The sequence below is a fragment of the Agelaius tricolor genome, unplaced genomic scaffold (assembly GCF_023055355.1).
Source record: "Agelaius tricolor isolate 1412-34295 unplaced genomic scaffold, bAgeTri1.0.p SCAF_7, whole genome shotgun sequence".
In the NCBI taxonomy this organism is placed as follows: Eukaryota; Metazoa; Chordata; class Aves; order Passeriformes; family Icteridae; genus Agelaius; species Agelaius tricolor.
The window spans coordinates 30,602,150-30,711,186 of record NW_027269267.1 but is presented as its reverse complement, the minus strand read 5'-3'; the positions used below and the strand labels follow the sequence as shown (position 1 = coordinate 30,711,186).

General features: G+C 40.9%; 4 protein-coding genes and 1 non-coding gene across 5 annotated transcripts; 1 reads left to right on the top strand and 4 right to left on the bottom strand.

Moving 5' to 3' along the window:
• Positions 1-12,630: 12,630 nt before the first annotated feature.
• On the top strand, positions 12,631-24,702 carry CNOT11 (CCR4-NOT transcription complex subunit 11). The gene is made up of 7 exons (XM_071430789.1): positions 12,631-13,125; positions 14,343-14,507; positions 18,938-19,090; positions 19,628-19,830; positions 20,615-20,817; positions 22,017-22,113; positions 24,348-24,702. Exons 1-7 carry the CDS (start codon positions 12,720-12,722, stop codon positions 24,543-24,545), a joined length of 1,425 nt encoding a protein of 474 aa, XP_071286890.1. The 5' UTR covers positions 12,631-12,719; the 3' UTR covers positions 24,546-24,702.
• A 2,092-nt stretch (positions 24,703-26,794) lies between these two features.
• RNF149 (ring finger protein 149) lies at positions 26,795-49,351 on the bottom strand. The gene is made up of 8 exons (XM_071430790.1): positions 48,691-49,351; positions 41,147-41,397; positions 38,223-38,291; positions 35,320-35,402; positions 34,757-34,853; positions 31,905-32,100; positions 29,510-31,544; positions 26,795-27,393 (listed from the first exon to the last, which is right to left on the bottom strand). Exons 1-7 carry the CDS (start codon positions 49,337-49,339, stop codon positions 31,486-31,488), a joined length of 1,404 nt encoding a protein of 467 aa, XP_071286891.1. The 5' UTR covers positions 49,340-49,351; the 3' UTR covers positions 26,795-27,393; positions 29,510-31,485.
• On the bottom strand, positions 29,087-29,199 carry LOC139591953 (small nucleolar RNA SNORD89). The gene has a single exon (XR_011679813.1). It is a non-coding gene; the product is annotated as a small nucleolar RNA SNORD89 (small nucleolar RNA).
• Positions 49,352-52,387: 3,036 nt separating the features above from the next.
• Positions 52,388-72,519, bottom strand: CREG2 (cellular repressor of E1A stimulated genes 2). The gene is made up of 4 exons (XM_071430788.1): positions 72,115-72,519; positions 69,873-70,042; positions 57,772-57,885; positions 52,388-56,015 (listed from the first exon to the last, which is right to left on the bottom strand). Exons 1-4 carry the CDS (start codon positions 72,517-72,519, stop codon positions 55,868-55,870), a joined length of 837 nt encoding a protein of 278 aa, XP_071286889.1. The 3' UTR covers positions 52,388-55,867.
• A 2,070-nt stretch (positions 72,520-74,589) lies between these two features.
• On the bottom strand, positions 74,590-106,780 carry RFX8 (regulatory factor X8). Its single transcript, XM_071429964.1, has 17 exons — positions 106,355-106,780; positions 105,975-106,174; positions 102,875-102,998; positions 100,149-100,210; positions 98,568-98,654; positions 94,214-94,264; positions 92,698-92,761; positions 91,533-91,667; positions 91,376-91,453; positions 90,734-90,847; positions 89,927-90,077; positions 88,862-88,920; positions 85,582-85,738; positions 83,966-84,060; positions 82,712-82,826; positions 78,733-79,020; positions 74,590-74,933 (listed from the first exon to the last, which is right to left on the bottom strand). Exons 1-17 carry the CDS (start codon positions 106,778-106,780, stop codon positions 74,887-74,889), a joined length of 2,253 nt encoding a protein of 750 aa, XP_071286065.1. The 3' UTR covers positions 74,590-74,886.
• Positions 106,781-109,037: the final 2,257 nt, after the last annotated feature.

Here is a 109,037-nt window from a genome sequence, read left to right as displayed (position 1 = left end):
AGACAAGTTTTAAAATGTGTTTGTGAGTGCCTTTGAGGCACACTTTAACATATTTTTTCTGGCAACCTTTTCCTCTTTTTTATGCACTGGGGATCCCCAAAGGAGCATTTCTGTTGTAATTCTTACATCTTCCCACTATGACACTCAAAGCTATGCTAGCTGAGCTTGGTACGTAGCTGATATTGCTGGGTAGTAATCATGCTGCACATGCCTAGGACTGGGTTTGAACTTGCTGTCTTTGATCAGCATTGCATTTCTGCTTCTACCTGGCTGCCATATTCTGTTTGAAAGCTCCATGATCTCCTTTTGTTTTGCCTGCTGGCTAATTTAAATGTGACACATGCCATTCTAACAAAAATTGGAGGCTTTTTCACCACCTATGTTTTTGCAGATAGGCTAACAAGATGTTAGTCTTTGCATGGCCACAGAACAATTCAAATTGGGAATGCATGATACCAAAGAAAATAACTACAACTCTCTTCCCCTTTTTTATTATACTGCTATTTTTTTTCTTTTCTAGACTACCAAATCACATGGTTGCTGATGAAGTCCTGTTGTTTCTTCACTCAGTGAAGCTGGTGACTACATACACATTCATGTTTTCTATTCCTTTCAGGGATAAAATATTCATCACATACTTACAGAAATGCACCCAAACCATCTGCCTAGTCTTTATGGGAGATGTAGAAAGATTTGAAAACATGCTCTGCTTCCTTTCCCATTTGCTCAGAGGAATGGATCTTCTTGAACTCAGTTTTGTTTTGGTTTTTTTTTAATCTTTGTTTTACTTTGCCCTTTTACTAACTGTTGTAGGCCAGCAAAGTCTTTGTTTCCATTCTTGTCATGGTGCAATTTTTGCATATCTATTTCTCTCATAAACCAGTTTCTCCTTGGGAGAACCCAAAAGACCTACAGAGCCTGAATTTTCAAAAGGTATTGCTGCTTTTGAGTGTGCATGTTTAGACCTAGCTTTGCAGAAGTAAATAGCAATGTTGATTAAATATAATCAACATTGATGACAACTGTAAAATCAATCCCTTCAGAGATTTGATGCTAAGCATCAAGAACTCTTAAAAGTAGTTTCTGCTTTTGAAAACTTTGGACTTGAGCCAGAGCTTTCATCTCCTTATCTGTGAAAATGGCATACAGCTTAAATACCTGTCCAACAGCTCATGAAGGTTCATTAATGTTTATAAACCCCTTGGAATTGAAAAGCACTGATAACTACTGTTTATTTATTAATTCCTGTTGTCTTGCACCTTCACATTCCTTTCACATGTCAAAGAAGAGGATTTAGCAGGCAGCAAAACCAACAAAACCTGTAACATTCTCTGCTCTCCTGCCCCTCCCTTACTGTAATAGTCTCCCTGTACCCTCTCTCCATGTCCCCATGGTTGCCTTTACATCTTCAGTCCTCCCTTCCTGCAATGCTTCCTGTTTCCCCTCCTCCCAGCAAGGTTCAGACTCTCTCCCAAAGCCTCCCTGCTGGGGCCAGCTGGTCTGACACAGCTGCAAAATGGCCAAGAAGTGAGAGCAGGAAAATTGGTTAGAGTTGAGAGAATGGGCAGCAAAACGGAGGGCAAACTCCATGGCAGAGCCCTTCCCCTCCACCAGGTCTCCAGCTGATGGAGATTTTACAGCTCCATCTCTTCCAGGCCTCTATCCCTCTCTCTCCTTTGGATGAATATAGCCACAGGTTTAAGAGTTACTGGGAAAGGGGAGGTTGGTACAAGACTGTGTAAATACAGAGTGGTTTCTTCTTTTGTTGATCAAGTAGATGTTTGAAATGCTCTCGATGTTCAGATCATAAATAAACCATGCTGAGCAAACTCAAATTTTTCCAGTTGAAACCATTTATATAAGCACACTATTGACATTTCTCCATGCTTGTTTTTGCAAGGTTATACTCACCTTGGTAGGTGTATGAGAGTTGCTCCATTCATGGTACAGATTAAGTCTTCTGAAGGACACTGTGGCTTGTCACACAAGTGTCTATGTTGTCCAGGAAGAAGACTCAGGACCTCAATAAAACAGCATTTCCTAAAGTATTGCCCTGCTATCTTAAAGTAGCTCTCAGCCCCTCTGCCTTATGCCAATGGGACATAGAGTTTACTCTGACCTGGCATGGTCTGTGGAAGCTGCAGCAACTGCTCCTGGCCAGATGAAGGATGTTGTAAACTGAGGAGCCAGCTCTAGGGCATGTCATCTTCTAAAGATGAAAACCCTACCTACAAAAGTACAGGAATGTGCACATCCATACAGGTACTTTGTATATCTACAAGGTGAATCCAGTGACCTACTGGAGAAACTGAAATCAAGGTGGTAGTGTTATTGCTTTGCCCTTTTCTCACTGCAAAGCAGTCCTGGGACTTGGGAAACTTGATGCTTTGCTTTCAGTTCTGCCACACAAGTTTTGCCAAGTTATACTTCTGCCCATTTCTTGCTGTAAGATTTACCCTGGCTTACATATGTGGATGTGGATATCCAGACAAACCAAACATGCCCAAAGACACACATTTAATTCACAATTCTAGATGCAAGTCCACATGAGGAGTTCTGGGAGGGTGGCTAGGACTTCAAATTATCACCAGCATGAAGTACCTAAGGAAATGTTTTACCATGTGCTGTGGAAAGACGGGTTTGTTTTTCCTCAACTCCAGCTCACAGACGTTCCTAGTCCATTATTAAACTACTAAAAATAAAGTACTTCTGATTCAGCTTTTTCTCTCCTGTCCTCTCCAGCTGCTGCCCAGGCATGGATCCTGCACCATTGAAAGAGCTGTTCCTGTTTTGGACTGTGATGTTATTTCAGAAGGATGCACACACAAGGCTCTGACCATGAAGGGCATTTCAGCAGTGGTCTTTTTTAACCCTTACTTGACAGTGATGGGTCCTGGCAAAGAAATGATGCTGCTTATGTTGCTGAATATTGACAGCTGTTGTTTACATCAGGCCTTGCCAGTTGAGGTTTCTGGTGCTGCAGGGTTGTGAAACTGCATCAAGATCTAGAGCAGGGGTGATAAGCAGCAGCTACAGAGTTATTGCATAGGAAACTCTGCCCCCTTGGAGTCCTCTGAAGACCTTGCTTTGACCCAAAACTGCTGTAGAAAAACAGAGACAGGACCTGGTGCACAAACATGTCACCACTGCTAACCAGGAGATGGCTGTGACAGGCTTAGGTAACCATTTTTGTGTTGATTAGACAAGTTCTAACGCTGTGATAGGAAGAAGTTTGTGCTGATGCCAAACCACAGGCTCCAGTAGCTAATACATGTGAAATAGTAGTTGGCTGAGGGAGAGTGCACTTCTCCAACTACACTGACTGCATGTGTCTGTCCTTGGTGTGATCTCTGCAAGAAATGCAGGAACAACTGGCATTCAGGGACACAGATCTGCAGATGGTGGCTGAGCACAGGGAAACATTTATGGACACAAGCATGGGATGCATAGAGCATGAAACAAGGATCCCGAAGAAATCTAGGTTTTCCCTTTTGGAGAAGGGACTCAGGTTATTTCTGACAGTATATTTACAAATAGAAGGACTCTACCCATTATTACTTTATTTGACCCACCTCACCATCTTCTTCTATCCTGGCATGTAAAGTTATATGCTGAGGATGGATCACCTGATAGGAAAAGAAGGTTTAATTATATATTAAATATTTGCAAAATGATTTCAGTTGCTGAAGGCAAAATTGCTCAGCCTTCAAACTTGTTTGGATGCCTATGTGTTCTGGGCCATTTGTATTAACAGCACTCTGCACCTTCACACCTTCAGTGAGAGCATCAATTAAGAATGTCAATCTTTGGAGACAGGCAGGGACAGCAAGAGAAATCAAGGATGTCACAAGGATGTCACACCTCTGTCTCCCCACCCCTGAAATATTGCCAGGTACCTGCCAGGCTCTCAGGAGAGCCTCTCCAGAAGTACCTCTGAACTCCCAGCCCAGTGACTCCAGTTCTTCTACCTTCAGGGGACGATGGGCATCATGTGGTGTTACAGCTATGCCTAAGGTGACAGCCCTTTGCTGCCCACCCACTGAATTCAGCCAGAACTGACTTCTCCTGTAAGGGAACTGATAAGATCTCTCCTCTGGCCCACCCACTGATTTTCATAAAACTCATGTGCATTTAACACTTTTGAAAGAATACTGCGTTTCTTTCAGATCTGGCTGGAAGAAATTAATGGTGAGAAGTTGATGGGGGGAGGGAAGGGGGGAAGGGGGCCAATTTGATAGACAGACAAATAGACAATGTGATTGCATCAGTCTCATTTCCTTAGGAAACTGGGCTAAAAATAAAAGGTTTTATTTGCCCCCGGGAATAAAGAAGAATGTCTCTTACATCTTTACAAAACATTTGTTTCTATGTATACTTATAAATAGTCAGGATGAGAGAGGAAGTTTGCACTGGATTTTGAGCAAAGAATTAAAAGGAAGAGCAGGAGGTGCGTGAGTTACACAATCTGGGATTCTTTTAGGCAAATGAGAGCAGAGCAATGAATGCAGGGCCTTGTACACCAATGCCACATTACCCAAGAGTACACATCTCTGCCCTGCAAACCAAGTGCCCGTTGGGCAATTTTTCAGAGCCCCACAGAATGCATGCAGTTTTACTGCATCAGTGATGGATGATGTGCTTTAGATCAAGCCCTTGGTGCACTTTATGGTCAGCAGATTCTCTCAGGTGTAAGTGAGCCACACGGAAATTGCTGTATTTGTTCAGATTTATGGTCTAGAAATTCCTGTCTGATGGTGACCAAGACAAGTTACAACAGAGAAAATAATCCCCAAAAAGGTCTCATCCATCATTAAGAGATTGTGTAAGATGAAGAAGCACTTATGCACCTTCTAAATTTCTCCTTTCCTGAATTTACTCTAGATATTTTGTTATCTTTGAGAATGTCATAGGGCTCCTTACAACCATGGCCTCTGTTACAGTCAGTAGTAGTAAATTCTTTATACACATGCTGTATATAAAATGCTTTTTGTTTATGAGATTTGAATTTACTACCTTTCAGTTTCACTGAACTGGCAGCACTGAGAACTTGGGCTTTTATAGTCATGCTTAATAGACAGGGAACAAAGTAGTTCCACATCCTCTAGAAACTTCTCATTGTTGCAAGACACAAGAGCCAACAAGTAGGAGCCACAAGAGACTTCCCCCAGGGCAGGTGGGCAGAAAGAAGCATTTGTATTGTACAACCCCTTTGGTTTTCCACTGCCCATTAGTTTTTGCTTCAACTGCCTATGCATGGAAGCCCCTTCCTCCTGAGACATGCCAGAATTTCCATTGCAGGGATACTGCAATTAAAGTCCCAGAAATTGCTGTTCTGAGGACTGTCACTAGAGGCAGTCCTCATCCTGGAGAATTTAAGTTTAAAATATGAAAAACCAGCACAGTCTGGGGAAAAGGGATGCAACACAGCATTGGAAGATTAGAAATGGAGCGAGTACCTTGCCTGCAGGTATGGCTGGGGCTCTGACCAGGAGTTAAACCTCAGCTTGGTGTCAAACTTGATCTTGCTTCTCCAGGGGATGGGATTGATCTCCTAACTTAGAGGTCAAAAATGAGATGTCTGAGGTCAGCATTCTACAGTCCCTCCACCATCAGACAAGAGAATTAGTTTCTTCTGGAGACTGTTCATGTGACTTATCTTAAATAAAAAGTAACAGTAATTTCTTCTGTTTTCAACTATATGCATAAGAGATTTCTTCTCTGACTGGTTTAATATCCATGCCCCACTCTACTGCTTTTAGCAGAGTTACTTACTAGTATCACCACCTATGCAAGGTACACTAAGGTGGTTTTCTTGTTCATTTCTTTTTCTAGTTAGAATAGTCTCTGGTATGGGCAGAAATAGAGCTTAACTTACATTTTAACAACAAAACATGAATATGCCTGTCTTAGGTACCTTATTTGATAAAGTTTTAAATTTTTAGGTAACCTCTGAAAATTTTGTATCATAATTTCAGTCTAAGGTGCATTGTGTGAATTACTAATAATTCAAAAAGCATCTCAGACTTCAGAATCACTTACATAGTCTCAGAAAATTTGCTCCTGATTTTACTTGCATCATCTTCTTGAAAGAAAACCACAGGATTGAAAAAACATCTGAACCAAATGATAATGAAAGCAGCTGATTTTTTTCAAGCTTGATAGGAAAAACCCCTGTCTAATTATATGCAACTGCAATGAGGTCTGAGTCATGACTTGTCAGATGATCCTCTTATTTGATGTGGCTAGAAAACCAAAAGACATACATTGGGAAGGCAAGCAAACTGAAGACCTCACAAAAGCACAGGCCTTCCTTGTGTCCCTGGTCCTTTGCTTTTCTCTCTTTCTTTATGTATTATTTTATGTTCAACCAACCCACAGAGCAGAAGCTGTATTTCCTAAAATCTTGACAGTGTCATGCACATTTATGGTGGTATGCAGGTGACTGATGGGCAAAGAATATGAATGATGCTGTGAAAAGACAGAAGGAAAAGGGAAATGAAAAACATGTCACAGTACTGGAAAATGAAGGTATTTACATATAACACTAGGAAAACATACTGCCAGTAGGGCCTGGCAATGCTGCTGTTAGTTTTATGTCCAAGTAGCCACACACACAGGGTGGTCAGGACAGTGTACGGCTGCTTCACATCTCGCTGGCTGACTTCTCAGAAACCTTTCCTGGAAACAAAACTCTTCATAAGATTTAACTACTGAGTTATTCATCAAAAGGCAGCTGCTATCTTATGCTGATGTGTATGCTTGCTGATGGCATTTTTGTGTTTGTGTTTGTTAGTTCACCAAGTGAGAACTGTCTAGAGGGCATCCTTGGGCAGTTCACTCCAGAGCTAACTCATCGCATTCTCTGGCAGCACTCACTGGATGTGGATCATTAATATCTTCATTGTGATCAGAGCAGATAAGCAAAGCTGTTTCTGGATACTGAAATTTTGTGGTTTTCCCTTTTATTTTCTCGCACCAAATATTAGTATGAGAAAATAAAATTATTAGTAGTATTATTACTTTTTTAAAAATACTGAAAATTATATATTTCCAATGTGGATGATTGTCAAAAAGATTGCAGAAGAGGGGGGAAAGAGGGTCAGGAAATAGAGAATGGCACTTCTTTTAGCAGAGACATATTGTGTTGCATTTGCCTTGTCTTTGAATCACATTAAATATACACACTGTTAAAAGCCTATTGAAATGTTCAAATGTCAGTGTTTCAAATGAAAATCAATAGCATGCTATTAGGCTCATTATATTGCTGTTATGCATCATTAAAACACATTTAAAAGCTTTCAGCATAAACCAGGAGATGGGATGAATAACAAGACACTTTGAGAATGAGCAACATACTTAAAAAGAAATAAAGAGGCAAAAGAGAAACTTTGTAGGCACTGGGATAGAAAGCCCTTGAAAGAGCTCACTGGGTGTTAGAAACACACATGAACATGAGAAAATGAATGAACTCAGCATACAGGCAAATGTGTGAAGCTGTGCCACTGAAAGTATATTACCATATGAAAGTATGAATATGAGACTAAGAGAGATTCCTTACTATATTTTTTAATTTTTTTTCTAAAGAGAAAGACTGGGAAGAAATGACTCTCTCAATGGCTGGGAATTTAAGTGGGCAACAGATTTCTAGTCCCTTCACACATGTTTTTTATGCTTTTACTCCTGATTGCTATAGTGCACATTTGCCTTGTTCCTGGAGCAGGACTACAACACAGACCCACCATCCAGAATGTCACACTCCATTAAATCCATCAGATCCTGCTTTTTCTCCCTTCCTCTTGTGGTGAATCTTTAATGCCTGTAAACAAAGCAAAATAACTTCAGCCAAAGGAGATAAACACTCCCCTCTGCTCCTAATAGCCATAGTCTGGGCTGGAGTTTAAATCCCTATAAGGGAGATGAAGAAAACCTGAATCTCCCACTTCCTGGACAAGAGCTTTCTAATCAGTTCAGAATTATTGAATATTCTTTCAGAAGGTGGATTTCAAATTTGTAGCTTAAACATAAAGCACTTCCTCCTGCAATTTTATCTGCAGAAGTAAAGATTCTACAGAAATTGATTTTGGATGAAAACAGAACCATAAGGCATAAATCAAGTCATGGAGTGAGGGAACGGAAATAGTTCCATTTGTATCAGATATGCAATTGCATAGCTCAAATTAAAAATGCTGAGTGCTCATATTAAAGTTCACAGTGAAGACTTCCCGAGCAATGCACAGACTGAATGTTTCTACACAGAACATATGCTTAGATATTTTTAAATTACAAATGCATTTCAAAAAAAACTGTCTGAAAAAAAGAGCAAGAAAAAAAGGACAAATGAAAATATTATTTTGCTTTTGGTTTTTGGAGGAAAAAATGTTTCTGAGCAATCAAGAAAGGGTTTCCTTGTCAGAAGAAGAGCCTATCCAAAGACATATATGCAAATAGCTATACTGTATGTTCCTTTATGTACCAACTCCCTGTTGGAGTTTCACCATAAATTTAATTGGACCAAAGCTCCATCTCTTCTGCGAACATCTAACACTCAAAGAATCAAGAGAGTGGACTAACATTAATTTACAGGTGTGATCATGGGTGGCTTAAAATGCAGAGACATCACTAAAACTCACAGTAGTTAAAGAATTCAGCAATGACCATGTTTATTTCTAACCCTCTCAGTATTCAGTACTTATGAAGCCATTCATGCAATGATATTTTTGGTGTTTCTTAAGTGCTTTTCAAGCTGTATCCAAGATACCTTTGGCAGCTTAGAGAGCTGACTAACAAGTGAAGATGTGTTCTCATACAGTTACTCAGGAAGACTTTTAGGCATTGTTAGCATGCCAATATTGTTGATTACTCCAGAAATAACAAAATCTGTTTCTGTATTGGTGGTCCTGTCTTGTATTTTGAATTGAAAAGATGAACTAGGGAGAAAACATTTAACTGTTGCTAGAAAGATACACATGAAGAGATCTATACAAAAATGCATCTTCTCCTTCCTTTCTCTGATGTGCTGCTATTTAAAATACACTGTAGACAGGATGGGTAACTACTATGGAATTTGTGTACAAGAGAGAATTCTCATGAGAATAAACAGAACAATCTGGAAGCGCTTTAATTCACCCTTTGACTTTTAGGTGTGATTTAATTCCTTCCTACCGTGTCCTTCCTAAATGAACTGTGGGGGTAAAAGATAGGCTGTTGGGAGTTGTTTCCTGAGTATTCAGCCTCTTTACTAGAATAAACTAAAATACTGGCTGGATAGTTCTTTAATACTTTTATTGCTCCTTCCAAATGTTGTCTTTTTCCATCTATCCTTCGTTAGGATTCTTTTTATAGTACCTGCAATGTAGTCTGTTTCTTTTGCGTCATCTAAAATACAACAGTAAACAATACAAAATACAATAGTAAATAATACCATAAATTTTAAGAAGGAAAGAGAACTCCTACAGTTAAATTGCATAGCCTTGCCCTTAGCTCAGGAAATCAAATCTGATTCTGCTCTCCTTTGGTTGTGAATCTAATTTTCCAGTAACAATTACAATTCATCAAAAGCTGATGTTCTTTCAAATACTACACCAATTGCATTCTAACAGCCAAATCATTTTGAAAAGGCTTATTTGTATTTGCAAAGGGTAACCTGCCAAACTAGATTGCCTGTGTCACTTTTAGTCTGGGATCTCTGTGTCTGGGCTGATACGTATTACCATGTTTGAGCCAACAGGACAGGGTTACACAAGGGGACTGAGAATCAGAAATTTAAGTACAGCCCCAATCTCTTTTAGAACTCAAAGGATGATTTTTACTGAGGTTCTTCCTTAAAGTCAAGCATGAAAAATAACAGGTGTATTATCTGCTTGTATTGACCATTTAATAGCTATTCCATAGGTCATCTAAAAGAAATGGAATATGCTCAGCTTGCTCCCAGAGGTGTAGCTCTGTAAAGGGAGAAAACTGAAGTCTTCCTTTCATACCATGAGATTGTGCTGCACTGAGGCGTCTCCTGCAGAATTGACCCCCCTGGCCCACCAAGGGAGCTGGAGCCCCAGCCTTCCTCCCTGAGTGTAATGCAATCCATTTCAGGTCCAGCCAAGAACTCCTTTTTTTGAGTCTGCACTAGCACCACACTCTCTTGCTTCTTCATTACACAAGTTTTGAGCCCAAGAATGTCTAACACACTCATGTGTACACAAAATACAGTGCCCTGTGCAGTCACAGAAACACTTAATTTTGCTTACTACACTTTCTGTCCCAAAAGCATTTTACCCTCATCTTTTTTTTTTTTAGATTAAGATTTTTCTTACCCTGAAATGGTGATCTGTTTTAAAATCTTTGTGACTTCAAAATTCCCTTTGTCAACTGATGCTTGGGCCCATCCCACTTCCTATTAAGTATTCCATCTTCTAAACTGTTAGCTTTCCTGTTCTGATGAAACCTTTTAATTTGCATTGAATGCTTTCATATGGCTGCATTAGCAAGCACATATGAGTAACACATTTTTCTTGCTCTCTCAGTCATCAGGGAAACTTTATTTCTCTAAAGTCCATTTCTGCAGTTCTGCATCCATTATTCCAGTAAGCACAATATCAAAGAGTGAATTATGATTCTGAAATCTATAGGAAAAGAAAAAGCAGCTTTCTCTTTCTAAACATGTTTCTTCTTTTAGCTCTGCTGTCCTCAGCAGAGTTTGTTATTAGGAGCAGGCTGTCCAAAAAAGACCACCTGGACAAAAGCATCAAAAGTTTGTTTGGGTGCTAATCCAGCCAGCAAGCCATCCCTCAATATAAGGCACAACTTTAGATGCAATAATTTCTAACCATAAACTTCATGCTAAAAGTGAACAAGTGTGACTTTTGTCAGCACACCAGAAACAGAAAACCTGTTGGTTGGTCTGAGGCCTGTGCTCTCCCGAGTCTTCCATCTAGCCCTACCACACACAAACATAGTTTACTTCCTCAGCTATTTGCAATGCTTTCATCTTCTTTCTAAATCTTACCATTAAAAGTCCTTGTTGCAGTTGTTAGTAAACTCTAAATTGGCCTAAACTTCCAAATAATGCTTTATTTCCTTGAATACCCTGGCCAGGTCAGGAAGCTCACTGGCATCCTCTTCCACCTGCTTTACTCTTCTTGCAGGGTATGTTGCAAGCAGACTTCTCGCTGGTATCTGCTCTATCAACAAGGCTCTCAGATCTTACCTCACCTGGCTGTAGACCTTGTTTTCCTCACAGACTCATCCTTTTTTAACAGTTCTGTATGTACATGAATCTTTTACACCTCTGGGATCTGGGTTTCTTTGCCATCAGAAATGTGAAATAGGGAACACCTCCATTACTTGGTCTGTATGTGGAACACAGGCCTTCAATTTATGTTACTTTAGAAACTGAATCCCATCTCTTACACATGTATTGCTGTCTAGAAAGCCAAGATCCTTATGGCTGGGTGACTTGGGAGGAGTACTGCTACTAGAAGGATCAGTGCCTGCTCTCAGGACTTTCTAAGCTCTTCTCTTCTCAGCACATTCCGCAGAAAGCCCTTCCTTCAGGCCATGACCTCAGCACTTCTTCAGATTAAGCCAGTGACTTGCTGTCCCATGAGATGCACTTCCAGAGGATAAGCCAATGAAACAGATCATCACACTTCATAGGGATGTGCTTCAATCCCTGACTCCCGGACACATGTTACTGCAGCTCATCACCCTCCAGCTCTGCTGAGAGCCCCACCAGCAAAGTGGACATTCTCAACTGCCCTGGACCATGGAAGATACCGATGAACATCAGCCCTTCAGAATCACAGAATCAATTAGACTGGAAAGGATTTGTGAGATCATCGAGTCCAACCTGTGACTGCACACCACCTTGCCAACTACAGGTGGGCACCAAGGGCCATTTCCAGTCTTTCCTTAAACACTTCCAGGGATAGCGACACTGCCACCTCCCTGGGCAGCCCATTCCAATATCTAATCACCCTTTTTGTGAAGAAATCCCTAATGCCCAACCTAAACTTCCTCTCGTGCATCCTGAGGCTGTGTCCTCTTGTCCTGTCGCTGGTTATCTGGGAGAACAGTCTGACCCCACCCGATACAACCTCCTTTCAGGTGGTTGTAAACAGTGTTAAGATCCCCGCCGAGCCTCCTTTTCTCCAGGTCCAACAGCCCCAGCAGCCCCAGCTGCTCCTCACAGAACTTGTGCTGCAAACCCTTCAAAGGGCCCAATCCATGGCGTAACTGCTCCGCCGTTAAACGGCACGGCCACGAGGTGTTCCTCGGCCCAGAGAAAACCCCCGGCCCCCAGCCGGGCGGGGCGCGGGAGGCAGCGCGGGCCCCGGGCGGCGCAGGTCGGGGGCAGCCCCGGCCGGGGAAGCGCAGGCTCTCGGCGCGCCGCCGCCGCCATGGCGCTGTCCCCGCCCGGCACGGGCACGGGCACGGGCACGGGCACGGGCACGGGCACGGGCACGGGCACGGGCACGGGCACGGGCACGGGCACGGCCCCGCGCGCCGCCGAGCGCCCCCTGCCGGCCCCCGCGGGAGCGCGCGCGGCCGCTGCCCGGATCAATGCCCCGCCCCCGCCGGGCGGCCCCGACCAATCGCGGCCCGCCCGGCCGCGCGCGCACCGCCCCGCAGCCCGGGCCGGAACGCCCCCGGCGCCTTTCGCGGCAGCGCCGTAAAGCGCGGCCGGCGGGGAGCGCCGGGGCCGGAGCGGCGGCGCTCGCGGTCGGATGCCCGGGGGCGGCGGCAGCCCGGCGCCCGGCACGCAGGGGGCGGCGGAGGCGGGCGAGGCGGCGGCGGGCGGCAGGATGAGCCTGTCGCCGAAGGAGCTGTCGAGCCTGCTGAGCATCGTGTCGGAGGAGGCGGGCGGCAGCACCTTCGAGGGGCTCTCTAGCGCCTTCCACCACTACTTCGGGAAGGCCGAGCACTTCCGGCTGGGCTCCGTGCTCGTCCTGCTGCTGCAGCAGCCCGACTTGCTGCCCAGCCCCGCTCAGCGCCTCACCGCGCTCTACCTCCTGTGGGAGATGTACCGCACCGAGCCCCTCGCCGCCAACCCCTTCGCCGCCGTCTTCGCCCACCTCCTCAACCCCGCGCCCGAGCGCGGCGGCGACGAGGCGGAGCGCACCCCGCTCTCAGGTGTGTCCCGGCGCGGCGGGGAGCGGGCCAGGCGGGGCGGCACCGGAGCCCTCCTGGAGAGAGCGGTGGGAATCCCGCACGGCCGGCGCCTCTGGGCTTGGGGTCAGCCGGGCCGCTTGCTGGGACTTCATGGCTCTCTGCAGCTGCCTGAGGGGGCTCTTTAGCCTGGAGAAGAGCAGGCTCGGCTGCTTTTCGCTCTCTACAGGCGCCTGAAAGGAGGAGGCTGTAGCCAGGTGGGGGCAGGCCTCTTCTCCCAGGCAACCAGCGACAGGACAAGAGGACATAATGTAAAGCTGAGCCACGGGAGGTTTAGGTTGGATTTGGGAGTTCTTCACAAAGAGGGTGATTGGAATGGGCTGCCCAGGGAGGTGGCAGAGTCACTATCCCTGCAAGTGTTTATGGAAAGACTGGACGTGGTACTCAGTGCCCTGGTGTAGTTGTGTAGTTGACGTGGTGGTCAGTCATAGGTCAGACTCGATGATCTCAGCGGTCTTTTCCAGCCTAATTGATTCTGTGATAACACAGAATTTTTTGAGAGAAAGCCATCACAAAAAGTTGGAGGTGATAGGAGGCTCCTGACAGCCTTAAAGCTGTGAAACAAAACAGAGAGAAATACATGAAACACTTTTTTCCTCTTCAGTAAATATGGACCTACCAGTGTCGAGTAAATCAGTTTCTAAAAAAAATAACCTGTTGGAGAGACTACAAGAGAGGATCACCAAGTTGGTTAGAGGGCTGGAGCACTGGAACAGGCTACCCAGAGAAGCTGTGGATGCCCCGTCCCTGCAAGTGTTCAAGGCCAGGCTGGATGGAGCTTGAAGCAACCTGGCCTAGGGACAGGTGTCCCTCCCTGTGGCAGGGGATGGGAACTAGATGATCTTTAAGGTCCTTTCCAACCCAAGTCATTCTCTGATTCTGTAAATTCAGGTCATACTAAATAGCTCACTTTTTGTCTGGATGGGAAATTGTGTGAATGAACTAGTATGAGTGACTTAACATCAGCTGTGGCATGTCACGATGTGTAGTACTGATCACAGAGACTGTATTTGGCATTAAAGCAGTTCTGTATGTGTCACACAGACTCTCCACCTGCACCTACCTTACCATAAATAACAGATGCGTTTGTCTTAGTTTTGCTTATTATACAGGAAGAGCATGGAAACTGTTAATGCGCCTACATTAAAAACCATGGATTGTTTTTCATTGTGTCTCCACAGGCTTCTTACCTCCCATAACTCCTCCAGAAAAATTCTTTCTTTCACAACTGATGTTGGCCCCTCCTAGAGAGCTGTTCAAGAAGACTCCTCGGCAGATTGCTGCGATGGATGTGGGGAACATGGCCCAGTCAGTGGACATCAGTGGGCTGCAGCTGGCATTAGCAGGTGAGGAAGGTTTGTGCCTGTGCTGTCCTTAGGGATGGAAGCTCTCATTGGAACGTGGCTATGGGCTACTTGAGAAACACCTGTCTGTCCTCAATATGGAAAAGTTTGAACTATGCTTTAAGGTCTTCAAGCCTCTGTTCAAGCACTTAGAGAAACTTCAGGCAGAGATTACATCCTAACTCTTATCCTCCTTAACAAGTAATTTTTTAAGCATATATGTAATTGCCTTAAATACAAGAATACTTTGCAAATACAGGAAGATTTTAATCTAAAGCTATGAGGGATTTTTTTAGGGATGGGTTTTTTTGGGGGGGTGTTTTTGGTGGGTTTTTTTTTGTTTGTTTGCTTTGTTTTAGTTCTTGGTGGAGTTTTTTTATATTTTCATCCATTTTCACCCTTTACAGTATTTCTTTTATGAAAGAACAAGCATAATTGTAATGCTACTATTACATACCAGTACTTCAGCTGTACCTGGAAAATTGACTATTACAATTATATCTTTGTTTTATTGCAAAGTTAGGCCTTGCAATCTTAGCTCAACAGTTGGAAAGAGATCTAGTTTTACTAGATTGAAAAGAAAAGCAGTGTGATGTTTATCCTTTGACAGGAGAACAGGAGGAGGGACATGACTGTTCATGTCACATCTGGAATAAAGATGAAATATTATATATTGTTGGGAACAAGGAACCAGTTTAAAAACAAAAAAAAATTCCTTTTTTCCTTGGTATGTTGCAGTAGACCTGCTTGCTTGAAAACTGACCATCCCAGTTCTGTATCTGTAAAATGTGATTTATTGCTCTGAGGTTGGGCACCATTTAGATTTTCAGTGTCCTGCAGTTAGTATAGGTTTCTTGGTATTGTATCTTGGTATTGTCATTTTTTTTCTGTGGACTCTGACATTGACTGGTAAAGCTGTGGTATACTGTCCCTTGTCTTGTGGGTCCTCCTTAGCTGCTGTTTCCAGACTGGGATAACTTGAAAATGCAAATTGAACACCCTAACATGCCATTGTGGGTTAGACAAACTTTTATGGTCCTTCTTATGTTCATCCTGTCTGTATTTTGTAGAATACCTTAGCAAATTAAAATTTTGCTCAGGTAACTTGTCGTTTTTAGTGCAAGGCATATGTGATGCCTTAAGAAGCCTCAAGGTGCTTTTATTTGTTTTCCCCTTGGTACTGTGTTTGCCTTCTGAATAGTTTGTTCTCATTAAAGATTAAATAATTGAATCACAGAATCTGTGGGGTTGGAAAAGACCATAAAAATCATCTACTTCCTCCTTCACCCACTGTGGGCATGAACACCTTCCAATAGACCAGGTTGCTCAAAGCCCCATCCAGCCTGGACTTGGACATTTCCATGGACAGGGATCCACAGCTTCTCTGGGCAACCTCAAAACTGGTTGGGTGAATGTGTGCTCTAGGCCACATATTTTATTTTAAAATAGAGTATAATTATGGCTGAAAGTAGAATACAAAGTCATTAATGGTGCTTGTATAAAATTTATATCATTGTTTGTTTACATAATCTAGTAAAAGTGCACAGTCTACAACAAGCAGTTGTAGAAGTTATGTAACAGAACCAGCTGCATCTGAAAAAGCTCTGTGCTGTCTTTCTCAGACTTCTTGCTATAGGTCCCCAGAATAACTGTCTGCTTTCTAATCACTTTCTTAGAAGATAAATCTTTTCCTTGTTTTAAAATCCTGATGTTTCTTCTCTTTGTTGTGTTTTGGAGAGTCTATGATTTTTTTCACTAGTCTTCAGTATATTTCTCCTAATGATTCAATATGCAAGATGAAGCCGGTGCAGGATGATGACACTAAGATGCAATGTTTGAGGTGTTTTGTTTACACCCTTTCCCCAGGATGTACAGAATGGCACAGCTGTAACACTTGGTAGCTCTTCAGAAGTGTGGTCCTTGAGATGAATTCAGGGCTGTTCAGAGCAGGATGATTTTTACTTGCTTTAGCACATACCTGCAAACTCAAATGAAATAATTTAGAAAGCATTCCATTTTTTCTATCAGTTTATCTCTCCCATTCCTTTTTTTGTAAAAAAAATAAAAACACTTATCCTCTGAATCTAAGGTCACTGTGACAGTTTATTTGCAACTCTTAAGGTGGATTTTCTATTTTTGATTTTCTTTTTTCGTTTAAGGTTTTCCACCACCATCTCCCAAAAATCCAAACAAACAACAAAAAAAAAATAGAATGCTGGAATTATGCATCTTGGGCATGAGTATTAACACTTGTTCTGTTCTCTTTTCCCTTTGGTCTGCAGAGAGCTAATTCAAATGTTGGTACTGTCCTACAATATATATTTGTTCATCTGGTGTGCTACCCTATCAAAAAAGTAATTTTCTCCTAGTTGCCAGGATAGGTCTCCTGGCAAAGTGTTCCTCAGTGTTTGTCTGCTACCCTTATTTGATGGGGGAGCAATTGACCTGGAATGAAAGTAAAGCTTTAAATACATTGTCAAGCTTTCTTTAAGAATCAAAGAAACTTTCTTTTTACCTGTAAAAATAAAATAATAAGCTCCCTAAAAAAAACTTTTTGTTTTCAGTTTAGTTTTGTAAAATTTAAATGTATTAGTTGAAGATGCTGTATTAGTTTCTGTTAAATCACCGTGTTGTAATTCTTACTTCTGCTTACCTGAAGCTGTTGATTCAGCCCTTATTCTTGAAGCAGTGAGGTTGAACTTCTGAGCTTCAATGCATATAACTGAGGGCTCAGAGAGGCTTCTCAAATCAGTGAAGTGAAATATCACTAATCATCTTATCTAACATCACTAGCAATTTCAGATTATGAGGTTACAAACAAATCCATGATTTACTGACTGATGGATTTAAGTCCTAGACTACTGATGCAAAGATAGAAAAAGGACACCCAATGCCTCTTCCCCACTCCTGTACTTCTTTTTTTAAATCAACCCTTCTGTTCAGGGGCTAACTAAACGAAAGTACTATGAGATGAAGTTTGAAATAGTTGCTTAAGTAGAAAATATGTTTTATAAACCATCTCATTTGGACTTTGCCTTTAAAATGGGGTTTTTTTTTTAAGATTAAAAGTATTGTAGTTGTTGCCTTTAATAGAAAAATATACCCTGCTGTGGTGCTTTGGTGAGCATATATGCACATGTTTGCATTATCTGAAGTAGTTGGATAAAAAGTAGGACAGAAAGCCAGAAAAATTAACAACTTTGTTCTCATGATGCTCTTGTCACTCACAGTTTTGGGCATCTCTTGCAGATTTGTTTGGAGTCATATGAAATAGTTTGTGTGTGTGTGGGCAGCTGGAAAGAGTCACCATGATTGCACAAAAAGGAGCAAGCACACTTTGCTTAGAAGTGTTAGGGTACACAAAATATAACAGCACTCACTCAATTAGCCAGGAAATTGAGTGGTGTTTAGTTTCATCTGGAACTTTTTCAAGGGATATCTTGTATGGTACCAGCAGTTTTGGACTTCAGATGGCTTAAGGCATAATCTGCTGCTTAGTGTTCTCTGTTAACAGGGTGGGGATAGGAATGTTAAGTGGTATTCTGTAGTGGGGATTTTTCTGCTTTTTGTCCTTTGGAGTTTTCTTTGCCAAAGCAATGGAAAACAGGATCTCTCAAAATAGTACAGAGAACACAGAAGATCAGCCGTTAAGTCTCCAGATACAGAAGAGCAATAGATTATTGACAGAAGGGCGCATAAAAATCTGATAGTGCAAGCAATGAGGCCCATATTTTCCTTTCTGGCCAATTTGTTCAAGTCTTCAGCTGTATATACACTAACCTTAATGTTACTTTTCTGTAACTTGTTTGTGCTCTGTAATTTGGCCTCTAACAGGACGATTTTAGCCCCTTCCAGGTTTGCTTTAATGATGATGTCTGTAGAATCACGTAACCATTAAAACTCCATAGTTTACCACTAAAGCACTGATTCTGGCTTGACAGCAAATGTACAAGGAGCTCAGGCAATGCCACAGAAAGGCTGAGTAAATTTGAATAGCTGACTTCAGGTCTAGTATGACCATTATCTAGTATGACCAGCAGGTCTGTAAATGGATCTGTGTAGATCTTTCACTTTCCTTCTCTGAGAAATGATTACAAACCAGATACAGCACGTGAACTCTTTGAGGAGTAGCATGGGAACCTACTAATGTGCTGCTTTTAGATGTAGATTACATCAGTTACGTGCCTGTTCCAAGGCCAAGACTACATTTCAGATTAACATCTATTCCTCCTTTATCCTTGCTGCATACCCTCTGTGCTTGCCTGTCAGCTGGCACTCAGACTGCTGACTGCCCAACTGTACTAAATTTCATGTTGATATTATCTGTTCAGGTTTTTTTAAGCCAATTCTTTTCTAAAGCTGCTTGTTTCTCACTACTTTTTGTATTCCAGGCATCTCTGTTCCAATTTTATGGTTTAATATTCCTCTTTCAGAACGTCAGTCCGAGTTGCCAACACAGAGCAAGGCCAGCTTCCCCAGCATTCTCAGCGATCCTGACCCAGATTCTTCCAACTCCGGTTTTGACAGCTCTGTTGCTTCCCAGATCACAGAAGCATTAGTGAGTGGACTAAAGCCTCCTATAGAAAGTAGGTGCATTTTCACATCTTTGATTTTGTAACTCACTACATACTGTGTTATTATAATTCGGATAAAATGTAATGGAATACAGAAATATTTTCAAGGCATGAAATGAAAATTAAGGTGAATGGAAGTGCAAAACTGCATCAGGTTGTTTCTAGATCAGATTCTAGTGTTCACATTTACAGACTTGTCTTCAAGCCCTTCCCCATGTCATCTGTTGAACAAGACACTAGTCTCTGCACTGAGATCTACATTGGCTGGTTAGCACCTCCCAAGGAAGCTGTTACTGTGGAAGGAAAAAAGACCACAGGATCAGTAACACAGTGATCTGAATCAAGAGGAAAAACAGGTGGATGCAATGGTATCACTAAAAATCAGAAATAAATGTTTTTCTGGGAGGTAAATAGGATTGTAATGCTGTTCTCAGTGTTATAATAGCTTAAAGAAATAGGAGCTTTTGGGGTGTCTTCTGTTTTTTACTGATACAGAACTGACCCAATACCCAAAGCTTAAGAAAACATCTCCTATTGTTGCCTTTTTAGGTCACTTTCGACCAGAGTTTATCCGACCACCACCTCCACTCCATATATGTGAGGATGAATTGGCATGGCTAAATCCAATTGAACCAGATCACACAATTCAGTGGGATAAGTCAATGTGTGTTAAGAACAGCACTGGAGTTGAGATAAAAAGAATAATGGCAAAAGCTTTTAAAAGTCCTTTGACTTCCCCACAGCAAACACAGGTAAGGATGATGTGCTTTCCTGTCTAAAATAATTCTCTAAGAAGCTATTAACTGCTGTGTTTTATAAAAGTTTGAGCACTTTAATTGATCTGTGTTTGCATTCAGAAAACTTTTAAATAGTAAAAATCCAAAAATTTTGACTTGGGTTTGTCTGAATAAGGAAAATAATGTTCATACCATTGACTTGATGTAGTTACAGGTGAACAGGAGTGGCACTAACATGTTTCTGCATGGAAAAATCTTTGTATAACTAAGTTGCTCATGCTTCTGTAAAAGTTTTTGATAAATAATTACTTCAGAAATATCAACAACATTTTTTTTTCCCCTCAATTTGATAATATTACCTCTGATTTCAATGGGCTTTTTTCATAATCATTATGCTGGCACTATAAAATTAACTTTATTTGCACTATTCTTTCTGCCAAGTGAACTTGAAACTGAGATTTCCTTCTACTGGACAGAAAACTAAAGGAGGCTGAAACTTTTCTTTCTTTTTTTTTTCATCAAAAAAATTCATCATGGATTTTTTTAACTCCTTCTTTGCCATCCACGGATGAAAGACTCCTAAATGCATTAGTTTTATGGACACAGTTGCCGTAAAACTTTTAAAGTTTTAAAGTAAAAATTTTAAAGTAGCCCTCCAGTGCTTTTCAATAGAGAAGCCTAAATCTAAAGGGCTATCATTCTCTTGGATCTTAGATGTGTTATAACAGTTTTTTCAAGCAGTAACATGAATAGTTGAGGAAAAATCAAGTGAGGATTTTTTTTTTTTTCTTCTTTACAGCTCCTTGGAGAACTGGAGAAGGACCCCAAGCTTGTTTACCATATCGGTCTCACTCCTGCTAAATTGCCAGACCTGGTTGAAAACAATCCTTTAGTAGCTATAGAAATGCTGCTGAAACTAATGCAGTCTAGTCAAATAACAGAGTATTTTTCTGTCTTGGTCAACATGGACATGTCCTTACATTCAATGGAAGTTGTAAATCGGTGAGTACGATCTCAAATCCAGTAAGGTTTTGCTGAGTGTGTAAAATGAGCAGTTTTGTTTTATCAGGATATCTGGAAATGTTCATTTTGATCCTTCTTGAGGCGTCTCTGTGTGAGAGATAAAAGACTACAGTGGGACAAAGGGCACTTATTGTGAGAATCCTCCACAAACAGTTAATGCCACATGCCTAATCTGCTTAATTGCAACTTGTGTTCTTGATGCAGCTTAAGTGAACAAAAGGTGCTATTGTTAAACAGCTGCCCTGCTGTACATTCATGTTCTGTTTTCATTGAGAATAATTTCTGCAAATAGGTACCACCCATTTTCTTAACAGAATGCTAGCCCTTTAAATGGGAATACTTTTCAGACAGCTAATTCCCACAAATTTACAGAAATACATCTCTCCCACTTAGTTTCTTCCATTTCTTAGCAATTCCTGAATGTGAGCTACCAAATAAGCCTCAGTCAGCAGTCCCTTTGAAGCAGAGTTGAATTGCACCTTAAATATCTTGTGATTAAAGAAACAGTTCCAAAATAAATGCCTCCCTACTGGTGCAGACTGACAGCAGTTACTGCCCTGAAGTGGAGCTAATGATTGCAACATGGAGAAAGAGTGGTGAGAGTAGAGCTTTTACCTGTGTCCAGGAGAGTACACCACCAGTCAGGCATGCTGGCTCTCCCACAGCATAGCTACCACAGGAACAACTTCCACCAAACTGCAAAGTGACTGTCAGTGCAAACAGGGGGAGACACTGATTGTTAAGGGAAATAAGACAAAAAAATTGAAACTAAAACCTTCACCTTTTTCCCTATTGTCCCCCTTTCACTATTTGAGGTAGGATTGATTTGAGTTACTTTGGTCAGAATGTGTTGTAACCTTGTGGCAGTTCTCCATTTAGTGTATGTTGTTACCTTAAGAAAGCTGTATTGCTCTTTCAGTTAACAAACAGTGGCAACTCAAATGTCAGATGTACTAGAAACCAGTCTAACTTAGCTTCTGTACTGTCAGAGTTTAAAAAAGTTTTAATTTAGAAATTTAAATGAGAAGAAATACATCTGGAAGCTGTAAAAAAATCAGTTCTGTATTACAGAACTGGGAATAAACTCATATAACAGGTCTAACTGATATGATTTGTTTTGCTACAGAAACACTAGATTTATGGCTTCATAAACCACTGAATATATTTTATTTGAACAGGCTTACTACTGCAGTTGATCTCCCACCTGAATTTATTCATCTTTATATCTCCAATTGTATCTCCACCTGTGAACAGATTAAAGACAAATATATGCAGGTGAGTGCTTCAATAAATTGGTTAGGAAAAAGTATCCCATATATTGCTCTGTGAAATATGTGCTATGATTTTAATAAGGCTGATAGCATTAAGTTACTCTGTTTTACTGCTTTTTTATTTCAAAGGCACTTTTTTTTTCTCCTAACACTCTCTGCTTTCCAAGCCTGTCATACTTGCATACTGGTACTGAGGAAGTTGTAGCCACTCCAAGGATACCTGACTAGGGAGGGTCAGGGGAAACCTGAGGAGGTTTACACACTTCTGGCATTCAGGGTTGTCCACATGCTGTGTGAGGTACTTCCTTCTCTCCTAAACTGATCTGTTGGTTTCACCAGGTGCCCAGCAGAACTTTGCTTGGGTATGTCATTAGTGAAAAACATTTCTGTGTTCAGTTTCTCCGAGGCTTTTTGCATCCCAAGTCCTGCCTTAGCTTTTTCCTCTTGAAACTGAAGTACTGCAGTGTCCTGAGTCTCTTGCCGCAAGATAACTGTTCCTTTCCCATTAAGCTTTTTTGGTGTCCTCTAGTACCTTCTCCAGCTGTACTGTATCCTTCAGCTACAGAAATGAAAGCTGTGTACAGTGCACAGGATAGGGTTGCAGGGTGGTTTTAGACAGCAGCAATCCTCCCATCTTGTTCTCAATCCCATTCTGATGATGACTGACCATGTGTTGTCTTTTGGTGGCTGCTGATGCTTCTCTGCTTTGTGGTTCTGCCAGACACACATGGGTAACTTGATCTGTGACCTGCTGAGTAGCTCTGCCTATTACATTTGGTAGTGGAGTAGGAAAATAGCAGCAGACCTGGGCTGCAGCTGAGAATATGCCCAGAATGGGACACTGTGCTCAGAGAGGCTGCTGAGAGCACATAGCAGCTGTGCTTCAGGCACACAGGGGACAAAAAAAGAGCTCTGAGGGTCAAGGAACATACACTGATTACTAAGCAGCATGCAGAGCATGAGATCTAACATTTTTTAATCTGTATGGGGCCTCACAGCAGCTGAGACACTAGATATTTTGTTTAAAAAGCATGGTACAAAATTACTGTTGGAAATGATCCTCAGAGACTGGGAGTCAGCCAGTAATCTTGCATTTGTTCCTTTGCTGAGTTTCATGCTCCTGGATTATTAAAATTACTCATGTAACTAATTTGTGTTGCAGAGAAAGCATGTGATGCCTTTTGATCGCAATGAAGGAAATAAGTTGTTTAGTCTCTGAATTCTCTCATTACAAGTAGTAAATTTTGCAGTAGTAAGATCAGCTCCTGGAAAAATAGCTGATACCCGATTTTCCGTGTCAAATAATCTGAAATGCTTTGGACACTTAATCTGTCACATCCCTCAGTTTTGTCTGATAAACATTGTTCACATACATAATTGCTTTTAGAGAAAGGTTTGGGTTCAAGTCTTTCTCACAATGTGAAGTATGAGAGCACTTTAGTGATAAAGACTTGGTTTTGTCCTTGGGGAAGAATGTGCTCGTGTGTTAAACAGTTGGAGACTGGATCTATGTATGACACATTTAAAGTGCCAGTTCCTAAGCTTTCACTTCCAATTCCCATCGTGCTTTTCAAGGTGTTGCCTAAGTAGCTCTTAAGAAAGAGGAACATTTTTAAGATCCTGTCTTTTCTCTGGATCAGGCAGGAAATGAGCCATGAGTTCTTCGATTAGGTGTCCCTGGAATTTTTTTCCTTCTAACATAGAGCAAAAGGGTTACCTGCTGATTTGGCAACAGAGCACATTCCATGAAGGAAGTTTGGAATCAATTTGGTTGATGTCACTTCCTATCTGGAGTTCCTTGATGATGTGGTCATAAGAAATTTTAAGATGTGAAACTTGTTCAATTTTCTTTATGGTGCTATTGTAGAAAATAAGACTAAGCAAGACTCAAATGTTGACATCATCTTCAGCTATCATGTCTTCTTTGCCTTTATTCAGAGATTATTATATAATAAGTTAAGTATGGTGGACAGGTAGATCTGGTGCTTCATTTGTGCATGGGATTAATCCTGAGAAGGCTCCTGCATCAGGAAGTACAAGAATATAAAGCTGTCAATATTTTAAATATAGTAGTAGTGTGGGAAATGGAAGAGAAGGGGCAGCATGTACAAAGCTTGGGAACACAATAACTGCTGAAGCTAAAACACCTCACTAGTACTGCTGAGGACCAACAGTCCTTTAACTGACTTGGTTGCAAACATTTATTTAGATTATTAAACCATCTCTCTTATGTTTCAGAACCGCCTGGTCCGTCTTGTTTGTGTCTTTCTTCAGTCTTTAATCAGAAACAAAATTATTAATGTACAGGACTTGTTTATAGAAGTGCAAGCATTCTGCATTGAGTTCAGTCGGATACGAGAAGCAGCTGGCCTTTTCAGATTGCTGAAGACACTGGACACTGGGGAAAATCCATCAGAAACAAAAACATCAAAATAAAGTGACTGTCAGTGGCAAAAAAACCCCTCTTGCTAGTGTTCTATACCAATTAATTGTACATTTGAAACTTAAATCCCTGGATTAATTATGTATTATGTTAATTACATTATAAATAGCATTTTATGCATTTGAACAATAAATAAGGCTTTTTCTGATACATGTTTGATTTTGTGAAATGTGTTAGGCCTTACACTATTTTTCACTATGGCTAAAATTTGTATGTGATATACATATCCTGAAATTCAGGCTCTAGTTCCAGAGATAATATAAAGGAGACTTAGCATTGACAGCAAATTTAAGTATTAATCTGGCACTCACTGTCTTTGGGTCCAAAATCACTTGTATATAACTAAAGTCAACTTGTATCAAGGTAAGTAAGTTCCTTGCTTTACCTTTTGTTCACTGTGTAAGACCTTCTAGGAGCTGGATAGAACTACTAACAATGTCTTCTAGTGAGTAAGGGAAAGTCTGTCTTGATATCTAGAAACAGCTACAGGCTTATCTTCACAAGGCAGAAATGAAGTTGGGTGCTGTAGGCTCACAGAAATATTCTCTCCTATCAAGACCACTGAGTATTTTCAGAATCATGCTAGCAGCAGTTGAAATACCATACCTTACTTGCTGGTAAAAATCTTTCACTTAGGAAAGAGGGTCACATTTCTTCCATAAAAATCAAAAGAATTCCAGTCTCTTCTCACTTCTGAATTTGCACAGTCAGTTGCTGTGTATGTTCCAAAGTTAAATAGTCTCTTCCTTCTAGAGCACAGAGGCAGAGTGGCTTTCATGTTAGGTCCCAGCTATTAGGGAAACTGGGGAGCAAGTTTATCAGCTATACTTTTAAGCTGATAGTAGAGTAGCTGCTGTTATATTTAAGCCCTGAGACTGAAAAGGAAAGGAACTTGGGAAGTAACAAGTTCTAATTTAATACTGCTTGCTAAATGACAGTTGTTTTAAATCTGCATCTGCTTCTCAAAGTTTTAGGAACTACAAGATCAATAATGCAAAGTAAATACAGTCTTTTGGCTTTTTCTTTCCAAGGAATTTAGGATGTGAAAGTGCTTGGATTGATAGGATTTTCAGTCTCTTGTCTCATTTAATACAATCTTTCAGTAAAAAGTCTGTAGTCACCAGGGCTTAGACTCGTGCAGCTTTCCAGTTAAAGTGTTAAAAAAAGTAAAAGTAAAGTATAAAGTAACAGTTATTTAAGATCTGTTCCAATTCTGGACATTACTTCCAAACCCAATATGTTTGCTATCAGGCATTTTTAGTGGCACCACTTAGACTACAAGCAGGTTTAAATGTTTAATGTTTTCTATCTACTAAAGCTGAAGCCAAATTTGACTATAATCTGGTTTTAAGAGGGTACTGCTACACATACATACATTTTAGACTAGTGTCATAGACTAATATCATAGTGCTACTATGATATTACAGCCAAAGTCTAGCTGTTCTGCATTGTTACTGTATTTGCTTGAGTTGTACTGATACATGTAATTTTTCTAGTTCTGTGACAAATCCATGGATTAGGGACTTACCAAGAAGTTTTATGATTTTATCATAGATATGTCTGAGCCATATTAATTTCAGAGTCCTGTGGTACTGGGGAAGTGCAGGGTGGCCTTTGTGAGAAGAAGGCTGCCCTGTTCCAGGCCAAGCTGGCACAGCAGAGCCCCTCAGCCAGGCTGGTGGCAGCTCAGTGATAACCCTGGAGTGGTCTATACCTGATGGAGAAGATCCAGACTGAAGGGGTTCCTAAAGAACTGCAGAACTCCTTGGAATGAGCTCAGGATGGAGCAGGGCAAAAGAGTGAGGAGGGAACAGCAGAGCTCGCCTGTAACAGGCTCATCCCCCCCACCACCCCAATCCTGCCACCATGCAAGACAGAAGTGTCAGCTTACACAGGGGTAGTTTTAGTCCTCTACTACCCTACTCTCAAACTAATTTATTGCCATTTCAAAGTAATCATGAAGTCACATTTCTTGTGCCTGTGATGGCAATTGGTAGCTGTTTCTTACCTGGACCCACAAGTTCTTCCATCAATTTTTCCCCTCCTCACAAAGGAGCCAGCCAAGGTTAGCCCAGCCCTGCCAGGTATTGGTGACATGGGGAAAGCACCACATTCTGAAAGGGGCTCCCCCATAGCTACCCAGCACCAAGTTAATCTTGTTTTGTGCTGTGCTAGTGGGGTGTGTTTCAGATCCATTTCCTAAGTGTACCAAAGAACACAAAACCCTCCACCTTATCAGACATTGCTTTTTAAAAGGTCTGTATAATTTATTATGGAATTTGAGCTTTTAGCCATTAAGTTACAACAACAATGCATAACTTGACATTCTTACAACTGTACATACACAATGGAAAAGACAAGTGCTTAATCCAAACAATGCAACCAAATTAGTTCAAGGTTACAATAAAAGACTGCTGTGAATAGTTTTTTACAGACTAGCAAATTCAAATAGTTCTCTGTAGGTATATGTTTATAGTAGAAGTAGGTGGCTTCAAAGTTTTGGAGTTAAGCTTCAGACTAACAAAATGATGGAAACTTACTCTGTTCTTCTGAATTAAGGATATGCTCATTTAAAAATGCAGTAACATTACCATGTTTCAGATGGTGAAAAGGAGCTTCTGGTCCAATGGAACTATAATGGACAGTCTCAGGCAATGCACTCTTCACACAAATACATGCAATTATAAAGGCATTCTATTTTAAAAACTTTCTTAAATCAAGTTTTGCAATACAGTAGGATATCTGAGGAGAGATCAGGACCCATACTGAACAAAACCAAAAGCCTTCAGCTTGATTTGTGCACTTTTAATCAATTCCAATTCTCAAATCTTCACATATCACCTGTGAGAGAAAAGAACACATCCAGTAAAGATCAGTCTTAAAGACATGTTACAATTTTTTACAGGCATTCAGTTAAAAAAAAATTAAGCTGACATTTCAGGAAGTGTAATTCAACATGGCCCTATTATAAAGCTGCATCCTTTCATCTCATCCAAGGGGATAGTCTTGTTGGACTCTGCCCAACTACAACAGGCTGGTTGTAGAGGAACCTGGCAGGATGGCCAAAAAACCTGAATGACCATTCCCAAATCAATAGGTAATTAAAAAACAGCTTTGCACACTTGACAAAGGTGCAATGGTGTTTCTCTGTGCCAGTTACAACCTAAACAGGACCAGAATTCCCAACAGGTCAGCTTTGGCAGGAGTATACTGGTATGCACTTTATTAAGTCAGCATGGATTACAGGCATTTCCACTGTAGGCAAATTATCCTACAACTCCTCCAGTAGACCTCCAAAATCTAGCCCTAATTACTGGCAACAGGCTACTGGACTACATTCACATGCAATGTGGGGGGTAAGAGGCAGGGAAAAGGAGTTACTGCTATCCTATCAAACTTGTCTAGTACATGCCAAGAATCTCCTCCAAGCATTGCTTAGAGCCAAAGAAGAATCCAGTCTAGCAGTTATTAGTAAAAGAAAATCCAGACTTTCCAGTTAAATTGGTACTGCAAGTAATTAAACCATGAACATGCTTTTAGATCTGAAATGTCTATGGTTCATTTTTGCTTGCTATCAAGTCTGAAAGACAGATTAGACAATTATTTACTACCAAGTTTTTTCCAGTTTGTCATATGTAGACTATTATTAATAAACTAAAATTTCTAAACAAAGAGGGGCCTCCAGTTTTTTCTTTAAGACAGCACTCATTTTGACATGTTCATAGCTCCTTTTGTAAAAAAAATTAAAAAAATTAAATCACTTAACCTCACTAAATTTCTCCCTAACAGAAAGAGCAGCAGTAGCAAACCATACAATTAACACAACACTAATAAAACTTATTCTACAAAAATCAGCATCCCCTAGTCCTGCTAGGGATTTTTCCCAAGTGATTTATTCAGCATCACCATTGAGGGGCTTTAGATTTCCTGTGGGCTCTGCAATTTAGCTTTTTGTATAGTGATACCACAGGAATGTCTCCAATAAGCAGCACTCTGCCTGATTACAGCAAAATCTAACAAAGGGACAGAGGTGTCCAAGACAAGTTCTTGCATGTTTTATGTAAACTGTGCAGCTAGGAAGAGAGAAGTGATGAGGGCAGGGGGAGGCAGCAGGAGCCCACAACACACACAGCTGCAGCTCCCACACTAGGTAGGACATGGCTGAAGCAGCAGAGTCAGATTATAGCTTCCCCAAATGGAAAAGAAGGGAGTCAGGAGGCACCTACCCACAAAAAGGAGTGAGAGGTGAAAAAAATCACTCATTAGTTCTGATCTTCATACAAGCTTTTGGTAGGTAAAGTGTTAGAAACTAGCAATACCAGTTTGATCCAATTTAATGGGGATCCAGATTAGCAAAGTCTGTGCACCTGTATTTACCCACAGCAGGCTACATCCGTTTACTCAACATAACAGACAGGCTGGAACAGCAGGTCTAAACTTCTCTTGCTACGGTTTTAAGCTCCCTAGATTGTCTTTTTCCTGCCCTGTACTTTTCATCCTACCTCTCTTTTTACTAATGCACACCAGCTTTTTGACTGAGGTCAGACTAGTGATTCGCTTCGGATGATTTTTGTCATTGTGCTTCCAAGGAGAGCAAACTGCTGGCTGGAGGCACTGCAATTCGGCCTTTTGTCATCACTCCTCAGCAGCACAGCTGGCCTCACAAGACTTAACTATATCAAAGATCAACTATGTGCAAACCTATTTGACTGAAACAACTGTAACTATTTTTGTGAATGACTGAAATGAAACAGGTGCAGTGCCAGCATGTGAAACAGACCTCAGGAGTCTTCACACTCAGGTATTTTTTTAAGTCAGCACGCACCAGATTTTATAAGCAAACTTTCTAGTTTGCAGGTTCCTTAGGTTTTCTTCCATCTTTCTGCCAGATCTCAGATTTAATTCTTAAGAAAAGCCTTTGGTTTTATAGGTATTACATAAAAGCTCAAGTACTTACCACAATTCTCCTCTCCAGAATGAATACTGTGCTGTAGGTATCAGCAAGACACAATCCACAGACTGACAACACTTCTCTTGATAACTTCTCTTTTGGTTCCTCTTTGAGCTAGAATTTAAACCCTCTCAACATTTACTACATCAATGTTCAGTTTTGTGTTAAAGAAGAGGGAGAAGACTTAGTTTTTAATACTGAAGAGATAGCTAAAAAGGCAGTTCTGGAAATGTTGATAAGCTTCTTTTGGAGACATAAGTGTCCCTACACATTGTCTGCTTTAGTTGTGGGTTGTTTATTTATTTGTTCAGTTTTGGAGATGGCTGGTCAGTCATATTCCATTCTCATGTGCTTCTTGTAAGATAAAGGCATCACAAAAACTTGCACCTGCTGGTGACATTAGAACTACAACCTGACAGTTTTCCAGTAAACCTAAAAGTTATACTCCTACAGGGAAGAGGCAGATTTTTTTAAGTAGGCATTAACAGGAATTTTTTTTAAGGAAATTTAGGGTGAAACATCTGCTCTGCAAAGTAGAAGTTCAGATTATATTTTCCCCTCTGTCGTTTCCGGAACATTCATTTTAAAATTAAAAAAAAAAGTTATTGCTTCTGTTGAAGCTCAATGTAAGTTAGAAAAAGAATTGCATATTTTCTTAAAAACATTCCAAATATACATTTTAAAAACAAAATGCACTCTAAAACAAATGTCTAGTGAAAGACACCGTTTTAAGCAATCTGTAGCAACAGCTTTACAAAAGAAAATTGAGGAATGTAGCATATTATTTATAATATGACAATGCTAAAATCCTAAACAATTCACTTAACATCCTTAAGTAATGTTTTAAATATACATATTTCTTTACAAAACAGTTTAGCAATTCCTTATACCACTTACAGTATATAAATATTTGAATAAGAGGTCATAATGGGAGATGCCAAGGTTTATATTTACTCTCAGATGCTTCAGATTTCTTAAGTGTTTTACTATAAGGCACAATACTGCTAATCTAAAAGAAAGGAATAAAAGCTAATGGCAAACCCAGTCAGAACTCCTAATGTGGAATATCCAAGAGAATTCGAGCATCTCTATGCAAAGGAAAATAAAAGCAAAACAAACCCAACCTTTGTATTTCTTAAACCGTTTCAATTTGTACATAAAGTGGGTCAGGATGGGAACAGGAGCAAGAAGAAATTATGTAAATTCTTATAAATAGACTAATAAATATATTTTAGCCATAATTAGCCCTTTACCTCTGTTTTAAGATTGAAAGAGGTAACCAGTGTGCATATACTAAATGTCTACATGCTCAGCACGTGAAGACCACCTAGCACAACCTATTACTGCCAAATTCAGTATAGAAAGCTAGCAAGATGGAGAAGGTTTCCTTTTCTCAGCGTCCACTCTGAGTAGAACACATTACAAGACAGAATAAGTATTTGTTACATGTTGCAACCAGCAATTTTTCCATCACAAGAAAAGTATATGCAACATATCCATTAAGTTATTTGATTCCTTCAAGGTTAATGTCTTTTCTGAGAATATTCATCTCCAATTACAACAGTTCAGAACTTTCAGAACATTTTAATAGTCATAGCTTGTAAGTGTTCTTCATGTGTACATACTGAATGTAAATAGTGCATCCAAAATATTTAACCATTACACAGTCTACATTATTTTCACTGCCTAGTCTTCATCTTTGTTACAGCCCTCTGGAACACAATGACATTGCAACAATGCTTACAGAAAAAGGGTTATTGCATTTTTTTTTTAGGATGAAACATCCAGAGGAGATTTTATAAAATCCTCCTGTGTACAAAATTCTTAGTTATTAGCCCTTTTGGAACACCAGCTAGAAAAGTTTGAAAGGTAAAATAATTTACATTGTTATTTTTTCTGTTCACTAGACAAAAGTCCATACTAATTAAATAAAAAAAAATAGTTCTTCAACAGTCTATTCAAGATATCTTCCATGAAGCAGTTCAGTGGGAATTTCCATTAGATAGATGTTCTCCATGCCGGTTATTACTGGCATCCACATCTAGAAATCAGGAATTAAAAGAAAAATTTTTTGTTGTTTTACCATTTTAATATGCTTTATCTTGTTACATTAATCCATACTCTGGCTAAAAACTTCATACTCATATATACCTCAGATTCTTGAGATTCTCTGGGTAATTCTCTTAAGACACTGCTTACACCTTTCTTTCACCCAAGTTCAGTTATTTGATGCTTGACAGAGTTCCTTGAAAATCTGCTTGTATTTTTTGAAGACCAGTAGTAAGTGACACCACTCAATCTGCTCTGCACTGCAGTATTAACTGCTCACACCAGCTAGAGAAGGGCTTCTAATGCAATGTCTAGTGCTAAGATTTGTGCAGTGAAACACTGAATTACTTACCAAGCAATGCTGTGGTTTCCCCTGCATCCTCTTTTAAGCTGGTACACTGCAATACAGACTCATTAGTGGAGGAAGCTGACAATTCGCTTACTTCGTTTCTGTCATCATCTTGCAAAGCAATACTCAGACTTCCGACTGAAACGCTGCCACTTATGGATTCAGGTATTGGAACTTCAAGTACATCTTCAGGGTCCCCCTTCAAAAGTAAACATATTTAGCTGTCATTTTTGTCTACCATCAGACTTCAATAGTCCTCCATGTCACCTTTTGTAACCTCACCTTATTGGAAAAACAACCATTTTTTAGCTATTACATGTGCACTCCTGGGAGTAGTGTTGATATTGTCCACTTTCAAGGTTATTGTCTGACTGCAAGAAGGAAAGCCAGCCAAAAGAGAAGGCATTTCTCCAAAGCCACCACAAAGCCAAGAGCAGAAACAGGAAAAGTCCACCCAGTCAGCCTTTTGGATGGATTACTGCAACACTGTAGCAACAGTATTGCTGAAGGCTAGGAGCAGGCTCAGCACATACAAAGTCTCCACTGAGGAAACTTACTGATTCTTTGAGTTTGCAGAAGTCTCCAAGACCTGTTTTTTCACTATAGTAGTTGGCCAGGTTTTTTTTACTAGGTTGAACAAACATTTACATCAGAACCAAATTCTGTTCTCCTCTATCTCCAGCCTAACTTTAAGTCTGTTCCAAAAACACTGACTTGTCACTTTGCAGGAATGCAACAAAGGCATCTATTTCACCTATAGTATAGCACAAGCTATACAACTCTGAATTAATTTTCAGAATGGATCAAAGTTCTACACATACAGTTCTGTTTCTACAATTAAACAGACTACCTTCATTGCCATGGATATACTGATGTTAATTATACATAAGCAATTATATTGCAGTTTCAGTAGGTATTCTTTTTGCTTACTAGCAAGTATTTTTTCCTTCTTCAAAGAACTAGCAAAGGCCCATCTTAAATTTTAAGAAATTCTGGGCTGATTCTTTCTTTAGCATCAAATCAGCATAATTTAAAACATACTGAATTTTAATGAGCTACAGACATGATACAATTGAACACAATCTTTACATTTGCAGACGGGAGGGGGCATTAATGATTTAGTTTCCAAAACTTAAACAGTTAAATAAGAACTGAAACTACAAAATTCAGTAATGCTCTACAAAATCAGTCAGACGTGCTGAAATGCAGAAATTTTATGTTCTTTCTCTCATAAAAAATAGCATAATGAAGAATTAGATCACTGAAGTCTGCTCTTTACAAAAGCCACGTCATAGGACTTAGTGACTTTTTTCTACTTCAAGCCTTTAAAAATGTAAAAGCATCTGAAGTATTTGTTGTCCATAACTGAACTGAGCCTTGAGCCTCTCTGCAGATGGTTTAGTATATTTCTATAAGGCTGCACATTCTTTTCTGTAGGTTCAGAGCCCAGTGCTGAGAGAAGCTGCCTTGCTCTTTGCACTTCTTTTCTTCACATCAGTAAAACAATTCAGGCAATGGCTCCACAGACTAGACTGGGCAACCTGGATCAAACTGAAAACTAAGCTCGAAGAAAATTCCTGAATGGTTTCCCACATTATTAGCTTCAGTGAGACTTGAAAACGGATGCAAACACAGGATCCATTTGCCTCATTTCATTAGAAAAATGAACTGGATTTCTCCATTTAATATAATCCCACTCAATCTGCTTTCCAAAAATCATTTTAGCCAAAAAGCAGAGGAGTTATTACTGCTCCTGGTTGGGCTTAGTACCAGTATCCTCTGCCACAGCACAAATTCAGGGAATATAATTATTCCAAATATGTCAGTATTTCAGTTTCCAGCCTGTATTCAAAAGGAATACATATATATATCCTTCTGCATATAACACAAGATACATCAACCCCAAGAATTCAATGGGGGCAGAAACCAAGCTGCTAATATAACAATCTTAAAGTAGCAATAGCTATTCCACATGACAACGAGATTGCAACTCCCAGGTAAAGTCTGACTTAACTCACAGAAGCATCAAAATCTGGTATATACATATTACATAGCAAGAGTATTGTCCCCTTTACCAAAACAAAACAGTAATTCCTAACACTCTTCCACAGATCTGGTAAGTCTCTGCAATGAAGTAAGAGAAAAGGTAGTCAAAACACAGACCTAGTGTATGAAAGGAAAGGCCCTGAAACCAGAAAACCAGCTCTATTTTCTAGAGATCTCTGTAGATCAGTAGGAGATAAGAGAGGTATATTCTTGCCTATAGCATTTTAGTGGAACTCAAGACTATTTATCAACAGTGGCTGAGTAACCTACCGCATGTGTCTTCATCTCTCTTTTCTGGTGCTGTCAGAAAGAAATGAGAGCACATCATTTTCTCTACTTAACCAATTACTGGTGAATGTCTTTAGGAAGGTTTTAAGTACCAGCTCATTTACAGGGATAAATCATGGGGCATATGTGGAAGTACACAAACATTCTATGTAGAAAAACTATAATTTCTTCCTCTGAATCACATTCTCAACAACATCAAATATATGTTCTAGATTTATTTAATTCAGTTATATTTTTGCAGCCTGAGCAAACAGTCTCACCTCTGCTTCAAATTCCTTAACATCATCAGCTGGAGATAGAAAATACTGGTTATCAAAGAAGATTCATAAGCTGCTCAATATATTTAAGCTCTTTCCTATAAAATTCCCCTATTTTCTGGTTCTCATTCAATTACTCTTTGCATCTTTTCCCAGCTTCTCAAGTCTTGTCAAATAACAGCTGCTCTCATTCTGAACAGTTACATGAAGTTTGCTTCCTAGACTGTACTTCTACTTTGAAGATTAAAGTAGTGTGCAACATACCCAGTATCCCAGAGCTTTGATAACATCAAGTTTACACATTGGACAAGTTCGGTGGTCCAAAAGCCAAGGATCAATGCATGTTCTATGGAAGATGTGCCTAAAGAAAAGAAATGCTCTTTAGAACTTACCATGAAAGCCACACACCCCTCCTTCAAACAGTGAGCAAGTTAACACATTAAAAATAAACCTTTCCTTTATAATCTTGACAATTAGCTGCTGCTCAATTTACTAGTACAGACATGGTTCTGGAAACCTTTTGGTTCATGCCAGCTTTCTGAAGGGGAGATGCTAATAACCACAAAGACCATGCAGTTATCAGTTCAACAGTGTACAGTTCTAATTTAAGCAAGCTCTACTTCACCCCTACAGTTCTCCCAATTGCTCCCTTGCCCCCACATACATATGAAGTGCTGCATGGTCTCACAGTGCCCTTCAGCATTTAACAGGCTGTACAAATTGCAGCTTCAGCTCTGGCACCAGAGGTTCAGAAGAATTTATAGAAAATTCATCCCATTTCTTCAGAAAAACATGCTAAAGAGTAAAGAATAACTATGACAACTTACTTGCATGGCAGAATTCGGACAGTGTCCTTCAGTTTGTAGTTCTCAATACACACAGCACAGTTTTCCACATCAACATCTAAACCCTAAATATGGCAACACATTTAAGTATGTAACATTCACACATTACAGAACAAGCTTTGTGTAATAGCTAGCTTCAAAGACTGCAAAATATATCCAATGGTATAGCAAATAAAAAAATCTACCTCATTTAATTTGAGATTCTATCAAGAGGTGATTTGATCAAGTTATCAAATACTATAAGCAGCCAAACCCAGATTTTCTAATTTAAATAACAATACATAGCATCCTAAGTAATTCAATAAGTCTCATACATTGGCTTTGTTCATGGGAGCACAGGAATGTTTCGGTTGAAGGTAGCTATAAGATGAAAACACTTTAAGAGATCAGCACAAATCAAAGTGTGCAACCTAATTCTGAATTACCAGTCCCAAAGATTTCCAAGAGCAGGAAGAGATTTTGGGGGTTGAATCCCACAAACCTCTTCTTCACCTTTCTTCTACCACATCCTAGCAGATATTCCTTCATAGCCAGAAGAGAAGACAAGTATGCAATTTGGGTTTAAAACCTTCCTCCAAGTTCACACTAGACAGAACATAATTTCCCCACTTCCACTTTTATCTAAGGGTTAAATATCTTTTCTAACAGGTCTTACTGTCTTCTTGAAGTCATACTTAGAGTTGCAGTGTAAATATGATGGATAGCTCCAAATACAAGAAAAATAATCCAATTTTAATTGGGCTGCATAAATTCTAAGTATTAGAAGAACAGACAGTGGGAAAACTCCTCTGCTTTCATCCCCAAAAAAGTTAGTAGTTTTGATTTACAACTTATCAAAGCACTTCAGTTTCAACACAAACATGTAAACTAATTAGTTCTGCAAGGAAACTTTCAAGTTCAAGGCCAATATTTCCCTCCTTTGCATGCTATCAATTTACACAATTAATGCCTTAAATTCCCAAGTAAATCACATTAAGACTTTTTTTTATGTAAGCAAAGTTAAGAGAAGTGCTTATTCTCTAACAAGTTATTTTTTATTCTGTACAAGAGGCAAAATCCAAGCACACCATATGTAGCACATACTCAAATGAGTGTCCATTTTACAATAATCCTATAAGCTTCTCAGGAAAAATCTACATGATAGTAAATACACTTTCAATATATGACCTATTTTTAGTTAAATATCTCAACCTCAAGTGGGGATAACTGTACTGCATCACAACAAAAGAAACAGGCTCTTTTTAAAAGTCTGAAAGGAAATATTTAAAGAAAAAATGTACATTTACAGAGTAAGACAGGACAAATGTCCAGACAAATTTATACTAGTTCATGAAAATACCTCTGCATCAGTAAGTTACATAAATTTGCTGATAGCAGGTTGATTCAAATCACATTAATGAGATCTACCACACACAAAAGCTCTATTTTAACAGAGAGATTCTAACCTTATCTCATTCTACTCTTCTTAATGAACATGGCACCCATAGGAATAATCAGCATAAGGTGTAACAACAAATTCCCCCATTTTATTTACTTTAGTCAAGGGTCTATTTATTTGAAGGAACTCCCTGTATAATGCAAAAATCACACAATACAAATCTTATTTTGAGGATCTTACTGAACATCAATTTTAAAAGCTCTTAACATCTTCTGTGAGGTTTTTAACGTACATCACGACCCTTCTATGTCCCTTTCTTCCTACGCTGACATTATGCTTTGATAGTGCTTTACACAAGTTTGGGTTCTATTCTGTCTTTCTTGATCTCTTATGTCACTATTGTATGAATTGAAGTATGAATATCCCTCTGTTCACAGCTTGAAATATATGCTAAACTCCATCAAAAATAATCTAATAAAAAGTAAGAAATATTTGTAAAACACTATTTAAGCATGTTGAAAGCATAGAAGGAAAAGGCAAGGAAGTTCAAAGACATTTATAAAATTTTTTAATTTTCAAAACTGATTTACTAAATTAAGGACATATCCTCTGTAGCACATGACCTGAACGGAACAGCTTCTGCTAGGCTACTTCTTTTAAAGTTTTTACATATCAATGTCCTTTCTCATTTTGATTTTATTCATAGACTTAAAAATAACCTAATCCTTGTTCTTCATCTCCAAATAAATCAGTCCTTAAATAAAAACTCATCAAGTAAGACAAGGGCTGAGGGGGAAAAAATTAGTATGTAGCGGCAGAAATCTAGTCAGAAGCTAATTTTGCATCCAGGATCAGCACTCCTGAAACTCCAACTAAAATATTTTCTTTCAAAATGTTGGCTTTTCTACTTCAGTTATTCTAATACAGCTGAGTTAAGGCCATATGCTGTCAAAGCCAACTTCCTGAAAGCTGCTTTAATTTTTAGATTAGCTATATTTCATAACATAGAAATACATTTTAAAAAAATTATGCTTCAGGTTAAGCCTACACAGCTCCTTAACATATTATATGTCAAAAGATGAAACAAGTGTTTTATTTTTAGAAGCTTTTTATATTTTTAAGGCCTTTTGATCAATAAGGTGATGAATGTTCTTTTAAGAACACAGAACATTACATCAGCTCTAAGAACTGTGCGGAAGTATTTTGCAATCCACTTGTTGATGTTTTCAAGTGCTGAAAAGATAACAAATGTTTCCTCATCTCTACAGTACCAGTCCCCTATCATTCTATATAACCAGGTATTATTTGCAACAAAGTAGCCTTAATTTCATGAGTATTTCAAATTTGACTCCTTCATTTTAAATTCTGCCTTTTAAGCCTAGGCCCTGACATAAGCCTAGAATTGTATGCCACAGTGCAATATGTTGTGGTAATTTTAGTTTAAATTCTTTGAAAACATTACAACCATTTTTGAAACTTACAGCAATAACCAGAGACACTGAATTACCTTTTCTCCACGTTTCACTGTATGCAGCTGAAGCTGGCTGATGGCTCTCTTGGTTTCCTTCCTATGGCCCTTGAAATAAGATTTTAAGTGTTAGTATAGACAGTAGTTTCAGGAATTATATTTCCAAGTTTTTAAATACTTTCCAGGTGGATTACTGAGTCTTCTAAATACGTCTAAAAAATTAAATTGATCTCTGGGCAAAGAATTAGTTTATAAAACATTTCCAGGCAGCAGTCAGTTGCACCCCAGAGGCTCTGCAAGCGCCCTGCTCGCAGGAGCAGCCCCAGCTGTGCGGGGTTAGCCGAGCACACCGGCAGTCCCGCATCCCGACTGCCCTGCTGGCATTAAGGCCCTTCCCACACAGGAAAGCTGAAACCCGTGTAGGCTTTAGAGGCAAGCAGAACTGTAACCACAGCCATATAACCAGACCTTCCAGTTAGGCAGGCCCATGAGCAAGCACACCCTGCATTTTGCAGCAGCCTGGGAGAAGGTGGAATCCTGCCAGGCAGCCTACAGCTGACCACCAGGTCAAAAGGCTGCTTGTAGCTATTAATACTTCCCCTCAGTTAAACACTGTCTGCTGCACTGGACAAAGCTTTGCACTGAAAGGACACATTATGCAAAGGAGATGACAAGAAAGGCTTTACAGACATGATGCACCATACTGGACTTCTATGCAGTATAATTATGCTTAGAGGGGAAGCAAGATAAGAAAGCAGTACTGTAGTTCAAGACAAAGTGCTAGCTACTGCAAGAAACTGAGAAACTAAATACTCCCAGTTGACAGATGCTGACCTGTCTAGCAGCAACCCTCAGTAAAGAAATATCATAAAGGAATAAAAACTCCCAAACCCACAATGGCAGCTTTTCTCTGTAAGAATTATGATGACATATATAATTTTACAAATGTATAGTTCTGAAAATTGTTTTTTTATTTTTAATTTTTTATTGTGTTAAAGATAAGTATTCTGAAAGGTCTCCCAGAAATGGAAAAAACCAGCAGCAGAAGCCTATTCCACCTCTTCAGGGTTTTCTGCACAGTCCTGTTTTCATCTTCAGTTGCAAGGAGATCTTCTATAATTTTACTGCTAAACTGATATTAGAATATCAGATACTAAGATATTAAGATATTAAGATACCCATCTTCAGTTAGCAGTTACACTGCAGCTTGCTTTAAAACAGAACATATTTAACTCACAAGTTTTACTTCTAATTGAGTCCATAAGCCAAGCAAAACAAGATTTGGGTTAGAAAGTGGCTTTTTGTTTCCAAAATTCCTCTAAGACTCTTAATGATACATCTCGACTAATATCGTCAAAACTTTCCAACTTTGCATCATTTTTATTTTCGGTGGCTATTTTAGAAGAGAAAGAATTGAGAAAAGGGCATAACATCCTAATGCTAGACAGTTTCATTTGTTTAAGAGGCATTCAGATGACAAGCACTGGCAAAATCTACTGGCATTTGGATGACAATAGCAAAATTCTATTAAGAGTCTGTGGCACAAGTTTCTTAGAAACACCACATTCACATCCTTAAAACTAAAGTACACAATATGATGCTTCATAAAGCACGTGAAGTTTCTTCTGTGTGAACTATTTAAAAGGCAACAGGAAGAAGCAACTTTCTTCACTAAACAACTATTACAACAGAAACACATCCCTTTTCTATAAATGCTTCTCAAAAATTTTCTTTTCCCAAAAGTATTCTCAGAAAGTAAATGCTAAGATTTAAAGCTTAGTAAAAAAGACTCTAGGAAACCAAAATTTCAGGGAGACTACAAGGTTAGCCAATACAGAAGTCCTGTGTGTTATCCTCAGTTATTGAAAAGAGAAATTAAGTATTTTCCTAGAAGAGTCCTCCAAGTCCTGAACAGAGTTCAGACTTATGAAAGTGAACAAAAATCCCTTCCTTCCTCCCGCTAAGCTAGAATCTACATCATCAAGGAAAAGGCAGAAGTCCACATGCTAAGCACTAGTTGAAGCAATATTTTTTCTTGAACTGTGGCTAAAAAAAAAAAAAAGAACCTGCAAACGATAGAGCTGCTGATGTTCATGGAAGAACCTATCTGCAGTAGCTGAAAAGCAGAGGTAAGTAGCAGTCTAAGGTATTTTCAAAATTCAGATGGACTTGCATCCTCAACAACTCCATATAAGTTGTTCTCTTGATTGTAGAAGTCCAAAGGTCCCTTCCAGCTTAAACGGTTCTATGATAAGTACTTTCCTCAGGGGAAAAAAGTAAAGCTGGCTTTTTTTTTTTTTCTTTTAAGTACAGAAATGTGAGAAGGGCAAATAAGGAGCAAAATTACTCCTTCCAAACCTCCTCAGTACTCTCACTGCTCTCAGTACCTTGAGTAGCCCAAGAGAGCTGAATCTCACCACACATGCACCTTCTAGGCTGCTGTAATTCAATAACTCTACAGTGGAGTTGTAGAATTACAAGTACCAAAAGTAGTTTTCATAAAACTTTAGAACAAAAAATTCTACCCTGAAGAACTTGTGGGGTTTTATAAGAAAATTAAAAAAGAAAAACTTACCATGGTCTCTTTTCATTAAAAAAGTCTGGTTAGTGAAGTTAGCACTTTCAAAATGAAAATTACTGAAGAATGAAAATAATTTTTCATGTCAAAAGGAAGGAAGTTCAGTTAGGTGACAGATCACTTAAGAAGCTGTTGTTGACAAGTGGCTAAATGTATTTCTCATTACTTCATATGAGCATCTAATAATTATAACTAGTCAAACTTGTGATGCCAATTAGCATAGTGCTTATTAGCCTCACTGACTGTTGCTGAGCAGCATTCACAGTTAGCAAAATAGGAAGAAGGCACAGATCTTCAAGAACGCTCCAATAAACAATCAAAGTTAGGCAACTGATTTGACACAAGAAGGAGGTAAATACTCTTAAGTGCCATTAGCTCCATTTACCTGGTTTCCAAACTGTGATCCCGTATAGAGGAAACGCTGTATATAGTAAAATATGAGCCAAGCAAGGGATATAATCATCATGGTGATGAAGGCGATGGCTACAAACACAACTGATTGACCACTAATGTATTCCTGCACATGTCGTGTGCCAACAACAATACTCATTGTTACTGGAATCCCTCTTCGTACTGGCTCCAATATCTCTATTCCTTTTGGATAGCCAACCATTATCACCACTGTATTTCCTGTTCCTGTTGGAGGGAATAAAAAAAGAAAAAAAGTCAGTAGTCACAGTAACAATGTAGGTATTCTTGCTTGAGGGTAATTTGGTCTCTTCAGTTAAGATCAGCAAGAAAATTTATAGGAAAGCCTCCAGTGCTTATTTTCAGGCATAGCAGAATTGATAGAAAGTTTACTGGTAAAGAATCCTTTATTTACTTTCAAAAACTCTCAAACACAAGATAAAGTTCAACAGATGCATCTTTACTGCTCAAGGCCTATAGTCATCATTCCACAGTGAGGTAAGATGTGGAACCATGCAAAAAACCACACAAGTCACACACAGCCCATCTCAAAGCAGTTTAAGTTCTAGCTTGCAGCTCAGGAACAGCTGGTCTTTCATTTGTCAGCGTGGGAATTTTAGTTGCAGATGGAGACAGTATGTGAACATCAGAGAGACACTTCAATTTAGTTTGAATCTGAATCTATAGCCCAATTACACTGGATATATAAACAAAAGAGAAAAATATTCATATATTTAATAATAAATTGAATAAGAAATTATTTTAAACATTGAAATACTTACAGATTCTTTAATACTAAATATTCAAAATGTAATGAGACTTCATGACAAGGACTTGTCAAGAAATACTTTGTGACTCTTTTTGGGAGCACTGAACAAAAGGATTTTTCTAATGTATTAGAAGTCTAGAGCTCTCAATTCATATGAAAGAAACCAAATTTCAAAAAAAAACCCAAAACCTTTAGGCAACATACTACTACCAAAACCAATAAGATAATTACAAGACCAACTAGCAAAATCCAAAGGCCTCTGTGACTGGTGTTTTACTCCATTTTTTTTTTTTGGAAGAATACCCAGTATTCTCAGAAATACTGGGTTACACTGCAAGCAGTGTAACAAAGAGTTGAACTACACGCCAAAATAACTCCAAGTATTACAAAACAAATTACAGATAAATATACCTATTAAAAATGTCACATTTTCACTGTTCTATTCTATTTCTATTTGAATAGTTCTTACTTTGTGTGTACCAACACTGCTGCCACCTTGGTAAGTCACAGCTTCATAGTTTACTTTGCTCTCCTAGCTCTGAGAAAAAGTGAAATTAGTCTTGATTCAGAGAGAAAAGAAGAAAAAGAGAGGGGTTTTCCTACCTGAAAATCTAAAGCTGTAATGTTACTGCTACCTTTTCTAGATTCACAAAAGACTACCTACCTGCAACAAGACCTCCCCTGAAGGGTTAAAGCCTTTTTCTCTTCTGGCTGTGTTAGATTCCTTACAGAGAAGCTATGCCAGAAGAAATGGCTTCCTTATTTATAGCATCACATCAAATGGGGATTTTCAAAATTCAAAGCTGCACTCTGGCCTCTTACTGCTAAGACAAAGAGTTATTTGCCTGAGCTACTTAAACCAAATTCCTTTATTTGAGGAAGGAAAAAAAGCTGTCAGGCTGTGACAGCTTTTCAATCTGGCTGCTCTGCTATCAAGTTAGCAGAAGTTTCCCTTGTGTATGTAGAACTCTTCCCTCCATAAGGCATATATAGTTTGGTCTGGATAAAAACTAAAGGTTCCAGGCATTAGCTGAATAAATCTCCCTTCTCAACTCCACCTTAACACAACCATCCCACCTCTGGTCACTGACTCTAAGAACCATTACACCTGTGTCTGCCAGATCCAGACCCAGCAAAAAAGTGGTTTTTTCCTAATAGGGTTCCAGTTACACCAACTTGTGCTTCCCCTCAGGCACCCCACTCTGCTCACCAGCAACACCCACCCCATCTAGGTTGCCTTGCTTGCTGGGTGTGCTGGGAGACACAAAGCAGTGAAGGTGAAGACAGACAGACAACAAGCACCCAGGCTCCACTAATCAGTCCTGCTCACCAACAACGTATTGATCCACGTGATACCCCAAGTCCAAGCATACTACAACTTAGTTAATTAATATTGTTCTCTCTGAAACAGCACAAAAGCACTACCAGAGAGCTTCATGAAACTCAGAGAAGAGTGTGAAACGCTCTCTGACCCTGCACAACTCCACAAGGAGTTAGCAAGAAAAAAACATATGAAAATGGGAATTTATCTTACATTGCTAAGAACTGCTATCCTCATACCTAAATCAAGAAATTAGGTCCTGCATCTTTTATCAATTTTAAGAGTTACAAATAACAGGAGTGCCTAAGGATGGCCAGGGAACGGTACAAATGTGTTGGAAAGATTTATGTGGTTTCATCCAAGCTTAAGGAAGAAAAGAAAGTTTCAAGATTAGAGGCAGCCTGGATTTTTAATCAGTATATTTCCATATCAATCCTGAAATCTTAAGTCAGTTTAATCCTGCTATCTGATTCTCTGCACTATTTCTAATTATGAAGTATTTAAAAAAACCCACAACAATAAGCATTGTCCTTCTCTGCTTTGTCACCAGAATGCCCAACTATCAGACAGCTATTTCCTTGAAATGAAAGTCAGGCTACTTTTGCACAATGGCTGCTAGACAGTGTGACACCTTCCACTTTTAGAATTAACATTTTAAAATAAATACCCATTTAAAGCATTTTAACAGTTTTAAAGATTTGGTGATGAACCTGCCATAAGAAATACATGCAACTAAACACAGAAGCCTTGAAGGTCATGAGACAGAAGGGGAAGAAGAGAAGAATAATTGCAATCCATGATTACAAAAAGAACAAGAGCAGTCCCAGAGAAGCAGTTGCCCTGAGCAGCCTGTAACACTAAGGGTTTTAACTCATTCCTTGCTAATTTTAGCCTGCTGTTCTGAAACTCATTATTCAAAGACTGAAATGATGGTGAGTCATTCCATCAACTTCTTCAACTGCCACACAACTCAGACACCTCAAATCACATTTATAAAGAAAACTTCAAGTGTCATATAAAGGCATCTACTGAAAGCATGCTGTATTGGCTTTGCCTTTCTATAACCTTCTAGTTTTACAATAAATAATCACATTTTTACTCTGCTAGAGTAAACAATTTTTTTTCTAGGTTTGATTGATGCTTCAGTGAAATTGGGTCCACTTGAAATTTGGTCTGTGCTTTTTACCATTATCAGGGCTGGAAGATCCTTAAGATACTTGGAAAAAAGGGCAAATTTGGAACTCTGAAGATGAAGGTATGTTTCCTGCCATTGCAGACCGTTTTACTGCTACAATTCCCAGTATTTTCTTCCAAAAGGAAACCAGCACTCTACTAATGAAAAAGAAGTAGGACAGGTACAGATCTTGATTGCAGGCACACCAAACTACATTTACTCTCATTCATGCTTACGGATTAAGAAGATATTTTTCTGTCATCCAGAAACTGATCACAGACACACCCTTCTTTTTGTCCTCCTGAGCAATGTCAGAAAGCTCCCAGAGTTCCACCATCTTAGTAAAAATGTTTAAGGTCAGTCCATTGGTTTATTTAAGCACAGGCACCCTACTAATACTGCCACAACTAACACCAAACAAATGCTAACAGTACACTAACAATCTCATAACAAGCTTTGTCTTAACCATCTACCCCAAACTCACCTAATCCCTGGTGCATGTTGTATTTTCACCTGCCTCAAGGATATATAACCACTGGTACACATACTCTTTCCACCTGAGTTCCAATACACACGCCCTTTTATCTATAAGACAGATATAAGCAGTTACTGCTTCTTCAGAACAGCATTACTATCTCAACATCATACAGTCATGTGTTACTAAAGCTAGCCACTGTCCTTTCAGCAGTTACAGTACCAGGAGCTTTCAGTAGAAAACAGCAGTAATACAGAAATTATGCACCATTTGAGAATCCTGAGTGGTCCTGCAAGCAGTGTAACAAAAAGTTGAACTACATACCAAAATAACTCCAACTCTGCTGCTTTGGAGATGCCAAGAACTTATAGAATTGTGAGCGCCAAGTAATTTACATCTGTTTTGTCCAATACATGTGCATTAAAAAAACATGACAATGGAGGAAAGAACTAGTTGGATGTATGTTGGCAAATCAAAGACCATTTTCATTATGTAGCCAGTCATACACTCAAATTAAGTCCCAAGCTTCCCTTAAATCCACAAACCATGAATTAAAGCCCTAATCCAGGCCTACCTCAAACTATTACAGTCACTGCCTCCCATCCCTGCGTGTCAAGCAAAACCGCATTTCATTCCACAGTCCACAATAAGGTAACTTATGTTCTGATCAGGATCACCAAATCCCAGCTTGGGGGGGACACAGAGATGGTTGGGTGCCCAGCATGAAATATAACAGGAAAACTACAGAACCAGAAGACCCTTTTTTCTTTCCATTGCAATATACCTCTGCCTCACCCTAACTTCTGAATCAGAACTGAGCCTCTGACTCTCCTTAGTCTGGTCTCTACCAACACTCCACACTTTGCCTCTCCAGATTCCTCTCCAACCCACTCCCAGCTAATATTTAGGTGCAATATTTATTTTGGCTTTGGAAAGCAATTTGAAGCTTCTGTATTGTATTAAGTTCACCATCATCACCAAAAATGAACAGAGTTAGGACTGCCTGCCAAGTAAAACTGAAGTCTGAATTTATATAGTTCAGATTCAGTAAATGAAGTACAACTGCCCAAGTAATTTGGGTAAAATGAGAGGTTTTCAATGGAAAAATCTTCTCAGCCACACATGAAATTGTGTCACTATTACTTTCCTCGAGGAGAGGAGTCATCCAGCATTTTGAACAATGTAATTTGGACAGAGAGCAAAGGCTTGAAATGAGACACATCAGTAGAGTCAATTTGCAGAACCTTCTTTTGGAAGAAGGGGCAGGATTTCAAGGCTACACATTGAAATTCTCGACTCTCTTATTCCAAAATTTTAGTTATAATCCCTACTCACTGCACTCATGAAGATTACAAGGTGAAAAATACAGATTACTTGGAACATTTGTTCTTTTTTTAAACACTTCGACACTAGCTATAAGAAATCATTTCTTCACCTAATCAAAAACCTTTCTTTTTACTCAGGGTGAAACATGCCTAAAAACACCAAAAGACAACCAAAAAAATAGCACACATGTATCACATATGTCCCAGAAAATTCAAAGTGCAGGTTTTCCAGGAGGAGAATGAAAAGATGGCACTGAGATCACAAAAGCTGCCTATCACCTTCACATAATTTGGGTTGCATCTGTACCAGCCATAACCACTGTTCCATCTCACATCATTTTCAGTGCCACTAATTGCAAACGCATTAAGCGGATTTTACTTATGCATGTAACTCCACTCCTTAGTAACTGCACTGCAGATTTCCCAGAGTATTTATCCTCAGCACTCCTCCCAGAAGGAAAGCTTGCTTCCTTATGTGCCAGTTCACAGAAATGAAAATGCAGATCCTGTTAACCATAGCTTTACCTGGCACATTCTCCCCTGCCAGTCTTCCACAGACCTTTCCTTCATCTCCCTTCAAATAGCCTAACATTTAAAACACCAACAGTACCTCTTCCCTTTATTCCCAAAGTGCACTGAAAGTGTTTAAACATTTGCATGTCTGAAAGTGTCAACCATGAAACAAGCATTTATGACTACATCCCAGCTCATAATTATATTGCAATATATTATAATCCCATTCAAACAATCGTAAGGTCAACCTGCATTTATGAAGTCAGTATAAATACAAATGTATTATTGTACATATGCACTATACCAAATCACACTCTCTACATAGGTGGAACTTTCATCAGCAACATTCTGCCAGTTCAAGGAAAAAAAAACCCAATAAGCAGTCAGAGAGCTCTTTACACCACTGGCAGATGTAACTGTACTAGTGAAGTCCAAAACTAAGTATTAAGCCCAAGAAGGTCTTCTGTACCACAAAGATGACAGCAGAAAAAATTTTTAAAAAATTATAAAATAAGCAAAATGGGAGAAGCAGAAAAAAATTCAACAAAAGAGCAAATAATACTTATGAGAGATTACAATGGGGAACGGAGAAAAATTAGGAAAAAAATTTGTACTGATTGCCCAATACAGGGTGAAAACAAAAAAAGAAACTGTTTCAGATGAAAGCACTATTACACAACAAAGTATCTTAATCACCACCTAGGATCAAAACCAAAGGTTCATTTTATCTAGCACCTCACCCCCACTTTCACAGTGAACTAAGAATACGAAATGGGCCAGGCTGATCTCAAGCAAGCAGCAGGCTAAGAACAATAATCATGATTCCAATCCCCCAGTTGGTGCCACTGGGTATTCCAAGAGGAGAGACGTGTTTTCCAATAAATAAATCACACATGCAATAGAGCAACAGCTCCCTAGCTGAGATTTTCAGCTTACTACACTAACAAAATAAGCTTGTTTCCTTTAGAAACACATTATGGCTTTACTTCATCCAAGTCTCTGGTCCTTCCCTTCCTCACAACTAGCAATGAGAGCCCGGGCACCAATAAACTCATTGTAGCAAAACCATGTGAAGCACATTTTTTTTACTTAGTTTGCCTTGTCTTCACATCCTCCTCTGAAGATCTTCCAGTTTCTCAAAAATCTACAAAAGCAAACAAATTTTACTGCCAAGTTTTGAGGCTTTTTTCACCTCTTTGATTTAAGCATTTAATATTGTTATAACCATAAAAATTCAGCAAGTCTTTTGTGTCATAGCCCAAGCGGGGACTGTGGTGACAGAACATCTGGATTCCTATCTCGGTAAAAATCACAGAACCTTTCTGCAGGCTACACAGTAGCAGCAGTACGCTGAGACAAGCCAACATCCTTCTCCAGGATTCAGTTTTCCTACGGCATTTGCGAGCGTTTAAGGATTACCTGATGCTTACACCTCTCACTCGCAACAGACCTGCGCAGGAGAGGACGATGAAGCCAATACAACAAAGCCTGTTCTAAAGCTATCTTCAAATAGCTACAGCTCTTCCTTCAAAAGCACCTGAAGGCATCTCCGGGATATCTGCTGCGTTTCCACAAGGCCTGCAGAAAGCGGCCTACCTGTGACTGCTGGAGCCATTCTGCCAGCGGGTACCAGGCAAGAAGGTATCGCTAAAGGAAATCCAAGCCTCCCACCCAGTCTGCCACACGACTGCCGGTCCCGATGGCTGTGCCGCATTTCCTCCCTGACGCCCGGCCCGTAACTTGGGAGACAGAAGACGGTCCCGGCTTTTTCCCTAGCGTGGCTTACAGGAAGAGAAAACAAAATCCCGGTTTTCTGTACCATTTTTACAGGGATTTCTGCCTCCCTACATCCCCACTCCTCACCACGCAGAGCCGCATCACCGATGCGGGCCGGCGTTAGACAAAGCGATCCCCTGGACCCCTCGGCGGGCGCGGGGAGCTCACCCAGGTGGGACATGGAGACGGTGCTGTTGCCGAATCGGGCCTCGTTGTAGATGACCACAGCGGCCGCCCGCTTCCGCGCCGCGTTGGTGACCTTGTCCTTGAATGTGCAGCCGCCGCGGGCCACCAGGGCGATCCAGGTCGGCGGGTCGCCCTCGGGGGTCCCGCGGCCACCGGGAGGCAGCGGCACGTCGTAGTCGGTGTCGGGGGCGCAGCCCTCCATGTGGCGGGGCGAGGCGCCGCGGGGAATGCCCACATGGCCCCGAGCGCTCTCCTTGGGCGAGCTGTCCCCGTAGCGGCCGCTCTCCGTGCTGCCGTGCACCGTGCGGTTGCTGAGCGGCTCCACGTAGGCCGTGCTCACCCACGCCGTGTACCACTCCAGCGCCCGGGCGCCCGCGCACGGCGGCGGCGGCACCCCCAGCGCCACCAGCGCCGCCGCCACCAGCGCCAGCCGGGCGCGACGCACCATGGCCCGGCCGCCCCCGCCGCGGACAGGAGAAGCGTGCGCAGGTCGCTCGGCCACCGCCGGCGCGCTCTGCCCCGCGGCCGCTCCGCGCCGCGCAGGTACCCGCGGTGCCGCCCGGGGCGGAGCCCGCCCGCCGCGGCTGAGGGTGAGCAGGGGGACGGGCCAGGCCGCCCCGCCCCGCGGCATGCCGGGAGAGGGGGGGCGGCACACGAGGTAGGCGGGCGGGGCTTGGGTCCGCCCCGGCGTCAGCTACAGGGTCTGAAAATCAATTGGCTTGGAAAAGACCTCTGAGATAATCGAATTCAGCCTATGATCGAGCTAGATGTCAGCTAGACCATGGCACCCAGTCCCACGTCTAGTCTTTCCTTAAACACGCCGAGGCCAGGTGACTCCACCGCTTCCCTGAGCAGCTCACTTCAATGTCTTACACCCTTTCTGTGAAGAAATTCCTCCTGGTATCCAACCTGACCCCACCCTGGCGCAGCTTCAGGCTGTGTCTTCCTGTACTGTCGCTGGTTGCCTGGGAGAAGAGGCCGACCCCCATCTGGCTACAGCCTCCTTTCATGTGTTTGTAGAATGGCAAGGTCTCCCCTCAGCCTCCTTTTCTCCAGGCTAAACAAACCCAGCTCCCACAGCTGCTTCTTACAGGACGTGTGCTCCGGCCCCTTCACCAGCTCCACTGCCCTTCTCTGGACCAATTCCAGCACCTCCATATCCTTGAATTGAGGGGCCCAGAACTGGACACAGCGTCGAGGTGTGCCCTCACCAGTGCTGAGTACAAGAGGAGAATTACTTCCCCAGCCCTGCTGGCCGCTCTATTTCTAATACACGCCAGGGTGGCCATTGCCCCCGGTCTGCTGGGGCTGTTTAAGGAGCACAGCTCGGCCCCGGCCTCCTGCACGCAAGTGGTGCCCACGGCGATCAACCTGAGGCGCCTCCTGCCCGGAGTGGCCACTGCCCCTGCCCGGCACCCGCCTTCCCCCGCCACCGAGCCCTCGGGGGCTGCTCGGCCTCAGACCCTGCCATGGGGCGGTCCCGGGTCCTGTACAGCAGCCCCGGCAGTGACACGCGTCAAGCTACATGAGTCACCACCGCACCCTCCGGGGCACACCTCGCCCTGTTCGAGGGTGCAGCATGGCTTCCTGAGGAGTGGAGGGAGGCTGGAGCGCCAGAAGCAAGGACACAAGGGAACAAGAGGTGGCCGGAAGCCAGCAAAGAACACAGCGGTGCACAGACATGCAGGGGAAAGGGAACGGAGCTACGCGCGGTCAGATACACACGGTGCCCGTGCTGAGGGAAATGAACATTCATTCCAGAGCCATGAAAAATGGTGACAGGGTCTGTACCGTGCCTGGAGGAAAAAGTACAATTAACGTATTAAGGTACCGAATAGACATGATCATTCTATGGACTTGTTTTCCCTTAAATAGAAGTATTTGACATACACCTCTACTTGAATAAACACAGAGTCTCCCCTGTTTTTTTTCATGGAACATATCTGTAGCTTTTCCCTGCTTTTAAAACGAATCACTTGTTCCCACCAGCTACCAGCCTTTTTTGAATGGTTGTTTTCCTTCAGAAGACAACAGTTGTGTGCTCCTGCACTGTTACCTATGTTGTCGAACAACACTGTCAAACTTTGTTGATGTCCTTCCTAATCATGATTATATGTTGTGGGTGCTGACACAGGCAGAGCCTAATAGAGCCTGGAATAGTTTGTGCAGAAGATATCATTGGGAAAAGCCATGAGCTTGATGAACTGCCCTATTCTGTGTCAGCATCAAGGCCAATATGTTCCCATTTCTGTTCCAGATGCAGTGTTTCAACCAACAAACAAACAAATACCTTCAAACCCAAAGTATTCCTTGAAGCTACTCTCCAGCTTCTCCCAAAATAAGACTTGTCAGTGTTAGGATCTTCTCCAAAGGCACTGAGCATAGTGACAAGAAGATTAAAGTAGCAAAATCAAGAAGACACACAAGACTGAGCAGACAAAGTAATGTGGAACGGGTTGTGGAGAACTTGGAAGCTGAGGGAAGAAGATAGAAAAATTAGAGTTAATGTAAAAAGGGAAAAGAGGAGAAGGAAACAGGAGCATCTAGAAAGATGTTAGATGGGAGAGGGCATGTGGAGGTGGTAGCAGTGAAAAGGCAGGTAAAAGGTGAGCTTTTTTGAAGGATGACAAGCAACACAATTTGGAAGAAGCACAAATTCAGTATTTAGCAAAAAGAAGATTAAAATCTCAAAGTGCTTCAGTGATTCCAAAAATGTTCAAATTAGGGTTTGGTTGGGTTTTGTTGATTTTTTGTTTTGTTTTGATTTTTGTTTGGTTTTGTTTGGTTGTTTTTTGTAAGTAAATTAAAGACACATAGTTTAGTCAGAATAGACATCACTCCAGAAATGGGATAAATGTAAAAACAGTAAGTAAAAAGGAAGAAACCAGCTGCAGGAAGTGTTCTTTTAAAAATACAGATTACTGGAAATAAGAAGCTGGTGTTGACTGACCCCTGTTTGTGCACAGTAGGGAACAGTGGTCACAGTTCTTACAGTAAATGCAGTCCAACCAGTGGCAAGAGAAAGAATTGAAGTGTAAATAGGGAACACAGGCTGTTATTTGATCCAAACATAGGCTTCTATTCTATTCTATTCTATTCTATTCTATTCTATTCTATTCTATTCTATTCTATTCTATTCTTTATTGGATATGAATTTTAGTATGAGAGCTTGAATTTTGTTGAAAGGAGATGGTGTGGGAAAACAAGATGAGAAGGAAAATTGTCAGACTTGGCTTAAGAAAACGCATCAGAAGAAAGTGGAGAGAACAAGCTGTAACAAGAACTTGTAAGAGCTAGGCTGGCAAAGGAAGAAATAGCACTGAGGAAACTTCCAAAACACTATTAATGCACACCGAAGAGATGAGTGCTCAGTTCCTACATGCAAAAAAGAAGAGTGAACTTTAAGAGTGACATTTAACTGCTACAGTGAAAGCAAAGAACACAATAAATGAGAAGATGAAGGAATGATAAAAGGTGCTTGACTAGACTTTTCTCCCCAGACAAAAGGCAAATTGGAGTCTCAATTCCCACAAATATTTTGAGAGAAATTAACTTGGTCCAGGAAAACTCAGGGAGAAAAAACCAAAACAGATGTTCAGATCAGACAGAAATTGTAATGATTGTTTGCACAATGTGGGTTACTCTGGCAAATGCTATACTGAAGAATATCCTTATACAGTTTCTGCTTTGAAATTTGTTTTATTTACGTTTCTTCATGGCCATTTTGTTAACAACTTTCAATATTTTTAGAAATCAAAGTACATTGCAAATTGCAATACACATCCAGAAATGAGACAGGTTGCATTTCAACCACTGAAGTGATGAAAATTTCATCAGAAACAGCATTCTTTGATTAAATAAGAACAGCAGTTCAAAATAGCTGTGCCTAAATCCTGTACCAGAATTTCTTTTGCCCAAATTAGCAAGAAGTGAGAACTCAACTTTTCAACTTCATTTTTCTTTTTTCAAGTATACAGAAATTACTAAATACATCTTTTAAATATTCCAATACCACAGGTAAAATTTTAACCATGTTGCACAGCCTTTTTTGGGGGGGGGAGCTACAGAAATAAGGAAAATACAGAACACATGGAAATTACACATCAGCTAGTTGAAATGCTTAATAAATACAGAAGAGCTTATCAAGACTTTAAAAAATACTTGTTTGATCCAATAATTAAAGCTCAATAAATAAATGGCATTTTTGATATTGACTTGAACTGAAGCAAAATCAGACTCTACAGTCTTAAGGTAGTTTTTATTGTGGTATTTGAGATAAAACTCTGAGTTAAAAGCTTCAATAAACATCACTTACTACGTGATGACCAATATTACTTGAGACATTTGTCTGTTTGAAGAAAAGTTAAAACTAGCCTATAAATAATAATATAAAGCTCAAATAAGCAAACTACTGTCACTTCCCTTTTTTTTTTTTGGTCTGGAAAATTCCACTCAAAAGCTGCAGGTCATATTTTTGATGAATTTCTATGAATTTCTACAGACTTTCAAGGACTCACATGGTAGTTATTCCTTGGGTTAAAGAAGCATGAAATGAGAACAGGTGATATAAGACAGTATTTCTTCATGAGGCCCCTTTTGTCACATTACATGTCACAAGCATTTCATTTTTAAGGTTCTGTCAAGAGCCTCACAGCAGGTCCATACAGAAAATCATCGTGATGAATGCATCATTTTACAATACAGAAGCGACTCCAATTAATCTGTGTGTGCAGGGAGGCAGCCTGTAACAAGTACTGTGTGGTAAATTCAAAACCTTTCTTAGTACACACTGACTTCTTAAACTATTAGAGCTCTTCTAACCTTCTTGACACAACCCCTTACTGCTTCAAGGCTTGTTAGTAAGGTAATGGTTAGGACACAGGACCATGTCACTGTTGCCAGGGGATATGAATGTGAAATTGAGAGTATAGTAACAGTAGCACTTCTAAAATTCTTCCTCTCTTCTTCAGCTTGTTTAAACATTAAGATTGTACTCTGGATTTGCTTAATCTCTGTGTATTTAGGAGTGGGGGGCAGAATGGGGTTTTCAGGTTTCTCTGGGAATAGTAGTGAACTGGGATAAGGAAATGTGTAATTATACTTTTACAGGAATGTTACACCTGTGAAATTCTCTTACAAGGACTGGTATTCTTCCTGTTGAACGCAGTTTTAAAATCCCATTAATCCTAATGGACAAAGTCATCAAATCCATAGTGGACAAAGATCTCCATGGCAAAATTATAGGAATCAAGGAGGATTTCACTTGATGGTATTCTATAAATCTGTATAGAACAGGCCATCTTGCTTCAGTATTACACAATACAAGATTAAGGGGCAAACTCAAATGTGAAAATGCAGCTCATCTGCCAAGAAAAAAAAAAAAGGAAATAGATTCAGGCAGGACACTTCCTCCTTTTGTGTAATTACCTCTGCAAAAGATCTGCATGGCTAACAAAGTCTCTGGCAATGAGACAAGAATAAAAAAAGCTTAATGAGTGTCTAAACAAGGTTTCCCCCCTCATTTGCCTTGGCTTCTTACAGAATATCAGAATAGTAGCGATACCTGGGGGGCTGGGACTCGCCCTAGGGCTAAGTTGGGCACTCTGGGGCCTCTTGCAGTTACACCAGCATGGTCCCCAGCTGTTCTGGGAATGACTGTCTCTCTCTCCATGCCCGAGCCAAAATAAGCTCAGCTACACTTAATTGGCTTCCAGCTGATCATTGCTCATGCGGCTGCCTCTGAGCTCTGCCCAGGGATTAACCTGTACAAGCTCAGGGCACTCACCCAGGCTCCTCCCCAGCCTAGATGTGGTGCAGGTTGATGACCAGAGCTCAGGTGCTTTCCCAAGGATGCTGGAAGACCTTTCCCACAGGCATATAAACCCCATCTCAATGTGTCTCCTTCTTAATGTAACAGAGAGAGCAGCCATATAATTTTCAAACTGTGTGGTGACTTGGCTGGTTAGCCATGGGAATTTTCTTTCTGTGATACCCTTAAGAACTGCAGAATAAGTTTACCAGGAGGACATCTAGAGAAAGAGCTGACAGTGATTAAAATACCTTTGAACTCTTTTAGTATTACCACATAAGAAGCCTTCACATAATGTGTTTGCAACAAAGTTTTCACTTTCCACACCAAGAAAAGCAGTTTTCATGACCTGAAATACCTACCAAGTTTAGGCTTCTTTAAAAAATAAATGCATGAACGAGCCCTTTAAATCTTGATGAGGAAAAAGAGTTAAGGGACAGACTCCACCCCTCAGTGAGTTAGTGAGGGCTTACAAAAAATCAGTTGCACATGCCAGTTAAAAATAAAGCAGTGGCTGGAGCAGGGAGGCAAAAAAGAATTGGGACTACAGGCTATTAAAAATACTTTCCCTGTCTCAACAGGAACAGGCTAGCTGAGAACATTTACTTAAGTGCTTCTTAGGAGAATGTTTATACTTGTATTGAGATAATCCTTGGGGGGCTGATTTGATTTTGGCCTTTAATGTGTTTAACCAGCTTTGTGTCAGAGACAAGTTATATGGAGCTGTGTTTTTGAACTGATTGCATTTTTTCTGCTAAAGAGAGACGTTTTACTCAATTTCCAAGTGAAACATCAAATTATCTAATTAGGGAAAAGCACACATAGAAAAGAGAAGTTAGCAAATGAGGACAGCTTTAGCAAATAATTTGTTTTTAAACTTAAATACCTAAATTTGCAGCTATTAAGTTTCTCTTATAGTACTTACAAATCAAGAGAGACCAAGCAGCAGTAATACCTCCACAATACATAGAGGGTTCTGAGTAGGCAATTTGCATTTTCTGCAATTCAGAACATTATATTTAGCACAAAGTGTAATTTCCCTGTGGGTGCACAGCAATAGAAGTCAAAACAAACAGATACAAAGCGTTTTAAAAACAGCATTTCAGATGACGCATTGCCTGCTTGAAATGACAAGTCTGTACATTGCAGGGTAGGGCTAATATCCACCTCTCCTTTATAATTTGAAAGTCTGTGTTGATTTATTTTCACTCCACTCCATGTGAGACAGGGCTATTTTGAAGCCTTTTGGGAGAGGAAGAAAAATATCACTGTAAAGAAACCATCTAGCATGAAATTTTAAAAGTGTTTGGAAAGGAAACTCAGGAGATTTTTATCTCAAAGCCCATTCAATCATCCTTTATTTGGAACCGCTTTTAAATACTCTTCTACTGCAATGGGAGAAACTTCTCCATACCAGCTTTGAAGCCAGATGTGTTCAATGTTCATTTTCATGAAGAACCACTCATAGCTACGAGGCCATTTTCTTACCACTGGGTGCCTGGAGGGACAAAGAAAAGCAAAAAAAAATTAGAAGATGTGCCAAAGCATATGCATAGTCTGCTTTTTTCTTCAGCTTGGTGTGCTCAGCCAGAGTGAAACCTGAGATATGAGAACACCACCATTCATCTTTTTGGCCCTTCCTTGCTGTAAGCTTAATGATCTTCCTCACCCCAGTCAGGGGAGAACTGCCACACAGGCAGCCAGCAATCGCCACCTTCCCCCACTGCAGAACACTATCTCTAAAGATAGATGTTGTTTGGTCTCTGAGTAAGTGAAAAATAGTTAGAGAAGACTCTTTGAATGTATATCAGGGTTGTGCTTGTATCTGTTTAAAGGAAACAGCATCCTGAAAATACTACATCTTTGGTAGCAATTGTGATAGAGGAAGGGCTAATAAAACTGGCCAGAGCATTGTCTCTGCAAGCTGTCATCTCTGACAGCCTTCTCATCCTGTATTTTTCTTTCATTTCTCTGGTCTCCCTTACAGCTAGGTCAGACAGATTCTCACTGACTGGGTGCAGATGTCTGCTCCCCAAACCCCAGCAAGTGTAGCTGTGGGAAGCTCAGCAGTCATGCACAGAGTGGATACCACAGTTCAAGTCAGTGTTCACAGGAACATGGGTGGGAAGTGCTGCAAGTCTGGGCAGGGTTGGCTCACTGCCCTCTGCTCCTACAGAGGACCCTGCAGCAGAGGTGCTTGGTTTGGCAACCTCTTGGTTTCCCTCTCATTGGGAAAATGGTGTTTCCTACCATTTTCTGAGTTGTCCTTTTGAGCACCTATGATTCTGGGGTTGGTAAGTGGCATCAGATGCTGCTGGCACTGGATGTGCCCCAACAGCCCTCACTTTATCATTCTGACTCTTCCACCCTGACAGCAGAGCATCCTCTGCTGAGGCACTGGTAGACTCTGGATCACATGGAAATCTAATTCCTGTGAAGTTTGTAAAGAAGGCTTGTGTGTCAATATGGCTCCATCTGTTCATGGTCCCATTTTTGCTACTGGTGGCACACACTGACAGAGTCCCACCCTGACCCCGTCCTGTAGGTCAGAAGGAATATCATCTCTGGGCTGTTTTGGATCCAGGCTCATCCCAGTTTCCCAGCAGTATTTGATTGACCAGGCAAGGTGCACCTGGAGGACAATCCTTGGCAGCCTGTGTGGGAGGTGTGTGCTCCAGTTAAGGTTTAGGCTTTTCACGCCTGTAATTCTGGAAACCCACTGAAAGGCATGGGGGCACACCCTGTGTGTGTGCTACACATCTGGGTTGTGCTTGCATCTGTTCAAAGGAGACTGTTCAGTCAGTACTATGGCTTTGAAGCAGCTGGAATGTTAGGAGATGTAATTAAACTTGTAAGCTCCACCCTGAAAATGTTTGTAAACCCAAAGGCAGCAGACCTCTGCTCTGTCTCTGAGTCCACTACCTGCCATAAAGTGGGGTAGAATCATTAAAAATAACAAATACACCATGGAATTATGGAATCTCTCCTTGGAACCAGGTGACATATCTTCATAATCCCCAGATTATAAACCGTGTGCTTTACCAGAGTCCAACACTAACTGCATTTCCATATTTCATTTCCTCAAGAGTTAAAAGGTCTGTCATCCCAAGCCACACAGAAGCCAGCATGATTCATGGCCCCAAAGCAAAGGTCAGGCTTGTTATTTCTCAGTTTTTCTGTATCAAACGGCCACATTTGTGTATTTGTCTCAAACCCATGGGTTGCGCTCTTCTACGTGCATGTTAGATACAGACCTGGAAAACATCGCTTGCTTGGCAAATTCTACTTCCTCTGGAGGCACCGTGACCATCTGTCCTGTGAGAGTCAGCCTGGTGCACCTTGGATCCTCTGGATCAATCACGTTTTTTCTGTGCACAGAGAAAATTGCTCATGAGTAATAGCTTGCTTGCTTTCTTAAGGGCTTTTGGAGAAGTGTGGACTCCTGCTCACATATAAAAAGCTTTGTCAAGCCTTGTGGGTCTTCTCTACTCCTAGCTATACTGTTTGGTGGAGGGGGGAAGTCTGGAAGGAACACTCGACTGACACATAGCTCTGCTGTAGATAGCAGATTAAGATTAATCTTAATTTATGCTTACAAAAATTGGATTAGTATATATTGGATTGTAAAAAAATGTGAAAATAGCAGTATTCCCAGGCAGATGTACAGACCTATATTCAGGATTCTGAGAAGTAGTAAAATGGTTAATCTGTGTCTATGCCTACAGAAAAGAGTATGAATATGTGTATCTGTATGTAAAACATAAGGTCTTTTCATTGTGCTTATCCTAGAAAATCAATCCTTGTTCATTTTTTACCCCTTTTTCACGTGCTTTACACCAAATAGAAAAGTTCTCCAATTGTCTTCAGACCAAGCCAGGGAAGGTACTTGTTACATTTTGGCTCTTTGTATATAGTAATAATAAATCACTCCCATTAGTAACTGCAGTGCAATTGCTGACTCTGGCATATACAATACAAGGATATAAATAATAAGTAAATCTACCAATTGCAAAAAAAAAAAAAAAAAAAATAGTATATGAAATGACTGCAAAGGCTTGATCCTGGCAAATACTGAGCAGCCCAAAGTCCTGTTGCCAGCAGTTTGAGACTGCTTAGTGTCTCAAGGAACCATGTTCCCATGTCAGCCCAAGAAACTACATAAGGGAATGAAAGCTGCTTTTCTTCTTCACTGTGTTTTAATCACAGTAAATTACATCTCACCCATGTACAATTTTACTTAAAGATCTTGGCTTGAGCCCTTTAGCCTTAAGTGTGTGCAATCTGCAATGGCTTCATTTTTGGTTATATTTCTTAATGCGTGTCTAGTGTATGCAGGAAACATATGGGCATCCTCCTGCAGCTAATTTAACACCTGCAGATTCTCCACAGATGGTTATGAGAGACTGTGTAGCTCACTAGATAAAATAGCTGCTTTTCTAAAGAGGGTCATGAACAGAGATATGTAAGGAAGTACAGGAGGCTGATTGATACTTGACTATGTCCGGTAAACACTTGCCACTGTCTGCAGCCTGACCCCCAAAGTGCCATTTGCAGTCACATCATCTCAGGGACACTATTTCAGTGACATGTTCAGTCTGGAGCAGCAGTTGTCTGAAGGGGATTTTACAACTTTTGGACAAATTCCACTTGTTTTTCTCTCCCATGCTTACAGATGGGAGGAAGGGTCAAGGCCAAAGATCAGGCTCAAACTTTCTGTCCACATCAACTTATAATGGTCTAATTTTCTCTAGTAAAATCTTTTAAGTTATAAAAGTGGTGTTCTGAGTACTCAAAAATCTGCATTCCCTGCCCAGGCACATGGGTTTATTTCTATCAGTGTGTATGCAGAGTACAAATTTGTCTACATGATCACCTTGGTACACCACAGATCCTCAGCACTGACTCCTAGTGCCTGCTGAAGATGTCACTTCATGTCTGGGTTCCAGCGTCCTGAAAGTGCTCTGTCCCTAAGGAACACAGCTCCATGCCCCAGGGACACCCATAGCTCCTGGGATTCCCTAAGGAACACAGCTCCATGCCCCAGGGACACCCATAGCTCTTGGGATTCCCTAAGGATCACAGCTCCATGCCCCAGGGACACCTGTATCTCCTGGGATTTCTTTTGTATGGGCTTTGGGTGTTGTGTGGCTGCCCAGCATCCATGGCCCTGTGAGATGCTCACCCACCAAAACACAAATAAATTAAGGCAAATACAGTGAATACAGCTGAAAAGAAAGGAGCCAATCCCATATGCAGAGGGTGTCAGCTGAGGGTCTGTGTGTCCAGCAGCCAGGGCAGTGCACATTCACAGTCTTGCCCTGGATGGTGAAGTGTTCAAGTCTATTTGAAGCAATCTCCTGATCTATTGTTATCTTTTATGCTTAATCCTAATACTATTTCCAAAGCCCTCTGCATATGTTTATGTATTCAGAAATTGAGTTCAGAAAATTGCTTTATATATTGAATAATAATCCAAATATTTCCGGGTGGGACGTGCCTGGGCTCGTCTGGCCCTTGCTGCTGGGCCAAAGGCGGCAGCTGTGGTGTTTCACCTCAGAGATACCTTTGGCTGGCTGGATGCTGCAGCTGGGCACTCAGAACAAATCCAGCCACAGTAGAAACTCAGTTTACCTCTGGTGGAAAAGGTTCAGGCGACGGTGAAGAGAAAAAAGAGAGGATTCTATCGTGGAGTTTTAATGCAGAGTTTTATTCCAGGATGACAGACCTCGTAACAGCTCCCAATAGAATCTCGACTGCATGGTCCCATCTCCTTTTGAGCCCGGGGACAGGGGGACAGGGGGAGGGGAAGGGAGAGGTTGGCACACCTGGGGGGTTGGGACAGGTGAAACAGGAAATGGCATCACACTGCAACAGCTTTAAAACAACTGTGCATTTGAATATATGATACAATTTCCTCCACAGCCAAACAGTATCATAAAACAACTGAAGAGCCAGGAAAAGCAGGAATATTTGCAGGTGTCTTTCTTGCACACAGCTCCTAGGTAATATGTGGTTAATTACTTTAAGAGAGGATTTTGAAAGATATTGTTATAAAAAGATGTCTGTGTTTCACAGAGCAGATTGAGGTGATAGATTTTGAATGTGATCAGGAGCAGTGAGAAGTTTTGGTCTGAGCTTCTCACATTACAATTATTTGGTGTTTTTGTGCAAGTCCATGTTTATTCTGAAAGCATAGTATTTGATTTTGAGTAGGCAATAGAGCTGATGTAGCTGTGGTTAAGCAGTGAACCCTGCCTGCCTTTGCTGAGAAAGTTTTGCCTAATAGGAGTAGTGTCTGATGTGACTCTTCCACAATTGACATGAAAACCTGCTCTCCACATATTTGGCTGACAACAAAGCCCACACACTGTGCATCCATAGCTTGAATAGGTTTTATTATGTTTTGATTTTTTTCCCCCCTGGCTTCTTCTGTTTACAGTTTTCTGTACGTTCTCATGAAGCAGGGTGCTACACTGATTGACACACATAATACTATCTTCCCAGTAAAAATTATTCAAACTGAATTTTGCATATTGGAATAATATCCTGGAGGGTCAGTTTGTTTTTTTCTCAATTATTTGTTGTGATCGTTTTAGGTGAAGTTTTGGAAGAGCTGAACAGGGCAATGATACATCTGAGTTCAGCACACTGTTATTACTTTCTTGGTTTTGCCTTCAGTTCTGCCTCTTATCATAGGTTTTTTGTTTCAGGAAATCTTGGAACCTTGTATTCTAATCTGACATTAGCATTAGTATTTTCTTTTTCAAAGAAATCCTTCATATTCTGAAGTGAATCTGCTTCTGCATTTCTTTTTTTGGCATAGTATTCTCTAATGATGTTTGATTACTTTTATACTTCTTAAACCATCAAAACCCACTAAACTTACAGCTACCATTTTTAAATGTGAATGGGTGCTCAGTTTTCAGTGTTGTTGCCAGTGCAACTAATACAAATGCAGGATTTGCTTCCTTGGAGCAAGGTGATATAGTCAGGGATTTATGTCATATTTTTACTAATGATAATAAAGGGATATTTACTTAAACATTCCTTACTTGCATTTGTAGAGGTCAAACCATGCATTCACTAGACATTTCTTGCCTCTGTACAAATACATATTCAGCTCTCAGTCCCTGAGTTCCTCTCATCTTTGCTGGCACCAGAACAAGTAGGTGCAGAGGAGCAGCTTTATGTAATGTTTGTGTGCTGCTGACTGGGTGTGAGGGGGAGGCAGAGTCAGGGGTAGAGATGGTGACACTCTTGCGCTGTTGAGGAAACCCAAGGTGGTTTCTCAGGTGGTTTGTCTTTATCAGAATCAAGACCTCTGTCTCCATAGAGAGGACTTCATGAATGCCGTGGTAAAATTTGAACTGAGGGGAAGGAAAGCAGGTAACTGTGAAACAAAACCAAGCAATAGAGAACACATTTTTTTCATACTTATTTCAAATACATAGGCTTTGTTGCAGAAAATTAGGAAGGCCAGATTAAAATGGAAGAAGATTCAGTTTATGCATTATATAAGAAAACAGTGCATTAAGAGATATCATCTGAATTATTCATCTGATCTGTGAAGACAGAAGAATTGATTGTTCCTGTTCCTCTGCTTACAGTGAGCAAAGTAGGTATGCAGAGTTTGACCCAGTCCAGGGAGTTTTCTTCCAACTGTGTGAGATGATATCACCTACAAAGGTGCCAGCTTTACTGAGCTTAAGGAGAGGCCTGCATCCAAGTAAAAAGTATTTCCCAACAGAAATGCAATGCTGCAAAGCACACTGCTAATGACCGTGTCCCACTTATTTTACTATGTAACACTTCCGCAATTTCTGGGCCCTGGTTCAAGAGTGGTTCAGAGTAAAGAGTGCCACCTACTCATTAAATTGTTTACTACACTAGCCATCTCTTGGAGTTTAATTAGAAGGTTTTTATGCAGCAACTATCCAAGTCTCGGTGTTATGAACCTATACTTCAAGCTGCTGTGGTTATATTGGCACATAAGATAATGATGGGACTTGGTTAGGATTCCCTTTCACAGCTGAGATCTCTGCTTTGACTGATGGTGGTCTGTCTCCTGGTTTCTGACCAAAGTATCCCTGAGTATTATCTTCATTCTCAGCCTCTGCAATCCATTAGTGAGGTGACACTGATCTGCCACAGATCAACAGGAAAAGCAAATTAAGAGTTTGGAAGGCACTTGGGAAGGAAAGCCATGTACTCCCAAGAAGGAACTGGTAGGAGAAAGGCAGGAGGGTTCAGTACTGTTCCAGTCTGGGTGTGGAAGCAGCGGTCTATGCAGAGGAATCCTTCTCTTTTTCTTCTTCCCCAGACTCCTTTTCCCACAAAGGAGCTGACATCCTTCTCCTCCTGAGGAAACAAGACCTTCCATCCTCCCTGGGAGGATACACATATGTCCCCTGAACACATTTCTCACTGCCATGTGAGAAATCACTGCTCTTATGCCTCTACTTCTTCCGAGTTGAAGAGAAGTTGGGAAAGAGCTTTCTCCTATTGCAGAAAATAAGACACAGAGAGCCAAGAAGAAAGCCCCAGAGAACAAATTCCCTACATTTTTTTTCTACTTTAAAGCACACAGCTCCTGAGTGGCATAAGGGCAATGACTGCTTCCACACATTCTAAGCTCTCCTATAATGGTAGCAGTCATGAAAACCCATGTAATTAGGAGATGGGGATTGGCTGCTGACACAGCTCATCCCTGTCACCTCCCATGGATGCAAGGTAGGTGACTCTGTCACACCCTGCACAGAGCTCCTCTTCAAACTGGGCACAAGGTGAAAAGGCAGTTATTTTCTGCTATATAAAATGCATCATGGGATTTTTGTCCCCTAAAATTTACAAAAAGGAAGGGAGGGAATGCTCAGTCCTAAGAGAATTAGTGTAAAGTGCATATAATTTTGATTCAGAAATGTGATTAATTTTGAAAAGTAAGTTACTCTTCTCATTCATTTCATTTGTTCACCACTAACTACCAGTCTCTGAAGCAGAAAGAATGTATTGGTGCTGCTAATCTGCCTGGCATGAACGTCAAACAAAATCTCTACTGAAAGCAATTTCATAATCTGAAAAGCTGTTGCTGGCCTTCAACCAGATATGGCTAGGCAGATCTGCCCTGCTCTGATTTTCACAAGAATGTCTTTATCAGCCCTGTTTGGGAGCCAGCAAAGGTAGTTAGAACATCTTTGCTTTTGGAAGAAGTCTTCTGTTCTGAATCTGAAGCCAAGCCAGGGAGCTAAAGTGTATTGGTGTAGTGGCTATTCTATTCATCTAAGTGAGCCTGTGCTCCTAGTATATGTGTTTTAATATGTTAATGTGTTTAATATGTTAATGTTAATAATAGTTAATGTGTTTTAAATAATTTCATTCTTTCTAGAAGATAATCCTTTGTAAAATGTTTTACTTACAATGTGTTATGTGAAGCCAGTCTGTTTGCCTCTCTCCACTGACAAAAACATCTGCATTTCTTCAGCTGAACTCTGTGTTTCAGACAGGAAGCTTTTATATAGTTTAACCATAGACAATTCATGCAGAAAAAAAAGAATCACAGCATCAACTATTTCTGTAAACAGAATCAGAGAAACACTATTTCACTAGAAAAGGGATTTTAGGAAGTTGGTTATTTAAGAATACAGGGAAAATAGTAATTTAGAGCTGTATTGTGTGTATTGGGTCATGATGATAGTAGGTTTCATGTTTGACTTTCTAATTTGGTACGTGCATTTTTAAATTTTTTTAAATACAAATTTTTTTAAGTACAGATTTTTCAGGAACAACTACTGACATAATTATTTGCATATGACTAAAAAGGGCCAATATAAATACCAGAACTAGAAATATATCTATGCCACAGAATCAGGAGGTGGATCTCAAAAAATAATGGATGTTTGAATTCAGCCTTTGTCTTCTTCATGAGTAATTTCTCATTGTGTGAAGGTACAGTACCAGATTTCTTTGTTATATTAATCCTCGTATTAACAACAGTGACTCTACAAAGTAGTTATATGTTGAGTGGCCATATGACATCTCAAAGGTTGTGCCTTCCACCCATGGCAGCCTTATTGTCCCTCAGGATTGCCCAGGGAATGAAGCTGGATGTTTGTGTGTGCTGCCAATCCATCACACAGCAGGAACCCAGACCCACAAAATTCCTCTTCTCTTCCCATGGCTTGGTGGCTCAGCACTTCCTGCCAACGTTTTCCATGCAGCATTTAGGAAACCTACAGAGTCAGCTTATGTCCACTGAAGACATCTGCCTGATCATGCCAATCTGCTACCTCCAGCACCAGATGAGCATGGTGGGTAAAATGGCTCTGATGGAGATCATAAATCAGGAGGGGAATCCGAATTCATGAAAATCACTCATGGTCTGCAGTGTGGATTTGAAACATCATCTTCAACTAATAGCAGGAAAAAACCAAAGGTAGACTGACTCCAAAGCTTGCTGCTTTTCCCTTGTATGAAAAGCAGCTCATGGCAGCCATGTAACTGCTGCTTCTCTAAGAAAGCTGCAGTGTGTCCCTGTGAATGTGCTGAACCTGATGTCAAGGAGGTGACACACGTTTAAAATTAATTGCCTGTTTTCCAGGCTGCAGCTGTAATGAGGCAGACTGAGGAGCTTACTTGGAAAGAGGAATCCTCTGAGCAGCCTGTGTGTTGTGAAATGTGTTTAGAACAATAGCTGCTCTATGCTTTAATGTCGGGCTTGGTCTTGCTCCCTCTGAAAGCTGCAAGAATGGAACTCAATCTTTTCAGCTTGTCAGTGGCATAGACATACCAGTCTATTTATAGCCCTGAACCATTTAATTTTTCTTGCCTCTATTATCCATTTATCAGCCTTCAGATAAAATTCTGTGTAGTTACTAACAAATGCTGTCTCTATCCTGGCCATCAGAGCCTTCTCAGAGAGGGGCAGCCCATCTCCCTCTGGGAAATGGTAATCTCTAGGTCAGAGATGAGGAATCCAAACTGTTGCTGCAATACTAAAATGTCTTGCAATTAGTGACTAGTCAGATGCATTGCAGCTCTCTTTCTTTCACTATTAAATGTTATTTTTCTTATTAGTTTAGGGTTTTCAAATTTTCTCTCTAGCTGATTAAATATTGAGGCTGGAGCACCATAAAGGCCAGTCTGTATTCCTCACATCCTTGAAAGGGAAAATATTCACTGTCAGGGTTTGGAACTTGAGTCTGTTCTGAAACAAAACAAATGAAATTTGCTACTAAATAAATTTAATATCAAATTGGTGTACAGAAGTCACTTGAAACTCATTAGGTACACAAAGACATCGAAATGTCAGCTATGTTTTCTTTTTAAAGGCCAGATATTTCTTTTGCATGCAATAGGTCAGAAGCATTTTTCAGGAGAGTGCCAAATACTCCCAGGAGCATTGGCTACAGGCACTGATCAGCTTTCACATTTATTTTGATTCTTGCAACTCAGAGTAGATTAATAATGGAATTCTAATGAAGTTCCACATGAAAACAAGCTGCAAATGCATTGCTGGTATGCAAGGACATGAACTTTCTCACACAGAATATTACTAATTTAGCTATTTTACATAATTATTTTGAAACCAAAACAATTAATGATGCACTTGAAGAGAACATCTGACAAGAATGACACTTTCCTTTGCCAAGAAGACCTCACAGATACCATTTTAATACTAGCAGGACCTGAGGTCTCACAGAGGGAAAGGTCTTGCCTCTCATATAGAGCTAGTAAAGAAGACTTTTGCTGCACCAAACTTGAGCCATCACATGCAGCTCTGCACTGAGGATGCTGTGTGCTGTTTGCATGGCACAGCCTGTCTATCTCAGCTGGTCAAGTGCACACTGAAGCTGGGGACAGGCCACCCCAAGCCCTGGCAGTAGGGCCTGGACACCTCACTGTTTTCTTCAGTGTCGCACTGCCCACAGAGGCCCTTGAGTGGGTAACAGTTGGGTGCTGGGCTGGGCTGCCATTTCAGATGGTGCTGCTTTCAAATGCAAATATCACTCGTGGTTTCCTAGTTTAATACATACATTAATTTCTGACCCTGGTTATAGGGAAAGGGAAGAGAAGAAAGGTGAAGTCCATTGCCTATACCCTTCCTTGCTGAGAGACAGCCTTAAAGCTTGCTCACATTTTCATACCATCAAAAACAAAAACTGTAGCTCATGTAAAGACACAGCTTTTCATTGTCTGTATTGCTTGTCTTTGCACTAATGCAAGCCAACATCTATTCCAGATGAGAACTTCAGAAATAATGAAAAAGAAACTGGAGGTAAAATAAATAATGCATGGAACAGTGATCAAACTCTGAACCTGTGTACTCAATTCAGTAGTAAGCTCAATTTTTGGAGTATGATTACCTGCTAAAGTGAGAATATTCTATTTTCCACCACCTTCTCTTTTCCTTTCACCTCTTCTTTGTTCTTCTCTGGCTCTTGAGGAGCTGATTCAAGTCACTAAGACAGTAGAAATCTCATCCAGAAAAAAAAACCCAAGAGGTTTCCACTGGGTTACTGAGCAAAAATAGGCCCACCATATGGTCAGCTGGAGGGTGGGGATGGGATTCCAAGGCCAGGAACAGTACTGGCCACAGGATGAAAAGAAGAAAGATCAGCAAAAAAACTTATTCTTACTGTCAGGATAATTTTCTTCACATTTATGTTTTCAGCTCAGGCTGAGGCAAAGCCCAGAAGTGATGGGGGCAGGGTAGCACATGACTGGTGGTAGGGAGGGAGAGTAGGGATGTGGCAAATGGTAATTAGTTTGGACTAAGCTTTTTTGGAAATCCAGGTTTAGCTTCTTGGCCCAGAGAGCTCTTCTCAACAGAGAGCACAGTCTCAGGCTGCAGAGGGGATGGGAGAGTCAGGTGACAGAATCCAGGTTTCCCTGGCTGCAAAAGAAGCAGCAGCAAATATCTGGCATACTGATCAAAAGAATAGGGATTTGGAAATTAATAGTGATGTAATAAAAAGACATCGAATAAATATCCTCAAAGGTTTGTGGTGTATAGGGATTTCATATTTCTGTAATATCACGCAGCATTTCTCTTTTGTTGTGAATTGGCACTTCCCAAACAGGTAAATAGGGCAGTGATGTTGCTAAGCCATAAGAGGCAAAGACTTTCAAGAGTGGCTGTTTAAAGTTAGGGATCAAAGGCCACACTTAAGTGCCTAAGTGGGTGTGTGGTTTTCAGAAGTGCTCAACATTACCACATCATCAATGGAAGCTGCTCTGAGTCTTGGGCCTCTGGAAATAGGGCATTAGGTAGTAGGACATAGGACTTAAAATACACTTTTAAGCACTTGGTCTGGATAGTAAGTTAACAATTAGACTGAATGAAAAAGCTCAGAAAGCAGGAATAAGTGCCATTAAACCTGCAGTGAAAGAACGGATATGTTTATTTTCTAAATTATTAATCCAAAATATTTAATGAAAATATTTAAGCAATAAGCAGAATCATTCCAGTGTTAACTTCACTACTTCACTGACCTCCTCAAGCATTCAAGACTGAATTACCTTAACAAATGTTGGTGATAGAAGTCTCCTATTAGGTGTTTGACATTGTAAGAGAAAGCCATGATTTCTATTCCTTGTGAACAGGATGTCAGCCTGAAATTACTTGTACTGTTTTGGACTAAGAAACCTTTCATTTTTCCACCATATAACTTTCTAGAAAACAATATATTCTGAACCCAAATACAGATAAGTGTAACAGTAATGTTTTATATTTGCCATTCCCTGCTTTTCCCAGGGTTCTCCTCAGCTAGCAGGCTTGAGAGGTGGGATGATACTCAAGGCAATCCTCAGCTGGGGAAATCTAGTCTTAAGATAAAACCTCTCCTTCCCCAAAGATGACCTTAAGGTGGAATAAAAACTGTTAATGCTATTTCTTTCTGAAGGAGTCTGTTCTTACCAGTTCTCTCTCTCTCTCCTTGGAATGTCAGCTAAGACCTGCTTTGGTAACAGAGTTCTGTCTGACACAATTTCAGTGTCATGTACCTCCTCACGTAAAGAGGCCTTTGTAAATAACACTTCACACAAGGCTGACCCAGCCAAGTTTGCCACATGATTGACTGTAAACAAACATATGGTAGAGATATGTCTTTTTCAAGGAGACAAAAATGGAAGGGGAAATTGAATCATCTTTGAGGTTTCATAGATACATTTTACACATGTAAAGCTTTGGGGATCTGAAGTTATTCATTATATGCAAAGAATGGAATAGAGCTGTTGGAGCAAGTCCAGAGGAGGCCATGAAGATGATCACAGGGTTGGAGCACCTCTCCTACAAAGACAGGCTGAGCAGTTGGGGTTGTTCAGCCTGGAGAAGGCTCCAGGGAGACCTTATAAGCAAACTTCCAGTAGCTTAAGGGAGCCTGCAAGGAAGCTGGGGAGGGACTTCTCACAAGGGCATGTAGGGATAATGGATTTGAACTAAAAGAGAGTAGGTTTTGGTTAGATGCTAGGAAATAATTCTTTGCGGTGAGGGTGATGAGACCCTGGAGCAGGTTGTCCAGAGAAGCTTTGGATGCTCCATCCTGGGAAGTGCTCAAGGCCAGGCTGGATGCCTATAGTGGAAACTGTCCCTGTCTATGGCAGGGGGTTGGATTTAGAATCTTAGATGGCCCTTAAGGTTTCTTCCAACACAAACCATTCTGTGATTCTATGACATGATTAAGAAGTCAATCACCGCTGTCTCTGGAGAGAAGCACTGGGGATTGGATGTAGATTGGTAAACCTCAGACATGGATTTCTCTATATGGGGGGTCATTTACTGACTGTTCGTGATATACAAGGTGTAAGAAAATTGCAAAGATATCACATTCCATCATATTCTCTGAAGAGGTGGAAATCAGACAGAGTGTCATGGGCCTGAGCATATAATTTGTGAGCTGAGAGCCTGAGATCCTCTTACAGAACCCAGAGAGCTGGAGCCCTGTCAAGGCATTTAGCAGGGCCTCCAGAGCAGAGTTCAGCAGAGTGAAGATGTGAATTGGATAGCCTCTAAAACTCTGTGGATTTTATTGGCTAGATAACTATAGACTATTATAGGATCCTGAACACCTAGATTTTATGTAGGCACGTCCAAGAAGAGATTAAATTTAGGTATGTCAATGTTCAAGCTGAAAGCCACTCCAGCTGTTGATGCTACAATATACTTCTGTGACACCTCTGCTTTTCTCTACTATGCTTTACCAGGGGAATTTACTGGGAAAAAAATCCAAAAAACCCCCAACCAATGTAGCTGATTGTGAGAGTCAAAAATAAATGCAGGGCATTGAAGATGGGGACCCAGCATTCTGCTCTGAGGTCTCTGTTCTCACTGAAGGTGGTAGAAGGCAGATAAAACTGTTACCTGCAGAAATTTCCATCTGCCTCTGGAAGGGTCAGAGAAGCCATGGGATTCTTGAGAAGGTCTGTCACAGTGTTATCCTTTGGTGTCACATAAAAGAAAGGGATTCCAGTGCTGTTATTGATGGGACCATCGCTGAGAAGTAAACAGTTCCCATAGGGCATACCTTGGATCTGCAAAATCCAAATAAACAACTGGTTACCTCTTTGCACATAGACAGTTCTCAAGGGGGGGATTCCCTCAAGGGCTCTAGCAGAGAGGACAGCCAGCCCCATTGCTCCCACTTTCTGCTATCATCATGAGAGCATTTCTTCTAAATTAGATCTATCATACTTCTATGAAAACAGATCTCTCTTCTATTTCTTCTCTCTAGTCCTGTCCATGACACTATCAGGAACATTTTCTCTTACACTAAGCTTAAAGGAACTACCAAATTAAAAATGTCTAAGTGCATGAATTTCTTTTTTTGCTGCCATTGATGCCAGAAAATTTTAATTCTAAACCACTGCTGGTATCTTTCCTTAAACCCAAAAGGATATAGAGCATAATTTAGCCTGCTTTTTACTCTAATAGTGCCTCCTCTTTTGGTTTTGACTTGCAATGTGATTGCATCGGTTTGCAAAAACAAGAAAGCATTTGAGTTAGAGTTGTGTTTGAAGTCAAACTGGACATCAGCTCAGCTTCCTGGGCAGAAACATCAAGTCCCTGATGGGGGGGTGTCTCAACTACCAAGCCAGCCAAAGTAACATCTCCTCTCATGACAGAGAGGGGACACTAAGGAGCCAAGTTTTCAAAAATATTTTCTCCCATACACTGCCCTTATGTACACACAGTGGTTATAATGCATGCAAAAATGTCCTTGCCCAGTAGTGACACTCATTAATATGCTTCAGAATGACATATACTCCTCCTATGCTTTTCATCCCATTGTAAATAGCAATGACAGGTATTCAGTTAATTGCTCCTTTTTTTCATGTGTTCAGATATTTTTTCCTCATGGTCTATTAAATGTTAAACAGTAAAATTATCTGTCAATACATTAAATCTTTTATAACAAAATCAAATTAAATATGAATAGTTAATCAGAAAACCCTGGATGATGTTGTTACCTGGTAGCATGCTTTCTGATTTTTAATGTTTATATGCCTTTAAAATTTTAATGCTTATAGTCCTTATAAATGGTCTTTGTTGGCTTCCCTTAGAAATAATGCTTTAATGATATTACATAACTTAGAAAATACAAATCCTTGTTTATTATTAAGAGTTACAATTTTAAAAAAAGGCTCTCAGTAATATTGCAGGATGTGTTCCCATTGCTTAAAATACTCAGTCTGTCATGCAAGGTTAATGTTACTCTGGATTCTCAAAAATAATTGTGATCACAGGCAGCATAGTTCAGCATTCAAAGCAGCAAACACCACCCTCAAAATTTCAAATTTTATTATGAATCAGATTTTTCTGTATTACTTCTGTGCTCTGTCTGGAGTCAGATAACTGCAGACTATCTTATGGCTATAATTCCACTGAGGGTTTCTGGTGAGAGCATAAACCAAGTTACGATCATATGGCTTAATAGGATTTCCAAAAACTGATGTAGAATTACAGGCCTCTTCTGTCTGCCTACAAATTAATTTAGTAGTATCTTTTTGTCAATCTGTTACTTTGTATTTCACAATAACATTAACTGCCACTAACTCCGCCAAGCTTCCAGAAGACTTACGTGCTTCTAAATTTTTTTCAAAATCATGAGCTAATTAATCTGTGAATACTTTCAACAGAAAGTTAAGAATGTATTTTTTTTATTATTATTATTTCTCTTTTTTTCCCCTTTTGTCTGAGTGGTACTGGATGTGGGGTCTCATCCGAACGTTTCACTTTAAAAAAGGAAATATTTTAAAGCTGGAGAAAAGAATGACCCCAATAGCAGCCCAGCTATTTTGTTTATTGTTCCTGACAGAGAAATCCTCCTTTAAGCTGGTATAGCTGGACGGACGGGCAGATTTTGTGGTAGCCCAGCAGGCTCTTCTCCTTCTCCTCCTCATCCTCCTGAAACAGCCCCTTTCCAAACCCTGCGATGCGGCTCTGCTTTCTGGCCTTGAGATTTTACTATTTTAGATGTCTCTCTGGTGCGGTTTTTAGCGTGCATCCTCCCTCCCTGAGCTCCGAGCACGATTTCTCCTCCGCAGTTTGCGCCGCTCCGTGGTCGGGCGGGTACCGCGTGCCGCGGCCGCTGCGGGCTCCGTACCTTTCCTCGGGCGGCCCGCGTCGCCACGAAGCCCCAGGTGTTGTGTCGGGCGAGGAAGCGGGCGGTCCCGGCCCGTCCCGGAGCCGCGCCGCCCTCCCGCCGGTAGGAGAACATCCTGGAGGGGGCGGCCCCCTGCCCCTGCCCCGGCCGCCGCGCCGCCGGCCCCGCGCCCAGCGCCGCATCCTCGCGGTACGCCGAGGCCGGGTAGCTCTGCTTCCACAGGCCGCCCGCCTCCTCCAGCAGCGCGGGCAGCGCCTCCTCCGTGGAGGAGCTGTGCAGCTCGTCCGCCGCCGCCCCCGCCTCGGGCAGCGGCCACGACACGGAGCTGACCACCACGTACCCCCCCGCGCCGCCGCACAGCAGCGCCGGCAGCAGCCAGCACGGCCACGGCCGCCGCGCCGACATCTTCTGCGGCAGCGCCCGCAGCGCCGCTCCCGCCGCGCCCTCCCGCGGCCGCCGCCGCCTCCCGCAGCGCCTCCGCCCCGCGCACGGCAGCTCCCGATCGCCCCGCAGCGCCTCCTCCCCGCGCACGGCAGCTCCCGATGGCCCCGCAGCGCCTCCGCCCCGCGCACGGCAGCTCCCGATGGCCCCGCAGCGCCTCCGCCCCGCGCACGGCAGCTCCCGATGGCCCCGCAGCGCCTCCGCCCCGCGCACGGCAGCTCCCGATGGCCCCGCAGTCGCGTCACGCCTCGGTGTCCTGCCCCCAGCCCGGGCCGTGCCGCTCTGGGGCCCTGGCGGGTCCCAGCCCACGCGGAGCTCCCTGCGGGGTAACCCTGCCTTTGTCCCTTGCGGGGCTCCTGGGAGAGCGCTGGAGCCCCTGGTTCAGGTGCACGGTCCAGCAGGTATCTCACGTATTAGGTTCTTTACACGCACCACAAAGCCGAGAAGAGGGAGTTGTCCGGGCAGAGGCGGCGCGACCTCTCCGTTTATTAAAGAAAAGACTATCCACGAGGGAGAATGTCCGTGTGAACATTCCCGTTGCAAGGAAAGCTTCGTTTGGGCACTGTGGTCAAGTCACAGCAAGACCCCAAGTCCGAGGTGGCAGGCAGCATTGGTTTGGTGCTTGCAAGGATGCGGTTTTGATATGCAAATTCAGGGAGCTGCTATTAAACGTCTTCCAGGCAAGGTTTTAATTAGGCAAAGATTTGCATGTATATGAGTTTATATCAATAGCCCAATTTAATAAAGGCACATGTGCGTACAGTTCCTTTCTTGGCAGTAGACCTCGTCAATATGGCAATGCAAGGCTGTAATTCTTTAAAACATATGCTTGTAAACTTCCATTGCATTCATGAAAATTATTTCAGAAACACAGGAGACAGGGAAGAATGAATCTCTCAGAAGCCTTTGCCTGTCAGAAGGTTCTCAGGTACATCTTGCTTTTTCATATCTGTGAAGAATAGATGATCAGTCTACTGATACAACTTCTGCCTAATTGTGCCCTGAGAACAGGTGTCTAATCTAGAATCTAAACTCTTATAAATAAAAGTGGACTGGAGAATACTGATTATTTTTAGCTTATTTTTTCCTACACTCCCTGTTCCCTTTTTTTCCTCCACTATAAAACCTAAGGAATAGTGGAAATGGGTACAATAGGCCTTAAGACCCTAAAACTTTTTTCTGATTGGGAATTTCTGATTCCCAAGAAAATATAATTTTGGCACCAAACTCTTAATCTTTTCTGCAGAGTTGAATACATGACTACCTTTTCCTTTAGCACATGGCCCTGTCTACATCTGCTGCAATACCACACTTTTGAAAATTGATTCCCACTTCAGAGCTTGAGCTGAGACAGAGGAATGGAGATGCAAGTGGAAAATCAATGTAGATTTCCAAACCCAAAATGAGTGAAAGCTTCCCAAGCTCCTGACAAGTGCTTTTCTCTGATTCAGGATATGTCCCTTTTTAAAATATCGAAGCAGTTGTCCCTTCTTGAAATAGCAAGCAGGCACAGACAACTCACTGCAGGCATGCTCTTCAAAAATAGCTAAACCCCCCATTTCCGTGGTGTTTCAGGGAATTTCCTCACACAATCTGATGCATGCAAGATACAAATCTCATCATTTGTATTTACTATTTTCTATGAATTTATGCCAGGGTTTCTCTTTATTAATGTCTTTGCTTGTTACTTACAGAACAAGCCCAAACAATCTAGTTTTGAACATAATAAAATAGTAACATTATATACAGACTATTTTATTTTGGTTAATAGAATTCTATGTGAGATACTGACTCTTGTATCCTGCAGAAATGGTAAACAAAGCAGGAATTTCTAAAGACAGGAATTAGTGCTAGGTTTTATATTCAATAAATATAAATTTTAAATTAAACACTGTAGACACAAAGCAGCATTAACACAGAGTCATTCATTTAAGCTGTAGTTTCCAGATAATTTACCATGATTATCTCAGGTAGGTCTTCAGCTTTACTGACAACAGAAATATACAAGAAATCCATAAAACCAAGCCACGAGTATTTCACCTTTATCTTCTGAAGATTTATTCAAATAATCCAAATCAAATCACATGACAATTTAAACTAATTGCATTGCTAGCCCGGTTTTACATTTTGTATTTAAAAAAAGAAAGCTCTTTAGTATAAGAGAATGAAAACAGTGTTTCTTAAACTTTATCAAAATTAAGAATGGCATATCATATAGAATGCTACAGCCAGGATGCTTTTCTCTGAAGATTTGCTGTTCATTGGAGGCAGAGAAATATCATTTCATCTTTTTGAGTAAGAAATGTTTCCTTTCCAACTTGAAGATCCAACTTAGTACATGATATAATAATTTTCTCTTCCAAAATTATCTGGATGTGCTGAAAATTAGAAAAGAAACATGGAAATGTTTTCACCATAGGAATTGTAAATGATTTGTTTCTCCCTTCATTGAACAAAAAAGTCTTCTCTATTCTTACTTGCTGAACCTTAGATATTTTATAGATATCCAGCCTTATTTTACATCAAATAAACCCAACAAGAGGAAGCACACATTGGGGTTCATCATAGGATGGCAAAGGTCTGGCAGAAGGGCATATCCCCTTTGAATACATCATTCACACTTCTCACACTTTATTTGTTTTGAAAATGAATAGAAGGGCTCACAGCTGACACACAGTCAGCCTCTCTCCTGATGGGGATTGCTTTTTCATGCTGAAATTCCGGCTTTCTTAAAGTCAGCAGAAGTTTTGACACTGAATTCAAGCAGGGTCATGTTTTTGCTCTCATTTTTTGATCATTTTAGTTAATGATTTCGTTTAATCTCTGTATCCTGGTATATACAGACCTCTCAGATGAACACTTACCATTCCTACAAGTCAAGTTAACTATGTCCTATTTTTTCTCCCTTTTTAACAATCCAAAGTGTTTGATTTGCTCTCTGGCAACAGAGCTCGGAATAGCACACCCTCAGTCTTTTCGTGCCCTGGTTTGCAGTATATTGTATGTTACAAGGTGTGGAATTGGATTAAAAGCTACAGCACAGTGCTCTGCAGATGAACCCACTGCAGGTGTGCTGCTTAATGGGATTTTAATTTGTAACAAGTGAAAAAAAAAAGCAGAACCTAGAATGAGATTTTCTAGATGAAAAAAAAATGCTATTCATGCTGAGAGAAAGCAACTGCAAGCTCTGTGATAAGGAATAAAGAACTGGCCAATTCCCTCTGAACTGCACTTTTATAGATTATGGCTTGTTCAGAGCATCTCTGTTACTGCCACTGGTTTCATCAATTTTGAGTTCATACTATGTGTGTTTGGCTCAATAGCATTTCATCTGCCACACTTCCCTGCTAAGCCACTGTGTACCAATCTTCTACTATCTTGCCCCCCGCCCTCTACATTTTTTTTCATATAAAACCAATGTTTTCCTCAGGAGATGCCACCACTCTGGAATGTATTCTGTTTTCAAGGGTATTAACTCTATTTATTAATTCTATGTATTAATTATTTAAACTATATTTAAAGACAAGATTCATAAATGTACTGCTGTAATGTACTGTTCATAATAAATGGGAAAAGATGGTCTCCCTGCTGAGGAGTCTAATTTATATTCAGCATCAACTAGGAATGGAAGACTAGAAACAGATGGAGAAGGAAGAGGAAGAATAAAGGTGACAACTAAAAGATCAGGAAGGGATCTGCTAAGCCACACATATTGGTGCTGCTGATATCAGGGTAAGGTTGGGAGATTCTTTTCTGATTCGCGTTACCAGTCTTCCCTCATATTTTTCCAGGGTTTTGTAGCAAGACCAAGTGGTTAGCACTGATTTCAATGAGCTGAGTGGGGAGGTGTGATGAACAGATTTTTTTTTTCCACAGCATAACAGGCTGTAGAGAAGGCATAGAAATGCCTTGTGGAGCAAGATTAAAAACCATGGAGGTTGGGTGATGCTGGCAATGGATGGAGTGGAGGATGGGAACTGATGAAAAGCTCTGGGTTACAGAAACCTGCCAAGCCTGCCTAAGGTGAAGGAATTAAAAGCAAAAATTATGAAATAAACCTGAGCAATATGTCAGGCAGCAGAAATGTGGTCCAGGAAACAGCAGTGTGGCTGGTGGATGCTGCTATGGCTGCTGAGATACCCAACAGAATGGGGTATCTGTGCCCAAAGGGGGATTAGTCAAGAGCAGGGACAGATGGTTCCTTGGAAGCATGATGATGATTTTTGGTGGTCAAAAGTCACAGAACAAAAAAAAATTTCCATGCAATGGAAATCTTGTCAGAGGAACTACAGAGATGACAATACAAACAAAGCAGTGGGTGTTAGAGATGCTTTTGGCAACTGTGTTTTTCAGCAACGCGTGGCATCAGTGTGGATATACAAAAGAAAGAATCTGCAATGGTCAAGGTGGGAGCACCATCCATCTGAAGAACATGAGCAGGCAAAGTGCTCACTCACTCTCTCACAGCTCCTGAACCCTTTTGAGCTGCAGGCTCACATTTTTTGACTCCATCACAAACTGACAGCACTTGAACCACAACATAATAAGTGCTTGCTAGAATCTTTTTCATCCCAGTTATTAGCATCTTGCACATGGACTGGTAGAATGCATCATCTGTTGGGTTATTTGATGTCTAAACTCCTACACTTTCTCAGTCATTCACTGTGTCCTTCCCTCATGCACACCTTCTCCCAAGTCCTCATACTCATTTCACATTTTACACTCTTCTCCTCTTATTCTGAAAGATTCCTCATTCTCTCTCTAATCAGCCTTGCTCTGTTCTTGTGATCAGGTACAAAAATTTCAAAACTGGTACATATTTATAAGCACATCACTTCCACAGACCAAACCTGGCTCAAGCCCTTGTCTGATGACCCCTGCCAAAAGCATTGCAGTGGGCATGGGACATACAAAAGGCAGCACAGTGAAGAGCACAGGAAATGGGCAGATACTGAATAAAATTTCTAGTGGTTCATTTCCTCATTTCTGACCATCACTGATTTAGAGCTCTCTTGCAAATTGTCAGCACCCAGCACAGTTTACATTTTGACATAAAGGTGGTATGGCAGGATGGGTCTTTATTTTACATTTGAAAAATAACAAAAGCTGTCAAGCATGCCCATCACACAGATAAATCATTCTTGGTTTGTCCTCTGTGTGCCTGCTTTCTCCCCTCCAATTTTCTTTGCTGAGCTAGTCTTAGCATACTTTAAAAAAATTAGGGTTCCTTACAGGGCCTAATAATTAATAAAGATGTTTTTAAAACAGTCAATTTCCACTCCTGTGCTAGTGTATGGAAACTGAATACCTCTTGGGAATAAAATAACTATAGTAGCGTCACCCCCAAAACCTAATTTTCTCTGTGAGTCTTGGTGTCATTAACATTTTTCTTTCACAGTTTTCTGGAAAACAAGATGTTCTCTGAGACATAAGACAAGTGCTCTTACTGCATGGAAGAGAAATATGAAAACAGCTGAATGTCCAATTCATCACTTGCATTAACCACAGAGGCTTGATCCATATTCCCATGTGTTTTTGTATTTTAGCCTTGTATTCTAGAAGACTTAGAGTCTATCTTCTTTTCTACCTGTATGTCTACACCTTATGCTAGTACTTTTGGAGCAGTGGACTGACTGCAAGAAAATCTGGTACAGCAGAAGGGTCTCAAGGATTTCATATTTCTGAAGATATTTCATATCTTTTGATAAAAGGAACAGATAATTGGAGGGAAGAGAGCCTCTCAGTGCTTCCAAAAGTGAGGAAAGACCACACTGTGCTCTCTTTTTTGATGATAAACACATGCAGTCTGTATGTCAGCTAGCCATGGCCTGCTCCCAGCCCACCAGAACAGCACTGCTCTTCCTTAGACAACATTTGGGGAATCAGAAGGAGCTCCTGATGTCTGCTGGCAACAGAACTTGTGGTGCTGGGGAGGTGGGTGATGTTGAGATTACAATCCATTGATATCATTGTGGGGTGGGGGCAGGATGTGGAGGATGCTTCATGAGTTGAGGTTTCCGTGACATTGGACACAGCTCCATGCAAACCTGGATTTCATTAGTTCTACTTTACATGCAGAAAATACCCCAATCAGCCACACACCTCCCAATCTGTCCTAATTTGCCCAATTTATAACATTTTCCCCATCATTTTCTCTTAAATTAACGTTAATTTCACCTTGCTGACAGTGGCTGTGTTCACCAAACAACTCAGAACTCTGGAAAGCATTGCTTAATCCAAAGTTATTCTGGTTCTGCATCACAAGAGCTGTCTGTGGAGCATTGTCTTGAGGTTCCTCCTCAGCAAAACAGGCTGAGAGATGGCTGGGCTCGTAAACACACAGAACAGGGACCTCATTTTGCTTTGCAACCAAGGCATTTCCTTCTTCCTTCTCGTCTTCTATATAGGACTGGAAAATGTGAGCCGCAAAATCAACAAGTAGCATATTCAACAAAAGCCAGGATCCTAGGTTTAAAGAAAAACAAAGATAATTATGACAACCTCTTCATTTGCATATCTTTATGATGTGTTCTTTTTTGAAGGGCTTCATTATAGTAATAGACTAGACAAAGTAATGGACTAGCACTCATCAAACAGTACTTACAAAATTATGTACTTCCAAATATCCCAGAAAAATAAGCACCACTGCTAATTTTAAACATATGCAATTTTTTTCCACTTATTTAACTAGAGAGGACAGTTGTGTTCATTCACTTTCCTGTTCAAGTTCCTCATCTCCACTCACTTCTACAACAAGGCTTATCAATAGCCACATCTTATCCCCATTCTCCCCTCAGACAGATAAATCATTCCACCTCTTCCCAAGTGAAACCTCCTACAGACATCTGTGTGTGTTATATCTATGACATTAAATGCCCCACCTTGGAGCTTGGACCATAAGTGATAAAAGGCAAGAAAGACTCACTGAGGCCATTGACTTTTGAATCATACCGTGGTTGAAAGCCCTCACAGTAAAAAGTAGATCTTCCATGCCATAAATCTGCATAGGAATTCATCAAGCAATTTATAACCTCTGTATCCCACAAACTAGTTTAAATGGATATCAACAAGGAGATATCACAATTTATATTAATGACCACAGTTTACAGAGCTTTAAAAATGAAAAATACTCTCTTTTGATGTTATATGTGTCTAAGAAGCTGCTGCTTCTGCTGTTCATCCTTTTGAGGATCCTTAAGCTAGGAAAGTAGGAGGAAGTGCTTGTTTACCTATGGAACAAGGAAAGGGATTTTTACAGTTGGAGTTTAAACTATATTGATTTCTTAATAGTAGTTAAGAGTGTTTCTAACAGTCTTACAGGTGTTTTCAATATATTCTTTAAGAGTAAGCATGAAGCCAAAGCTACCACTCCAGTTGTCTTTTGGGATAATCCAGAGGAACACAATTCTCAAGAGGAACCAGGCTGAAGCAATTTGTTGCAGAAGAGGAATGCACAGCTTACTACTCAGTCCCCATGGCTTGGCAGTGCATCCTTGAGTGCCTTGGAAGGCAGCAAGATGTGTGAGCTGACATGAAACTCCATGAGGGAGGTGTGTAGAGACACATTTTGTGGAAAGGAGACGGAGCTGAAGGAGCCGTAGAGCTCCCATTAGCCCTGAATGCTCCAGCACACCTGCTCCCTGCTGCCCTACAGCAGGGGGAACTGCAGGGCTCCTCTGATCTCACCTGGGCATCCCCCAAGTGGGCGCTGGGCTGGAAAAGGGTGAAAGCCAATCCTAGATTGAGAGGTGTGAGTATGCCAGTGTATCATGTCTGCTGGATGTGGCAAGCTAGAAGGCAAGAGGTCAAGTCAGAAGCAAGATTTGTTTTGGTTACTGGATTAACATGACACACATTTCCCCAGGTAATTGTGTTTCCTCAGTGTGGATGCTACATAGTTCATATTTTGAAGAAATTCTGAGATTTAAGACATTTCTGGAAAGCAATGTTCCCAAGTGCAGAACTTTTACACCAGATGGCTTGTTAACAGAACTGCTTCAGCCTGTCTGCTAAAACTCAGGGTCCTAAAGGAATAGAAACATGCAAAAAAAAAAAAGGGACATTGATAGATCAAATACAACATCTTAAGGAGCAAAGAAAGATAATAATGGCCACATTATTGAAGCATCACAGCAAAATATTAAAAAATATTTTTAACTCTCTCATATTTGAAATAAATTCAATTCTAGTGTTATTGTAGTAGGAAAACTGTCATAAAATGGGTGAAAATGTAATTTGTAATTAGTTTAACAAAGTCTCAGCAGACCAAGAGATGTGCTCCATCCATTGTATCCCATCCATCAACACAACTGCAGAACAGGGAGGCAATTCATTAAACTCTTCTTGTGGTGGAAAGAGAGAAGAGGATTTCATCATCATGGGGGATTTCAATAAACATTATACTTCCAGTGCAGTCCTTGGAATGCATTCTCAGTTTATTCAATGCCAAAAATACTGCATATAACATTGGAGAGTTTTGTGCAGAACTCCTCTGGAGAGAGAGAAAGGATTGATTGTTTCACCCTTACTGTAATGCAGCAGCTGATGGACGAGGGACCCTACTGTGATATGTTCCCTGCAGATACAGAACAAAACTCTGATCCTGCTCCAGACAGTTTACAAGTTAACAGAAGGCAAAAGGCAGCAGCTTGATGCAGAAGAGTGTGTTCATACATGCACAAGCACAGGCATTAATGGGGTAAGAATACTGAAGAACACAAAAGGCAACAACCTTGACATACCCCTTTGTTAAGTATTTATAGCAAACAATGAAAGCATGGTTTTGAAGGGGCATTTCAAAGAAAATAATGAGGTTTTCTTTGGCTATTTGTATGAAGCTGCATCCAACAGATGAGTTAAAAATATGAAGTTGCTCCTTTGAAAATCTAAAAGGCATTTAATACAGTTTGGGATTAGATGCAATTCACAGGAGACAGTACATTTCTGCAGAAATGGCACCTTTGCAAGGTGTTACAGAAGAGAAAGGCAGTTAGGGTAGAGATTGGACTGATTTAAGACATGTTTGTATCACTTCAAGCCTCTTTGAGTGAACACAACTGCACAGCTCCTTCCCTTCTCCCACCTTGCACTGGTGTATGATGGATTTGATATTTGACAGCTCAGAGCTCTAAGTGCCTTAGAGCCCTAAGATGGAAAGAAAAATAACCCAGCTAATTTTCAGTCAGTTTTTTAGGCTATCTTCAGGCTACTTTTCAGTCGGTTCAATACCTTCAACAGGTGTGGTGCTGGCTACACAAGAACTTAGGTCAGTGTAAGACATTAAATAGGAGGAGCACATATCTGTTGTCAGTGGAACAAGCTGCTTTTTTGGCAACTAGTTATTGCAGTGGCTCTGCTCTGGCTGTATTATACAGAAAGAACCTGGGGGACTCAGAGCTATCACTTGAGATGTCTGGAATGCTTATGGTTTGGAATATTAGTGGCCCCAGATCTCCATCAAACCATTTTGCTGTGGTGTGCACCTCTTGTATGGAGGGAAAGCAGAGGCTCTCACCTCAGGCTGCTGTTCCCTGTTTCCCCACAAAGTACAACTTCTGCCAAAAGAGGGAGTCCCGGCTTTCCTGCCATCTACACCTTCATGCTCCTGCTCTCCTCTCTTATGCTCATCCTAGAGTTTTGCCCAGAGAACTGGTTTGGTCAAAACCTAATCATTTCATTTCCCTGACTTGTCTAGCCACATCACCAGGAAAATGGTGATAAAAGGAAAGGAGTAGGAGAAGACATGTCTCTGTTAAATGTTGCATGCATTTATGTCAGTTAAAATCATAGAATCACAGAAATGCAGAGCAGTTTGGATTGGCAGGCACCTTAAAGACCATCTAGTGCCAACCCCCGCCATGCACTTTCCAGAGGTTGCTCAAAGCCCTATCCAACCTGACCTTGAACACTTCCAGTGATGGGGCATCCACAGCTTCTCAGGCAGCCTGTTCTGATGCCTCACCCCCCTCACTGTAGAGAATTCCTTCCTAATATCCAGTCTATACCTGCTCTCTTTCAGTTTAAAGCCATTCCCTGTTGTCCTGTCATTACATCACCAGCCCTCATTGCCCCCTTTAGGTACTTTTGGATCTGTTGCCTCTGCCATCTCAGGTCAAAATGGGGCATATCAAATTAGAGTCACAAAGATCCTATTTACCAAAACTGTCTGTCCTGTTGATGGTCAGAATCTTGCCTACATTGCTCAGTAGGAGGTTCCATTTCAACATGAAATCTGATGCCTGCTCTTTAAATGCCTCTTTACTCTTGCTTGGCTGCAGATAAAGAAAAAAAATGGTTTGTGATAAAGTTGGTTAAAAGAATTCCTTTCTGTATGTCAGACCATTTTCCCTGTACAAACTGCATACAAAGATGAAAAAAGCAACAGGTATTTTTTTCTATTAGAATCCTAAAATGTCTTAGGTTGAAAGACATCTTTGGCTATTACCTATTCTGATGTCCAAAGCGTGGCCAGCTTAGTTCAGGCCTTGTCCAGCCAAGTTCTGAATATCTCCTGGATAAAGATTCTACTGACTTTCCAGGTAACCTCTTCATATGCTTAATTTTTCTAAGGGTATTTTTTTTTCTTTGTATCTATTGGAAATTTTCTTTCCTGCAACTTGTGTCTATTGCCTTATGGCCTATAACTATGAACCCCCAGGAAAAGTCCCACTCCATCTTCTCTATACCATCCCATCATGTAGTTGAGGCTTATGTAAGATGGAGGCACTACAGAATTGCAAAGTACTATTCTTCATTTAAAAAGAAAAAAATAAGAGTAAATAATTAAGCCAAGGAAACACAGTTTACTCTGCTTCTTCAGAAGGGAGAAAAAAACCCCAAACACTAAGTACCCCCCAACCCAAGTTAATGTTATGGTAACCAACCAAATGCAGCAGTACCAACACAAATTGTGAGTCAGTGAAGGCAGAGGGGTGGTAGAGTTGGTAATCTATTGAAAGGTGCATATGTCAGGATGGTCATACTTGAATCTTTCACAAGAGCTAGAGACTTTCTACAAGAAGTTCTTAGTACTTGCTAAAAGTCAACAGCTTGGTGAAACAAGGATCTAAGGAACCATGAAATGTTCTTCATTTATACCAACATATTACTTCTGAATTTTGGTTTATTAGGGGCTATGATAATGTGTGTATATGAAATCAGAGCAGATACTGAAACGACTAGAGTGGATATGTGCACAGAAATATGCTTGTAGTTGTTTGCACAGATGGAATTTTTGTATGTCAATTAATTCTCCCCTTTTCCACAGCATGCACAAATTGTATTTATGCAAATCTGCAGTCTGGTCAGGTTGCTAGTGTGCAATGTACCTCCTGCAGACTAGTGACAGTCAGCATGTAGCAGGATAAATGATGTGATCCATCCTTCTATTCTGAAATTATTAATTTTATACCTTAATAACAAAAGTCTGGAGATCTGAAGACAAACAGCTCAGGAGATCACGAATATCTGTGGAAGATGTCAGTGAAGAAATGAAGTTCTTCAAACCTGTGAAACACAGAAGGAAGATCATTACTTGAAGTGACTGGTCTGCTTTTTGGTTTGTTTATGCAGTTTTAAGCTCATTTTTCTTTTATCTTTACCTTAAAATAGATTAAGACATCTGTTTCTAGCATTTTGATTAATATACCATTTCTTTAGCAAGGAATAGTACCCTACTTTGAAATCAGTCAGAATTCATGTGTATTTCCATTTCCAGCATAAGTGCACTGACCTAGTCATCATGGCAAAGGTGGCAAGAAAAAACAGTTCCACTGAGAAAGCTGGAATTTGGAGGAAATACTAACTTATTTATCTAAGATTTCATGTGATTGAGAAAAAAGCTCTTGGTCTCACTGTTGAAGGGAGAAAAAATTTTGAAAACAAAGCAGAAAATGCAGAATATTCTGTAGACCAACAGAAATATGAATAGAAATATGGATAATGCTGCCACATATCAGTGCAATTGTTGCCCCAAAAGTTTGGCACCTACCACCCAATGCCAAAAGGTAAATTGCACCTCCCATACTGTATACCCTTTTAATTGAGACCTCTCCCTTCAAGAAAGCATATGTATTAGTTCAGTGAAACCTTGCCTATTATAGATGACAGTTTGGAAAAGCAATGAAAACAAAGAATTCAATAAAACCACCTTGGGAAGACCAAGAACATCGATAATATAACAGAAAAATGTACTAAGTGTTCTATGCAGTGGTTTTGGGTTTAGTATGTATATGTATATTATTGAAATGGTTCTCCTGATGATTCTGTGAAGCAGACAAGTTATTATTCCTACTGAAAGCAGTCACAGAAAGTCTGTGACAAATCCCTGGTCAGTGCATGAGTTGATGATGGACCAGGAACAAAGAGCTGAGGTTCCCCTGGTTAGTTCTGTGCACAGCCTAGTACAACTTGCCTATCTCTTCCTAATATTTTAAATGGCAGAGCATTAATCTAAAAATTAGGTTGCTGTTCTATTCCTTTTCATTAATCTGTCAAATAATTATGTCACAGCTGCACACAAACTGTGTATTTTATTGTTTACAGCACAACATTGATCCCACAATACAGCAAAAGGAAACCAAAGCTAAAAGGCCTTGTCCAGTTCAGCATACAGTATTTTAAAATCTGGCCACAAGAAATGATTTTGTGCGCTTCAACTAATAACAGAGGAAAATGCAATCATTGAAAACATATTTCCTGTCAAAAGAAAGCATGAAAAAATATCCCTGCTTGTCAACCTTCTAGGAAATACATAATTCAGTAACACAAACTCCACTCCTGCTGTCACAAAAAGCTTTAAAAGAGTCAGAACCAAAAGCCTTTAATTCTTAAACTTTAAAGTTAGGAGGATATTACCTCATGCTCGATTCTCAATTTTATTGGCTCTTTTCTAGCCCTTCAGGTTACAGGAAGAGTGTAATTCCCAGTAAGGCAGATGTCATGAATAAACAAGAAGAAATGCTGGACCTCTAACAATGACAACCTAGTGCTTAAGAGGAAAGACAATAAATAGCAACAATTAATTACATTTTAATGGTATGTTTTTCTGCCGCTTCTTTGGATTCTTAAACTTCTCTTGAAAGAGGTCTTTGGTCACATCCAGAGATTTCTCATTGAAGATGGCATGCAAGCCTGACCGCAGAACAGTGACTGTGCTGTTGTTGTTCAAGAGTGCTCTTACTGTCTGGACAGAATAAAAAAAACAGTTAATGCCTTTCATTTTCTCAAGCCCTTAACTCAGTCAAATAAGGGAATTGAAGAAGGAAAGCTTCCCTTATTCAATGCTAGACTTCATATGACCAGTCTCCAAATTGGGGATGTGGGGGGGTATAGGATCAAAGAAGATAAATCTGAAGTTGTCTTCAAGAGAGTTTTGTTCTGGGAGATGTCCTTTTCAATGATGCTCTGTGTTGTCTGTGATGGAGCAGACAAGGCTAACATACTTGAATTATCTGGGCAATTGCCTGGGCAATTGGCTTTGCCTAGAGTTATTATAATTACACTAAATAATGATATTTTGTCTAAAGCATGGAATGGTGTATTAGGGATGACTTTCCTTCAGTGTTATCTGTCCTTAATTTATGTTGCAATTTAATTGTCACAAGTTTTCTCAAATTGCTGAAGGCTTTGAGAGAGTAAAAATAACATTAGAAATGCAGTATTAGTTAAAACAGTATTAGTTGGTTTTTATCCCATTTATCTGCTTATGAGTAATTTGTGAATGAATCTGTCTTCATATTTCTCTCAAAAAGTATTACAGAGATATTGCAAACAATTTTCAGACTAACATGTATCATAATCTCTTCACTTATTTAAATTTTTGCTAATATCATACAATATTCCTTAAGAATCTTGATGAAATGATGAAAACAGTCAAGGAAACTAAATCTGAATCCATTAAATTTTGTTAATAAATATGTTTAGTCTTTCATACTTTCATACTGAGATCAGTAAGATCCTAAAGCTTTTTTGGACTTAAGGTTTTTTTGTAAATAACTCCTATCCAGTTGGGCTTTTCAGAGGAAAAATATTGTTTGTAAAATTCCAGAAGACTTCAGGATTCATACATGTTTTAACAAATCCCATATACCAGGTGCTTAACATGACCCCACAAGCAGCAACAAATGCAGCTGACCATTTCTTTGCAAAAATTATCAATAAAGCTATTTTTCATCACTCTGCTAATTTTTTTTAAATACCAAACTCAATCTGATTCTCACTTAGCAATCTCCTTCATATAAGTTAAAGACAAAGGCATTCTTCTTATTTGACTTGGAGCTTTCAGGGACAGAAAAAGAGCCTGCAAAAAGAACACATGACCCAAAGGCTGGGAACTACCAGGGCAGCACCTTCAGTAGGCTGCTAGTACCTGACTCTGTGCCCAACACTTTAGACTGATCCCTTCAGCCATTGGATTTCACTATATTAAATATGATTCTCCAAAATGACTGAGAACCAGCCCTCTCAACACTCAAATGCAACTTACCAGAGGCAGGAATCAGCCCCAGAAAATGACAAGCATCACATTCACATTCTTTTCTCACAGGGAATTTGCACCTTTTTATGCTCTAATTATTTCTACATGTCCAGGTAGTAGCAGCTGTCAGCCTGCTTTATCTACACATGGTGGGAAAGTTACCTTTTTTCTTTTGAATGTTGACCCTGCCAAAATTGTTCTTACTTTCTCACCAGATGGCTGAATTATTGTGAAGTGCTCTACAAGGAACGATGTGGTTACAGTGTTCAGAGGTTGCAGCTGCACACTGCCTCTGTAGCACTTCTCATCAGGAGCACTCTTGCCTGCTCTGACCATCAGTCTTTAGTTGAAATTCCAGATGCATTTTAGACAGAAAACTGAGAAGGTTGATTAGAAATATCAAATTACTCCTGTGTGAGAAGATAAGATAAACTTAACCTTCAGAGAGAAATAACTGAGACAGGATGTGATGCAGGTCTGTGGGAAGCATTGCTTGAAGATGGGTAGGAACTTTAAAATAATGAAAGTATTTTTTTATACAGCAAATAATTAAACCTTGGAACTCACTACCCCAAAATCTCAAAATCTCAAACTCTTTTACTTTTACCTTGTTTTGAAGAGGCTCTAGAGAAGGTACAAGCAACTTTTTCTTGTGAGAGCTAGAAGTATAAATTTGACCCTGATTTTTGGTCTGCTGTATTCAATTTGTGTGGGTTAAACAGTGTAAAAGAGCACCCACAGGCTTCTTCTAGAGAATTTCCCCCAGTTGCTGAAATACTCTTGCCCTAAATCTTGAGGGTGTAAATCCAGTTTTGACTGCAGCTTTTCCACACATTAAGAATAGGGAAGGAAGACTGAAAGAGCTACAACCAGCCCTTTGACATCATGGCTTGAAAACAAGAAGGGTGATTTGAAGTATGCAAATCAAATACAAATGTCTGGGAATAGGTGACACTCATGATCTTGCTGGATCATGCTCTTCAATGCATAAGAAGACCTGTTTAGAAGCACATAAAGCTGAGATTTTCAGGTATGAGTATCTCCAAGGGCTGCTGCAGTTAGTGGAAACTATGAGTGCTTGGTACTTCATGGAAGTCAACTTTTTGTGTGGGTAGGTGCCCATATGCATGTCTATGCTTTTTATTTTTTACTCTTTTTTTTTTTTTTTTAAGTAAGAGGAGGGAGTGTTTTGTATGCTGCTAGTGATGAAGTTTTCCCATAAAGAAAAGCTACATTTAGTGGTCCAAGAAGCTGCAGTTCCTCCCGTTCCTCCCTTCCTCCCTGACTTGTTTTCTCCCTGCTTCCCTTCTTCCATCTGAGTAACGATTCAAATCAGATGCCATGTTGGGAAAATGTAAAAAAAAACTTTTACATGTTTGAAGGAGAGAATATATCCCCTGTTCTCTTTTGCTTTCTTCCCTATTTGTGACCTTCCTTTTTCTGCTATAGCCCAGACCACCTCAAAACTCAAGGAGGGCACCAATGGAAGGAGTGCTCCAGCATGTGCTCTTGACTGACTTTGGCATGGATGGCCAAAGAAAGTGGAAAGTGTCATCTGAGCCTTCCAATACTGTGCTATCCTCTCCATGGGCTACCATTAACTACATCTCAGAGGCTTTCAGAAGAATCCAGAGTGAGGAAAATGTCCCCTCAGCATGCTTAACAGTGGGGGAAGAGATGGGAAGGAGTGTGAGCATGACATGGTTGGTGTATATGTTAAGAACATACATGATGCTTCACTTGTTCTCCAATGGAGCATGTCAAAAATAGTGTGAACAGCTCACAGGAATGAGATTCATGGCTCTTTTTTTCATGCATTCTGGAACATACCTTGACCATGTTGCAAAGGTCTGTCTGTCTCCTGAGCCTTTTTACAAACTCTTTAGCTTCTGTTAAAGAAGAAGAGGCAGATGTTTCACATCATTAATATTTTACAGTCTAAAATACACTAATGAAGATATATTTTAAGTTAGAAAGTAGTTCCCTAGAGGAGATTTGGAGGGTAAGGGAGGGCACAGCAGAGGCACTGATCCAGCATTATGGGATGGGCTGGGGACCCTTGCAGTCAAAACTTGCAAGGAGAAGCTGCCCAGCTCACCTCTCTTCCTTCACTGTGAATCTATTAATCCATAATGTGCAGGAAAAAGTCTTTCAATATTTTATTATTTTCATTTAATACTTCCTAATTAATGCTCTGTCAAGCATTCAAATATAAGAAATGCCAAAATTAAGTCTGTCTGCAATACTGAGGATATGAATCCTAACACAAACTTTTGCCTACACAGGAGCCCTGCTTTACCTCTGTGGATTTGGTCTTCACTCAATGATCCACTGAGCAGCATCACGTTTTAGGCAGAATCTGCAGCTTAATAGGTATAAATATGTGTGTGTGTCTCCACAGCTTTGCAGAGAACAGATTTTTTCCAATCATCTTCTAATATCAGTCATATTTTCCCTATGGGATTATGGCTGTTTTCCTTTTATATTGGACTGGTACAGCCATTAATTAATTTATCAGCATAAAAGCACTTGTAAGAGGAAGAGACACAATAATATCTGAGTTTCAGAGGGTATGCTGCATATTATTGGTCATCTACATGGCCAAAGCAATCATGGTAAGAGACATGGCAAGATCTGTAAAAAGATTTAAGTACATTTCAATTTAAGTACATTTCAATTTCAATGAATTGGGTATACTTTTGGCTTAAGTTTGTTCTCACACATTATGCAAGACCATTTATTTTTAAATGTATCCTAACTAACTCTAATTGTTGCTGCTATCACTGTTACATCAGCTAAATTTTTTTAAAAATAATTTAAGAGTTTTGTAATACAATCTTCTCTGCAGTTTAACCAAAGATTTTTTTTGAAAATATCTCTCCTACTCAAACCTACCATTAGACTTGGATGTTTGGAGCAGTAATGGAAATCCTCCCAAAGGATTAAGCATCCAACATTTAACATTTTCACTGAATGATCTGATTGAGTCTATGTGTTGTGCAGGCAACTCCTCCAGGAAATCAGGAAGTAGGATGTTCTCCAATTCCTAGAATACAAATTCATGCTGCTGCACTTGACTGGTGTACCACAGATATTTACAGCAGCATGAAATAAAATTATATTGATAATTTAAATGTAAGTGTAAAGAAACACATTTTTTTCTTCCAATTAAGCAAGAGCTAAGCTAACTTTTTAGCAGAAGGACAAAGATTCTAAGAGTAAATGTTGCTTCCTGAATTAATTTCTAGACAATACTTAATGACCTGCTGGAAATAAGAAGCAAATTATTTTTACCAGAAAACTGCATATTTGTATGTAGAAGGTCCCTGAGAAATGCAGTAGTGTTCTCAAAGGAAAAGTAACTCTCACAGTCTGGAAAATCATCATCAGTTGAAATTTCAGTCACATAATCTCATGCCAGAACCACAGACCACATTTATAACAGCACACTCCATTGATATTAGGAACTTTCAAATTAATATATAGGAGAAAAATGAAAGCCATCCCAAATTCTACTGTCTCCTTTCAAAACCAGAACCCATACCAGGCTGTCTCAGAGGAAGCAGAAAGATAAGAGTTGAGGAATAAACAAAAATCCCATTGTACAGCATAAAAGAAAGAGAGGGCTCTTCTCTTTAGAGCTACCAAAAAGACACAAACACATAATAGCATAGCTACAACAAGGAAATGTGTGTGCAGTACCTTGAACAGATACCTATCATAGCTTTTTAACAGCTGGCATACATCTGGCAGGCACATCAGTTCTATTCTTTCAGGCTGCAGAGATGTCCAGAATGACATGATACAATCTTCCACCTGTCACACAAAGCCCTTTATGAATTTTCACTGATTTTACACTTGTGGGATGTGAAGTATGATTCAGTAAGACAACACACAGGCACAGAAGCAAAGGAATGACCACGGAGATGGCCTCTTTGCCTGGCCCATCCTGGCTGGCCTCCAGTATAAGTGAAAACGTGCTGGGGAAGCAGCAACAAGCTGAACCTCACCAGCCAGTGAGGTTGAAAAAAGAGGAAAGAAACAAAGAATTGTGCCATGGATGTGAGGATGTAGTTAAAGATATGTATCCATGGCTATTGTAATGTGCTCAGCTCAGACTTATTGATGTGCCAGGAGGGCTCAGGATATGTGTACAAACTCAGATTCTTGGAGCATGTTGTGTTAACTCAGGATTTTAAAATAACTTGACTGAATGCTCCTTTTGTCCATAAATCATCATCTACCTTGGCTCAAACCATCAAGTAAATAAGATACACAGACACAATTTTGCCCTTACAGTTGTTTGCTGTTGTCAGAGTAAATGTTATTAAAGAAAAAGCATACCTTGTCAAGCTTGGTCTCTCTCACCATTTGTAAAATAACTTGACAATAGTTGTAGTAGTCATTGGCAAGCAGTGCAATCTGTTACCAAAAAGAGGGTACAAAATGATCTCACAGGAAAAGAGCTAACTTGTTTTATGGCTGTGTACTTTCAACGTACCAGTTCATAGGGGTATGTCTCACTTTGTGCTTGTTCTCCAAAGAAGAACTGGTTGAAATCAGGAGAAAGGTAATGAAATGTCTCTTGTTCAGTCTTCAGATAAATGACAGATGGATAATACTGCAAATTCTTACTCTTGATGCATCAGAATTTATTTTGGACAATTAAAAAAAAAAAGATTGCAATTACTTTGTCAGTTTGGTTAAAAGTGTTAAGTATTTTCTTGAAGTTGTTGGACATGATTTAATAATAAGATGTATTTCTTTAGAGAAATGCTTGTCTTTTTTTAGAAGATAGGGGTGGGTGAAAAAAACAAGAAGGGCTGCCTAAATGTTTAAATCCTAAATTGTACATGAATTTCTTTTCAAAACCACTAAATATTTAATGCTATACATATCTTCCATATATTTTTTCTATAGCACTCGTGTCACACTTGTAACCCTCTGCATAAGGCTGCAGCTAGCTGGCTATGCTGTGGGGCTGACAGGACATTTCCCTTTGGCTGTCCTTGTCACAGCACTCATGACTGCACCTGAGCACTCAATAGAAGTAAGTCACACATCCAGCCTCTCATGCTGTCCTCACTTTGTCCACATGAGTTTGTTGCTCATGCTCTGCTGGCTGACATCCAACAAGCCTGGTGTCAGGTCATCCCATGACAGCTTGCTGAGGGGAGAACTACCACAGGTTAGTTTTGCATCTGCCCTTTTCTGCGGGCAGGGATTGTGCTCTTTTTTCTTAATAATTTCCCAGTATTTGAATACTTCTCATGACAATAAACTCCGAGCACGCTGATGTCGGCATTGAGTAAGAAAGGACATGTTGGAAAGACACTTTGTCAACAGCAGGAGGGTCTGCTACTGTGGGCCTCAGGCAAGGAAGGCTGTGCCCCACTAACTCCCATAATATTCAAAACCTGATCTGTCTGCCACAATTTCTGCTCTTAGTACAGAAAAAAATTATTTGAGCTGACGTTAAGACAACAAAAATATTTAGCTAATGGATGAAATAGGAGTGAGGGAACTAAGCATGTAGTGAGATTACCCAGAACAAGATTATTTTGAGGAAGATGGGCTAGCTGTATTTCATCAGAACATATTAGATAGAAGTAGTAATTAAACACACAGATAGACATTTTGTTATGTCTAATGTTTCTGAAACTCACTGTTCCCGTTTTTTGTCTATTCTTCTTGTAATCAGCTTCATTTTCAGAACTCCAGGAACTTCTACTGTGATGAAATAAATAACAGAAAAAAGCAAACATTCAAAAGCTCACTGATTCATTCTGTATTTAGTAAAAAAGTGAGCTCAAACTGGATAGACTACACTAGGTTGGAGAATTGTATTTGGGAAACAAACCCTGCTCCCTTTCCTGTAATTTGGTAATCCCATGATTTTCTAGCAAATCTGGGACCAACTTCTGAATTTTAAGATTAAACTGAACCATTCATTTTAATGACAATTGACCATATAACAGTGCAATGTCTTTGAACTTCTTGCACCAGAACCATGGGTTTGAATTTCTATTTGCAGTTTGTTTGGAATGGAGATAACTATTACAAATGTGAAAATAACAAAAACATTATAATCCTTTTGCTTAGGTTTCACAGTTACTACATTTTCTGCATCACACAGAAGTTTAGATGGCATTTTGTTTCTTACTGCTTCTCATTTACTTTTCAAGTTGGCCATGGTGTTCCACACAGTCAGAATTTACCTAGACCTGCAAGGTTTGACCACTGACTTGTTGCTGAAAGCAGGCACAACAGGCTGCTTCCATGCTGTACTTTCTCCTAGCTCTCTCCCTGCCTGCTTTGTTGAGGCTGATGGTAGCAGAGGGAGAGGCAATATTGCTAGTAAAAGGGATATGCTGCAAAAAATAGATGTTTCCAGTCAAGCCTCCATCTGCTGCTGACACCTGCTCACTGTCTATGAAAGCATTTCAGACTCAAGGGTCCTGCTGGACTCAGCTGGCTGGAAGGGTGGCAGGCTGTCAATCAGAACCTGGCTACTGGCTTTCACTGCTGTGATGCATTACAGACCAGGGTACCACCCACCCTGAAGGGACAGGGGACAAATGTAACAACTTATCCTCCTGTAAACTCCAGCCACTGAAAATGCTTCCTCTCCACTCTCTGTCATCCACAGGACTGCCCTTGCCACCTTTCCCTCTGCCCTACTCTGTGCCACGAAGGCTGTGCTCCAGAAAAACAACCAATTTGGCTGCCCAAGACAGGGCACAGCATCCATGCCGAGTATGTTTGGTAGAGCTGGTGACTCTTTTGCCCAAACAGTCTAGAAGTGCTGACTGGACAAAGCAAACACATGTAAATAGAGAGATTTCATAACACTTCTTTCAAATAGGTCCTTCCTGAAGATTTCTAAAGCCTCTGAAATAAAATTAATGAATATTTCCCAGCTCCTGCTCTCCCTGAGAAGGCAGCCAGCCGTATCTTCTGCTGCTGCTACTATGGCAACACGGATCAGCATGGCTCGCCTCCAGTGCCTCGGTTCCCCCGGCAGCCTGGCTCCCCACTCCCCTGACACAGGGACATCCAGGACAGACAAGGAGTCCCCCAGCAGCCAGCCAGGAGCTCGGTGCTGTTCGGTGCAAATCCCTATGGAATACTGACAAACAGTTCTGTGCCCTCCCACTGTTACCACAGGGGGCTGGGACTCACCTGGTGCTTGGCTGCACATCAGAGATGCTCACTTCCCCCGGAGAGCAGTGCCTGGGTAGAGACAGAACACACAAAAGAGGAGGTGGGTGGGAGAAGGGGAAAATGGGTGACAAAAAAAATCACAAGGAGTTTCACCATCTCCCTTGCAGGGTTTGGGCAATGCTACGAGGTGCAAACTAAAGCTAAAATGGGAAATACAACAATGGGGATGAAATAAAGAATAACAGAGAAGCAAATGGGAAGAACAAAAGAAAAATGAAAGGAGGGAAGGTGGTTGTGAATGTGCATGTCTGATTACACAGTGATTAGAAAAGTTAATTTGCTAGAAGCAATTTTTTTTTAATGAAAAAATAGTACGTTTGCTTCACTAGCCAGTCAGGAGCCTAAATCTTGCCTATTACTAGAATCAAAAAACCAGCTCTTACAGAACCAGAATTCAATGACATTTTTTAAACCTCTGAGCCAGACCAGGTACCATTTTAGGGGGAGCTTGTCCTCACAGCTCCCATTCCAAGAGGGAACGCATTCTGTTGCAATACAAATCAGTAAATACCATATTCCCTCATGTCTGTAATACATCTGCAGACCTCATTGACTACAGCTGCATATATTTACACTATTTTCATAGCACCATCATCAGAGCAGTGGTACACATATCTTCAAAGCATTGAAGATTTCTAAGTGAACCAATTCACAGGTGCTGTGTAAGACCATCCTCATCACCCCTATGTGGATATGTTCCAACCCTGACACACCCGAGGTCCCACCCACCATCAAAATGCAAACACCTCCTTTGTATTTAAAGGCAAACCATTATAATCTTACTGTCATTTCTGTGACACCCACAAGCACAGATCCCAGGCTATCAGATCCTTCAGTAGCCTAATTTCTCACTACCAGCACCATGTCACTTGCTGGCTATCATGGTCAAGAAATATCCTTTGCAGTAAATACAAAGAGTCCACAATTTTGAAACCATTCTTTTCATTGCCAACAGGCTGATGGATGCTGTGGTCTCTCAGCTGGGCTCAGGGATCCACTTTCCTCTCTGGCAGGTGTGACAGAAAAAGCATCTGCGTGCTGGATTTTATTCAGGCATGGGAGGGCGCAGTAGCTATTTAGGACACCTTCACCAGTGAAACAGATATCCCCAGCCTCTGCCTGAGGGAAGTGGCAACAAGCCAGAGAAGTCATCCCATTAGAGGGGTCTGGACAACAGACTGGCACTGGACTGCACTGAAATGCTACATTAAAAATCCTCTTCACTCTGATTTGGAAATTTCCACACAAATACACTCTCAAAAATTGACATTATAGGTCAAACACCCTGCTGTGTTTACACATGTGATTACTTATATGAGAACACAATTTCTTCTTGCAGGTAAAAGAGTCATGAAGTTTTAATTACTTTTTCAAAATTTCAATTTTTTAAGTAAAAAACAATCTAGACTTTTCCAATGCTGGTTTTATCACTTTTATTGGATCATGAAAAATTAATGGTGATTTCAAAAAGTACTGAACCCTACTGATAGGACAGCAAAGATGAGTTATTTCCTTCATTACTTAATTGCAAAAAATTTGCAAAACTCCACTCAAATGGAAACTAACTCACTTATTTGATTGAAGCGGATGTTTTTTTAGTATGTGACCTAATTATTTCTTTCAGAGTCGTGCTACTCATCCTTCTCTGGCTGCATTTTGTGTTTTTCTATTGCTTTCTCTCTGTTTTCTCTTGCTGTGCTATATGAGATACCAAGAAGTAATTGTGACAACCATCTGTCCAGGTGTTGTGGGCCTGCATGTTGGCTTGGGACAGGGACATGCAGCTGAATTTAGAGTGGAAGCTGTTCTAATTACAGCTGTCTGGCTTGCCTCAACATTTTAGTGTCTTCTTAAAATTGTCTTTGATGAAGGAAGCATCAGACAAGATAATTTTGTGGTTAAGGGACTTTTCTACTGCAGCTAGAAATATGATCTTTGGCTGAATATGATCTTTATATTTTGATTTTTTTTAATCTGAAAAGTTATAGAATCATAGAATAGTATGGTTGGAAAGGGACTGTCAAGGGTTATCCAGTCCAACTGCCAAGGATGGGGACACCTTCCACTACCTGGTCAGGTTGCTCAGAGCCCTATCCAACCTGGCCTTGAACAATTCCAAGGATGGGAATCCACAGCTTCTCTGGGCAACCTGTTCCAGTGCCTCACCAACCTCACAGTAAAGAATTTCTTCCTAATATCCAATCAAAGCCTACCATTTTTCAGTACAAAGTCTTTCCCCAGCTCTCCTGTTGGCTCCCTTTAGGTACTGCAAGGTGCTTTAAGGCCTCCCTGGAGCTTTCTCTTCTCCAGGCTGAGGAACACCAACTCTCAGCCTTTTCTCAACAGGACAGGTGTTCATCTTAAGAACCAAAATCAAGACCAGTAGGTGGCTGGTTGATGTCAGTCCTTTCCCTGCAATGCACATCCTATTCCTTGCCTTGGCCAAATTAAACACGTTTTTAGGAGTAGTGTCAGGGCAGGCACCTCTGCAGCTGCTGGAGGAGGAGGAGGAGGAGGCCTGGAGCAGCCAGGGCAGCAGCTCCCCTGTGGTTAACATGACCTGCAAGGTGTTCCCCAGCCCATAGAGGAGATTTCCATGAGGAGGGCCAAAGACAGAAGCTATGCTGGCAGATGTGCTGTGTCTGTCTCCCAGCAGTGGCTAAAGTCCTTCTTTCTGCACCTGCCCCAAACTCAGCTAACATTGCTTCTTGGGGCCCTCCTACTTTATCATTTTTTTTTCCTCATGTTTCTACACTGGGAAGGAAAAAAGAGCAACAGATCAAATCATTCTGTTCTCTCTCAGCTCTCATATGGCCAGAGCAATCAGCTTTCCTTTTATGCCCATCAAAATTGCTATTTTTAAGAGATGCTGCAGGGAAAGACCTTTCTTTCCCTGAAAAGGAAAGACCAGCAGAAACTCTGCCAGAGACCTGCAATATCCCTTAAACAGTGGACAAGACCTTTCCTCATTGTGGATGTCAAACCTTAGGCCTGTTCTGGGTACACTGGGTACAGAGGAAGTGAAGGATATCCCTTCAGTAAGTGTGCCATGGGAAACCAGCCTCAAATTCCCTATGAATAATTTGTTTAGTCTCACAACAACAGACTGCCAGTCAATCATCTACAGAACCTGATCCTCTGTCCTGTCTCAACATTTATCCTTGTCCCTCTATGGACTTCTGCAACATTACCTGCCATAAAACCTGTGAAGAAAGGCAACAAACCTATGGGTATATTTTTTCTGTGTTCTTCCAAAGCATGCACTCAATTAATTAAATATTATACAAAATATCACTGAAACAGTTTCAGCATCACCAGATGTCTGGGTCCTTATAGACTGACTTGTATGCCCCTAACATTCATGCCACAGAATAATGATGTATCTCCATATTAAAGGATGAAAACCTAATTACAGAATTTACCCATATACACACTAAATTAATGTACAAGATTGTAAGAGAATGAGGATACAAACCTGGTCTTCAAAGTCCAAGGCAGAGACTGCACCTAATTTTTTTCTTCAGTGTAAAGGAGAGTAAAACTGCTGCAGAATGGCAGCATTTCTCTTTTTCTTTTTTTTTTTTCAATTATTTTTTTGGGAAGAAATTAAAGTCTGTGGTTTGTTTATCTGAACCATGAGCTCAACCATGAGAATTCTTCCTCTCCTGCCCACAACATGCTCCTGTCTACCCTTTAACCTACCATAGTATCTTACATTCATTTTAGGACTTTAGGCTTTTAAGTTTTGCAATCCATTTTTAATTGTCTTACACATTTTCCTATTGGTGTTCTCTTCCAAGAGGTGATTTTAAAACCTGATATTTTAAAACCAAGTGAATGAAGTATTTTTGAAGTACTGTTTCAAGCAGTAAAAACCCAGATAACAAGATTGTGTGCAGGACTCTTCAAAACAGCAGAGTCATTTATACTGTGATACATTTCTCCAGCCTGCTGTTTAATGAGGAAGGTGATAGAATGTCAAGAAGGGGTTTTTTTGAGCTCCCATTTAAAGTCTTAACATATTAAGCTCTTCTTTTAGGTTCAGCATGAGTTCCTGCTCTTAAGATCTATGTGGCTAAAACGTCCAATTTTTGGAAGTCTAATTAGGCAGTGTCTGTTTCCAAAATGCAGCTTGTCTATTAGGGCACGGCACTTAATGGCACAGCACTTTCACAGTGTTTATAATGAGAAGAAAAATACAATGCTATTGTCAGTGTTCCACAGGAGATTTACATATTTTCATGGACAGAAAACATATAGAGGAAACATTAAAAAAGTGACATTTTTTGATTAATACATTTTAAAAACAAACCTGAGATAATTTTGTTCATACAGAAGACAGCAAAAACGTGCATAAAAGGAAGACTCCTTCTTGATAGCTATTCCATCATAATGATATCTAGAAAATTAAAAAAATATTAACTGTATGATTTTCAACAAGTCAGCAAATTCATAATCCTCTTTTGAAAGCAGATGATCATACTGTTTATTCAAGAAAAGATGAAGTTGAAAAAGCAATATTTGTATTTTTAAATTCTGTTGAATGTTTATTTTCCCAAACAGAAAATAATTGCACAAACTTTTTCCGAACTCCCTTTAACAGTTTTTGTCCTGCAATGATACCCTCTTCTAAATGAAATAAAACTTAAGCTAGTGAATGGAGTGCCTCAGATTTGTACAGGACAGTGAGTGAAGTCAGGAAACAGCTTAGCAGGCAGAGGTCCCCATATCCCCACGGAATCTGAAGGACTTAGTGCAGCTGTTCCTCGGCCATTTACAGCAGCTCAGTGACTGGATGGCCCATCAGGGTCATGGCAAGCGAAAACTCAAGGAAACTGCCAGACCTTCCGTAAGATTCACCTGAGCTCAGTGGGAAACAGAGGCACCAGCTCTGCTCCCAGGGTGCTGCCAGCTGGGAGCCAGGGGAGCAGTGCCTGCTTTGGGGCACCTGCAGCCCGAGCAGGTAACCCCCTGCTGATGGCAAGAGAGAGCGTGGGGGCCACCAAACACCATCCCAAATCCTGTCTGCTGGGAGCAGGAGCCTACGAGTGTCTGAGGAGAGGCACTCCCAAAAAAAAAAAGATCTCCTGGCTCAAGCTGATAGCAAGTCCAGACTTGTGGAGACAAGTCAGGGCATGTTGTTCTCAAAGCCCATACTTGACAGCTACACAAAATGCTTGTAAAATTATTCAGTCCCAATGAGCTTAAAACATCCTTTTTCCTAGTCTGGATATTCAGTGTGCAAGTATAACTTTGGATACAAAAAAGCACTAAACTTTCTGTGCTCTAGAAGAGAGGGAATGGAAAAAAAAGGGCATTTAGTTGTCAATCAGACAACTGAAATTGTCTGATTTAAATAGTTTGAAACTGTACAGTATTTCCACTGACCATCAGTATATTATATGCTGGATCCACTCCATGGATGTGTGCAAGGACAAAAGCACAATATAGACATTAATCATTAATCATGACCCCTGTGCATCCCAGAGCCAGTCTTTCCAGGCCTAGAGATGCAGTGTCTGAAGAGCTCTCTGCAAAGCTGTGATGTCTGACAGATGTTTCATGCAAACTGTGCTGTTAATAGCCAATACAAATTGGAGTACTAAGGTCTTTTAAAAAGCAGTCCAATCTGGAATTCATGCCTTACCAAAACAGATCTGGTGTGGTGGTTTTCATGGAATTAACCCTATTTTAATGTCCTTGGCTACACCATGAATTACTCTGGATCTTGGGTTGTGTTACAGACTTGCAACCAACAATTCAGCTGCCATACTACAGTGCTGGGGCTGAAAAGTCACCCACGTTAAAGTAGAACATTTTAAATGACATTAGAGCGTTATAACAAATAGAAAGTTATAAATAATATTTTCAAAGAAAGGACAAAACCCAATACCTGATGCTCCCTGCTGTGGTTCGCTTTCTTGTCACCAGGCCTGGGAAAACTAACTGAATAAGCTGTATAAACAAACAGAAAATTAAAAATACTTGGCAAATTCATTCAAAGATCCAAAAATGTATCTGGCACACTTTTTGGTCTTTAATCACTTTGTTTGCTTTTCATAATTTCCAGGCTCATACCTGTTCTTACATACCTCTCAAATGGTAACAGTTGAACTAAACTCAATCAGGCATTTGTGGATCCAAGGCTAAAGGATTACCTCTCTCAGGTAGGATTGTTTTTTATAGTTTGCACTGGAAAACAGTGCTCACACCAAGAGATCCCCTGCAGCCAGGGCAGGACAATCAGGTCCTGGGGGAACCTGAAGGTGCCCTGATGGTCCCATACTCTGCCAGACCTTCAAGCCTTACTCATTTAAGAAGGACTTACACAAGGCTTCACCTACCCACTTACTCTTGGAAGGTGTACTGACAGGATAGGGCCAGACTTATCTGTCCTAAAAGGACAGGAATCATCAAGCTGCAAAGCAACCTTTTGACCACTGTGGTGGTGTGAACTGAGGTCATGCAGCATCTGCCAAGGCTGGGCTCTACAGAGTAATTAGACACTGTCAGGGTTATAATCCACTTCACTACGATTATTCTGCATGAGCTGTCCTGAGACTAACAGAGACTAACTCAGGACACCTGGGTCCAGGACTAACCCAGGACACTCTAATATTCTCAATAGAGCAGGAACAGAGGATTTACTCCATGTTAGTGAGGAGTGAGGAGAGTTTCCACTCAGCAGCACAAAGCTTGCACTCTGCACAGTGTGTTGTTGGTCCAAAGGCCTGATAAAGCACTCATCAACACACACTTGTAGTTTTTATGGTGGACCTGTTCATTTCTGCATGCACCCACCCCAGCTGCTCCCTTTCTCAAATTGATAGCTTAGCATAATCCCATTTTTCTGAAAAGACAGTCTATGAAACTGGGGCTTTTGTGGCACAAGACATATCCTTCCTCCCTCTGCCATTCCTTACAGAGACAGTGATGTATTTGGGCAGAGAGATAGGGCAGATGAGACTAGTAGTGTCTTCAACCACCATAGTTTGATCCACATGGGGCTGGACTGCAAAAGCCCTTGTAGTCCACACACATGGAGCACAGTCAGATTACTACAGCTTGGTAAATTATTAATAGCTCAGCCCATTTTAGGCTGTGGCAAGTGATTACACATGCACTCAGGTTTAACCAGGATGGCTGCAGCTCCTGCTCTCCTCGGCTTCTTGCTACAAGGTCCATTCTCTTGCTGCACTGGGGAGCTGCAGCCCAGCCTGCTGCTTTGGGATGTGTCAGCTTGCACTGCAATGCACTGGGTTGGTTGAGGCTGTGAGCTCAGCCCACAGCAGCTCTGGCTCAGCTCTTCCATGTGATCAGACTCACGCTTCATCTGTGCCTGCCCCAGCTTAAAAGTCAAACACATTAAGGTAAACCCCACCAAGGCTTGGCTTTCAGGTGGTAACTCAGCCGTGCTGGAGCACTGGAAGGGTACAGGCAGGATAGGATTAATCTCATCTACATGGCTACAAGGCAGAGGAGTCTAAGATACTCGCTGCAGTCAATGGGAAAAACAAGTGGCAGGTCTGAGGCTCTTTCATCTGAGCTGTCTGAGGCGACTCATTTAGTTTGAGGAATCATGTGTAGCTACTTATTTCTCTCCAGTGGCTACCTAGAGATTTTTAAGGTGACAAGCTTCATGGCCAATGTCTATGCTGAGCCAGGCAAATTCTACCCATGGTCTTAGCTGATGGGTGATGATCCATTAAGCTGTGGTAATAAATTACACTGGATCATTCACTCAAATATTAATTTTCAGCAAAAGTGATTTAACTTACCCAGTAAAAAAATGAGATTCAACTGAATTGAGATAAATGATTCATAGAATGGGGTTAGCCATACAAATGAAATTGACTTCAGGTACAACTTGCACTTAAATTATTTTGGACTTGTGTTAAAACAATGCTTAGTAGCTCTTACTATGGGAATTAACAGAAAGTTAGCCATATAAAATAGGAAGTTCTGAAGTCTGAATAAGAAGTCTTAAACAATAAATAATCACAATATCTTCCTTAATTTGTTAGAAAAGGTTGAACAGCTATGGGTGTTGATTGCAATTTGGATTTCTAAGTGTCAATTGTTCCATGGGTTGTATCTACCTCTATGTAATAGAAAAGTGGAACTGTTAGAAGGAGATTCAGTTCTACATCTGCATTTGTTTTGCTTGGATGATTCTGTAGCAACTTTTTAGGGTATGTTTGGAGCAAAATCTCCTCAAGTATACTGAAAAGGGAAAGTATAAAATTATGTAACAACCAAAGGTATCTTCTAAAGACAGAAGAATCATCTCCTTGGAATGAGTTGCATAACTTTCTGCTGTTAAAAAAAGAAAACTGTAAAACTTTCTAAAATATATTGGCAAAGAAATCTTTGCTATTGTATCATGCACCAGTTCCCTGAAGAAAATAAACTCTCTCCAAACAACACTCTTTCCTCTGGTACAAATGCATCTACATGAGTGCTTAGCAGAAATACATTAGAAAACACACAAGCATAATTCATTACATATTCATTCTTCTCTGTTATTTAATGTCTTTTGATATGTGTGTAAAGTTGATGATGAGGCTTCCTCTTTAGGCATCCCTACTTCTTATCTTGTATATCCTATCTACTCTGTACCTTTCCAAAGGTGGATGGATGTACTTGAATCTTGAAATCTGGATTGCAGGTTTCAATATACAGCTCATGTAGTAGCCGACAGGGTACAGTGCATCCTCCACACAAATAGAAATTATCAGCTAGCCTTTAAAACAAAAATCATCAATTGGTTTATGTCAGAGTTAGAAAAAAGAATTGTTAGATTTTTATAGTTTATCAGATTTACAGTGAACTCAGTAATAGTCATTCTGATTTTATAGAAGCATAGAATCAAAAAGAGCTACTTCCTTTGAGTTATTCTGTATCCTGGGAAACAATATACTTTTTCATATATATATATATATATATATATATATATATATACACATATATATATACACACGTATACCCTCTGTTTATTTTTAACTTTTAAAGCCCTATTTTCCTTGTTTCTGATATGTAAGAGAGGTCACATGAGATTCTGCTACGAAATTAACTAGTTCTCATAATTTTTAAATTAAAACAATACAACTTAGTAATACCATTATAACATTAACACCAATATAGACAGTATTAGAATTTCTCATATGCAAAATACTCTTATATCAAAGGATCTAACTTCAGTCTTCTAAATAGAAGGGTATCCACTATACCAGAAATAATAATATGAGCATTTTTTCACCTAAAATTTTAAATATGTTGTTTTGGGACAGAGTGCACAAACTATAAAGGACCACATTCTGCTTTCACAATTTTAGGACAAGTTTAATAGGAGAACAGAGTTTTAATTTACAGTTACTATCTAACAGGACTGAAAGAGGCTCAGGTGTTTAAATATCCATCCTTTTGCCAAATCCCTGATTCATCTTACTAATCAGAATGGTCACAGTCACGTAAATGCAACTACTTGTGTGAATAAGGTGAGGGAAATGCAAACTTGGTTACTTATTAGCCTAAGATATTACCTTCACCAGGAAAAAATGATCTTTAACTATAAAATAATGCCAATGGTTTTGATGTCAGAAGATAACAGGCTACAGTACAAATACAGGAGCAAAGCTGAATCAAAGGAGCAGAGGGATTAATTTTCAAGGCATGACACACTGCTCGTATCACAGCGCTTTCTTGCTCTGACTGTTTCTATTCTAGCAAATTATTTATGCATATTTAATTAATTTATCAGCTGAACGCCAGTGTAGCACAGTGCCAGTTACTCACTGTGTCTTTACTGACAATTCATTGGGAAAGCAGACTGAGTTCATTGGGAAAGCAGACTTTTCCATTCACCGGGTGTGATAAGTCAGCTGGACTTCAAATCAGCATCCTCTGCTTTAGTACCCTCACTTCAGGCACCCCAGCTGTTTATCTTAGTTGCTTTGTCAGAAGGCAGTGGAGAAGGTCTACAGCAAACTGGCTTGCTAGAACAGACTGAGCAAGCAGCTGATATTTACCTCACCTGTTATTTGTGCCTCCTCCCCTCTTTCCATTGAAGAATGCTATCTGCTTCCCCCAGCTTTCCTTCTCCCCAGCAAAAGACCCCCAAATGCCTCACCTATACCTCCTTGAAGACCATCTCCTCACCCAACAAGCCAAGAGGCTCTGCTGGGCTCCCTGCCAGCTCCTGATCACCTCCAACCCCACCATCCAACAGCAAAGGCTTCATGGCTACACCTGAGCAGGAACTTGCACCCAAAGATAGGGGATCTGCTGCTCTAATGGGGTATTTCCCATTATCAGGCTAAAAGGTAAATGAAATTCATTCTACATAAGAATCCTGCCTCCCAGCAGGCAGAAGTGCTTTTTCTTCTAGAGCATCTCAAAACTCTTCACAATTGAGCAGTCTCAGAGGAGATTATCTTAAGTTCAAATTCATCCTTAATATAACATCACAAGAGTCACTGGAAGTGCATCAGAGATTAATTCATGCTCCAGTGGCATGGTTTCTGCCAATAGTTTTTCCTCAGCATTTAACTACTTAGCAACAAAATATTTGGGAAATCCATTTCGTGAATTTTTTGTCTATTAAGCTGCCAGTCTTTTTGAAATAGTAAGTCAAACACCTTCTTAGTGCTGACACATAATACAAAAATATTTCTATCAGGAAAGCAAGCTGCACAGAAAAGAGCACAGCACTCCTCTTCTTGTTTATTAGCCCCAAGGTGTTCAAAACCTGAGTTTTTATGGCATGCATCAAAACAAAACTGTGAAAAAAGACAAAAAAATCGAAATGAAAGTGTGGTAAGGCAGAAAGGTAGAGGTTAAAGAAAAAGCACAGGGGGAAAGACCTCCTCCATTCATCTACTCTTTATCCACACACTGTCTAGGGTTTTTTATCCTATTGATTTTAGGGCCTCACATAGACTGCAAGTGTTTAGGATTTGCCACCTATTCTATGTGAACCCTTAGCAGCCAGGCCATCATACAGGTTGGCAAGTCTGCTGTCAAACCATTTCTAGAGCAAAATCTGGTTTGCTACTGGAAATGCACCAACTGTAAAATGAAGCTGAACATTCAAAATTTTTCAAAACAAGAAAAGAAGGTTGTCGTGATGAAAAGAATCATTAGTTCATCCTTTCAAGGATTGCTTATGATTCAGTTTTATGCTGTGTCTCAAACCTGTTGAATGAATGACCTTATATGAATCTCTTCCTTCAGTTGTTTCAAAATGGGAGCAGTGGTATCTATATCACAGGGAAAACACAGACTAACTCCCACTGCTCAAATATGACTGATGGGGGGAGTAAAATTATTTAAGATCACTTGCTGATGAGTTAAAAGTTTGTATGTGTTACTGTTTCACAAAAGCTTCAACATTATTTATGAGCACTCATTTGTGCTTGGGGAGACAAGTAAAGTAATCCTGGTTTCTCTGTGGCTGTCACATGGCAGATGATGCTCTTCTCAAAGCCCAAGAAAACAATTGTGTCAACCTTCCTCCACTACACAAAGTGTCTCATTAAGGAGTTCAACCTTCATCTCAAGAAAAAAATAACCTTGGAGAATGTCAAACATCCAGCATCACCCCCGAGTGCCAGTGTGCCACCGGCTCGCAGCCGCCTGTGTGCTCTAAGAGCCCACCAGGCACCAGCCGAGGGGATGCTCCAGGGAGATCCTCCCTGGCAGCTGCCCTGCAGCATCCCACCACGTGGAGGGCTGCCGGGGCCGGATCCCAGCCAGCGGCAGGCTGAGACAAAGTCCCGTTTCCCCCGTGTCAAACCACCTCCATGTCCCTAAGGCTCGTGGCACGAGGTTCCTTTCTTTTGGAGAAATTTCCCTGCTTGCTTGGTACCGTTTATGCATCACCATGATGATGGGGCCCTTGCAGCGAGCCACACTCTTGCCCTACGAAACCGCGAGAAGAGTTAAAAGGGGCACTCCTACACTCCCCGTGGCAAGACAGCTCCTGCCGGCCCCACGGGCCAGCCGAGCCAGCCGCGCCACCTCCCCGCTCCATCCTCAGCCCGGGCCCGCGCCGGGCAGCGGGCAGGGGCCAGCACCCACCACTGCAGGACGGGGAGGTACGTGAGGGAGGTGGGGCCGAAGTAAGCCATGTCGGCCGGCTCCAGGGCGGGCTGCGGCTCCGCGTCCTCCATTGGGACCGGGGTGGTGGGGCCGGGGCCGTCGGGTAACGGACGGCGGGTAACGCCCGCGCCGCGCGGCCCCGCGCCCCGCCCGCACCGCCCCGCGCCCCGCCCGCACTGCCCCGCGCCCCTCCCGCACTGCCCCGCGCCCCGCCCGCACTGCCCCGCGCCCCGCCCGCACTGCCCCGCGCCCCGCCCGCAGCCGGCACCGCGCCCCTCCCGCACCGCTCCGCACCGCCCGCAGCCGGGATCGCGCCCCGCGGCATTCCCGGCACCCACCCACTGCCCCGCCCCCGATGGGTTTGGGTTTCTGTAGGAACTGCGGGCGAGAAAAGGAATTCTGTCCGAATCGGAAAGCGGCGTACATGGCCGACCGTGCCGCGGTATTTCTGAATGTCACCTAGTGGCAGGAGAAGAGGGAATAGGCTCAGCCTCAGCGTAGGTTTGGATTATGTGGTAGGAAAGAATTCTTTACTGTGAGGGTGCGAGGCACTGGCCCAGGTTGCCCAGAGAAGCTGTGGATTCTCCGTTCCTGGAGGTGTTCAAGGCCAGGTTAGATAGGGCTCTGAGCAGCCTGGTCTGGTGGAAGGTGTCACTGCCCATGGCAGAGGAGGTTGGGACTCAGTGATCTTTATGGTCCCTTCCAACCAGGCCATTTTAGTCTGTGATCACAAGTGCCATCCTAGAAGGTTTTGCACATCTTTAAAGCCTTACTTTCAGAGTTTTCAATAGGGATGCTGCAAACTCCCATAATTGTTTAATTTCTCTTTGATACAGATAGATGAAAGGTCTGTCTGCTCTGCTGAAACCCTGTAAGCACTTTTCCATCACAAGTATCCATTATGCAAAATGAGCTTTGCTGCCATGTGACTGACAAACATAAATTATGTATGGCTGGAGCATCTAAAAGCGTACTAGTCCATGGCTTTGGGTTACATCAGAGCTCAGCTTCTCAGAAACTCCCACAGCTCCCTCCTGTTAATTAGCTTCCTGAAATCCCCATGTGTGACACAGACTGGCTTGCTTCCTTCGTTATGACAGTATGACCAAAGCCTACACGTTGGTAGACAGCAGTATTAAAGTGGGGGTAGGGAGCACAACACCAGGAAAGGGAATTTAAAGTGGCAGGTTACTGGTCTCCTGGTCCCTTGATGTACCTTGTTTTTGAGGAGCAGTGCACGCAGATGTCATGTATGGTACAGGTTGCTTTGAATCTGCGAAGCCCCATGCTGTGTTGAGAAGCCCATGGGAAGATGATGCTCACACAAGGGCCCCTGAACAAAAGCCTTGAAAATGCTGTTTGCCAAAAGCACAGGTTAGTGTTAGTATATGCATTGTAACCTGCCCAGTGTGCCATCGATAACTGTGCTTAATGGCTGATGGTGGGAGCTTCCCTCAGTAGCTGCAGTTTGTGGTCCTGATTTTGTTTGTCTGCAGTCTACTGACCTCCTGTGTGGGACATTTAGACAGCAAATACTCCTGCAAATACTGGAGAGCAAAAGCTTTTCAGGTTGGAGTAGCTATTGCAAGAACTAACAACAGTGATACTGCAGAGCTGTGAGGCTTGTGTGGCATTACCATTTAAGTGTTATCATTATATTGCAAAGGTTTCATATTGTTGTCTCCTTAGTGCAAGAGTTTCATACCTCCTTGATGTTTCCCATAGGCAGCTCCTCTAAGCACTAACTCTTCCTTCTTCTCACACTAGCCAACTAATTCCAGTTCCCCTCAACCAACCCATACACCCTTTTATAACACTCTTCTTATTGGCTACAGCTGTGGCCTGTTAAAGTCAGGCCTGCTCCTAATCTTTAATAATTAACCCAGCTGCAACTCTTTAGCGGGGTAAGATTGCTTTCTATACTACCTTTATTTACTTATATTCTATTCCCCTACATTGAAGTACTCCTGGAGCTTCTGCAGCAGGTCTGGCAGTAGGTGCTGCCTGGGGCACTCACTGCCAGTTCAGGTGTGCTTGTCCCTTCTGCACTCAGAGCAGTGCCCATGCACCTAAGGAAGAGGAAATCTCATCTCCAGTTTCCAACACATGGCTTGCTTATGTGTTTGCATGTGCTTCTGAGTCCTGGTCTTAGTTCTCAAGGTTCATCACCAACACTGACTTTTTGGGACTGACTTTTTGGGACTGTCTGAAACTCTACACAGGGAAGTTCCCTAAGCCCAAAAACACCTTAGCGGGAAAAATCCCCCCCAAAAAATCATTTACGACTTAGTTAAAACCGAAGAATGACAAATAGAATATTACTGTGGTAACAGACTGAAATAAGGGAAATGATACAGAACAGAAAGTCCCTGGACAACACCTCATACTCAGAAAGATTTTGGTGAAAAGAAGCAAATGCTGCACAAAAAAAACCTGTCCAGTTACTGTCCATGGCTGGAGAGATACCAATTAGGTTACAGCATTTTTCCTGCCCAGTTTGCAGATAATGAGATAGACAGATCTGTGTTCAGATGTTCAAGTCTTGACATGCTTTTATTTCATTAGGGCTTTCCCATTTTTTTTCCAAAAAAAATCACCTCTCAGATAATTCAGATAATTCTAACATGTGCTTTTTTTTTTTGTTGGCAGGAGGGAGAGTGAGTGGGAGAGAAGGGAGATTGAG

Excerpts from the sequence above, each read along its gene's own strand:
- CNOT11 (XM_071430789.1), top strand. The coding sequence starts at position 12,720 with ATGCCCGGGGGCGGCGGCAGCCCGGCGCCCGGCACGCAGGGGGCGGCG. Across the intron at positions 13,126-14,342 it reads GGAGCGCACCCCGCTCTCAG|GCTTCTTACCTCCCATAACT; the intron begins GTGTGTCCCGGC and ends GTGTCTCCACAG. Across the intron at positions 19,831-20,614 it reads CTTCCCCACAGCAAACACAG|CTCCTTGGAGAACTGGAGAA; the intron begins GTAAGGATGATG and ends TCTTCTTTACAG.
- RNF149 (XM_071430790.1), bottom strand. The coding sequence starts at position 49,339 with ATGCCGCGGGGCGGGGCGGCCTGGCCCGTCCCCCTGCTCACCCTCAGC. Across the intron at positions 41,398-48,690 it reads CGTCTCCATGTCCCACCTGG|GAACAGGAAATACAGTGGTG; the intron begins GTGAGCTCCCCG and ends TCCCTCCAACAG. Across the intron at positions 32,101-34,756 it reads TCAAAGCTCTGGGATACTGG|GGGGACCCTGAAGATGTACT; the intron begins GTATGTTGCACA and ends TTACTTTTGAAG.
- CREG2 (XM_071430788.1), bottom strand. The coding sequence starts at position 72,519 with ATGTCGGCGCGGCGGCCGTGGCCGTGCTGGCTGCTGCCGGCGCTGCTG. Across the intron at positions 70,043-72,114 it reads CGCGGGCCGCCCGAGGAAAG|ATCCAAGGTATGCCCTATGG; the intron begins GTACGGAGCCCG and ends TGGATTTTGCAG. Across the intron at positions 57,886-69,872 it reads GCAGATGGAAATTTCTGCAG|AAAAAACGTGATTGATCCAG; the intron begins GTAACAGTTTTA and ends CTCTGTGCACAG.
- RFX8 (XM_071429964.1), bottom strand. The coding sequence starts at position 106,780 with ATGTACGCCGCTTTCCGATTCGGACAGAATTCCTTTTCTCGCCCGCAG. Across the intron at positions 91,454-91,532 it reads AGACATACCCCTATGAACTG|ATTGCACTGCTTGCCAATGA; the intron begins GTACGTTGAAAG and ends TTTTGGTAACAG. Across the intron at positions 84,061-85,581 it reads GAAAAACATACCATTAAAAT|GTTTGAAGAACTTCATTTCT; the intron begins GTAATTAATTGT and ends TGTGTTTCACAG.